At 25.2% G+C, this 144,179-nt stretch overlaps 1 protein-coding gene across 1 annotated transcript; it reads right to left on the bottom strand.

The window, feature by feature from the left end:
• Window positions 1–29,724: 29,724 nt before the first annotated feature.
• On the bottom strand, window positions 29,725–104,943 carry LOC136989371 (zwei Ig domain protein zig-8-like). Its single transcript, XM_067287491.1, has 5 exons — window positions 104,603–104,943; window positions 74,991–75,193; window positions 52,973–53,183; window positions 34,535–34,831; window positions 29,725–31,342 (listed from the first exon to the last, which is right to left on the bottom strand). The coding sequence occupies exons 1-5, from the start codon at window positions 104,736–104,738 to the stop codon at window positions 31,257–31,259; spliced, it is 933 nt and encodes a 310-aa protein (XP_067143592.1). The 5' UTR covers window positions 104,739–104,943; the 3' UTR covers window positions 29,725–31,256.
• Window positions 104,944–144,179: the final 39,236 nt, after the last annotated feature.

Here is a 144,179-nt window from a genome sequence, read left to right as displayed (position 1 = left end):
CAGTAAAACCTGTTCAAAACGGAACCGTGCGAATTCGGTTTACACAGGTTCTACTGTATTTAAAATACATACATTTAAATACATTTTTATGTTTATTTACAGTAAAAAAATATAAGTTTTATAAGTTATAAAATGTATAAACAGCTTACAAACTGTATAGAAAGTGATGAATACAAGCGAAGAAATAATATTAAAATATTTTTTTTTAAAAAATTGATGTATCATAAATTTACATAAAAAATTGCACAATTAACTATAAAATATCATTAAAAAAGCAATAAAACATGTTTTAAAAAATAACGTGATTTATAATCTCCATATAAATCAGGATTCTTGCATTATTGAATAAAAAGCTTTTAGTTGTAATGAGGTAATATCATCAGTCAATAAATTAGAAAGGAAAAAAAAAATATATATATATATAATCACGATTTTACACTTTAAAAAAATTATATATAATAATGAGGGAAGGGGCGAGGAAATTAAATTCGAAAACAATAATTCAAAGGTTGAATTTTAATTTTTAAAAACTGAAAAAAATAATAATATTTAAAAAAAAGGAAGAAAAATTAACAAATTTAATGAAACAAATACGATAAATGAAGATCTTTTATTCTTTAAATTAATTTTTTTTTTATTATAAAGTAATAAATTTAATTATGCATTCGTTTTTTTTATCGATTTTGTGTAGGAAATTTAATTGAACTATTAAATATATATTTTTTTAATAATAATTTGACTATTTTTTTCTTTAATTTATTAATTTTTTAAAAGATAAATTCGACTCATTATTCTTTACATTTTTGCTTATTTATTAATATATTTAATAGCCATTAAAAAATTATTTTATATAAATTTAAATTATTATTCATTAAAACTTTAAAAATTTTATAACTTTAATTAATTAAATTAATTAAAAAAATAATAATAATAGTTCATTTTTACTATTATTTTTATTTTATCAGAAGAGAATGAAATGATAAAAAGGGAAGATTTTTAAATAATTTATTGTTTGAAAATTAATTAATTAATTGATTGCTTTTAATTTATATATATATATATATATATAAATATTAAAGACTGAAAAATGAATAAATTTTATAAAATTTAAGAAAATAAAGGAGAATTTATGAGAAAATCTCAATTAAGTATAAAAATAATAATGAAGCGTGATTAAAATACGTCTTTTGTTAAATTTAATTTAAAATAAATCATTTTAATCTTTAGTTTATTAAGGTTTTAAAAGTTTAAAAAAAAACAAATTATATTCCTTAATTTTAAAATTTATTAAGCTAAATTAATGATCATTAATATTCATATACATTTATAACTAAGTAAATAAATATATATTATATTAAATATAAAATTATTTAACTTTACGAATATTAATTTTATAATATTTAACTTTGTATTTACATAAAAATTATTTTGTAATAAATTAAATTTATGTAAATATTTTAAAAACTTTTCTCGTAAACCTTCATTTAATAGCTATATTAAATCATAGAATATATATTAATTATTATTTTTTTTATTAAATTATAGTTAATAAAAACAATAAATATAATTTAATCGTGGTATAATTATCGAATTAAAATGTATAAAATTAAATGCAGATACATGTATATATTTATTATATAAATTAAATATTATATTTGATATTTATATATCTTTTGAGAATCTATGTAATTAAAACTATAAATCAGTTCTATAATCAGAGATGTGTGCAGATGTTTAATTAGAATATAACAATTATAATTGCACTTTCTCTAAATGAATCTTTTGGTTATTAACCAGTTATAAAATAATTTATATTTGTTTTTCGTATTATAAAAAAACTAATTAAAAGCTCTAATTAATTGGGCTGCAATTTTTAAATTGCAGACCTATATATTCTCACTGTGTGTCTGTTTGTCTGTCCTCCATTACTCTCGTGAAAGGAGTTAGATAGATGAGAATCGAGACTCGATATGAAAAGCTTAGGGTCTACATTATTGCTATTTTGTAAGACTAAAGAATAGTTAATCCGCTTTAAATCTGAATAAGTTTACTGTTATACTGAATAATAATTGTCACAACATATTTCAAATTAAATAGAATATTCGTTCATATTTATACATAAAAAAGCATTTCTAATACAAGAAATACTGTAACGTGGATGTAAATAGTTAAAAGGAAAATGAAATTAAACGTTTTAAAGAATATTGGAAGTAAATCATAGTTATAGGAATTTCTCTTTTTTCATCAATAGCTGTACACATTCATGATTTATTGCTGGGTTAAATGTATTTCGGAAGAAGTTTCGTTAAATTTGTTTACGAATTCCCCCAAAACAAAGAAGATTTTTCGATTAATTGTTTTTACTATATAAAGTAATTTATAAAAGAAAAAAAATCATTATTTTACACAAAAATATTCTTGATTTTGGGTTTCAAATCAACATCATCCTCTTGTTATTTAAGTAGAGGCGATTTCGTTACTTGATCTTCCAGTTTATGCTACCAGTATCTTTATCTAGCCTAGGGTCTTCTATGTTCCTAATTCTAACAGAAGAGGGAGTTAGAACAGAAGAGAACAGAGAAACACAGAAGTTTTTTTCGACCTACCTCTTTCACGCTATACCTCGATAGTCGGATGACCAAGCGATTAAGGTGTTCTGGGGGATCTTGGAATGATCTGGACGGATCAAAAATCCTAGGAATTTGGGAGGTCTTTCACCCGATTGCCCTATTGTGAGCCTGCCAAACCTACAATGGGCTTGACTGAAAGTCTCTTCTTAGTACCCACGGGGTAGAGAGAATAAAAAAATCCTATATATAAGTCTTGGTTATTTTTTACAATACCGGGCTGCAATTTTTAATCATATTTTTAATTTGTTTAATTTAAAATATTAATATATGCTCTCGATTTCAAATTACTAGTGTTTTTCCCCTGCGTATCATGCTTTTTCTGATAATAATGCCGGTCATCTATGTAATTCCGTTCTGGAGAAAATGTTTGAATTGAAATCGTTTAAAGGCCGCCGTTTAAAGGAACTTCTGGTCTAGACCAGAAGTTTTAGGCCATTTTTTAACCTAACTCATAAAATAACCTGCAAACAACAGCAACCACCTCCGAAACACGACCATTTTTTTATATTCCTCGTCAGTGGCGTTGTTTAGAGGTTTGACTATAATTATTCAAACGATGAAAAACTTAATTTTTTCCCCTCTTTTTTCTTCATATTTTGTGATAATAAAGAGAATAATAAATGATCTTGTTGTAATTTTGTTGTGAGAGAACATGCACAGTACATCGAGATATATGGTAGACAAGTGAAATGTATCGAAATACCTGAAGATTTTAAGTAGTTTTGTAACAAATTATTCAGTAATTTATCAAATAAATAACATATTTTGATAGAAAGTTATAAATAAATCAAAATTTAACGCCATCATGTCGCGTCGCTTAAGTCGTCGCTGGCGCCATTACCATGCTATTTTTCTAAAAATAGAGAAAATTGACGCTTCCAAAAATTATTTTATAAAGTGATAAGAGTAAAATTATCTTTTTACTTTGATATTATTCATTCGTGTATTACCGATTGTTATTTAATTCGTATATATTTCTACTTTTTTTCTATTTTTCATGCGGCGCGGCGCGTGTGTTAGCGACCCTATGATTGCATAAGTGATCAGCGCGAAATAAAAATATAGTCGAACCTCAAGTTAAGAATTTTCTGTGACAAATGAACAATTATTCACATAATTGCTTTAATTAACTACAAGGATAAAATTCTTTATAAGAAAATTACACTAATTAAATATAGGATGCTCATACTAAGCTCCACGTTTTTCGCAAAGAGTGCCATTCTGCAAGAAGGTATAGAAACAAACTTTTGGAACTCTATGTAAGAATTTCGGAGGTGATGTGGGTGTAGACGATAATGCCCGTGAACAAAGTGTTGCACTTATCAATGGCTTTCTTGACAATGTAAACATTCGTTGCATGGTATGGCAAGCAACATCTCCAGATCCTAAAACCCATAGAATATGTATGGGATGCTCTAGAGATGGATTGCATCTCATTAGTTTCCATCAAGAACACTCCAGAAGCTTCAAAATTCTCTTATTCAAGAACTCGATAGAGGATAATCAGCGTGAGCAATCATTGTGAAGCGTGGATAAGCGTAGGAGACAACTACACGCCGTATTAATCAATTTATGTGTAAAAAGATTTAAGACATTGATTAGTACTTTTACTCGTTGCTTTTCTTTGATATAATTTAGATTCAATTTTTTGCTTTTCAATTGTTTTCTTGCGTAAATAATACAATAAGTTTTGAACAGTAGTTCCTGAACCATGGGCCAAATCAGTAGTTATGCTTACATATTGAGTGTATAAAGAACTGTCTCAGAAATTTGGGCAATTTTCATTAAATGAAAGCCGCTTTTCGAACATCAAAAATTCTATTTAGTATACAATAAAATTAATTTTTTACAAAAATTAATTTTATTGTATACAATGGAACAGATTTCAAATAAAACAGTTTATTTCTATTGCTGTCTTCATCTCAGAAATACCAGAAAACTTCCTTCCTTTTTTAAGAACTTCTACAATCCAAACCCACCTCAAACCTTCATATAGGTTGAGGCCAGGATGGGGCCTACTTCATAACTAACATTTTTGTCTTTAAATAAATTTTTCGTAGACTTACAGACATGTATTGGAGTATTGTCCTGTTGAACTATTCAGTCAGGTATTCCAATTAATTAAACATTAGATAATAGATTATTTTATAAACTTGTTTAATGTTGACGCCATTTAAAAACGCTGTGCTAACAGTTCCATTAAATCTAAGTTATCCTCATACCATAAGCGAGCCATCATGTTAACTATTGTAGTCGATCTTGGCTCCTTTTTAATACAATTGAAAAAATATTTTAGCTAGCATGGCCACCAAAATTCCACTTTTTTTAAAAAACTATTTATAGTGAGTGAAACCCATTTGTGCTTTCTTGACACGTGCTCTTTTTAACCATTCTAATTTTTAATTTCAAACAGCCAAAATATCCTTAGACTTGTTACTAAAGAACTTGACTTGACTCTCATTTTACCAAAAATTTCAAAACAATCTTGTATATAACATATAACATTACGCAAAAGAAAATATAGCACTTGAGATTTCATTATTGTCATAGTGATTGTTAAGATAATTTATAGAAAGGAAAAGATTGGATTTGATGCTATAAGCACATTGGCGTTCTGCCAAGAGGTACTCCCCTCTTGGCAAGACTTTCTATAAGAAACTAACCCCTTTTTAGGTTTTAGATACGTGAAAAACCCGCATAATGCTACGTATCACGTAGAGTTTTGCGGGTTTTCATAAGACGAATGGACCCACGTAGTGTCGACTTCACACCTCTGGATTTTTACCTGTGGGGTCATTTGAAATCCCTTATAAACGGAAGATCGTATCACTCACTCATTCGAGAGCCAGAATCACACAGGCATTACACGCCGTGACACCTGACATCTTGCAATATGCATGAAACGACTGGATCACTCGTCCAAAACTGTGTCATAGGATGGTAATCACATCGAATATATCATGCCTATGGACTGTGACTTTTGGTACACCCTTTAATTAGTCTTTACTCTAAACATCCGAATATTTATACATAAATATTTATAAGTCGAATAAATACACCACGTGTGGTTATATATACATATGTAAACACATATAAGCAACTGTATGCACATGTACTTTATATATCTACTGTATAATATATAAACCTATTTATATATATTTACGTAAGTATCGATACGTGATATGTGTGTAAATATACATAATATATAATCAGACATATAGATTTTTGTATAATTATTAGCAGGTCATTTATTCATAAATTGTTTAAATGTATAAATTTATTGCATATATATATATATATATATATATAAGTATATAACTAGATACAGTTGGTTGCACTAGATAGAATCACTCTATGTTTAAAATCATTTTATAGAGAGAATCCTTCGCAAATTATAATTTATTAAATGAATTAAGACAGTATAAAGCCAAACAAATGGAATAATTACAGTTTTATAAAAGCACAAATTACAAAGTAACATTAACAATAATTAATTTAATTTCACGGATCTCTTCTCCTGATGCGTGTACGTCATCCCCATCACTAATTCGTCTCTTCTCTTTATGTACGAAGAAAGTAATTGATGACGGATCTACAATGTTATAGATCTCTAAAAGCGATAGATTTATTGTTGTTATTGTTGTTTGAAAGAGACTACTAACTAAATTCATCAATACAATAGAACTAAACCCTGACAATAGTCTGGAAGCCAGCTCACGTACACTATTAGTGGATGAACAATCTGGCAATTGGCGAACTGCTAAGCGTACAACTCTGTAAGAGGTCAAACGATCCAAAGCTTTTGCAATTACAGAAAAAGGTGATATGAAAAGAATTTATCCCCAAGCTTTAGAAAGTTCTATGTTAATTATATCTATGGGAAAATCGAAATTTTTTTCGTATCCATAAACGTCTTGACTCCAAAAAATAATAATAATTACTGTATTTTAAATAACTTAAGAATGAATTTGGAATAATTTAAAAGGTAGAATAAGAAGTAAATTAAGTTTTTAAAACAGTTTTAGTTTATTAAAACTGATTTATTTTAGGAAAGAGAACGATAAATGTACTAAGGTGGAAGAATTACCACTAAGGTAAAATTTTTATCAGGAGCATCCAATTCATCCTGGCACATTTCAGTAGCTGCAATATTAAGAGAGCCTGCGGGAAATTTTCGGTTGGAGGGAAATGCATCTGGTGCAGTTAGCCATAGTGACACCAATGTCCCCATAGCTCAAAGGCTTCATTTTACGCATCGTTGCTCATGAGTTGATCGTTTCATGTCTGTTCTCACTTGCAAAAATCGTTCGTTAAATTCAATTAAATTATCCTTTAAATTCCCAACTACAAAGCTACACACAAATTGATTTCTTTTTTCCTCCTTTCTTTTCTTATCGATTTTACTGACTTTTTTAATCAATTAAAAAATATACAAAGAAAGTAAGAAAGAAAAACAAAGATATGCAAATTACCTCTAGCCTATTATTGATAACAATTTATTTTTGTTGTTGTTGTTGTTTTTCTTTTAAATATATATATTTATATATATTTTTTTCCTTCCATACTTGCAGTTTCTAGAGACGTTATTGGACTTTTATGCTATAAATAGGAATTGGTGTCGAATAAAAGCTCGTTTGTAATCTACAGATTCTTTGGTGTTGAAAACGTTTCGCTATCGTAAAGTAGCAAAGAAAGAATTGAAGAATGTCCCATTTTATGATTTCCTATAAAAAAAAAGAATAAGAAAATATAAAAATATAAGAAATTACTATGGTGTTCGAGCCTCAGATCCGAAAATATTCATCCACACAATCTTACTAGTAACACACATAAATGAAAATTTGTATTCGAAATATCCGGACACACGTCCTATTTTCTTATAGAAAAATCTGGATTTATGATAAATATGATAGAAATGAACAAAATAAATAAATAAAAATCAAGATAAATTATTTATAGAATTGTGTAAATATCAAAAACGTAAATCGAATAGATTTTCTTCATCCCCATCTACAAACTGAAAGAATTGAAATCTAAATCATCCGAATCCGCAGACATATTGGACACTTTCTGAAAAATAATACATATATTTACCCCCTTACATTTGCATATATTATATAAATATTCTCTAGAAAAAATATCTAGCATAAACTATTGTTTCCTTCGTGAAATATTTGAATTTTTTCGAATATTTCGATTAGATTTTCGACTAGAAAAATCTGGAATTTATTACATTTTTTAAATAAAAAAATAAAATTGTATTTTATTTATTATAATTTTCATATTATATTTAATTTATTTTTAAACTATTTTATTACAAAAGTAAACAAATAAATAAGATATAAAGAGAAAATATTTACGTATATTTTTTACAGAAGAAAAAATATCTTAAATTTAAATTTATTTATTTTTTTTTAAATAAAAACCTTAAAAACAGTTTTTAATAAAAGATATTTTAAATTATCGTATAAAATTTAATATATTTTTTTTTTAAACAAGGCTTATATACATTTATTAATTTAAAGTTAGAGTCATCGTATGTAAGGTTTTTATAACACCTGACACGTAAAGACTCTTAATTACGAGTAAATCTTTAATTAAAACAGTGTTAAATTCTTGAAATTTATACGATTGCTTAATGTAGGAAACTATCGGTAGACTCAGAAAATTTTTATCATCAAAACGCCAAGCAATCTCACCTTATCACCTGTCAGAAAAACGAATATGAATCAACTTAACTACATACTCTCCACATTCTGTATCTTAATGTGTCTGCTATTAATCATTGAAGCGTGTTATTATAACTTCTCTATCAATTTTTACTTTCCAAACTCTTGCTGAATTTCTAGTACATGAAAGCAATTATAGCATGAGATTTTTTTAAAGCAAATTATCGTTTTATAGATAGTTAAACATCATTAAAATTCACTTTAAGTAACAAAAAGTGTATAAATAAACTAATATCGATATACTCGATTAAACTTAAATATATATATATATATAGCTTCAGTTACATTCTTTAAACTCTTATTAATAGTTTTAAATCATGTTATTCCTTTAATTATAATTACAATTACGTATATTTTAATAATAATTAACTGTCTAACAATATTAAATTATAATGCTTTGTCCTGTTAATAATTGTGATTTATAATTATATTTTAGTATTTTCTACTGTATTAATGTTAATTATGTTATAAATAATTATGTTTTATAGTGTTTAATATAATTTTATGCCTTAAATTATATAAAATAAACCATAATTACGTCAAAATTTCACGTTTCGGTATGTTTAAAACATAGTATTTTCAATCTCAAGTAGCGTGTATAAACATTTAAAATAAACACGATCCTATAATTAATTAATAAATCGATAAATATTTATTAAATTTTATTGATTTTAATATTCTAATTAATATAATTTTCAATGAAATTAACGATAATTAATAATATCAATCTTATTTGCTTTAATTTATGCAATTATATATATATTTAATTGAAGATAAATGACAGATAATAAGTAATTTAATATTCATGCCCATTTAAACGTTAAATAAATTTAAAGTTAAATTACTAATTAATTAATTTATTATACATTTAAAAATATTTAAAATATATATTTAAAAATAAAGGATTTTTTTTTAAACTTATAACTGCTCACCTTTTATCTTCTACAATATTTATGCTGCAATTTTAAGAAGTGGCAATTGATCTCTCTACTCTAACCTATATTTTGGCATGATGTTTTATATTATGAGTGATGTGTAACAATATTCTCTCGTAAATATTATATAAATAATTTCTATTTGGTATAAAATAACCAGTTGTTTTATATATATATATATATACAGTATATTATATTCTTCCATTCTTTGATTTCTAACGGCTATCACATAACAACTATTACAATAATTTACATAGAAAATGAAGATTTATGTACATTATTTTCTTGCTAGAAGCAATTTAGTTATTTTGTATTATTTCAAATTCAAATAAAATAAAAATATACAAAGATATCGAGTGTATTATTTGCCTGCTTAGTACAGTACACCTACTTGCTCTTTCTTATCTTCTTTCTCACCCCCTTATTCTCTTCCTTTCTTTAGGCCAGACCCTTGAGTATGGTCTCTACCCCTTAATAATAGTAATAATAATGACATCCTAATACAACGACCACTGACGAAAACATGGCTGTCGTTTAGAGGTTATGTTGTATGCTATTGGCTTTTGTTTAGAGGTGACCGTTGTTGGGAGGTGGTCGTCATCGAAGGTTCGACTGTATACATTTTTATTAAAAAAATTATAATAATTTATTTAAAGAATATAAATTCTATAATCTTTTTCCTCTCTTTCTCTTTTAATTTATATTATTTTTATTGTATTTAATTATTTTCGAGGGGTCGTTTGATGGTGACAGAGAATATATAACACAACAATAATGAAGAAGTAGAAAATTTAAAATTAATACACGACAGAAGACCTTATGTATTAATAGAATATATTTTCTATTTTTTATAATAAAGATCAATATAAATCATTGATATTTTCATAAACAAGAGCATGACTTCTCATTTACATAAATTGTTAGTATTAATGTTAGTGACACAAGCAGGAGGGAACTGCCTGCTGAATTTAACAGATACAAGTGATAATATACTACATGCTTTCATTAATTATCAATGCCAAGTAAATTTAATAATAAATAATTATTTAAGGTTCAAGTTATATTTTTTTACATGAAAAATATTCATTTTATATATTTATTCTGTATCTTTTTTCCCCCCTCGTCTTTTTCTCCTTTTTTATTTTTAATTTTTGTATTAATTAATGGAGGAAGGTACTTACTAAAAATATAAAAGTAATATATATGATAATGATTATTATTAATATTGATGAAATTAATCTAAAGATGAAAATAAAGTTTAAATTAATTTTTTAATAGTTTTGCTTTTTCTTTTTTTTTTAATTAAAGTTTCGTTGGAATAAAGTGTTATAATAAAAATTATTTTATTTACTTTTTTAGAAAAGAAAAAGAAATAATAATTGCAATAAAATCATTTTAATTTATTATTTAAAAATTAATGCGATTTTTTAAAGTGAATATATTATGTTAATTTTAAAAAATATATATTAATATTATTTAAACTCTATTTTTAATGTTGCCTCAATACTTTTTAATGGTGTACTTTATTCCTTATTTTTATATTCTTCTTTTCTAGTAGTTGTAGTAATGGTAATCATAGTAGTAACACCAGCAGCAGTAACTAACAATAGTACTAACAGCAGCAGCAGTAACTAACAATAGTAAAGTAGCAGTAGTAGTAACACCAGCAGCAGTAACTAACAATAGTACTAACAGCAGCAGCAGTAACTAACAATAGTAAAGTAGCAGTAGTAGTAACACCAGCAGCAGTAACTAACAATAGTAGTAACACCAGCAGCAGCAGCAGCAGTAACTAACAATAGTAAAGTAGCAGTAGCAGCGTGTCCAGATACCTTCGAAAAAAGTAGCTTCAAGAACAAACTTTTGCATAAATTAAGTGTGTAGATAAATATAAAAATTTATATTTCAGAAAGACAATGCATTTCTTTCTGTCATATTTATTTATTTTTAATTCTTAATTAAGGAGAGGAGGCATTCTTGCTCCCTTTTCCTTCCCCTGAATAGCAGTAAAGAAGATTTAAATTTATTTTTGCCATTTAATTTATAATACATAAATTTCCTTACAAATTTTTACACGATAATGCTTTATTTTCTCGTATTAAATTTTGTTCTCTTTAATTCCACATAAAAATAATTTTTTTTTTTACTACAACTGGTTGATAGTTGAGATGTCTTTAACCAAGACCAATTACTTCTGAATGATATATAGAGATATAAATTTTTTTTATTTGACTAGACACATTAGTGGAGGATAACCACTGACTTTAAGATTAATTTTCTTTGTTATTGCTCTAATAAATTTTCACAATTATACTTCATTTAGAAAGTTTGCCATAAAACCATATACCTTATTATTATTATTATTATTAATTATTTAAAAAAAATTTTTCTATAAAATTAATTTTAATTATTTTGTATCCATTTCAAATTACCAACCTTTTACAACAAAGGTCCAGTTAATTAACATTAAAATGTAATTTTAAAAGGAATTTAAATAATGCGTTAGATTAAGATGAAAATTCTAAACATAATTTTAAAATTATGAATAATTTTGTAGACTTAATTAATGTTTATCCTGTTTATCATCATCATCATTTTTTATAGAAAAATTTCTAACTATTTCCCCCTCCTCTTGAAAGTTCAAATTGAAACTATTTATTTCTAATTATTGTACCAAATTAGTTACCATGACAGGATAATTACAATGTGGGGGTCTTTTCTAAGTTATAGCAAACATTAAAGTAGGAAAAGGGCAGTACCCAGTGGTCCATAATGGAGCTTCTCCTCTCAACAACCAGGATTTGTCAGTCACCAAATACATCTCACTGACCAGATGACAGGATAATGGGATGAAAGCAAGGGCTTACTGACTTTCATCTATCGTCCTGGTTTCAACATCGAGATGGACATTCCATTACCCATTATCAAACATATCTTCAACTATAACAGATAGGAAACACAACTAACAAAATTCTTTTTATGTCATTATGGCTTCGTGTACAGTTTACTTCGAACTGTTATATATATATAAATTTATTCTTTTATGAGTTATTAAAATGTTAATAATTAAAACTATTTATAGTTAAATTATATATAAAGTTAATTAAACCATATTAATGATATTTAATATTAAACAAAATTAGAAAGAAATTATCCAGTTTAGGTATGTGGCTCCATCTCGTAGTTTAAATACAAATTTTTCTTATAATAAAATAAAATCAATACCTTATTTAAATTATTTTTTTTTCTTTAAAAATAGGATGTAAAAAATTCTCGTTTTATCATCTGGCTGAATTTTTTTTTAAATAAAAATTCTCATTTTTTTAATACAAAAAAAAGTTTAAAGAGCTCATTTATTCAGTCGAAAATAGTACATTTTTTAAAGTGTATGAATACTTAAACTGCATAAAAAATATTTAGAAGAATCGTTAATAATTTAATTTTTTAAATAATTTATATAATTTTTTCCCCAAATAAATTGGCTTAGTTGTATTTAAATGTATATATTTGTTTCTATAGTACAGTCCATGTTAAAAATTGATTTTTTTTTTGGACTACATCCACAAGAATATTTTTTAAAAAATAAGCGAAAACAAATGTAACTATCCATTTCACTAGTTATAAATAAGATTATTTTGAGGTATAAATGAATAATACAATCAACACAATCCAATTATTCTAAGGAAATACATTCAAATATAATCATTGTCTGTTAACAAGTGGGGCATACTTACTACATGTCCGAATGTAACAAAGAGATAAAGTTAGTTTGACATTAAGTCGATGAAAGCATGGCAAAGAGGCCCTAGCCTTGTAAACTAGAACTGAATACTGTTGATGAAAGGATCTAACGGATGACTATAGAGTAAAATCCAAGTGACAGTCACCATACGTAGTAGAGGAAACTCATACTGACTACAAAATCACTGTCAGAAACGATAATCTTATCGAATAGTTTATACGAACATCAATCTTCCAAATGACATTCTCGTTTCACCTGATCTGTCGACATTATTGTGATGTCAATCCCAAACAAACATCCCAGATAGGATATATCTTGAAGATTGACGATGTTTTCATTATATCCCCAACTAAAATAGTAAAAGTTCTATTAATAAATTTACATGTATGCTATTTAAAAATAAAATTTCACCGTAAAAAAAGTCTTCTATCGTTTCTATAATAAATAATATCATTTTAAATTTATTTATAGGTTTATACTATACATTAAAGCATGTAGCTGTGATATAATATATTTAATTATATAATATAATTTTTTTTATAAATTAATAATACGTTTTAACGTATTAAATTATCTTCCTCTCCTCTCCTTTCTCTTCCTCTTCTTCCTCCTCCTCCTCCTCTTCCTCTCCTCACGCTCCTCTTCTTCCTCTTCTTCTTTTATGATATTAAAAAAAATCTAGTTTTTTAAAATGAAATAAGCTAATTTAATTACATTTAAAAGTGTTATCGATTTATAAACAAAAAAATTAATTACATTATATAAAATTTGACTTTATTCAAACGTAATTAAATTCTTTAAATGTTGAATTTTTTCAGCCAATATAGAAAAATTCTGAAGCATTATGAAGTGATGGGCTATGAAGTATTTTTGTAAATTTCCTATTAAATGTGAGATAGTTATACATGAACGGGTGAAGAATATTATGATCACCGGAGGGAATTTAACATGGGTTTTCAAATGGAGCGAAATGCTTACTGGTGTTGTTAGCCAAAGTGACACCAATGTCCTCGTAGCTCAAAGGCTTCATTTTTCGCATCGTTGCCCATGGGCTGTGAGGCGTTTCATGTCTATTCTCACTGGCGAAAGTATCTTCCTTCATTTTCCCAACATTTATATGTTTGTAACAGGTATTAACTTTTTAAAAAATTATTTAATATTATTTTCCTCCGCATTTCTGTATAGATAAAGTTTAAAAAAAACGGCTTGATAACAGCTCGTGTATGCTTCAAGTACACACTCTTTTCATAAAAAAAATGGAGGAGTTGCTCCAAAAGTATACTAATTAATCTTCTGCTGGCTAAAATTTAATATCTAAATTAAATTTCGGATAAAAAATTGTTTAACAGACAAAAGAAAAAAAAACAACAAAAAAGGGAGGGAGAATCTTTCTTCTGTCGAAATTTATACTGAATGACACAATCCAAGAGAAATTTAAACTCGGAACAAATTTTGTTCTTGTCTTTGTTGGAGAATTTCGGGGCTCAAGTTTCTCTTCTCTTATTGGGTGATTTGCCATAAATAGGAAAGTAACAGTAGATGCTGTAGAAGACTCATTCGTAGTCCGGAGATTCCATGCTTTCGAAATGGTTCCTTCCTCATAAAAACCAAGGGGAAGAAAACTTTAGTGAGCATCACACTTTACAATTTTATAGCAAGTAAGAAATTGTGACCATGCATGACATGCAGCGAACAATCCCTGGAATTTTACAAAGAAAACTCATAAGCTACACCCCCAATTTTTCCAATACATCTCCTCCCTTAAATTAAACATTAAAATACGATAAACAAAAAAATACTATATATATATATATATATATAAAACGAGGCCCTAGACAAAATTTATATCTGGGGCCTTTAGGTCTACATTAATATAGAAACAGAAGGCAAAACACAATTATAATTGATATTAAAATACACCAAGTTTTTAAAGTCAGGCTGCTCATTCGTACAATCTTTTTGAATATATAAATATTTTAAGATATTTTTTAATGTATGTATATATTATTATATGCCAAACTGTGTTATGTAGAAGAAAGTCTTTAGTTAAAAATAAAAAATAAAAACAAGCCATCTAATAAGCGACGGATCAATTTTTGTCTTTCTGTCCTCATTCGCCTTACATGTCAAACTATAGCTTGACAGAATGAGATGAGATAACGTATACCAAATCTAAAATTTGTTTTATTTTTTAATTTAATATATTTATTTATTTATTCTTCAATTCCCTTAATATATAAAAGAAAACCAAGAAAAAGAAAAAAAAATATATATATATATATATTATATTTATATAATTTTATATATTTTTCTCCTTAATTTTATAATTTAACGAATGATTTCTTTTAAATAAAATAGAATTGTTTTTTGTATTTATTTATTTATTTAAAATAATAAAAATAAATTAATTGTATGAATATTAAAAGATAAAAACATTATTAAAATATATTTTTAAAAAATTATTATATATATTGAATCTTTAAATTATTTTAAATTCTATTTATTTATGTATATTTTATTTAGAATTTTTAAATTTTTATTAATATTTTTTTAAAATAAATTAATAATTAATATTCAATTTTTAATATTTATTCACGTTTATTATGAATAATTTATTGCTGAAGCATATAAAGTATACAATTTTTTAAAGTATTTTTATATAATAAAAATATATAATTTTATTTAATTATTTATATTCAGAAATAAATATAAATAATTATTAAAATATTTTATTTATTTGTAATTATATTTAGAATAAATAAATAAAATACAATTAATTATAATTATAATTACTTGTAAAAATGTTATAAAAAATCAGCGCTAGATGGCAATGCGAATTATTTATTCTGTAAATAAATTTTATTTCAATTATAACAGATTTTTTTTTACTTTAATTATACACAAAAACATTTAATTAATTAACAAATAATTTTTAAAACGTACTAACTTATTATCTCCTTTTTTTGAATATTTAATTAACCTATTTTTTTTTTATTTATATTTTTCCAATTTTCCTCCAGAGATGGCACAACATGTACTCATAAGAGAATTTTTAAATAAAATTCTAGTTATTATAATTTTTTTCAATTTAAAAAGTCGTATAATTAAATGCAATAAAAAAAGAACTGATTAACAATTTTTTAATTTTAATAAATTAATTTTTTTAATAAAAATTATTTAAAATATTCTAATTTTTATACTTAAATAAATTAATGAATTTAATAAAAAATATATAAATATATAAAATATTAATTAAAGTTGATAAAATTAGATATTAAAAATCAGAAAAAATTAAAAATTTAAAACTTAAAAAAATTAAAAATTAAATAAGTTTAAAATGCTTAAAATTAAAGTAAAATTAAATTAAAAAATTAAAATAAAATTTCTAAATACATTTAAAATAAGAATAAAACTTTTAAATATATTTTGATTAAAATTCTTAAATTAAACAACTATTTAATTTTTCTAAATGCAAACGGTTAAATTATATTTAATACTTATTTTATTTAAAAATTAAAATTAAAAAAAGAAATTATTTTTAATCATTAGAAAATGAACTAAAAATTAAAGGAAAAATAAAAGTATTTAAAAAATTTTCTAAATAAGTTTCCAATTAAAATAAAAAATATATTAATTAAATAAAAATTTAGTAATTAAATCAACTAAATCTAAGTTTAAATTAATTTTGAAAAATTAGTTTAATTTTTAATTTATTTAGCAAACATAAATAAATAAATAAAGCAAATTAACTAAATTAAAAGTAAATTCAACTCAACTAAAACTATTGATTTTTATATTAAATATTTGAAATAAAATCAAAATGATTTGTAAATATAAATATAATTTTTTTTACATTTTTTAAAATTTAAAAAATTATAATAAATTAAAATTCAAGTCGTGTTCTAATAACGTTGGAAACTTGGGCATGAAATATTATTTATTTATTTTTATTTTTTGGGGGATTTTTTTTTACTATTTTTTCCATCATTTTACCTTTATAATATAGTCTAGTGTTATTCTTAGTCACACTTATTTGCATTCAGTTGATTATATACAACAATAGTAGTGAAAAAATCTTTTCAGAATGAATATAAGAAACCAAGATAGAAACCACACTAGAAAATCGTGCGTAGAATCCATAATGGTAGAGAGAGAAACCACTCATTAATACATTCATGCTCTGAATATGTATATGAATCTACGCCAATTCCATAATAGAATCTTGTAATTTCATTATTACATATAAATAATTTCTCTTCTGTAATTAATTTTATTAAATTTATAATCGAAATTGCTATATTGGAATAATATAACTCTATGTAATTTTGGTTTAGGAATTTGTCTCCCATGAGAAAGACTGAGTTACAATGACCATATACTGGATTTATGAAAGAATAAACGATGGTAAATTGCATTAATACAATTCAAATATTACATACCTTGCAAGATAAATGCTATGTAAGATTACACAGGATTTTCTTATATAAGAGCTTAATTTATGATGTATTTTCATAACTTCTTACAAATTTTTGTACTTTTCAACATCATTTAAACATTGGACACATTTTTCTGAGATGGTACAACATCTAAATCATCCTTCATCACTTTATACCACTCCATTGTTTCGCTATCCACACGTATTCAAATGTTGAGCATTGATAATCGATTGTATGTAAGGGTAAATTTTTTTTTCTATCAATTTTGGTGAAAATTTTAAAATTTAAAATATAAAAAAAGTAATATAAAAGAGTGATGTGGGCAGCCAAGAGATCGAAGAGTCTGAAAAAGACAGATTAAACGACTGTAGCATCCTCATGTCCTGCACTAGTCGTGACAGACGGTGACTTGCAGTGAAGCTGACATCTTAGAGACGTTGCTACATCCATGCTTCTGAATGCTGGGATATTGGAATTGATCTGGACGGCTAGTTCGACAACAAAAAAATAAAAAAATCATACTTTCACATTTTCTGGACACATCTACACATACTTTTAACATATTATCGCCTTTTCCTCCGTTGGTATATTTGTTTCGTGCGGTGTCATGAATTAAAAACAAGTGCGCATTATACACGGAATTTTAAAAAAATATATTTATATAACTCTACTTCTTTTATAATTTAATTAATGTTCTACAAATAATTTAATGACAAACAAAATCATTTATCAATCATAGTAATTCAAACTGATACAAAATCAATTCAGAATTTCCATGTTAAAGTCTACTCTGACCATTGTATCTAATTATCAGTAATAGCTGAAAGCTTGAAAATGGTGGGAGGAGTAATCATGTCACAAAATGATTAACTGCATTGGTATTAGCCCCTTTCCTCTTTGACCTAAATATTTTGAAACATTTTCATTTGTTTGATTTTAGAAATCGAACCAATGAAGACGGTCAATGATATATCGTATGTTCCTACTGAGTGCTTTCACTTAAATTTTTAAATTAACTTTATATTTTTTCAATATTATATCTTACGGTGTAATTTATAATACTTGTTAATAATGTAAGAGTGAAGTTTAAGATTAATAGTTGTTCTACTTTTACTCTTTATGATAGAGTTCCAAGAATTAAATGGAAGAATATTGTACTTTCTGTAACAAGCATAGAAAGAATTCTCTATGCAATTGATTTGTATCTTATTTAAAAATAAAACTTTCGCGGCAATTATTCATAATAATTGCTTTTCTTAAATATAATTAATATTTTGTGTTACGGGCATAATCATTTAAACTTAATTAAATGTATTAATTTAATTAAGGGTCGATTTATGTTTAGTACGTTACGTTCTGCACATCAAACAATATGCACGGGTCCCAAATGACCATGATTGATGTATAAAAGTTTTGGGTTTACTTTATACAGCTTGTGGACGTTCCTTTTTTCAATTTTAATTTGAATAACTGGTTTATTTTAGCTCGGATATTGTTATCAAGCTAGAGTGTATGGATATGTGGCTTGATAACAATATCAGATACTCAGTTGAATTGTGGTATTTTGGTTATCAAATTTGCTTATTTTATTAACGTCCCACTTGGAAATATTCTTGGTTATTCAAACTAATTGGGCTGCAATTTAAAGAAATTGCTGACCTATAAATTCCAACTTTAATCTGAAGAATGGTGTTAGATAGATAAAAATAGAAACCAGGTATGGAAAGATTAGGAGCAGGAGGCTCCGATCAACTATATATAAATTTCCGGTCTAAAACAGAAGATATGTAATTTAAATTCAAAATTTCCCCCAGAATTTTCCCTGATAATAACAGAGTCATGCAGATCATCTGCATGACTCTGTTGTTATCAGGAAAAGTATGATGTACAGGCGCAAGATGTAACTAATTTGAGATCGAGAGCATATATTTTAAATTAAATAAACTAAAGATTGCAGCCCGGCCATTGTAATGATGTCACAATAATTTTCACTTGTTTAATTACTGATTTGTTAAATTAATTATTTAAAATATTTTATCTAATTTCTCTAAATTAGATACCCATGAACTGAAGAAATCAAACATTACACTTGAAGTAAAAATAATTTATTTGTAAGATTTTTATTATGGGATTCAGTTTCTTGCATTATGAAAGATCTACGATTGATCAGCTCGTGTAAATGTGGGATAGAAAATGATGGTTAACTCAAATTACCATGAAAATCAGATTCGTGTCAGATTTGAATACGGATTATCCACAGATCAGAAGAGTTTCTAACCCATTCGTCTTTGAATTCGGTTTGATCCACTCAATTTAATATGTATAAATATTCCATCCACTTAATCCACAGAATATTTATTCGGTTATTTTAAACTTTCCGTTTACATAATCATTTTAATTATCTAGCATAATCTAACTGATTTAAACGATTATGAGTAGTCAACCAATGTCCAATTTCATTCAGTCATTCAGGCTGATCTGACGCGAATTCAATAGGATGTGATGCCAATAGGCTATTTGGATATTTAATAGATTTTGATCCACATATGATATGGTCCAGATATTTATATAGCTAATGATCTCGGATTTAATCATGTTTAATATTAAATGTGACTTAAATGTTCTGAATATTCAAAGAGTATCCAACCTTACAGAATCATGGAAAATATCTTTATTGGGCTGCAATTTTCAAATTGCAGATTTATACATTTCCATTATCGTTCATCTGTATGTCTGTCCTTCGTTAATCTCGAGAATGAGTTAGGTAGATGAAAATCGAGAATATACGTGGTAAGATTAAGAGCCGGAGATCTCGATTAAAAAAGAAGATTCAATAGAAACTAATACGATGAATCTTGAAGTAACAGGCTTAAATCCTCAAAGTCTCCCCTTTTATATTTTCAGATAGTTAAAATATTTTGGGACTTTTTTTTGTGTGTAATTTAAATTATTAATTTAATTATTTTCGATTAAAATAACAAAAGAAAGAACTCTCATTTATAAAAATTAATTTGCAAGCCATCATCTTAGATATTAACTGAACAAATAAACAATGAATAAATCATCTTTGGCATTATCAACATGGAAGAGAAGAAGGAGTATTATAGCTTAACATGTGATCCTTACCTGCACACTAGAAATATGGTTTGTTGACGTATCCAACATCCTATAAACAAACCGTAGTAGCCCCAAGAGGACGTGCTTCTTTCGTTCCCTATAAAAGCTCTTGTACCTTTGCAAAGTGTAAATCGGTAAAAGTTTAATGAACACAAGAAAACTCACGGAGAATGTACTTTAAAAATATGGCTTCTCGTTGTTTAAGTAAATTTCTGTTCGATATTATTCTTATATACAATGGAAAACAACTTGATAGACTCACTGTAATTTTCTTTTACATTCTGCCCGTCTAATGGAATGTTATTTTTAGAAGGAAGAAAAAAATTATGTATATATGAATTTTGTTTCATGAACGAATTTTAAATCGTTTTAAACAAAATATATGATTTTTTGTAATAAAAGCTGACAGTTTTGAAATATCTGTTTATGCATCTCGAAAAGAAATCCAATACACAGTTTCTGATCTTTCTTTTTTTTATTTATTATTTTCTGTTCTTCTTCTTCTTTTTTTTAAAATAAAATTTATGTTAGTAAACTCGGACATTTTTAAAATATTGATTATGATTTAGATGTAGAATCGTAAATTTATATAATTCGTTAATTTAATAACGTTATTTCTTTCAAAAATTGAACACAGATGACGTTATGCAGACGTGTTTAACTTTAATATACATATAAAATTAATAATTAATATTTTTGAAAATAATTTTAAAAATATTAACTCAAATTTAATATTTTTAATAATATTTACCTAGTAATTTATTTTTAAATATTGATGTTTTTACGTGTAATTTTTTTTCTAATTTATTTAAATAAGTATAAAATTTTTATCAAGGAAAAAAACATAGAAATATTAATCAATGTAAATATTTATTTTTCAGTCAATATATTTAAAATATATATTTTAGTAAGAAAAATTCAAGTTTTTATATTTTGATCCCATATTCAATATTTTATTGTATAAGGATTTGAATCTTCTTTTGTAAAGTATATAAAAATATATATATATATATATATATATTTTATTCAAATTATTATACTTTTTTGAAAAAAATACGAATATTTATTTTATTATTTTATAAATTAGCCACATAATGAAAATTTAGTAGAATCAAAGGAAAACTTGAAAGAGTATAAGAGCGGTATTCTATAAACTCTCGGTAATTAGAAATTGTTACTTAATGACCACTTCAATGTAATAATATATTGTTTAGTGACACATGTTCGCTAACGACTTACTTCCAAATTATTCAAAATCTGGCCGAGTGATATACAGTAATTATTCAAAATGGGGAAAAGGTGGTGCATCATTCGGCCATTTCACAAATTGACAATAGAATGATGGCCATACTTCCACTTTTCTCACTCCCGCTCCATTATTAGTGTCAAAAGTATCGAAGTTTATATTTATAAAGCTACAATTTAATAATATTTTATAAATTAATTATAATTTTATTTATGATCTTTTAATTTGAAAGCAATTTTTGGACGTTAAATTAAGTTATTTTCTTGTGTTCCACACATGAAAAGTGGATGTTTTTTTGTTATTGTTTATGGTAAAAATTAATAAATGTTTTTATAATTTTTGTTATAAATTAAGAATGTAATTTATTTTATACAGAATATAGTGATTGTGTTATAAATAAATTAAATAAAGACTTATGAAGGGATGAATTATTTTATTATTCTATATAGATGATAGTTATATTAATACATCTTTTTACATTTTAAAACTGTTAAATAAATAAAATTTTACACATAACTTTAAATAAAATTTACATGATTCGTACAAAAGTATTTCTATATTGTTGATTTTACACTTTACAGTTTCAAAACAATATACAATTCTGCCTTTTATGATACAAGGAGATGTACACTTCTACAGTTTATGGCTCAAACCTGCACCCCTCTTGGTTTTAGGCATGAATTTTAAGAATTTTCGTAAATTTATACAAAAACAAAACTTATTTTCAAATAATTCTATTTAAAATAAAAAATGAGACTAAAATTTATTAAATAATTTATAATTTTTATATCAAAATTGCTTGTAATTTAAAAATTATAAGCCTTATTAAATCTGCATCTTCTGCAGAGATTTCATAACAGTAACCGTATACGTACCTCATAAACAGGAAACAGAATGATCTTATAAAGACATAGAAAACTAATGTCATTTTTTATTCTGTAAAAAATATAGTTTATAATCAAATTTAACATCTCATTTATACATTCTGGATGTAAATTATAAACAAGTACCTTAGTCCAGTTAATGGGTTTACAAATTTGTGTATATACATATATATATATTTGACATCAATTTGTTGTCGGCGTATATACTCATTTCCCTCATACCTGTAGGGCTGTGTTCCTCAATTTCCCTTTCTAATACATCCATATAATTTAATTACTAGACAGTTTGTTATTAGTTGACTGTAGTATTCGACTTAAACGTAATTCAATTTTGGTCTTGTAATTTTCAATTGAAGTCACTATGTAACCAACATTGAATGCGTTGTTCATGCACAAGGGTCACATCAAAAGGTAACGCAGCAAGATTTCACTCGCTTTAGGCACATCGTCACAAATAAAGTATCAAACATAAAGTCTTATTCACTTTCGTTATGAACAGATTAACTAAATTTAACCCCATTCTAATCTTTAGGAGTCTGTTTAGTTAATTAAACTTTCAAAAATAAAAATTATCAATCTATCATCCTATACTCCACATAACTATCAATCTATCATCCTATACTCCACATAACCATCAACCTATCATCCTATACTCCACATAACCATCAACCTATCATCCTATACTCCACATAACCATCAACCTATCATCCTATACTCCACATAACCATCAACCTATCATCCTATACTCCACATAACCATCAACCTATCATCCTATACTCCACATAACCATCAACCTATCATCCTATACTCCACATAACCATCAACCTATCATCCTATACTCCACATAACCATCAACCTATCATCCTATACTCCACATAACCATCAACCTATCATCCTATATTCCACATAACTATCAATCTATACTCCAATATTCCATATACAGGTTCTAAAGAGCTGGATGATAAGTTAAGCAAAGATTAATGATGATAAAAATTAGAATGGAGTAAAATTTAATATACTACATAATATGACATATTAATCATATAATTTTCGATTACTATCATATTATAATATATTATTTATTTACAATACGTTATAATTTTAAATATGCAAATTAATTATTGATTCTGTTAATTAAAAATTAAAATTTAGCTAATAATGTTAATTATATTTAAAAATTAAAACATTTTCACACAAATTGTCATGATTTTCACAATTAAATTATTATACTGCAGGTATAATTACATGTAAACAATGATTCGAAGCATAATTTTTTTTTTTTTAATTAATTTTCTTTGCATAAATATTAATTTTAAATCTATAATAATGATTATTTTTAAAAGAAATAAATTAATTTTAAATATTAATTATTTATAATTTATACAAATTATATTTAATAATTGATGACGTATAAGTGTTTCGATTGTTTCCTCACACTAATTTCAACACAGGACTATTGCAATTATAACATCAAAATTACAAACCAATAAGAGAAAAGAATAGGAAAAGAAAAATATTTTAAATATATGCAGATTTTATTATTATAATTATTTTAAAATAAATAATGTAATTAAACTTTATTTAGTAAATGTTAATATCATTTATTTTTGCATTTTAAATTTTCATAAATATTAAAAAATTTCTTCTCACATTCTATATTAGATTCTATATAAATAATTTTTCTGTTTATTTTAAATACTATTTAATGATTTATTTACTAATATTTAATCTATATTTTTATATAAAACTATTCTAAAATACATCTAAATTATCCTTTTAGGTAAATATTAAAAATTTTCCAAATTCTTTTATTATAAATATCAAAACTTCTTTCTCATCATGATACTAATTGTACAGTTAATGAGCATGAGAATGAGTAGTTGTGCACAGTAATTATTATTATTATTTTATTTTATTTTTCTAAAGCAAAATTCCCAGACACTCACATGATTTCCAATTATTTTCTTCTGAACTTTTTGTACAAAACTTTTAATGGATATCAAGAGATATTTTTTAAAAAAAGTTAGGCCTATATATTTAATTCTTCTTTAAAAAAATGGAATCAAGAATCTATTAAATTCTAAATTTTTTTTTTCTTATTTAATTAAGAATAAAATATAAATAAATATTTTTATAAGGCTTATACTGTTTTAATATAATTAAATTTACACGAAATAATGAAAATAAAATAATATATATTTAATCTAATTTAAAAAATTATAAATAAATAAATTATAAAATTATATATATACATATATATATTTATAATTTTAATTTTAATTTTCTAATAGTAGATATTGCATATTGATTCGAAAGATTTATCTCCATGAATGAATTTTCTAAAAATAAATCTAGGATGAATGGGAGTATCAGAGTATGGAATCACGAAACAAAACCGAATTTTATATATGTTATCTTTCAGGAAGAGGATCCGTGACCAATTCCATCAACTCTAACTCCTCTAAAACTTAAAAAAAAAATTGGCAACACCTATAATAAATTTTAACATTAATTCACTTTTACTAAGTAAAAAAAAAGAAAAAAGAAATACATATATAATAAATGTTAAATTATATCTATCTACACACAAATTAAAGTAAGACAGTCACGCAAATATCCTAAAACAGTATGGCAATTTCTAAGAATAAATTCATTTCTATATAATATTTTAATGCATTATATATATATAAAGAAAAATTTCTTTATAGTTTTTAAATATTTTAAGATGTGTCACTCTTACTCAACTAGTTTTATTTTATTTTATTTTTTAAATATCTTGACAAGAAAACAAAAAGGGAATTATATATTTATCTCTTTAAAAACTTTAAATCATACTATACTAGAAAGGTTTATTTATTTATTTTTTCTATAATAAAAGTTTTATAACTATGTTAAAAGTGAGTTTTTAAGTTTTTATCTACATTTTAAAAAATTCATAACAATGTAAGCTTACATCTCACTTTTATTTTATAGTTGAAAGAAAATAAAAATAGATCATTTTTTTAAATTAATAATATAAATAAGCCATAATAAATTTAAATAAAATTTTTAAAATATATATATAATGTATATAAATTGTTATGAAACATGCAACATGTCACTCACATTAATACCATTCTTCTTATCAACTTATTATCAATTCATATTATCATTCATAAGATTTAAAGGTTATTTATAAAGATTAATTCGACTTTATATATCAAATGCCAGTTTCCTATGTTTTCTTTCGAGTCTTTTGGAATGTTATTTTCTTTCCTATTAAATATTGATCATCATCTTAGTTGCAATAGGATTCAGGCAATCTTGTTAACTTTAAAGCTTCTAAAATATTCAGACAGTCATTCTTTTCTGTAAGAAGCTAGACCTATTATTCGTCCTCTTATTCTCTCTTTAATAAAATAAAATTGCTCTGGTTGAAGAGGATTGTGATACGAATAAGATTATTGCCTTTTCAGCAAAATAAAAATTAAAAAAGAAAGTATGAAACAAGAATTATTTTTTTAAAAAAGTTTTTATTTGTATCAGCTGATGAACAACTAAACTAAAACAGTAACCTTTCCAGCTATATATATATTTATTTTTCTTAATTATAACTTTATTTTCTTCTATAAATTCATAACTTGTGTGTAAATATATTTTACTTTATAGATGAAAATAAAGTTATAAGGGAAATTAATCTATATAACTTATACCTTATCTATTTATAACCTTATTTTCTTTCTATAAAAGTATATATATATATAATAAGTTTTTAAAATATTTAAAAATTTAGTTTTATTTTTAAATTTATATATTAATTAAACAGATTCATTTAAATTAATTAAATAGTTTCGAAATGTTATAAAGAAAAAATTGGGAAAAATATTTTTCAAAAATCTTTCATTTTTATTGAATTATTTTTAAAATAGTTAAATTAATTATCTTGATTTTTTGAAGATATTATATGACTAATTTATTATTTTTTTTTCTAAAACTCTTATTAATTTATTTTAATTTTTATTTTTCTTACAAAGAAGCGACGATGAAAATTTATACATACAAGTCGTTAGGAAAGTTTAATTTATTACTTTTTTAATGATTAACGTGAATTTTAGTTATTTTTTTTTCTTTTAAAAATAAAGTTTTGTTTACATTTTTAGACATTAAAAACTGTAGAAAATAATTTTTGCATAATGTATAGATTTTGCTATAGGTTAGAAAGAGTGAAGTTATGATCCTTTTCAATTTATTACGCTAAAAGTAATAAAGAAGTTTCAGGAAATATTTAAATTTTTTTACAAAATAAAACTGAAAATACGTTGTTAAATCTACAACAAAGTTTGAGATTTCAATCAAAAGGTGTGTGATGTTTAATCTAGCTGTTTTATAGTCCCCTATTTTGATATGCACATCAGTTATTAATGCGAAGAAGTGTTGAATCTTTACAATCTTCTTTTTCTAACTATAATTTTTAAAATAATTTTTTTTTTGTTTTTTTTGCATGCATTTTTCTTTATAGTTTTATTAAGATTTGGGCCAAATGCCCATCCAGATAATAACTCACCTGGTCGTAAATGGATAAAATGCGACCTGTCCGAGTGTTAATCCGCTTCATTAGATCCAGCGGTCACCTTCTTCCTGACCAGTCTTCGTAAGGCTACAAACTTTCGCCCCATCTTCCGGTCCACTTCCTTTACGACCGAGCCGATTAAATGTCCCTCTAGATCGGCTAATCTCTCTTCGTTTTCTTCACGTCTCATCTACTGTGGCCAGTGGAGCCACTTGGCCTGTCTCCTGCTCTTCGTCACTCTTGATCAATCGCCTTACTCACTAATCTTTCACTTATGCACATGCCACCAAAAATAACATGGAGCTTTAGAAAAAGTGAGCATATCGTATAGAAACTCGTAAGAAATATGCTCGAGTTAGTGAGAAAAAAGTACACGGTTTAGATAATTTTGAGCCTGTGAGAGTGAAGATTCGCAACTCACTTCCCTCCCCCATTTTGGAACTTGAAAATAACGTTAAAAAAATTGAAATTTCTTAATTATGAATTGTTAAATGTATAACTAAATGCTTAATTTTCTGCATCAATTTAATAAATTTAGATACAAAGCTATCGACGATGCATCTATTCTTAGTAATAGTGTGCTATATAAAGTATCTCTCCATTTCCACATTCGATAAAAGTTATCATTTCTCTATGATCCTCTTTATGAGTTATTTCCTACATATTATCTACTAACATTAAGTGAAGTAATTGTTTCAATAATCTCTTTCAGATAATTACTATTTGTACTCAAGTTAGTTTCGTAATTTATTCTATCCAAGCATACGAATTAATGAAACATAATATGCACAACTAACATATGAACTATTTCCTTTCACTTTCATTAATAAGTAATTAAAACAAACCAATAAATCTATAGAATTTTCCAAGAAAAGATAACAAAACAGATAAAAGATTGTTTAAATATTAATAATTTCGAAGAATATTAAAGAAGAAAATAATGAATTTTGTATCGTATATTTATTACAGTTAATTTTAGTCGATATGCATTTTTTATTCTTCTATTTATAAATATTTATGAATGAGAAATTATTCTGATTTCTTGTTGATTAAAAACACGTGACGATAAAGAAGTTTATTAGTTAATTTTTGCTTAAATTCCTATTCGAAAAAAAAAATTCTTTACAATAAAATTATCAACATATTGAGGACAGAATAAGTAGGAGAAAAAATCGAAGAAAAGGCAGATTCTTGGCTTTCAATGGAGTTTTTCAAGAATCTTTTCTTTACTACAGCAAGGAGTTTTGGATACATACATGATTAATGAACGTGTGGTCAGTATTGATTAAGGTATTCTACGATAATACGGTCAGGAGATGAGCACACACACACACACACACATACACACATATACACAGAATAAAGAAGCTCTTCCACAGATCGATGCGGAGAAATTCGTTTTACTGCAAATTTTCTAAACTACAGTACTTGTTTCTCTGCTTAACCTAATTGATTCAGGTAAGGAACTCGTTTAAAGTTCTTACAACCTGCAAAATGTTTTCCTTTTTTTTTAATAATAATGTCAGAAAGATTAAATAGGTAAGTATGGAAAATTTCATGTTTTCAGTTTAATATGTTAAAAATCGTGTTGAGATCTTTATATATTCTATTGAATATTGTTCCCAGTTTAAATATTAATTCTTTTTGTAAATTTTAATATTTTTGTTTGTTTTAAAATTGTTCATTTTATATTTTGTTTCGAGTGATATGCGTGTTAAATATTGTTTTAAATATTGTAAAAATTGTGATTAAAATTAATTACATTGATAATTAACACTTTTTAAACTTATAATTCGATTTAAATGTTATAATTCCATTAAATTTATATTTTCACCTTGATTAATTCTACTGAAGGATTAACGCTAATTCTTTAATATCACACTTGTAAATCGTTATTCGTGGGAATATTCCTTCATAAAAATCCCAACAAAGGATAATAATCGAGTATTAATTTTATACTAAATCGATTCATTCATCAATATATGGTAAATCGCATCAACAATAGTTTAAATAACGTTATTTTCGATAAATTCTATTGATCCTGATTGAAATTGAACACGATCATCTGTTGAAATAGATTATAATTATTTACTGAAATTGATTGTAATTATTTACTGAAACTGATTGTAATTAATAAGTGAAATTAATTGTAATTAAATAGTGAAATTGATCGTAATTATGCAGTGAAACTGATTCCAGTTTGAAGTGAAATTGACCGCAATTATCCAGTGAAAGGAATTGCAATTATTTAATAAAACTGATCATAATTACTAATTGGTAATCGTTATTTTATAGTAATTATATAACAAAACTATTCATAATTATTCACTGGAATCTATTACAGTTATCTTATGAAAATGAATGTAATTTACCTAGAGAAACAATCGTTATCTAGCATAAATCATGTTATAAAATTACAAATACTTATCATAATTATCAGCTTATATTTACCACGGATATAACGGACTTAAAATTTACATCGATAAACATAAGTACATTTAAAAAGTATTATTATGTTTAACAAAGAGCCAAAAATATACGTATAAATATTTATTTTACGACTTTCTCATTCATTTTTATTGAAATGTGTGGCTATTTAGACGGTGTAAATATTTAGACAGTTATAAAATTCTGACAGTAGGAAGAAGTAAGATGCGATAATTTTCGTGCAAGCAGCCATGACAGTATAGGTAGAGTACAGAGAACCCATTGTATATCTGACGAATAAGTTTTATGCTAGAAGGTATTTTTTCGGGAAGGGAGGCTTTTCTTCTCAAAATCATTCCCACTATGCGGGGCACGTATGCTATTTCTTATCCGCTATAAAATCGTAAACTTGGTGCTCTGCAATCTTCTCCTTCAGCTTTTACGACGTCGCTAGCTTTTCAGTACTGTCAGATCTCTCGACTACGAATGAGCTTTCCTCAACCTCTACGTTCCCTTGTTACATTTATTTTTACTTTTTATTTTTTTGTTATGTTATTATACCCAATAAGAATGACGTTAGATAATCCCCACAAGTATAAGATAGTAAATTGGAAGACGAGTTATGCTTAATTGGAATGTGGGGGAAATGGGTAGATCTGGTAGTGTACTGTACATGCATACAACAGAACAATTTCTTTTTGATTGATTAAAGATAATTTTTTTTTTCCTGTTACTAAACTTCATCAACAAAAATATTAATTTTTTTATTATTATTACTCCAAAAGTTGATGAATAATTTATTAAAACTTTATATGCATAATTATGCTGATGGATCTCGATGACATTTTTATGATTAATAAATGCTAAATAATTCATACCCCGTTACAGTAATAACTTATATGAAAGACTTTTCTTAAAGATGAATTCATTGCTTAATTTTTAATTTAAAAATATGTAATGGAGGCATCATCTAAAATTGTTAATTTGGCATAAAATGAGAAGACAAAACTTTGTAAATTAATTTAATTGCATTTAAGTATAATTTCTTAAATACAGTTCTTTTTTTCTCAGTTTTTTTTTTCTCTTCGTTTGTACATAAGAAACATTATAATACATCCGTTTTTTTCTATACAAGTTTTTAGTATTTTTTCTCTTATATATATATAGATATTTATATATTTATATATATATATTATTAAATTGTTATCGAATAAACGTATCCAATAGAAAACATAATTATCTTTCTTGTACACGATCCGATACGTTACGCGAGAATGTATCTAAATCCGTTAACAACAGACAACGATAAACGATAGAAGCTATACAGGCTTCGATCAGCAACGTCCATTTCTATATGTTCTTCACAAATTGGGCGGAGTGGAAACTCGCCGCCTGCGGAACAACGCAACGACATTCCCTGTAATGGTTGCTTCTCTGTCCCATCGCGACCTATCATGTCCTGGACAGACCAACTGTGGACGTTGTCCCCTTTTGCTTCATGTCACTTCATCACGTCATCTCGATACTATAGATACTGCTGCAATTGCCAGGAGCTGGATTATCATTGTCGATCCACTGATCTTCCAAGATGAACTGGATGAGAATGACTAGGATTACCGTCGTGCTGCATGGCTGCTGATTTTTCTCCTGTTACACCAAAGTTATATAGATTTATACGTTAAGAATAGCAGATATAAATATATATATATATATATATATAATCTTAAAATATAAGCATTTATTATAAATAAAAATTTCAAATTTGTCACATTTAATAACATCAGATTCGTGTAAATTTTTATCTTAAGTTACGCATGAGTGAAAAACCCAGTGAAAGAACTAAGATTTTTGAAGTAGGACTTAAGTACCATTTTATCGTTTGAACTGTGTAACACAACGAATAAAAATCTTACTGTTGTTTCTGGCATTTTTGGATTACATGGTAAAAATGAGAGCAAATTTATCATTGGTGTCAATAGAGAACGTCATGAATAGCCGATGTAAGAAGGAACTATGTTTGTCACGTGGCCAGAAATGGTCATGCTTCGAAACTCATGACTAACCGACCATAAAATAAGGCTCCGTATCCAGATGTCACACTAAAGTTTTTACGCTAAACTTCCTGTGGTACAGTACACTCATCTCTCTTTACCATTAGATTTATATTATAAATGGAAATGTATAAAGTACACATAAAAAATAAATTATTTCTATAATGTAAGGATTTAATCATTAAATCACAATTAATGACTAATCAGACTAAAAATTTTTTATAATGTTAATAACGCGACCTTCAAGGTCGATTTTAATTGTAATTAAAATTAAAATTAATCAGTTACATTTTAATTATAGTTAAAGAGAAAATTACAATCGAAACTGATTGTTTTTAATGTAAATTACAATTAAAAATGGCCTTGAAAATCAAATATTTATTTTTACATAATATTAAGCTGATAATAATCGATTTTTGTATAACAGTGAATAAATACTGTATACCGCATTTTAAAATTGGCGATTTACTAAATAATTCATGCAAGAAATTGTTTATAGAATATTCACAGTAATAAAATAATTGAATATAATGAATGTTTTGAACGTTTATGTTGTAATGAAACGGAAAATTTTGGGGAAAATTACAATTTTCAGTAAATAATAACTTCATAAATTCTCTCGTTTTCTTCCTTTACTGTCATATTGAGGTTGTTTAAAAACGAAGTTTTTATTTTAGAATATATTTATAGAATTATTATTTAAAATAAAAATTTGTTATAAATCAAAATAACATGCCATTAAAGCCATTTAAAAACCGACTAAAATACATATAAGGATAAGTTTTCCATTCAATTTTTAATAAACACAACGGATGTGTATTAATATAAATAATATCAATTGTACGGATGAAAATTAATACTTTAAAAATTAAATTAATAAACTAATTAATTTTAATTTATTATCCAGAATAATAGCAATAATAATTAACAGTTTTCATACCAAGACTCAGTGCATTTATTCACTTATAAATAAGTGTGATTGTAAAGATCAAAGCCATAAAATTGCATTTAATAAGCCGAATAAAACTAGTTTTAAAGTATAAACACATGTAAAAAGCTATAAAATATAATAATAATAATGTTAAAAGTCATATTATTAATATACATGATTAATAATTAGGATAAAATGGACTCAACCGAATCTGATCCCTTAGTTACACTTTCATTTCAATTTAAGAACTTTCTACTTATCAAGATTTGAGAGAATTATGCTATTAAGAATTAAACATGTAATATTTTCTTTAAGTTTACATATTCCTATTTTTCAATTAGAACGAAGCAGAAGGTTTCACAATATCTGGAGGAAACATTCCACTTACTTACACAAGCTATTAGCATTGCCTTTTCATCCGAGACGATATCTTGTCTCCAATTACAGAGTTTATAATTAAACAGAATGTTTTCCAATGTTATGGTGTTGTTGCCTGTGTTTACAATATTTCTTTTATTCCCTTGGGGAGTTATGCTGTCTCTCTATTAAGTAACGACTTACTTTAGACGATGGGAAATAAAAATTTATGTCTATAATTCTTAAAAATTATTATGTGAAATTATGAGAATTTGATAAAATTTTAACTAATTACGCTTCTTAATAGGTTAAAATCTTGGTTTTTATTAAAAAAATAGGTCATAATTAAACATTTGTATAACATTAATTAGCCACTTCTCTATAATGTTAATTTTCTTTGATATTAGCCGCCAATCTCGTTAATTACAAAGCTTTTGTTATAGAGAATGCTTCAAACCTTTGCTATAATCATTAAATTTTATAAAGCTATATATTTAATGTTCAAATATTTAATTTCTCAAAATTCGATTGAATATAAACTTAAAAATACTAGAAAAATTTTAATATAAAAGCATTATATAATTAAATATTTTATTATTATTATTATATATAAACACACACAAAAGTTTTATAAAATTCAATTTTAATTTAATTATCTCTTTGTTTAAAATATAAAATTAATACGAAGATTTATAAATTCTACTTCAAATATTTATGAAGTTTAAAAAATTTAGATTTTAAATAATAATAATAATAATAATAATATAAAAATGATTTATTCTAAATAACATTTTTAGCTACTTCATAAAAATATGTTACTATATAAAATTTATGATGAATATCTATCAGATCAACCTTAAGATATCGTTATATTCTGATATATATTTATATAAAATCTTATATTATATATTTTTTAATCATATTCTATCCGTATCTTATAAAAGGATATGAAACAGAAAGAAAATAAAACAGAAAAGCAAGAAAAGATAAGTAAAAAAGCGCATCAGATTTCATATAATAGAAATGAAAATATGAAGAAACAAGAACAAGAGAGGGAAGAAAAAAAATATGAAATAAATAAATGACTAAAAAAGTAAATCAGGGTTTGTTGGAAAACTGAAATAAAACTTTAAAAAAAAAAACTAAAAATAAGTAAATACAATATCTTAAAACTAAAAATGAAATCAAGTATCAAATCTCTAAAACAGCAACAACAAACTTAAAATAAAATAAAAAATAAAAAATAATAATATCGAAAATGCAAAATCGAAAAAATAAGCAAACAAAGAAAAAAATATGAAAATCTTATACAAAAATATACCAGGAAAAGTTGAAAAAAAACTATCAAAAGTTGGAAACTGAATCGCGTTAGATCTTTAGAGTATCATAAACTCGTTATGCCAATTGTAAACTTTAAAGAAGTAGAATTTATATAAATATATATACATTTTTTCATTGTTTTTCTTTCCAATGAAAGAGAGGAGATAAGTAAAGACTCACCATTTAATACATGTACCGTGATACTAGTTGCTTCGGCATTCGATGGAGAACAGGTGTAATTACCAGAATCAGCTGGCTGAGCGTGTTTGATATACAATGTGCTAACTGCTGTGTCACCCCCTGCTTTATGCACTGTGATTTCTCCACGTGATGAGTCATAGTTAATCACTTTGCTATTGTGATACCAAAAGACGAAGGCCGGTGGTTGTGAGCTTTGGATGATAATACAAGTTAAATTAATAGAACTGCCCGTTTTCACGTAAAGATCCGGAGATCCGTCGATAGATGCTTTTGCCACTGAAAGGAAAGTCACTAACATTACATCGAGGTAATTATCAGGAGTTACTTATAAGATCAACACCCGTTGTGATTAATAATGGGTTTGCTTAATGATAAATTGAAGTTGAAGATATTTATCTTACAACCCATTTACCCTAAGTAAAAATGTTTTAACTTTCATCAGAATTCCACAAGAAAACGAGAAATTCCTTCAATCGATATCCATTAAGTTATACTATTTTTTAAAATTTTTTTATTATTATAAAAAGGTTATAAATAAAACTAAAAGCAATTTATTAATAAGCTATTTTTTAAAAAATTATATTAATAATAATATTATTTTAAATAACTTTAAAGATAAATTGAAACTAGACACAAGTTAGTTATAACTTTAAAAAATACATTAAAAATCTTTGACATATTTAACACAATTTTTTAATGTCAAAATTAGAAAAAAAATAGCATAAAATATTTCTACGAACATAATAATTTACGTGATTTATTATTATTTTAATTAATTTAATAAATAAATGTAATTCTTTTTAAGTGAGTAATTCATCATATTTGCGTGCGATGTAACACTTTTTTAAAACATGAAAATAAAATATTCAACAAGCTCCTTTTAATAAGATGCATTTTTTGAACATTTTTATGTCACATTTTTCAAAATTTTTTTAAACAATTTTACTTATTTTCGTATATATTTACAGCTCAAATTTCTCTTAAGTTGCTGAGAATCGTCATAAGAGAAGCAATGTGTAATGCAACTATCCAATAAGTTTACATATATTTTATTCGTTTTAAACTTCACTCAATTCGTATGAGTCATTCATTTGCCATGGAGATATTAATTTACTACAGCATCTCCGCGAAACGAGTATTTTCATCTATCAGAATGATATTCTATGATTTCTCTAGAGGATTTAGATTTTAGAATTTCATCTACAATATATTTCTTGAATTCTCCCTACACTATCTTCATTTTATATGTTATTTATGGATAAATTACGTGTGGAATTTCACTACGCTTTTCAGAAACTATATTGGAAAGTTATGAAACTTATTGATTTATAAAGAATTTTTTTATTGTGTCAAGAGAAATGTTACTTGCAACTACTTCCTTTGATAAATTACGTTAATCACGCAGTGAATTCATTTTTGCAATTCTTGATGATGCTGAAAATTACCAGATTAAGTTCCATACAAATCATTACATCACAGCTTAATGCCATCAGTAATGTTTGTTAACCCGAAACCTCTGATCCAAGATTTGCTGACCAAAATCATCAAGAGGTGTAGGACCTTAAACCTGTCCTGATCTGATCTTTTAATGAGAATATTCATCATTTAAACTTTGTATTTGTCATTTAATGACTGACAAATACAATTTCTAAATGATAAATTTTATCGTTAAAAGATCAGATCAGGACAGGTTTAAGGTCCTACACCTTTTGATGATTTTGGTTGACAGACGTTGATTTAGGGACTTTCAATTAACAATCATTACTTAATGGTTCTAAACTGTAAGGTGTTAAAGTTCACACCTCTTTAACAAATTTTCAGTTTGCTAATTGTGCTTCATATAAATGAGTCTGATAATTATCGTCTCGGGAAGAAATACTGTAACAAATACATATTTTTATTTATATAAATCATTAACAAAATTTAAATTTAATTCTAGTGACTTAGGACCTGTCCATTAATTACTCGTACAGTTTTTGAGCCACTTTTGACCCCCTCTCTCCCTGTTGTGTACAAAGGAGGAGGGACTTTTGGTAAATTCCCTCCCCTTCAATTACGTGTACGATAGTTTAAGGATACTCTCAACATGAAGAAATAACTAAAAAATTCTTCAAATATTTTCTAGCTGATAGTTTATTTACATTAGGAGCTTATAAGGACAAATTCGTATGCCACTAATACCATTAAAGAAAAAAGTCCACGTAGACAATGCCTAGATTTTCTTCATTACCATCGTGTATAATGATATATTTTCCGCGATCTTCCTTAATCTGTACACATAATTAATGGTCCCTCATATTTAGAATTGCAGAATTCTGTAACGTAATTCATATAGCATCTAGCCAAACAAGACTTTTTCAAATTAAATTAAATCTATAAAAGACGGTTTGAAATGATTTTATAGAAACAATATTTCTGCCAAAACAAAATAAATTTATGGTACATGTCACATATTTTGACAAAATTTATATAAGTTATAATCTAAAGTTTATTCAAAGTCATGCTAAACTCTTATATAAATAAAGAAAAAAGTTGACACGATCATCGTATTGTCTGAATTGTGTTCAAAGGAAATTTCATACTGCAAATTTATATATCTTGAGAAGAAGCACATAAAATTTCGTTTAATCTCTTGGAAATTCTATAATTTATAACAATTATAAAATAGTGAAACGATTATTTTAAAACAAGTAAAAGCAAAATTTGTAATAAAAGCAATTAAAACTTCTTTAAAATTGTATAAGTTATCAATTAATAATATAGTTTATACAAAAGACTGAGCCTAATTTCACAAATTGGGATATAAAATACAGATAGACAAACAAACGAATGAGGAATATTTTTAAAAAAAAAAAATGAAAAATTAATTTAAAATTAAATAATTTTACATCAATCATTAACCAATTTTACTCCTATAAAATACACTGTACAAACAGACTTTATTTATTTAAATCTTGACAGGATAGATAATTTAAGTGGGTTATTTCTGTTTCTCTTGGTATTTAAAGCGATAATTTAAATATTTAATAATTGTTTTTGAATTATTCTACTATAAAAAAAATTGTCTTCTAACATCACATGTCAGTAATTTGTTTATTTATACTTACACAAACGTATTCATTGCGATTTAAATCATGTATTTATGAGAAAATGCATAATTGATGAGAAAAACAACGTATAAGAATCAACTTAACAAACCAAATACGTAAACAGTATACAATCATTTAAATTTATTTTAAAATAAATTTAAATCATTGTATACATATTCGATCTTATCTTATTAATTATAAACTTCAGAGGAGTGAGGAAGAGGAAGAGGAAGAAAAAAAGATGCATATTGAATATATGGAGGAATGATATAAACTTGAAGTAGTAGAAGAAGATTATTTAAATAATAATAATACATTTTGAAAAATATATTTAAAATTTTTATTGGAATTTATCGTTTAATTTTCATCACAGAATGTAAATATTTTTTAAAATGTTGACATAGTCAATGTATTGTTTACGTCAAAAACATTCGTTGCAAGTAAGATCCAATCTGAGAAACTTAATTTGCATTTTAACACGAAAAAAATATAAAAATATCCAGCTGCAAATGTCAAGCATATATAAAACTAGAAAGATATTTTTTTATGTTATTATTTCTCTAAGCAAATTATCAACCTTCTGCAAACAGAACGAAAAAAAAAACGTATATATAATAAAAGAAGTCGCGTACAAGAAATGGTTATGACATCGAAATTTCTCAATGAGCAGCTGCAAACTATAGATCGAAAACAATCAAACCTGTTGTTAATATAATTCACTCATAAGAAAGTATTCTTACTCTTTTATTATTATTATTATTATTTTTTACTCTTATAAAAATATGGAAATCACATTATTAAAGTTATTAGTAAAAATGCTATTATGGTATTAAAAAAGTTTTAGTGAGAAACAGTAAAAAAAAATCAAATTATTTTTCTTTTTTTCACTCTGATTAAGAATGATTGGACTCTTATGGAATGCTACTTTAGTAATAGAAGTTTTTTTTTTTCTCCCTTTAGCAGAGTGCAGCAACTCGAACATAAACATGATTACAAAACAGAAGAAAAAAGTTAAGATATATAGAAAAACTCTTCATGTTTAAAAATAATGAGATTTAACCTGAAAAATTAATTTTACTTTGTGTCTTCTAAGTAGAGAGTTTTTCTTGTTTTTTTTTCACTCCGTGATAAAATTCGTAGCGTGAAATCTTTTTGCCACTCAGAAACTAAGATTCTAACTGGAACGAGTGGCAAATTCCATACCAGTAGCATCCCATTACTGGAATCTAGCTCATTCTCTCTTTACTTTCTTAAATATCTACACGGTTATTTATTTATTTTTTTTAAATTTCCGAGCAATTTTATCGATGCTAAAGGGTTTTAAAAAGTTCTTTTCTTCATTGTCTGCGTTAGCAGAGAGAAAAAAATCGGGTGATTTTCGGGTAATTAAAGAAGTGGTATGGCATCCTCTCATCCATTTAGAACATGGTTTAGACATATTGTGGCCTGCCCTAGATTGGCCAGCCATAATGAGTGATTAAAGTAGAATTGAAAGTCATTTCGGTGTAAAGATTTTTTCCCCCTCCTTCTAAATTTTTATCCTTTTGGAAAACAGGAAAACTCCCGATAAGAAGGAAGTAGGGGAGGAAAAAAAAATTACATGAAGAAGAAGCCTGTAGTTAGTTAGATAAAAGAAGGATGCAATGGAGTCTGTCTCTCTTTTGGAATTTTTATTCAACAAAATTGAGATTAACTAATAAATTAACGAGATACCTGATGCGAATGTATGTTGTAACGTTACGATACTTCTTAAATTAATAAAAGTTAATTTTCCTACAAGGTACGATAAATTATCTTTCATGCAGTAAATCATTTATTGTAAATGTTCGTGTCAAAAGTCAGTATTATTACTTGGCATTTATCTCTATTATCTGATGTGACATCAATAAATTTAAATTATACTTTCATAAATACAGTTTTGTTTAGTAACATGTTATTTTCTATGACAAAATATTTTATATAGAGAAAAATTAGTATCTACTTATGGTTTGTGTTAACAACACTATTATAATAATATTTTTCTTATAATTAATTTTTTTTTATTTATCGAATTTTAATATATATATATATATATAAAATAAACCGAAATTTTAATGGTTTCGTTATTCGAGTAACCTATTTTAATTTAAATTGTTTATAAAATATAGTTTTTAAATTGTTGTAAAATTGTTAAAATATGTTTCTAAAGTGTTGTATAATATATTAAATTTAAGCTAAAAACTTTTAATTAAATTTTATTTTTAAAAATCAAGACAAAAAATATTCTTTTTTTTTGCCCTTAAAACTGAGTAATTTTACTTAAGAATTCAATTTAAAAAAACTTTTTTTTCTTCCATAATTTAGCAAAAAAATCGATAAAAACTTATTATTAATATCACCATTAAAAATACACACAGAAAAAATATATATTACTTGAAAACTCTAAATATAAATTCTACTAAAATTTTCTTTCATTTTCCAAAACATAAATTAACAAAAATACTTTTAAAAAATCCCTTTTTCACGAGAGAGAGAGAGAAAAAAAGGGAATTTTTTTTTTTTTAAATATATAAAATCATTTAACAATATGATGCTGTACAGTACAGTACATAATGTATTATCCCCACATTTTTATTAGAAAATAAATATAAAAAGAATAAAGATAGAAAAAGAAAGATGAAATGTATAGAAGCGGATATAAAATTTGTTATCCTTCTTCACAACCATGAAATTTTCAGCAATAATTTTCGGAGATTAATCAATCCTATAAAATCTACTTTTACGGATGTGATGATGATGTCATAAACGTTACAGATTGTGTAAGAAACTGCCAGGCTAATCACTAGTAAATGTCTGCAGACTTTAAAGGGAAATAACGCAAGAGTTAATCAATAAATTCCTTGCTGGCTGACGTTGCTCTATCGATTCCTAAAGATTGCGCTGGGTACTTTGTAACCGTTTGCTGCATCTATACAATGTTATTTCTGTTTTACACGCTATTATATTCGTTACAGTGCATGTGTACGTATGTATATATATATATATATATATATATATTATTTTTTACAAAAAATTATATTCTGAAAGACTAGTGCTCATTGTCGAATTGTCAAATATGACAACTTTTATGTGTTATGGCGTCAAAACTTCTATGACCTATTTTCGACTGATTTTTTATTTTTTCCCCTCCTCCTTCTTCTCTTTTGCTTCCGTTATCTTTTTTTACTATTCTATAGAAGAATTGAACAGATGTTTTATATTAAAATAGTTATATTTGAATAGTGTGTACGTATACAAATGTAACAATTTGATTTATTTAAGTGATCTTTACTTGAGTGAAAAGTTTTACGAGTTTAGCTACGATTAAACCTCACGAAGAAATTTTGAAATTGTAGATTTTTTTATGTGTAATTTCTTTCAAATATTCGATAAAATTTATTTCTCTAATATTAATTTTATATAGAAAGTGAGTGATTTAAAATGCTATGTATATGAAAGATTGGTTTGGGTGAGACCCCTTTTTTGCATAAGATAACGAACCCCTTGTTTTAAATGCATTGTGCTTTGTAGAAAGCTAAAAACTTTAATAAGAGATTTTATTATTTTTCAGTTTTCTACCAATGGAAATCATATAACAAGGCATCTCCAGTGCCAAACATATTTAAGAACCCATACTAAAAGTCGATTTAATCGTGTATGCATATTAATGAGTTGAATATAACAATAATGTATAGTGCAAATAATACAATTTAGTAATATTTATAACTTGAATGTATATATATATATATATATTAAAAGCTTATACTGACGTGATAATTTTATTTTTTAAACGATTATAATACAGAAAGAACGGGGGGGGATTAGTTAGTGTTTTTTTTTCCTGGTATTTTATATTCATCTAAGATAAAAATTTGATATACTTGTTCCATGAATGTTAAATTTTCAGTCGTTGCTATGTTAAAATTCATACTTCGACCTTTTAACTCACCTAGAAGGTTGATAGGAATAAAACTTTTCGTAAATTTTCAGAGAAAAATTTGATTAAGCATCAAGATTGATCGATTATAATTCAATAAAATTTGCCGTTTTGTGATTTCAGATTTTATAAATTATTAATATTTGATCATGTCAAAATTTTGTATTCTGAATCGATAATTTTTTTTCTCCCTCTCCCCTTCTACTGTTCAATTATTTATACAGTTTTTAAGAATGTTGAAAAGAAGAAAAAGAAGAAGGGAAAAAAAGAAGTGTAAAATGAGACTTCATAAAATAAAATTACGAAGAAAAAACTAAATGTAATTATTTAAAGATAAACTTAATAAAAATATCTACTTAATATTTTTAATATTAAAGAGGAATATACAGTAATTAAGTAGAATAAACGTTATTACAATATACATATCATACTTAAATTATTTCATGTAATTACAATTATGCATTGAATTTCGGATCTGGAGTCTTGTGAAAATAAAATTTTAGGACCCTCTCGAGTAAGTTATACTTTAGAATATAGATAATTGGGTCAGACGTACTGTAGGATGCATACGTAACGATGCCTATTGGTAACGACTGTGACATTATTTGACTTTGAGAGGGTCTAATAATGCGTGTGACACGTTTATTGCCAGCAGGCATAAAATAGAAACAGTAAATTCAATTGGGGCCTCTTAAAATTGGAAACTTTAAGCAAACAAATATCATCTAATCATCCTTTCCTTAGTGATAATTTATGCGCTATTATAAAATATGTAAAAATATATTTACGATAGACTTCATCACGTAATAAAATTTTCATAATTAATGCTAATTTATGCAGATATAACTTATTATATAACAAGATATTGGTATTTTATGTAAAATTTATGCAGTATCAACATATTTCAATAGTACAAAGTAAAATATACATGAAGAACAACTCAACTCGTCTTGTTTTAAGACACGGAAACTTGCATAATTACAGAATTATATAACCAAAAGAAGAGGGGGAAAAAAATCTATCTTTTGGAAGTTGAAACTTTTCACTTTTCAAAGAATGATTTAAGAGAGAATTAGATAGAACAAGCGATGTGTAGATAATCCAGTAATGCCGTACAATTTACTCTGCTTGGAGAGACAAGATCGAAGAGAAATGGTTCCTGGCCCGTATCTGACACACCAATATAACCAGCATACTTCCACCTGCGAAACTAATGATGCACTACTGCTGTAGAAGATATACAAAAACTCGTCTGTTCATCGAAAATAGCATGCAATAATGTATCTAGTGATTGGTCAAGCGTATGGTAAAGACTGCGTTTGATGAACCGCTCGAACACCTCCCAGTTAGTGGTCCTTTCTGTCTGAAAATTTCCTTTCCTTTTTTTCCATCAAATGATTTATAAATGTATTAAAATCTAATCAAGTTTTGATGTTCGGGGCGTTTTTTTTAATGTATTTAAAAATATTAAATTAACAAATATATAATATATTTCTCTCTTTCATCATCATTATTTCTTTTTATTGTAATTAAATATCAAAAACTCGAGACGGGAAATCATCTTGGATACTTTTATCGATTGTCATAAATATCTAAAAATTGTCACATGGTCACTTGTGGGAACCATAACTACGACTTTGGCAAATTTATTTTACTCGTGTCCACTGTAACGTTCCAGGAAACTAAAATAATATATTAAAATTAATTTATTTATATTATTTGCATCTAATTCACGTACAGTACATAACAAATTAATTATGTTTTAATGCAGAAAAGTATACTTGACCTTCCTGCTTTTATATATGTTAAAAAAAAAAGAAAACAGTGATATAAAATTACAATTTGAATAATTCTTCAATATATTTTATCAAGAGGGAAGAGAAAAATTGTTATATTTTACAAGGTTGAGTTATGGATCAAGACGAGATAGAAAATTTTATTGTTTATGATATGGTAGCTTGGTGTAATAAGTAAAGATATGCATTTAGGATACGTGTAGTCAATAACCATCTGTTCACCTTCAGACAAGAGACAAAAGGCGTGATCCTTTCCAGAAAAGGTAAAACAAGACACTTTTAGTGCCACTTAACTTCCTATTAGAATTTATGTCCGTCTCTTCTACTGGCTATTGTACAGTTTCTGGCGCCACGTTTCGTCTTTCCACCCATTTCCAATTTATCAGTAACACCAAAATGCTAAATCATATTGCCCTTTTATTATAGATATCGTCGTTTATAATATTACCAGATAAAAAATTTATGTAAAGAATTAAAAAAAAAAAAGATCGAATAGTTAATTTATTTAATTTTTAAAAAATTCAGAGATTTAGAGTTCTAATTAATTCTTTTTGTTTCTTATTTCTATTGATCTGTATAAAAAGATTATTAACGTAAAAAGTATCTTATTAGATCAAAACAAATTTAATTATACTATTAAAGATTATAAATAAAACTACAAAGTTTATTATTATTATTTTTTTCTTTACAATAATACAAAAGTTGAAATTTTCAACTTTGTTTTTTTCCGTTTTCTATCTTAAGATTAAAGTCGAATTCTATCAAGTAAAGAAATAAATTAAACGAATAGAGATTAGAAGAATTCACTGAACTGTATAATCTTCAAGTTGTTAAAAGATTCAGAAGGGAGTCTTTTGTAAATTTCTTTCATTAATTGAAATAAACTAAGTGATTTTCTGTGAATTTAATAGAACGAATTTGAATGATTGAAGGTACTACATGCAAACATAAAGGTACCATCTAACTAAAAGTAATTTTTAACAAGCGTGCAAACTAAAATTTAAAACAATTCTCCTCCCCCTCCTTTATTATCGAAAATAAGAAAGAGAAGGAAGACGAGGGGGGTTTAAACAAAAAAAAAAACAAAAAAGAATTGTAAAGTTTTCAATCTAAGCATCAAGAACGGTTTAAAACAGAACAACGAAAGAATAGGGAGAAAGGATTAAGGAAAGTAATCGAATAGATTTTCCTCAGAGAGAAAATTGGGACTCAGTCTAAAAATGGAACAAGTGTAATTAGATAGAAAGGCTACATTCGCCACAAGTGTAAAGAGAGGTTACATGAAGGCATTATTAGAAATCCACTTGCAGTTTGGCACATTCCTGCAAAGAAACATTACACCATGAGAATGCTGTAAGTAGAATTTCTAATTTCTTTTCATTTCATTCTTTAAGAGTTTCCAATTGCAGACAATAACAACACTACAGTGGTAATAGTAGTATTTTTGTGTTCAGCCTGCTAAATTAAAACTTTATCGATTTTTATTTTGAATTCTTGTATAACTTTTAATATTATACCGTAGCTTACTACCGGCTAATAAATTAGTTTCTGAACTTTTTTTTTCATTATTTAACTAGATTTTTCATGTAATTTCTTGAAAGTAATATATTTTTTGATGATAGGTTATAAATCACCATCTTGAACAATTTTTAGCTACATAGTAGCTTCGTGTTAATATTAATTTTTTATATACTGATGTATTTATTTTATTTATTTCTTTATCGAAAGTTGAATTTATTGAAAAGTCAGTGTAAAGTAATAAAAGCTGTTTCATATGGAAAAGTTTTCCAAACTCTTCCTCCCTAATAGCATTTTAAATGATAAATGTTACGTTATGGTGTTTTTATTTATGTGGGATTCTTTATAATTGTTAAGTATTAATTGAATTTTTTCACGATATAATTAAATTTTGGAGCTTTTTCCATCTCTCTTGTAAGTTATTTTAGCCATAAACTTTATAATATATTGAGTTAAAGATTATATATATTTTATTAAACCCACCTTCTAATATACTGCGAAAGACCATCTGTTTATATTTAAAAAAACAAAAAAAAATCGTGTATTGTTTTATAGAATATATTTTTTTATTAATATAAAAGATCTTTTTAATGATGGCAAGTGCACCCAATTAGTATATTACTGTGAAAAAATGATTTAATACTATCCTTTAGAAACGTAAACTTTAAAAAAAAATGATTTATTTTCTCTTTGAAAAGCTTGATTCTTTCATAGAAAATCATGACTTTCTACGACAAAAAAAGTCTTTTTTTTAGTAAGGATTACGTCCTTTGTATTCTACAAAAGAGCATTTAATTGAGATACTAATAATTGATATCTTATATGACATCATACAAAACTGTATATCTGTACTCTGTACGAAGTCGTGTCATGCGGAATTAATACGCGATTATGATCATTTCAGAGAAATTTTAAGTGCAGAATACGTATTATAAATTAAATATATTCATATTAAGACATTTAAAACAGCAAAATATGGGTAATTTTAACAAATATTTACTTAAAACGTTATGTTAACACCATATCTTCCACAGATAATTTTACTAAGAATATCTTGTGTAAATTTGTATTTTCTTGATATAAAATAAGATTATAAATATAAATGTATGTTGCAGACAACGTATAAATGAAAATAATCGAACAAAAATAGTAAAAATTTTTATTAATTATGTGTTACTTCAACAAGTTGAAGCCAAATGTTAGCTAAATTATCAAAAATTGGAGTAAGTAAAAGAAAAGGATATCTCGAAAGTCTCTGAAGGATGAAACCGCATAATGCATCTAACTAGATTATACTTTTATGACATTAAAGTAGTTTGTATATTAAAAGGATGTAATTCAGTCAACAATGTTTGCAAATGCTATCAATCGACAGAAAGAACGGTTTGCGGTGCGTTTGTTTAATTATCTGGCCACATTACGTCAGACAATAATGAACCACGACAACAAGCAACGTTATCGTTCCGTTCTCAGCAACAAATTCCCTCTAATCCTTCCGGCAAGGGAATTACTGTTGAGACTGAATGAACGATGAAGAGTTTAATTGAATTTCTGATTCTCTCGAATGTCTCAAGGGATTATCATTTCGTTTTGTTTCCAGATAACTTTGGTTCCTATGAATCCAAAAATTGACTTTTAAACCGAAATTCACAAAATTCGAACCAAAAAAATCAAAATTTTCATTGATTTTAAGCACAAAAAACAGGCGAAAGTAGCACACCATGCCATATACCACTGGAAATCTCTATACCTTCAGTACTCTGTTCATCTGGACAATATTCTTCAACACTACAGAGTTATGTGTGAAATATTAGTACATGCCGAACTGTATACAATAAATTTTCGAAGAAAACAATAATATTTTGTACTTAATTTGTTTCTATGAAGATATCAAAGATGTATTGTACAGTACACTATACAGTGAGCTCGTATGATAACTAAGTACAGCAAAGTGTCGGTAGCTATTGATACAGATAGGAAAATTAATCTTTTCCTTAATGTTTAGACGAATATAACTCCAATAAAATAAAGTATTATTCAATTCAGACATATTGACTTGTAAAGTAGGCTACTCTCAATTCAGAAACGTTTTTTTTTCTAATTAATAAATCAAAATATTTTCTAGATTATTAAACAAAAAAAATCATACAAAAGTTAAATTTTACTTAAATTTACTAACTAAATTCCAAGAAAAAAGTAATTTTTTATAGATAATCTGCAAGAAAACAACGAATTAGATATAAAAACATTTTAAAAAAAATACAACTTCCAATGTTATTTTTACTCTTAAAACTAAATGAAACAATATATACTAAACATTAAAATGTGAAAATTACGGCAGAAAATAGATTGGTGGCCATACTCAAGAGAATAGAAGAATATAAATAATGCCACGAGGAAGTAAAAAATTTAGTAGATGAAATTGAAAAGATGAAAAATATCAAAAGAATAAGAAAAAAATGAGAGAGAAATTCATTTACCATTTTTTTTTTCTTTACTAAATATATAAATAATAAAGAGGGGGGAAAATTATCTGTAAGATTATAAATATAATTACGATCATAAAAATATTTAAATCTCTTCGTGTCACTAATATAATTAAAGAACGATTTAATATAATATGTAATGAGTAAGGCAAAGAGTCAATTTAATCCCAGAGAAAGTCAGATTAGATTTTTTTTTTCTTTTATTTTTAATAATGATCTCTTCTAAATTTAACAATCTAAAATAATATATATATTATAAATTTTTAGATGATTAAATTAGTTTTTTTATTATTGAATAATCAATAAAAACACATTATTTTCAAAAGTAGAACTTGTTTTTTTTAAATCCTTTGATGATAAATTGTTCTTCCAAGTGATAAAAATTGTCATTAATATAAATGATTTCTGCAACATGGTTTTGAATCGTAAGATATCCATCGATAATAAGCTATATTTGTTGATATTAGATTGCAGCATCAATGAGCAATAATCATTCAACCGATATTGTCATTATCGTGCATAGCTATTCTAAAATAAACCGATTAAATTGAAATATTCTTTACCCATACACACAAAATAATAATAATAATAATAATAAATATATATATAACAGAAATCTATACATAAATATAGAAATTTTCTTCTAATATTAACTTTTACTAATTAAATTAACTAATTATAAGTGTTAATTTTTATGATTAAATTTGAAAAAAAGAGCTTAGAAATTTGTATCTTGTTGCATTGTTCTCATCTGTTTAAATAATATAGAAGTAGGATTATGAAACTATCAACTTGTGGAAAAATGTATTGTTAATGTTTTACCTAAAAATCAAAAATTAAATACAACTCAACTGAAACAATACGTTTATAAATATATTATTTAGTTCCAAGGTAGTAAGAAACTGCTGTGTTTGTTTCGTGTCTAGGTTGTAAAACACCTCGTCTATTATATATATAGCCTATATATATATATATAGGTATAAAGTATGTAATTTATTAAATATACACAAATCTTTTGTTATCCTTAGGATGATAGATTGATCTGAGATAGTTTTAACAACTTTCCTAAAGAAACTTTTTAGTTACGTGTACGAATAAAGATAGGATCTTCGATTAATCACGCATAAGTTGGATCTTCAACAATCATTTTTATCAATACCCCCTCCAACAAAACGAGAACACATTGTCGACGGGGTCCTATCTCAATCAAAATATTTTATTACGATAGTTTTTATCTTAGATTTATCAATTTTCTAAAGCTTAGCGTAAAATTCTATTGTACTGTACTGTACCTCACTGTATTTAGTAGATGCGAACGAATGTAACAATATCAGCGCCTGTAATTTGTACCAAGTGAAGAAATTAATCTTATTTTTAGTTAATTAACACCTATAAAAATCGTGCTTATCCATATTTAATTATTGCAATAGCTACTTTCTAAAAATTGGAGCTAGTATTAAGTAATAATAGGCGTGATTTTCGAAGATGAGGATCGAACTCTAATTGGTTAAAAGTGATTCGTCTAATCACATCAAATTTGGCGTACGAATAATCACGCCTATCTACTTAATACCGGTTTAAACCCTTCAGCAAAAAACGAATCCGCCATTTTTTCCTTTTCGTGTATGGTTTTTATATTTAATTACACTGACAAAAACTCTAAAGCTTTTTATCTCTGTGATATTTATTTCAAAGGATCACATTTAAAAATAACTGCTGTAAGTACTTTATAATCGTCTGGGATAAGATAAAGTTTACAAAATTAAATAGAAAGTGCTAAGAAACAGTGCAGTAATATATTATTGGTGATATATTTCAGGAGTAACTAATTAAAGAAACTGAATAGACAAAAACAGATTTTTCTATTTTTCTTCCATTAATTTTATTAAAATAATCCTTAAATATTAATTAAAATCTATTTTTATTTTTAATATTTTATATGTTTTATGAGTAATTATACATTTGGAGGGACATTATTAACTTAATTTTTCTTCCTCTTTCCTCTTTCTTACTTATTTAACAATTGTTTTGAGCGTTGTACAGTACTACTTACAATGCAACAGAATTATTATGTATTTTATAAATAAAATAATTATTCAATAATTTAGATTAAAATATAATATTCAGAATAGATTTTATATGAGATATACAAGTTCAATCCATAAAAATATTTTACTTAAAAGTTATTTTTGGAAAGATTAAACTGAAGTAATTATATTATAATTAATATAGGCTATAAGTTTAATTAATTATCCTTGCTTACGTATAAAATTACAAAAAAAATATGTCATCTTTGTTTATTTATGTAAGAAATATTGATTTTCTTAATTGTTAATTTATATTTAATTTATAAATAAAAATATAGAAACATCATGCAGCAAGACAATTAGTAAAACATGCATATAAAACGCGTAAGGAACTTGTATAAACGTTAAAAATTTGCTACACAGATGATTCAATTTACTGTAATTGAGAATTTACGTGTCTAGGATCAAGAAGATCAAAAGAATTGAATAAAAAGAAAAAAATAGAGCAGTTGGCTTGTAACGCAAGCATCTCGTACTATATTTACTTCTGTTGATGCCACATAGAATCATTGGTTAGGAAAAGGATTAGAAAAGTGGATACGAAGAATTCATTACACTTTTCTATCCAATATTACAGATTTTAATTAATTACGTCTCTTGCTTTATCGTTTAAGAACATCAGTAATGACCCTGCTTACTCCTGGTCTATTGTAATGTAAAATGCTGCATCATTTTTTCTCTCTCCCCCTTTTTTTTATCACATTCTATCTTACATCTGGGAGAAGTTTTTACTCTAGAAAAGAATCATTTTTATTGTTATTTTTTCCCTAGTAAAAAAAAAAGAGAAAGTGAAAAACTTTCCTTTTTCATGTATATAAGAATAGCGAGATAACATGCATCCTTCAGAAAGTCTTCTGTATACTGTTTGTAACAATGAATAGTGGTTTAGTAAACTCTACAAAAGCATTTCTGTATTAAATAAAATAAATTAATTTAAATTAGTACACATTTTTTTACGTAGAATTGAAAAAAAAAACAAATTTAATATTATAAAATTGAGTATTGCATTTTTGATAAGCGTTACAAGTAACTTCTGTACTGTTTAAATATTTAAAGATAAATATACGTAAGATATATAGAAATATTTCAACTCTTGTAAATCAATATAAACTGACAAAAATACCGATGTCAATATTTCAAGTTAACGTAAAGAATTCAAAAAAATAAGATCGATTTATGTTCCTGTTACAACAGAGATCATCAGATAAAAAAAAAATAGTAAGAAAAGACACGATTGAGCTAAGATCCGAGAAAGAATCGAGATCCCAATGGAACACAAAAAAGGCAGGAAAAGAGACAGTGGAGATTGAAGGCAAAGAGTCGAAAAAAATTGTAGTAGCCTAAAGTCTACAGGAAAGCAATCCTATTTCGAATCCTTCAGGAATAAAAAAGGGAGTAAAACACCTTTTATGAACTATTGGCCTATCACCTTTCTGTACTCTTGTCAATGTATAGTCAAAAAAAGGCTTGTGAATGCTTGCAACTTACAAGCTGCAAACTACATTTTCTTTGCTTCCTTCAATTGATATATATATATATATCTATATCTTATTTTTTTCAGACACAAATAGCCGATAAATATAGAGAAGTCTTTACAAATTCCTGTAACAAACCATATTAAAAGCAGTTTAAAGGACAATAGAAGTTAAACTACTTTCTAGCAACACGATTAAAACTCATAAACTGCTATATATATCCATTTTACAACCTTCTTTTAATACTTCAATTGGTGTAATAACGATAATAATTAAAATTATAATCCACGGGTATTATTGAAATTGTTAAAAGTTTTAATTAAAATCATCCCATTTTATATAACAAATAATTAATGAAGAGAAAAGAGAACAAAAATAAAATTCTTATTACGTATTGTTTTACATTTACACAATTTAATGAATATGTAATTATTTAAAAAAATTAGAAAAAAATAACGACACTAAATTAATTTTTAAAAGACATTTTTACTGATAAAAATTAATAATTAACTGGAAAGAATCGTTTTATATTGAGGTTTTTCATTTTTAAAAAATTTTGAAAGGAAGAAGAAGAATAAAAAAAAAATCTTAATTAATTAAAATTAATTTTCAGTTTATTACAATTAAAAATTAAACGAATTAAAATTAAGGAAGTTGTAGATTATATTTTTATTTATTTAGTTATTATTATTATTATTATTTGAAAAATATAATATAAAATTTCATTAAAAATATTCAAGGAAGTGCAAACAAACAATCTTTTTACTGTAATGAATAAATAAATAAATATTTTTTACATACATCTACACTTATTTTCATTGATAAATGAAAGAGATATTTTGTATTTTAAACAAATTACAAGTAACAGAAATATATATATATGTATATATGATACAAATATAGATTTCTGTTATCAAAACCTAAAATAAATTGCATATACAACATCACATCAAGCTAAAGTAATACCAGTTATTGAAATAACCTGAATTCATTTAATGGCTTTTTTTTATTATTATTATTTATTTTCTTTTTCCCTCAATCTGGATGTTTGAAATGGAATTTTCTATTCATAACTAGGAGATTTGTCAAGGACTTTTTCTCATCTACAATTTTAAATTGAATATTGTGTCTATTCAATTAAATTTAAAAATTAATAATAATAATAATAATAATAGTAATATTCACCAAAAGTTAATAAAATAACGAGTATGTTGATAATGATAATAATAATAATAACAATAATAATAACAATAATTTCTTCGATAAATTCAAATTATTATTATTGTCATTACTTATTAAATTATTTTCCATTTTTATGACTTAATTAATTATATATTTAAATATTAAATTTGTTTAAATTTTACTTAGGATACTCTATATACAGATCGGCCGATTTTAATTAAAGTACTTTTATTCAATAGGATATTTAGCACGCCAAATACAAATAAATTTCTCGTGGTAACATTTCAAGACACGCGGTAAACATTTCCATAAAGAAAAAATTAATAGGTTACCAAAAATCACCACTCTGGCACTTTTGGCGCTGCAAGCCGTGTGATTTTCGGTATTTGGAAGCTTAAAATATGTGATTTATCGAAGACTTGTTACAAAATTGGCAGCCTTGAGACGGTATCACTGTACGTGAGAAGCATCCCAGAGAATCAATTACGGTCGGCCGTTGAACACGCTGTTCGCCACACAACATCGTTGAACACACCACATTGACCAGTATCACCTGCATAATTAAGTTCTCGGTATAGAAAACATGTCTTGTATAGATAAAACATTTGTTGTCTACAGTGCCAAAAGTACCACAGTGGTGTATTTTTGTACTAATTCTTTTACAAAAATGTCTTCCGCTCGTCTGAAATATCAACATACTAAATTTGGTTGCATTTAGGCTGCTAAACATTTCTCTAGACAGAGTTGAATAGAGATACTTCAACTCAAACTGGGTAAAGGTAGTTAAAGTTTTAAGTTTACATTTTTAAATAATGAAGTTATGACTTACCTAACACAGTTAGATTGACAAAATGACTAATTTTTGGATCTGAACTGACTTGGCATTCATATGTACCTTCATCTTTCGTTTGAGGATACTTTATTCTTAATGCCCAATCGTTTGTATGTTCCATATGAATGGTTTGAAACCTGTCATCACTAGTATATATCTCTGTTCCTACCGTTAAAAGATTAAAATCTTTTCTTCTTATCCATGTGACCTGAAATAAAAAATTTTAATAAAATTTTTCCAATTTTAATCAGAAAAAAAATTTTTTCCGCAGAAAAATACACAAGAAGATCTATATTAAAATATTAAATTAAATGTATCATTTCTCAATGTATAAATAATTAATTTTTTAATATAATTTCTTTTACAAAAAATAATAAAAAAATATAAAAATATCTATAGAATTTTTATTTAAAGTTTTTAAGAATATTTTAATTATAAATAACTTTATAAGTATAAATTTGATAATCTTTTAATTATAAAAATGAGAAGAAGTTATAATTAATTACCATAAACGATGAATAAATTTTTAAATAATTAAAAATATATTTAAAAAATATGTCATAGATACATTAAAGATGTCGTTGAGTCAGTGAACAATTTGCTAGAAAACTTTTCGATGGCTACACTTTTGCTCGTTAAATCAGTTGAAAATAAAGAATACTTTAAATCTTTCCTAATCTTATTATATAAGGGAAATGACACAAGCTTAAAAATACAAAATTAATACATTTTTCCAACAACTATATTCAAGAAACCATCAATCATACTAAGACAACAGAATGCATACAGTTTGAAAGCCTTTATTAATCTTTTCTTTCTTCTTCTTTCGGTTCACCTGCTGAGTGAAAAGCTTGCATCTGACCTTGCGGCTCTTATATTCTAACAAGCACACTTTTAGGAGGAAGAATTGTATAATAACAAGTCCAACTATCGCTTCTTAAAGTACGATATTGGTTGCCCGAAGACCAAAGGGTACAAAAGAAGGATCTGTCGAGTTTCCGAAGAGTACACAAGCTAGAATAAAGTAATCAATCATGAAATATGACGTACAGTATAGTACACGGACAACAGGTAATACATTAGCAGAGTCCAACGTTGCTTTCGGGGTTTAGCATCGTTCCTGTTGAATAAGTAATGAACCACAGATGGCATATGAATTCAAGATTTGAAAATTCCAATGCCTACTGAGCCGAACGTAATCAGTTTTCTGATAAACATATTCTAGTATTTTCCATTCTAACACTTTCATTTTGAATCAGAAATAGATGAAAATATATATACATAGATATATATTTATATATATTTCGAGTTGAATGCAACCAAACCCGGTACATCTAATGTGAAGAGATATACAAAATGGACTGAAAATTTTAGTACAAGTTACTTTCGGGTAATTTTTTACATATATAAATATATAGATATTGATCTAAAAGTAACTCATACTAAAATTCCTTTGATGTGTTAGAAGAATAATGCAAGTATAATACGAGACTAAATGTTATATATGTTTATTAAAAAATGGAAATTAAGATATAAAAAAATTGCTTAAATTTAAAAGAAATTTTAATATTTTTAAATAAAAAGAACTTTAAAAATAATTATTATAATTTTAATCAAAGTTTTCTTTTGTGTACTGAAAGTTGCATATCCGAACCTTTATTTATTTATATATGTTACCAATGTTTATAAATACAATGTTATTCTAGTGAAGAATATTTAGATTTATAAAGAATATATTTTAATATATAATATATTTACATTATAATTATTTTCTGTTTGTTTTCTATTTTATAAATACGTTCCAACAGGTTAATGTCTTCTTCTTCTTCTTTTAGAGTCATTCGTGATGTTTTAATTCTTCGATTGCTGATGCAATTAATTATCTCTGTTACTGATTCACATCTTAATTCATTTATATTCTACGTAACTAATATATATTTGCCACATTATTATTACTAAGCTTACATTTATCTATTGCATGTTTAATTTAGTACAGTGGTTGATTATTTTTTCATTGGAAATCTAATTATGTTCATAAAAAATCAGTAGATGACTTGTTTATTAATATTTAATTATGCAATTCTAATTATTTTATTATTCTTTCGCAGAAAAAAAATTACGGCTAATGATTAAATAACTTTGATTGTAATATATACGAGAAGTGATACAATCAGTCAAATTAAAGAAAATAAATTGACTGATTAAAATAAACCAATTGGTGACAATTTTATTAAAATTACAATCACATTTTTCAGAAAATCGCTTGTATGTATGCAATATTTACGTATGTATTCGCGTATAATACTTACATTTTGTAAATTACAATCTGCTAAACTTATTGTATCCATGAATTTATCTTTGATGGCATCATATGTGAGGTTAGTAATATCTTACATATGGTGCCATTTATTGTTAAAAATTGTTGATAATAGTGCTTGAGCAGTACAAATGAGAATGATTTTCGATCAGGAACTCTACAAAGATTATGTCCTTCATAATCAATAAAAATTTCAACTTATTATCTTTTGTATTGTTCGAAAAATCTATAGTACAGGCAAACGAAAAAAATAAAAAAATAAATGCAAGAAGCTATTGAGTGCTTAAAAATTTTCATAAATATTTAAATACATAACCTTATTAATTGGTATATCTTTCTATATATTTGCATATTTAAGCAATTTCAATCAGTTAAATTATTATTTTGCATGTACCGGTACATTATATAAATTGAGCCATACATAATTTTAATAAATTACAATTTTTACAATGGAATTCTTAATTTTAAACTTCGTAATATTAAAATTTTTAGAGTTTTACAGTAATTCATGTTATTTTAATATACTTCAATTAGACTAATAATATATGAACATTTCTGAAACATTCTCCTGTTTTATTTTTTAGTTAACAAGACCATTATACCTAATTTTTCTCTTGAATTCTGTCTAACTATAAGTCTTAAGCACGCAATCTCACCATTACTCAACAAATGCGACGAATGTCTCTTTAAAGATAAATCACCCGTAGAATTTTCTTTTTATTGACTTTTAATATAGAATTTATTTATTAAATATATCTATATAAAGTTAAAATAATAATTAAAATCATTAAAAATATTCGAATAATTTAATCAAAGTAATTTATTAAATTTAATTTTAATAGATTTCTTGTCGTATAATTTAATTTAAATTTATTCTATATTAAACTAATGTATCGTCATAAATTATAAATTTATATATATTCTATACATATATCTAAATTAAATTATCAATATTAAACATCTTGATAATTTGCCTATGCAAATTACTATACTGTTTGAATGTCAGGTATATGTTAATTTATCATCGTGATAGAGTTGTTTGTGAATGATTCGATGGTTAATCTATTATACAAAGTTTTAATGCTTAAAACAGCATAAAGTATGTAATAAAAATAAAACTTTGAACGTATTAACAATTAAACAAAAAATTGGAATTATATTTATGTTTTAGTCGCAGAAAGTTTCAAGAACGTCATAATTCCTGAATAATAAAGTAAAATTTTTTTAACTAATAAGAAAATATAACTTTAAAAGATTGTATATATGTATAATTAATTGATTTTATTTTCAAAAATAAAATTATTTCGTTAAATTTGTCTAGAGATATGACAAATGTTAAATTTCTTCATAGTTGGAAGATCTTTATAAATTCAATAAACAAATAATAAAAATTAGCATAAATATACAATATATTACAGCAAAAAATAAGAAAAATTATATATTTCAGAGTATAAAGTACTTTAGAAACAATAAATTATTATTTTTTTTATGTAAAAATGATATAATTAGCCATCTGCATAAGAAGTATTTAACCACTTACAAACGAATTGCTTAAAGACGTACGTAAAAATAATAAAAGGTACTGAATACATATTCTTTAAATAACTTAAGAAAAATGCTTCGTGTTAAAAGATTATTTACACAGCATTATCTGTTTTTTTTAATAATAAAAAAAAGAATACCTGTTACACTTCAATCCATTACATGTTGGTAGGTGTTGTTTTCTTTTAGAGGAGAGAAAGTGCTTTACAGTTTGTTGCGTGCTAAACATAAATAAATACAATAACTGTCCATTCAGTATAACTCTATTCTGTTTAAACCAAACTATCCGTGTACAGAACAGTACAATAACAAAAGCACAAATGACAAATAATGTCTACAGAACATTCCAAAATCGTTTATGTACTTTTCAATTTTCATATATACTTCACATTTTATTCTTTCTTACATCATAAATTAACAATAATAACAACAGAAAGAAATATCATTATGTACTTTTATATATATATATATAACATATCTTAAGTTATATTTATGAAAATAGGAAAACAAAATTAACATTTTTGTTTACATTTTCGTTTATTAAATTCCTGTGATGTTAAAATTAGATTGATTTAGCTAATTAAGTTTATAAAGCAATTACATTAAGGTTATGTTAGATTTAAATTGTTACAAATAGTTTATTTAGCCATTTTGAAACGAATTAAGCTAAATCTTGATTATTAATTTTTCTATTTTAACTTTTTATTAATGCGAAACATTTCATATGATTAAATAAAGTTGATTTTTAAGTATAGATCATTATTATAAGAATAAAATAGCTTAAAAATAAATAATTTTATAAAATTTCCTAAATTGTATTTAAACAATTGCTTATTTTATTCGTGAAATAACACGAAATTCGTTATAAATATCATTATTTCTTAGTTTTTAATGTTTTAAAAAGTCTATCAATTAGCAATTTTAGAGAAATTTGTAAAAATTAATATCAGAACAATAAATTTCTTATTTTAAAATATAAATATAATAAATAAACCGTACAAATTTATAAATTTTTATAAAATATAAGTTAAATTATGTAGAATATATTCCAGAGAAAGATAATAATGATATTTTTATATTGTAAATTAAAGTTTTAAAAAAGAAATTTTAAACTTTAAATACAGTATATATATATATATATATATATATACTAATAAATATAAAAATATTATATATATATATATATATATATAATATTTTTTATATTTAGGTAGAGCTTTATTGATTATTCATTACAAATATATTAAAATTAATAACCATAAATATTCAGTTTTGTTGGATAATACACGGTTGAATAGGAAAAGTCAATAAAATTAGTAACTAAATAAAAAAACAAACAAAAAATTTAATTTTCTCTTTTGTAATTCAATTGTGAACTTTTTTTTATTTTTTTTTTAGTAAAGTATTTTCTTCCCATTTCTTGCTCTTCTCAATAATTTCTGTTCAAAATTATCATTTGAAACTCAATAAAAAGCATTAGAAAAGTAAATAATTATAGGCATTATTTAAGAATCACAATTATTTCATTAATTTTCTTCTAAATCACTATTAAATTCGAAATTTTTAGTTTAAAAATTGATTTAGGAGCGTAATTAAGTGGATAAGTTATCATTTATATACATTATTTTAGTGTTAATTATTTCTTAATGCACTAGAACTTCCATTAAATAAAATCAATCTAAAATTATTATTATTTTTTTTTTATTTCTCCTCCTTCTTCTACTTGTATTTAAAAGATGATTTAAGTGAGAGTAATTAGGAGGATAAGCAAAATTAAGAATGTTTAAATTTTAACGAGTATAAAATTATTAAATCTGCTATCAGATTAAACTTATCATAGCGTTAAAAATAAATTAAGATCAGTTTAATTTCGGTTATTTGGTAACGTGATTTTTAGATCAATTTATTGAATCTTTTCCGCATCCTCACACGCAGCATCTTTAGAAAATATGAATAAAAATTAATTAAAAAATAATAAAAGTGAAATTAAAATTTTAATAAATGATTTTTCTAAGATTAATTAATAATTTATTTATAAAAATAAATTTAAAATATCGATTCTTAACGATAAAAATTTATGTCTAAACGATTTTTGACAGAATGAAGGAAAACTTTATAATTTTAAAGCGTTTTTAATGGAATAATGTATTTAAATCATATATTTTTCTTCATTTGTTCGACATTAAGATATCCTCTAGCTTCTAATACATTAATTAATATGAGGGGGAAAAAAAAGAAAAATTATTTATTAATTTATCTCACATTGGTTCATATAAAAATATTAATTTGATTGCCTATTGAAGCATAAATTTAATGAAAATAAATTGAAATTTTGCCTTATTATCACCCTCGTTTGTACCTATCAGATGCAGAAAGTATCTTTAATAACCTATAACGTAGATAACACGATAAAAGGTCATACAAACTTTGCTCATCATTAGTAAGTGGTGTCTATTCTATGTATCGTTTTACGGCTAGTTAAATACTTGTTGGACAAAAGTGCCACGAAAAGATCTCAGCTAATCAATCACTTGGTGTCTGAGGCCAATGTCTGCTTACATCGATCAATAGAAAACCTTAGATCCCATCCTTGTTCCTATTAATTAGTTTAGAAGTATTAAAAAATGACTTAGTTTATCGATCAGTTTAAAACTTTCTTCCCTTTTCAATTTTGTCTTTATGTTATTTATTTTATAAACAATATTGTGTAGAAGCAAATGGAGATTTTTCTGGGAGGGGCGAAAACAAATAAATGAATAAAAAATTCTTATTGTTCGGTGCAATTTATGATTTAAAGATTTTGCTTTTGGTTTAAGGTTTTTTATCATGCAGCACAGAAAGAATTGGGTCAGTGAAGTTGTTTTGGAAACATAAATCCTCTACAGTCTACATTAGTAATAAATAAAATCCTGCTTCAATTTTATCGATTAGAGTAATGAACAGCATTCAGAGTTTAATATACGACCCTTTAACAAAAGAAAGTAATTTGACAAAATTCCAACAAAAATGTATATTATCTTACCAATGATCTCAACCAAGAAATCTTCACAAATATTTAATTTTTTCTTTATAAAATATTATGAAAATCGCATTAAATTTGCACTCGGTTTCATTTATATATTATAAATAAAATTTTTAAATCCTTAAATCCATAAAACAAAAATCTTTATCTACGTTCTTCTTTAATTATACAGTATCAAAGAAGAAACAGACTGAAAATTTTTCCTAACCACGTACTAAAACAAACAAAAAAAAAAAAATAATAATCACAATCTCTTTTTTCCTTTTAAACTCACAAAGAATTTAAATAATGTAACTTAATCTCATTATCTTATTATTAATACTATATAAAACTACTTAGAAGTATGAAACAAATTAAAAATTTTAGCTTAATTTAGAAATAAAATAATAAAAATGCATCTCTTAATCGCATATAAAATAAGCCAGTACAGTTTTAAACAGAAGAAAATCTTAGATAAATGACATTAATAATTAATACTAATTAATATTCATTTATTTTTATTCATTAATTACTTCAGATGACATTTTACTTCTTTTTATTCCAATAAAATTTCAGCTAACAATTTTTCTTTTTTGTATGCTTTAATTTTTTTTTTAAATTCGATTAAATAAAAGGAATAATTTCCTTATTTTATATCACATTATGTTCAATCAGTTATTAAATAACAAGCAGTAATGTCCTCATAGATATTCATTATCATACATGCGAGGACGAAAATCCATGCTACAGATAAGGAAAGTATACGTGACGTGTGTACTAAAATTGTGTGTTTTATTACATTTTTTAAGGAAATATTAATTAATTTTTTTTAATTATAAATTCCTTAAACGAATATTGAACGATTGAAGAGCAAGGAGATAACATTTATAGTGAGAAATGATTAATTTTTTCCCCCTTCATTAAAGAGAACTGATCAATGATAAACAATTACAAATAGAATAATGACAAATGATGAATTATCTCGTACAATTTACACTCGTGTAAGATAAATTTAGAATTAATAATTTTAACTAAAAGTACTTAATTCGTTACTAAAAATATTCAATTAAATGTTCATTTTTCTAACTATCAAGAACGAATATAACAGGAAGACAATTACCATTAAATTGTTATGACGTATATAACAATTATAATTTGACAAATCTAAGTTAATTTTTTAAATTATTTTATTATATTTTTATATTATTTTACTGAAATTTTAATAAATTTTAATGTTTCGATTGTCTGAAAGTATCCAAAATGAATTAATTCTAGATTAGCTAAATCTTAATTATGAATACAATTCTAATTAATTTGTAACATTTGGCAAAAGGGATTACAGCCACAAATAGCAAAATAAAGCTAATATTAGCAGAGCTAGATGAATAGAGTGAATTAATTGATTTTAGTTATGGAAGCAAACCAGTATCGACGAGACGCGTATAACCCATAACTTGCTTCTTTCTCCTTAATAAACACAGATTTTTATATTAAATAAAAATATTTTACGACATTTTATGTGTGTTATAAAGAAAATTTTTATCATAATATTGTTAATATTTTACAAACATTGCACAATTTACCAATGTAATAATAAAATTTTAACATGATTCTTATTTATTAATACATTATATAAGGAAAAAAATAAATAAAGTAAAAAGTTATTTTCAAATGATTATAGCTTATGTGGAATTCAACTCGTAAAACCACACCACTGCTATTACGGATATCAAGCAATCTAACAATACGTTTTCTTTGGCTTGTTATTGATCCACCAATGTCCTTAAGCTGCAAGATTCCTAGCAATCACACACAATTCTCCAACACAGTGCTGAACAAACATCTTAACTGGTTTCACCTTTACATCTCTCTAAGAATTCAACTTAAGATGTTGTCGTCCTTGTTTACGGATATATGCATGTTTGTACAAACTTTCTGTTTTTTTTTCTTCCCCTCTCCATCTCGCACAGTTTTTCTTTGTAAATTTTTAATTTCGTATTTATAAATCTCAGTGAGTAGGTTTGAATTATTTTTCTAGTTTCCTTTCCTTTATTCTTCCTCTATTTATTCTTTAAAGTACAGTAAATCTTTAATATCTCTTAGGTTTCGTATAATGAAATAATTACTACATGAATACAATAAATAAAATAATTAACATTTACATTAAAAATTAATTAACGCTTTTATCAGTCACGTTTTTCAAAATTGGGGATGGAAGATGGTGGGGATGCCATCCACATACCTCCACCATACAACACCACAGTGTATTTATACACACAATTCGTAATTAAATTCTATATTTGATTATGCTTATCGGGTTTTGGGGTGGAAGGATGGTGGGGATAAACTTACCCCTAAAACATCATTAAAAAGGATCGTCATCGGAACTTAGGTATATCCTTCTATGTTAATAAATGGTGAAATTTGAGAGCACGACATAAAGTATTTAATTTGAAGAACAAGAGATATAAACATCTTAACAATAGGAAATTTTAAAAAAGTAAACAAAAATTGATTATTATTAAGATAACTTTATAAATTTAACATATGAATTAGGTATGAAATTATTTTTATTAACTCTTTTTATATATATAGATACTGTTACAAAATCAACTTTCGAACAACAGTTTTGAAAGGAACAATCACTGAAGCCTTGAAAATGTCTTTTAATATCCGCAGTTGACAGTAGATAGAAATAGGAAACCCGTCAAATCCAAACGTTGAAATATGAACAAGTTGATTGCAGAAGGAAAACGACTGTAAACCGTTTTGACACTTGAACGTATCGAGTGACTGGATCCTGGCAAAGCAATATCATCCTATATTGATGTTTTCGAATTGGGATCGAATACAAACCTTCGACTTTCACACCATTCCATTTCGATAATTTAATTTAGAAAACTGTGATTTAATCAGTTAAATTTTTCAACTTTTAAAATTAAATGAGTTATTTGACATAAATGACATTTATTGATAGGAACTTATAAGTAAAATTCTCGTATTCAAATTGTCAATTTTTCATCTTTTAAACTACAAATTTCTTCAAAGTTTTTAAAATAAAATTATTAAAATGTCTACTTATCAAAAATTATATTGAAAATTTAAGTAATTGGAAATTCTTGTAGAAAGATAAACATTTTCCTATCATCAATACTATTTTTTTTTTTTTAAATTACAGACCTATAAATTCCCACTGTCGTCCGTTTGTCCGTCTGTCCGTCCTTCGTAAATCTCGAGAACAGAGTTAGACAGATAAAAATCGAAACCGGATATGTAAATCATAAGGGTAAGAGGACCAGATTAACTATACAGGAACTTCCGTTCTTGACTGTAAGTCACGTGATTTAAATTCAAAAATTTTTTCTTTTACTGTATACAGCGATCAATTTTGTATAAAATTGATCCTTACGATAATTTAAATTAAAATATGAATTAAAAATTGCTGTCAGGTTAAAAAGTAAATTACATTTTCCATTTCTACATATGCGTAAAACTTTTAAGACAATAAATAAATTAAAAAATTACTTTAAAATTTATTATTATTATTATTTTTTAACTATTCAATCATTTTTTAAACTTTTGTTTATATTTTATTCTAAATTTATGATAGACAAAAATATAAATGTGTATGATAAAAATAAATAATTTTTATTGTTTTAAAACATCATCTCTTCCAAAACTAATTTATTAATTAATCAAACATGAAAAAAATTCCCAAAAACACTTGACGAAAATAGTTGTATACAATTAAAAAATTGCATACATTTTTATAAAAATAAAACCGAAAAATATACATATTCAAGAATAACAAATTCTATATATATATAGAATTTGTTATTCTTGAATATTCAGATATGATGATATCCATTCTGGACAGGATGATAGATCAGAAACGTAATTTGTTGAGTCACATACCATAAATTTAATATGTTTCCACAAACGGTATTGGTTATTCTCTCGTAGATAACTTATATCGATTGGCTATACTTTGCTATGCTATGCCAGCTACAGCTATCATCTTATTCATCTGTATTATCTACTTTCTTTTATACAATTTTTTTTTTTACTTGGAAAATATTTTAAGTAATTTATATAGCTATATTTCATTCGATTTTTAAATTATTTTAATTATGAAATCTTAAAATAATTTTTTAAAAAGTATGTAAATAGTTTAAAATTCTATTCAATAATGAATATATTTTTTTTTTCGGTAAGTAAAGTAATTTATTAGAAGAGTTATAAAGTATATTCTTTGTTATACTGGTTAATAAGGAATAAAAACTGAATAAACTTTAAATAATTAATTTAAGAGAAGTTGGGTCCATATCCGATGACAAATACATTATAACTTAATGATAGATGAAAGTTGAAGGCATAAAAACAGTAATTTAACACAGCGAAACCTTCACCATTAGTCAAAAATGTATGGAAAATAAAAACAAATGAAGTTATTAACTTTATTTCCTGCAAAAAGTAATAAATAAATAAATAAATAAAAATTCTAGTCGTCTTCAAAGCTAAAATATCGAAAGAAAAGATAAGTAATAAAGTATGATTGCATCAAAGGATTAGGAGAGTAAAATCCGTATGAACTTTTACAAACGCTATTTTTTTTACAAAGATATGTTGTACACTAACGGATTTTGAGGTCTATATGAAGGCTTTATTGTAAAACTGTTTAGAATAGGAGAATCTATTCACAATTCAGGTCAAAAATATGAAATAATGCTGTTAGAAATACGCTCCGAGCTCATTTCTCAAACAATCATGACAGCTGGCAGTTGCATTGATGTCGTCTTACTATTGAAGTGAAGAATGATTGTGCTTAGAATAATAAATACGTCTTTGATATGAATAAATTCTTACGATTTTACATAAGGTGTTAAAACTTTCAATAAGTAGTGTAAAGGAAAAAAAAAAAAAAAAAAAAGGAAAGGATAGGAATGGAAAGAGGTTGTAGTAAACTGTTGTCTCTAGAGATAAAGGTGCTGTCGGTTCATTTATTTTTAACAACTTTTACTAGACAAGTAAAGTTGAAGAGCAGCTGTAAGCTGATTTCTAAAATTTTCAGATCAGTGTCCTTCCGAAAGGCAAGAGAAAATGTTATTTGTTCTACGTTCATAAACCGAATTTTGAAAATTTAATGCTTATGCTCGAAACTACGTCTTTTCTTTTCTGTTTTCTCTCTTGAATTTATAGTGTTATTTTTACCTTTCTACAATTTTTTTTTAGAAATTGGCTTTAATGTATTTTTCTTAAAATTCAATTCAATTTTAATTTCTTCACCTAATAATATCATAAAAATATCTCTTAATAACTAATAACAAAAGCTATACAAAATTATTTATAGTTTACAATTTTAAGCTTTATTGATTCTATTTAAATTTATTATTTAAATTACACATTGAAAATAAATTAAAATTTAGTAATTAGAAATATTAATTTTCTACTCTGTTAAATCGTAATTAATTTTTAAAAATATTAAAATTTTTAATTAATAAGTAAAAATTCTAAAAGTGAAAAATTTATGAAGGAAGGGGGAAAAAGTAGCTACGTCTTTTACTACTTTTCTTTAAAGACTTATAAAACAAAAATTAATTATTCCATTACTTTAATTAAGTTTAATGTTAGATTGTTTCAAAAAGTTATTTTCTATTATGATTAAGTAATCAATGATAGTAACATAATTATCAAAGTCCATTTATAGATCTGTTTCTGTCATAATAACTTTCTGATAATTTAATTTATGAAAGTAATGCGTGCAGAATTTTCACTTTCACAACGAATAAATGTTACTTTGTGATAATTATTCATAAAATAAATTGTATTTTATGTATTTATTCTTCTTTTTCAATGGAAAAAATTCGAAGAAAAGCACAACTATCGAGGCTAAACTTATATGAAATCTTCATTACTTCCCTTTTTCTACGAGAATGTTTTGATGATCTTTCTGGTTATTAACGTATTTTTCCACAGAAAATAATAATAATAATAATAAGAATTATCTTAGGATATGATGGAATTATCATTTATATGAGGATATGTTATCCTCATAGCTTATCGATAAGGTAAAGATATCGTAAAGCAATAATCGTTTATTTGATGATTGTTCCTTTTATTAACTATAATCAATCTAATAACGTTCGATTTAACATTAGAAAATGATAAATGTGCAATTTGTTAACTTTAATAACATTTTCTTTTTTTTAATATTCAGTTTAAACTGCATTCTTATAGAAAAATCAGCAGAAAGAAAAAAAAATAACAATAATAATGTAGAAAATTAACATGTAGAAAAATATTTTAAAATATATTAAAAATCTAATTTTAAAAAGATAAATAAAAGATATTCTTATTACAAAAATAATATAAAATATATTCACATTAAACCAAAAGAAATTTTTCATTTCTTCCTTTCAAAAATCCTTACCGGTGCGAACTGAAAAGAAAAATCACTTTTCTTTGAAAGTACGAATTTTCAAACAGCGAAAAATAAGGAGAAAAAAGTAAAAGTGAAAAATAAAAAAATAAAAAAAAAGTGAAAGTCTCACGATGATCTTTTTTCTCGCTGCTTGGACAGACCATCGCGGAGACAGATGGTCTGGCAGAGATATCAACAAGAAGAGGTCCTTCCATACTGCTTTGAAACATACTTCAGCTTTATGTGAACGAGCATACAATTTACCTATTCAACAATATTTTATTGCACAGAAAAAATCAAAACCTCTTCTCAATGTGAATCTTACTACCAAAGAAAAACTGTGAATGTTGAAAGTAAATTGGTTTCTTTTTTTTATTTCCATAGACTTTTTTGTTTATCCATTTATATCACTAGCTTGAGATATTTCAAAAGAAAAAAAATCAATCTATAGTCAGCCACCTGATGTGTATATATCAATGGCAGTGAAAGGAGGGGAGAAAAAAAAATATATATATATATATAACGGTTTAATATAGTATAACTTTCTTTTTTATCCTGGAAATTTTTATTGTATTATTTCACATGAAAAGGTAGAATTTTCAAAGAAAATTTGTAACATTGTGTTATAAATAAGGACTCTTGCTCGATAGTAGATATATATCAATTGATAATAAAAGTGTTCTTCTGAGTTTTTGTTAGTGGAGGAAGAAAAAAAAAGATTTGTTAGTTACCGAACTTTGTGCAAATAAAAAGAAGTAGAAGAAGAAAAAGAACTCTTGGATACTTTTACAGGTAAAAGATCGAAGGACACTATTAGTTACTAAACTTCTTTTCAATGGAAAAAATTTCTTAACTTTTTAAGTTAGAAACTTAAATAATATTATTTAAAAACTTTTATTAATTATATAAAGTTTAGTAGATATTTTTACATTTAATGTATATCAAAGCTGACGGTAAAACATAATCGAATTTTACTCTAATTTTTTAATATATATGTCATGTATAATATTCCGTAAACACTCTTTGAAATCAAAGATAACAAAATTACTAGAAATAAATTAATTGTTTCCGTTGAACTTTTAAGATTTCATTAATAATTTTAATCAGCAACCAGCATTAAGTATCTTTAATTAAAGGAAGCAAAAATGAATGATGACTAATCTGCTAGTATGCAAGCCTGATAGAGTAATCGGTTTTCTTCATCTTGTCGCCATTACTGTTAATGTCTGTAATCACCACTTGTCGCAATATACAGTTAACGGACTATGGTTGTCCTCAATGATGGAGCAATGGCTGGCACCATCCCAACGACCTACAGATCGCATCCTGTGTTAGAAAAACTTCGTTGAGGAACAGCGAGATAATTAATGGCTTGTCACCTCCCTACAGACATCGACGCTTCGGCATTAAAGCAAAAGCGACTTGTCGAAATCGTATTGGCTCTTTCAATGCAAAGCGAGAAAATTATTCTTCGAGTAACGGTTACAATAGCATTGATGCATGAGAATGATTATCATTAGCTTTCTCTTTTCAATAAAAATCGAGTCAAAACCTAAGAAGAGAAACTGAATTTAAGAAGAAGAAAAAAAAGAAGAAGAATAAAAAAAAAATAAAGAAAAAAAAGGAGTGTTATCGAAATTCTTTCATGCAGAATTAAGCTTACTTTATGTATAATAAGGAAGATATTTTGGACAACGATGACCTTAATATTAATCGTTTAAGTTTTAAAGTTGTAAATTTGGTCTCTTAGTTTTATTATTATTATTTTTTTAAACTAGAGGGGGTTTTTTTATCTTATATTTTTATATTTTTTTCCTCAGTTTTTTAAATAATATACATCATTAGATGCCTTAATAACCGTAACTGATTATACAGTTTTTTTAATTATTAAAAAAGTAATACACTTCATTAAACTTATCCAATATCGGAGTTGATATTTTAACTATTTTAAAAAATAATATGATGAGTACAATTATATTAAAATAAAAAAATCGATCATAAAAAAAACGAAATTAAATTTATGAGAAACGTTAAAAATGTTATAAAATTATTTCTTGTAACGTTGAAAATATTGCAAAAAAGCAGTTTAATTTTCTAAAAATTACAAAAAAAAACTAAAATAGATTTTTTTGTGTTTAAATAAAATTAAAATATTAATTATCTATAATTGTTAGAAAATTAATAAAATATATTAAAATTTACTGAATAAGTTCATTTTATAAAGAAAAATATCGAGTAAATTAATTAAAAATTCTTCATTTACAGTAATATTATCATTTATAAATTATTCTAATTTGTATCAAACAAGATTAATTAAGTTATATTTAAAATAAAATATAATTTTAATAATTATTAAGTGACGAAGATTGCTATTTTGTAATGAAATTTAAAGAAAATTCTTGTTAAATATTTGCAACACTAAAGTTATTTTTTTTTGTTTTGTTTTTATAAATAAAAAATTAAATAAATAAATTAGAAAATGTAAACTTACTTTTGCTAATTTTGTTAGTAGCTTCATTTTCTTAAATATTCACACATGAATTGACAAACTTTACTATCTGCCCATTAAAGATAAATGAGAATTTTTCTTAAAGGGAGAAGTTATATAGCAGATCATGCTTGAATGACATCACTTCATTTAAATGCTAAGATTATAAATTCCTTTTTCCCCCCCCCCTTTCTTTTTCTATTCCTTGCAGAAACCATTCTTGTTAGTCAAAAATCAAAAAAGTATCACATTTTTGAAGTCACACAATGTCATTGGAAAATAAATTACATCATTTTCTAAACCGAAAAACTTTGCCAAAACTATTTCGTTGTTCACCTTTAAGAAGTAAGGAAGCTTACGCGCAATGTCGTCTTTCAATGGCATATTCATTTGTTCCTGTCGCAACTGTACTTTAGAAAGTAACGTTGATTGATACAACTTTCACAGGATAATTCTATGTCTTGTACTTTATTGCTGCTTAATGGCACAATGATACATGTTAATATGCCCAAGGGTAATGTAACAAATGGACCTCCTTGAAAGATGTATTAGTTCATTTTGAAAGATCAATTCTATTCTTCTCTTCTTCTTCTTCTTCGTCGTCTTCTTACTTACTGATCGACTGTGTAGTTTTTTTGTCTTAAAAATTCTATTTTTGTTGACGGATGATTCCTTACATGTAATTTTCTTTAATCCATGTAATAATCATCTACCTCCCATTTTCAAGTGATAACATACCATAATTTAACCTGTTTGATTATATCTTGACAGATAATTTATTTTATATTACAGAAATTTGAATTTGACTTCGTTTTTTCCGTCTTTTCCATTATTTTTACAAGAAGGTACAATTTTAGTTATGAATTATTAGATTCTGACGTTTACAGGATGCAATTTTCTTATTTTAATATATTTTTATCTGTAAAATCGATGCTTGTAAATTTTCCAAAAAAATTGCATTTTTTCCTCCCTTAAGAAAATATGATACGTCTTTACTTAATATAATCTAAAATGCTTAGTAATTAATTTAATTAACATTATAATTAAATTTATAATTATAATATACTGTTAATTAGCATTAAACATTAAAAAAATAGCAATTCTTTAAACGAAACGAACTATTTGTAAGCTGTAATGGACGTCGTTTTCTATGGAAAACGATAGAACAAAATAAAATTTGATATTAATTAAGATTTCTAGTAAACAAAACTGAAAAGAATTTTTTGCATAATAAGAAAAATATCGTTAACCTCTAAAGTAGAATAAAATAGACAAAAAATATGCTAGAATTTTTTGTAAAATTATTTAAAAGTGATTTTAGGACGTCGAAAGCATCACCATGCAGAGAGTAAGAAAAGAAAGAATGAAACAGGCTCAAAAAACATTGTGTTCCCTGTAGTGTATGTAAACAAGAAGAATAGAGAATGTGTTTTAATGGAGAAGAAAGCATCAAGATCAAGAACGACAGAACAAAAACAGAAAAGAATTATAGAAACAGAAAGGAACACAGCAAACACTTTGAATTTTATAAAAGTATACAAAAAGAGTGTCTTAGAGTAAACGAAACACGAAAAATTCTTTGTAAAATAACTTAAATATTGAACGAAATCAATTAAGGAGAATCATGGGAAACAGAATTTAATAATAATTGCATTGTTATATTAAACTATTTACTGGCATTAACACAATGGATATTTCGAGATAATCATTAAATCGTAAAATTAGCATATATAAGCCATAGACAGGCCTAAATTATGATAAGCAATATACATTTGAATAAATCGAACTCCGAAATATATATATATACTTCATATTTTTAATTCATGTGTCTCGTTATTTTAAATATTTATCTTAATTGCAAAATTCCAGCTAAATCGATACGAGAGGACAGTATAAATTTTCACATTTCTAAAAGATTTAAAAATACTTATGATTTTTAATTTCTTTTTTTAAAAATCGTGATGAAATAGGTATTTAATCCACAACAAACAGGAAAAGATTCGGGTAAAATGGACTTTTGGGAAGCAATTCGTGGATTTTCTCCATTTCTTTTTAGAAAGAATTCTGTCAACAAGTACCTGCAGCTTGACAGTGTAGCAGGTTCAATGTCTGTTGTTTGTCAGTAAAGACACAAGAGGTGACGTTCTCAGTGCACAGAAAAATTGAGAGACAACATTATTCGGCTTGTTTCACTTTTACAAAGAGAAAGAAATCTTAAATAAAATCCTTACAGAGCTCACACAATTAAAATATATACATATATAAATAAATATATACTACGTTATTTGAAGTTAGAATAATCACGAAAAGAATGCGACTTTAATCAGTTTAATTAATTTAATTTATTTAAAAAAAAACTAAAATGTAATAAAATGATTAAAAATACATTTCGAAAAGTATGAATTGTTATTAAATGAAGATTTTCCTTTTAAAAATAAGATTAAATTTTTCATCATATGTTAGTTAATTCATCTGTAAACTCAATCAAATCAAATGAGAGGTTAATAGGATTACCTGCGTAATCGTGTAAAAAATAATTTAGATTTTACCTTTGTGAAAGAAAATTAGTGTTGCTATGGATACCAGAACTAACTTGACTAATGACTCCTAATTTTAGCTTTAGTGCTTCAACATAGAGAGAAGATCACATAAATTATTATAGCTGAATATATATAATGTCTATACATAGAGCAGGTGAGACATTAATGACGAAACATGATGTATTCTGTTAGATTATCGCAAGATAAGTTATTAAAACCGCTACTATCAACTAAAGTAAATAGTTCAGCAGATAATAAAATGTAATTAATACTTTATTATATTAAGGATTCTTTCTGATGAAAAGATAAATTTGAATTAAGGATTTTATAACAGTTTAATAACTTACATATACTTTTAAACCTAATAAATTATCTTAAGTTTATATAAATATATAAAATATATGTAAATTTATACACCTTAATAATTTATAAATTTTTCCATTATTTTATCAGGACAGATGGTATTTTGATTTTAAAAAATATGCGCAATCTGGAAGAAAGGAGAAAGAAAAAATAAAATAAAATAAAAAAAAAGAAATATCCCATTTTATCTCCAAAATCTGGCAGTGAAGCATTGTGTCATTTCTCTTCTTGCTCATATGACAGCTTCTTATTTTAAAATACGATATGTGGGCAACACATCCATCCTTACATCCTAATGCAACTGAAATTCGCTTGGATTTCAATCTGAAGATATTTTACTATTATAATACCTTTCATTTGTGAAAGGATTCAGCCATATTCCAATTTTTTGGAAGAAATTTTTGTATTTAAATTAGAACATTTGCACCATATTTTGTAAAAAAATGTTTTATATTACCATTTTGAAATTTGTAACTTTTTATATCAAATTTCGGTACATTTATCAAACTTATATTCTAATATAAGACGTATAAATGAATTATAAATCATTTTTTCTTAAAGTATTTTCCTTCAAATCACATTTAAGGAGACGTATTCTTTGCAAGCTTCTATTGAACATTCGAAGAGATGTTTTTATGTGTTACTTATATACAAAAATCCTATTTCAGTAAACAGAAAACATTAAATTATATAAAATAATATTCATAAAATTTATGACTTACATAAAAACAAAAACATATCATGCCTAAAATTCATTAATTTATCAGAAAAGTTCCAAAGTTCTCATAAGATTATAAAGCAAACTAGAGGCTTCCTATCAAAAATATAGGATAAAATAACGTTATATGTATATTTTATAACTAATATTTAAATAAAGATAAATCTATAAAACAAAGTTTTAGAGCAGAAGTTTAAGTTAATATTGTTTTAAAATAGGAATAAATTAAACTTCTGACTTATACTTAACGTAGGCTAATTTGAGTTCAAAGTTGATTAAATATGAATTTAGCATTATCTTAATTATAGAATTTAATAATATATTAAGATAAATTATTAAAATGTCTATAGAATTCATCACGCAAAAATTATTCAATAAATCTACTTAAGCCGTCATTCTTAAATAATTTTAATAATTATCGGTTTAAAACTTTATAAGAATTTATCGATCTCAGGAATAGCAGGTTAATTACAATGTCTTAATTTTAAACAGAATTTTTCAAGAATTTTAACATGATAATAACTTTAATTATACTATAATATAATAAAGTAACACAGAAAATTTATTTATATTTTATTTTCTCATAGTTTAAGCCATTTTTTTAAATATAAATGTAAACATTTGTAAAGGATGGCAAGAAGAAATTCTAACGATGATAATAAAATCAACGAATTATTTGAGTGGAAGTACCTTTATATAAAGCAGAACGTACGAAAATTATAATTACATGAGGTGTACTTGTTCTAATTAAAATTTAATTTAAATTAAGATGAAAATATAAATTTTAGATCAAATATGCTGTATAAATTCATACATTTTGAAGTTTATCTATATTAAAATGAATTCACTTTATGTAGTATAAATAAGTATTTATTTTAGAAAATTCAAAAAAATACTATCTCATGACATTATTTTTATTTTTTACAATTTTAAATTAACTTCAAAAGTAGTGATATTAATTTTTTAAGAATTTTGAATTTTGAATTTTTCAATAAAATAAAGAAAAATCGTTTTTATTAGAATGAAATGAAACGATCAAACAACCAAAATAACAAATTTAATAATTTTTTTTAGAACCGAAAACGAAAATATATATATATATATATATTTTTAAAATCAATTTTCGTTTTCATAAGACATATTTAAAATATAATTAAGTTAAATAAATATATAAGTTCATCCTAAAATTTCTTATTAAATAAATAAATAGAATATTTAATATTTACACGCGTAATTATTTTGTTTATTCGAAACAATGTAATTTAAATATAAGCCTATATGAAATCAATTTTATATTTATGATGATATAATTCATTTTTCTAATACTTCAATTTACTAATAAGGTAAACATATGACTAATTCCTTATTTAAAATCAGAGTCATCAGATGATAATAAAAGAGTTTTTAAGATTCTTTTTTCAATTAACAATAGATGCAATTTTTTGTATTTTTCTTTTTCGCTAGTAACATAATGATCTTTTTGTTTAGAATACCACACTACCGATGTCAATGGGAACAATAAAGTTAAAAGAGTATTGTCCTTTCTGTCTATTGTGATATCTGTAAAGAACTAAAAAAATATAAAAAAAAATTCGTCCCCTTATCTGAACAGAAATATCCGACCTCCTTTGATATTTTATGACACTCATTCAGAACAGAATATAATGTACCCATGTTTGTAATTCCATACTATGCGTTTATTCTCTATGGTGTTTGAATTGTGAGAGTTCATTTCCTATAAAGCTTTCAATCACAAAAAGAAACTGTATATAAATAAATAAATATATATATATATATATTGTTTACTTTATTTTATTCTTAAAATAAAAGTTTACAAACTTTAAAATTTAAAAATAAAATATTTGAATTAAAAAAATATACTGTACTTATTCTATGTTAAAACAATGTTATAGTTAGGGATTTATGTAATAAATAATTGTTGAAAAAAGATATAATTTAAATCTTATCAAATATTATCTATTGTTATAATAAAGAATAGCAATTTTTCTATACAAAGTAACGGCGCCAGCATTCCCAGAATTGAGAAAAGAGAAGATGGATCTCATTTTCTACAGCGACTCATCCTTTCTCTAAGAAAAAGGGAAAAGAAAAAGGAAAAAAGATATTCGATGCTTCTTGATTTGATTGATGACCGCTGTACTAATTTGTATTTGATGATTTGAAAGTCGATAATTTGCATTTTTTTACATTTTTCTGAAAATCTTTATATTTTTCTTTTCTAACATCTTTCTTTAATGTGGAAGATACCTTAAGTAATAAGAATGCGACATACTGACAAAAACAGATGTTTAGAATGACAGAAATTATGTGAAATTACATAGCAAACCACTTTAATATATATTAATCTTTATAATATTTATAAAATCATTAAATTTCTTTAATCTATCAAAGTAATACATTCTTCACATAGAATTTTATAGCATTATAAAGTTACCCGAATCTTGAATTTTAAATTTTTTTTTCTTTCTAAATTTGTTAATAAAACAAAACTTGAATTATCTTAAAAATGAATGTATGTAGATAAGATTAAAGGAAATTTTTTGGGGGTGAGGAATGATAACGTTCAAAAATTTTATTATATTTTAAAATGAGAAATGAACTTACTGTTTTATCACCTAAATTATTGACAATGCAATGTAGATAAGCGGTTTGGCCGAGTTGCGTTGTAACATTTTGTGCTGTTGTGTTATCAAATGATGGCAAAACATGTGCACCATGATGATTCCTAGTGTCGTCTTCGTTTGTACCATGCTCCACAAATCGCTGTTTCATAGTTACTGGCCCATTTTCCCTATCTACAACAGCACCTGTGGAAAGAAATTATCTTCAGTGACACAGAAACGCTGTTTCTTGTCCCGTAACATTTTTTTTTTTTTTAGAAAACGTTTATTTTTATGGAAAAATACGTTCTGCATGCTCTGAAAATAAATTCTTCTTTAAATTGAATTTAATGGATCTTTTAAATTCTAAATTCCATTAAAGTAAACATTATTTCTAACAGAATAATTTCAAAGTTTAAAACTGTATCAATATCTCTTTAAGAAATTTAATAACTCGCGTCATTTCATTTCCAGTTAAGAAAATAATAATAATAATAATAACAATAAAACACACTTTATTTTTTTTAGAAAAAAAGATATATTTTAACAAAACATAAATGGTTTATTCATAATGATAATGACATCAAACGCCAATTTTAATTTCATAACTCTTAATTATCTTTTCATCATTAAGGGAATTTATATAATTATGCAAAAATATCCATTTTACTACAAAATTTCGAAATTATAAATTCATTTCAGATTATTAAATCTTTTCTGTAAACTAACATAAATGTATATCATTTAAATAAGTTAACATTCTGAAATTTTATTAAAATAAAATTAAAGTTAAATCTTCTTAAATTTGACCTTTTACAATCGACCTTCATTTGATTTTGATATTACTCATTTTATTTATTTCATGTTATTCTTTCACAGCTCCTTCCCTCGAGCCTATACTTTACTTTCATCTGAAATAAAATTTCTGTATCTTCTATCTTTCTCTTCTGTGTTCATTATAGGTCAGAGCAATCGAATGGCTTTTGACAGAGCTTTTGGCTCGAAGATCGATTCTGCACATTTTATGTCCTACATCTCGAGTAAATCCCTACATTTTAATTATTTTCGATCATAATTTAAGGTTATAATAAAATTCTTATTTAGGAAAATCACATTCATCTTAATTTTCTCTCTAACTTCTCCATTTTCATTTTCTTTTTCCCCTTCTTGGAATTTTAATATTCAAATTAATTAATTCTTAACGATTAAGGCGTAAATTTTATTATTATATAATTAATTTTATGTAAATTAATGTTTTATATATTATTGTTTATAACACGTTGTCATACATGTTTAATTTACGTTTATTTATTTATTTTTTAAATAATATATAATTAAGAATAATTTAAAATAAGTTATTATTAATAATTTAAAAATATTTTGGTTTCAGTTGTTTAAAAATTTCAAATTAATTAATAAATTTCTTGCTTTATGTTAATAAAGCAAGAAATTAAAAATTTACAAATGTATAATTAGAATTTAAAATCTTTAAAGCTGATTGGTAGATTAAAATTTTATCAACCAATTAAATAGAAAATTAAGTTTTTCTTTCAATTTCATCATGTAAGTTTAAATTTAAAGTTTCCAATCCGGAATAGATAGGTGTGTCTAAGTACTTTACTAAATTATAGTTATTGCTTTTAGATGGTTTTATTGGACAGTTTGAATCTTTATAAACCAATCGAGAGAGATTTCGTTTGATAAATGAAATAAGCGAGCGATTATTTATTGGTATAAAGAGTAAGAAATAATAACAACAATAAATTCAAAATATTAATAAAGTATTTATAAAATTCTTAAAAATTAGCCATCTGTATTATAATTGCTCATATTCAAAGTATTTAATTTCTATTCAAAGAGTAATTGATAGTTTTTATTAAAAGAAAAGAAAACAATTTGTAAAATGGTGGTAGTTCATTTCGAAATTTATAAAAATAAATTTCGTAATGACATATAAATATAATATTTTTCAAAGGTTAAAAGTGATAAGAGTCTCATTAGGAAAATAATTAGCAAAATTTTATAAAAGTATCTAAGATACTCTCGAAAGCAGTCTTAGGAAATTTTACAAAAATAATTATCTTTCGTTTAAGAGCAATTTGAATATAAGTGGAAACAACTTAAATGTTTTATTATTATTTTCATTTCAGCCATGAAATGTTCTTTTAATTACGCTAAAATTCCACATTTTTATAACAAGCGAAACTTAATCTATATTACTGAAATATTATAAACTGTATTACTTATATTTTTAAATAACATTTAAAAGGAAAAATTTTCTAAATTATTTTACTGACTAATCCTAATAAATGCTTTTATACATATTTGTTATTAAAGTAATACGAGAAGAATAAACAACAATTAATTTTATTCGGTTCAGTACTTAAGAAAATGAAGGAAATTATAAAGAATAATCATCATTAAAACGTGTTTTAACATTGCCACATCACTTTAATTAATGATAATTTTTGCTTTATTTTTAAAGTTTCTATGAAAAAATAATAAACTAAAACCCCTAAGAGTGATTTTTTAAATTATTTTCTAATTTTTTAAATATATGTATGTGTATTTTTTCTGAATATATTTAGTTTTAAAATTACTTTAAAAATAAATATAAGGCAGAAAACACTAGTGAATTTTGTTAATGATATTTTTTAATATAAGAAAAAAAAGTGTTTTAAAAAACGATTTACAAATATTTACGAGAAGATTTACGTTGAAAATTCCGATCGCCATGTTTGTCCCATGAAGTTGACACAATCAATATTTTCTGTGTGCATTACATTGAATGACCCAAGCCAAAGATTTGAGAGCAAAGCAAAGCTGTTTGAGACGGTCAAGAGTGACAAATATTTTGCTGAGGTGGATACTTTAACGAATTGAAATATATATATATATCACTATATGATTAATACAGAAAATTTTTTTAAATATTTTTGTTTGTCATCAATAATATATAAATTTTTAAAAAATACTAAATATAGAAATGATCGTTTCTGAATTTATTTTTAGTTTCTTTTTCTTATTTTCTTCCTTATATTGATCTGATGAATTTCGCTACGTTCCTACGTTAACATTCTGGAAAGTGTCGTTAGGATAATAATCGAATTGATTATCGTCACCAATAGATGATAATTATTCTAATGTATGTTCGCTTGCGTTTCTGTTGTTACGAAAGAGAATTATTAATGTGCATTTCTGTATATAATCGTTAGTGTTACTACAGAAGCAGGATATAATCGCTTCTCTTCAATTTTTCGATTGACATTATTGAAAAATAACATTTTGGATAGTAATAATTACTATTATACTGATATAATTAACTCTGTAATTAATATCTTAGCGTTAAATTATTGTAGAAAAAAGTTTATTGCTGTAAAAGTATAGTGGTTTTAATGAAGTTTGGTAGTGTTGTAGTGGATATATTTATATAAAGAATTTGCCCTCGATATTATATCTGCCATTTAAATTTCATATATTAATAAAGTTAAATTATTTTTTCGTTACAAACATAAAAAAAACGATATTTTATTGTTACTCGGAACGTATCTTCTTCAGAGTGAATTCAAATTTTAACAATTGTGTGTTAGAATTTTTCCAGTATAACACGAAAACAAGCTGCACGAAACTCTTGTAAAAACGCGTGAAAAAACATGTAGTATATATATATATGTATTTATTCTTTTTTATACAGATCTTAATATATACCTTATCTTAATTAGAATTTATTTTGTAGATTTACACGATTAAATTTCCAAGAATCCCAAGTGATAAAAATAACATTATACTACCACAAAAATTTGAATAAAAATCTTATCTCGTTAACTGTTAATTATAAAAATACTATTGAGACACATTCCAATTTAACAATCTTTGCTTTTTTTAAATCCATTTATTCATATCAAAAATGTTTGGCACGCAAAGTTTCTAGCAATGAATAAGATTTATGCAGACAAAACAATATAAAGCGTGAACACAATATGTCATGCAGTCAGTAATTTAAAATTGAAGATTGTGAGATAGTTTTGTCACATCACGAAATAAAACGTGACAAAACTATTCGCGTGACGATAATCTAGTACAATAGAAGTTATAAGATGTAAGCACAGCACGTATTTCTCTCGACCCACCCATTCAGGAGCAATACTTAAATGAATGGGGAAGCAAATGATGTATTAAATATAGAAGAGGATTGTATAATCGTGATACGTATTCCCTAAGAAAATATATATAAAGTAAAGCGAAATTTCTTAATTTATTTCTTACATGCGAAAAGTCTTTAATATCTTAATCTTTGACGTTGGCCGATATTAAAATATAACTGAATTTTTTTTTCTTTTTTATTTCCGACTTCAATTTCGTTTACTTCATGCTATAATCTTGTTCAACTTACATTTAATTTATTTCGTTTATATTCTTATATAATCTACTTTTACTTCAACTTCCTTTCATTTCATCTCAATCTACTTTCAGTTCAGTTCCTTTCAATTCTATCTCAGTCTACTTTCAGTTAGCACTCTTCCTGCATTTAGTATAAATCTATTTTCAGTTTAGTTTCTTTACATTTCTATGTAATTCACTTTACTACATTTTCTATACTGTTCAATACATCATTATTACGTTTAACTATTACAAATTTATTGCTTCGTAGTTAGTTATTATTACTATTATTGATATTTAATTTCTTGTTCAATATTACTTATTATTTTTAAATATAATTTAAATTCATGTTTTATATTATTATTTTAAATTATTAATATCTTAAATGGTATCATTATAAGGTAATGTATACAAAATCATTTCTGTTATTTAAATCAATCAATGATTTCAATCATCAGATAAATGCTTTTTCAATCTTTTAATGTAATTTTTAAATGAAGCTTTAAATTTATATTTTAAATAATTATTATATTTTAAACACATTTAAATTCCTTTTGATAAAAATTCTATTAAATTTTATTTTAAATACGTGCTTAGGAATAATATTATTATTTTCGCTACTGATAAGTAAGAAATAAATTCAATTTCTGCTTAAAATCATTACAATTTCTAAATTATATTTTTAATTCCTTTCTATGATGTTGTTATTTTTTAACTACATTTACTAATTTCTATTCAACGTACAGTAAGTTTAATTGAAAATTTTAATTACTGTTTTAATTTCTGATTAGCGTCACAAATATTTTTAATCATATTTTTAAATTCTTCTCATTGCCTTTGCTACACATTAAATTTTTAAAAAATAGTTATAAATATATAAATAGTGTTTATAATGATATATAAATCATGTAAATATAGAATTATATGAAGGAATTTAGCGAAGATTAAAGATAATACTGTGTTAACCATGATTGGTTCTAGAAATAAAAGTAGGCAAAACCTACTCCACCTACTTTATTTATTCAGCCAATCATTTTTAAGAAGACAGTATATTCAATCAGTTTCATTAGAATATTTTACGTTTGATGTCTTATATATAACGCAGATGCCTTCGTATATTTTATGGATTCTTCTTTATCTAATTACGACTTTTTATGGTTTCCGAAATTATTTCTAATTTATAATTTATTCTATATTTAGCTCTGATTTTCTTTTCACTTCTAATTTAATATCATTATCATTTTTAACTTTTTTTTTTTTTTTTCGATGAGAAATCTGATTTTAGTCAGTTTGTCCATATTTTATTTTTAGTTCTGTTATATAAGTTTCAGATATTACATTTTGTTTATTTTAAGAAGCAAGCAGAGAGATTACTACTGTTTACTTCTTCAAGTAATGAATTTTCGCACTTTTATTATTAGTTAATTTAATTTTTTTAAATTTATCTCATTAAATCTTTTAACAATTATTTTTTCTTTATTAATTTAAACAAGATATTACTAAGAGCTTATATTACAGAATCATAACTCTCTTTGTTTACTTTTTAAGGGAACATTAAACTTAAACATAATTTAATAAAAAATGAACTTTAAAAGCGAATTACAATAATTATTATTCTACAGGACGATACTAATAAAACCGAGTTACCTAAGTTCGTAATAAAATACAAACAATTTTAATAGTTTTATCTATACGGAATAACAATAGCCATTAATAAACTTTTCTAATACATCTATAAGTTATATTATATCCTAATTGAAATTCAACAGTATGCAGGTAAGCTATCACGTACTAAACGTGTACAACTTTCTTAATAAGAGAGGCAATAAAAATCATCGTTATCCTCTTTTATTACAAATAATACAATAATAATACTTCATGAAATATCCTTTTAAAGAAAATAAATATTTAATAACTGAAAGATCTAATAGTATTATAAAAGTTTACTAGTTTCAAAGATGTTGAAAATAAATGAAATATTAATCTAAAATAAAATATTATATCGTGAAAATATGATGTAAATCTCTCTTTAAACTCTCTTTATCGCATAAATATATCTTTTTGAAAATATATTAGACATTTTATTGCATAGGTATGAAATTTTACATCTTCACTCGACTTTATTGAAATAACTTATTCTAAGAATTACTTAATCTGTTCATAAGTAGAGTCCTCTGAAAGATAAACTCAGTGATATTTTTAATGTCAGAAACTGTAAATAACAAAGATTTTCTTCGATATTTTTATTACCAACTGAAAAAATAAATTAAAATGTTTACTTTTACATTGTTGTTATTAAACGTTACTGTTGTACATTTACATAATTATCGTTCTAACCTTTAATTTTGTAGAAATGAAGATAATAACCAGAACTACAAAAGGACTGACAGCTAGTCGAATTTAGTTTGCATTAGTCTTCCATTTTATTAAATTACATACTAAATTTCATCATTCTAACAATTTCGAAAAGTTATAATGAATGCGTCTAAAATATACATTATCATAATGCTTTATGAAACTTTATGAGATTATTAGATTAAAAAAAATGTAAATTAATGATAATAGATTTTGATTTAATAAATTAATGCATTTATTTTTCAAAACTCTTCACAATTTTACTAGTTTACATAATTTTTCCCCTTTTAATGCAATTAATGGTGCATAATTTTTTCGTTTATTATATACATTTTTATTATTTTACAACGCAGTAAAACAAAAAAAAAAGCTTCAAAATTTTGATAAATTATCGTTTATATATATACGTCTATATTTATAATTATTTTTGTTTCTAGCTCGTTTTCTATATTTATTTTTACAGCGTACGAAAATGATTATCAAAATGATGACCATTGTTAATGTTTACGTCTGTTATATATCACATCAGGTATTTTTATAACATGTTCCCTGATGTGCTATTAAACTTCAAAGCCCGAGGAGAAGTTATAATTAACAAAATGTCTCCACAAAGCGCAGTTAGTGGCAAGAAAGATATATTTTTATTTCCACAAAGATGATGGTGTGTAATTGTACAGCAAGATTGATCACAACATTGGTCTGTCTTTGCCTCGGGTAAGTTAGCAATATCGCTAGTTTCTGATAATTGTGTTACCTTCAGATGAATGGATGTGAAATAGCATGGTACAGAATACATTTTTCTTGACTTTAAAAAATTTATTTTATAACTCTATCTATATAATTTTTATTTCTTATATATAACTAAATCTATCGTTTTCCAATTTGTCATGTCTCTTCTAGTTTATATTTCAATTCTAATGAATAAAAATCTTATTCGTTGATAATTTTTTTCTTAGAACTGAAATAAAACCTTTCAAATATATTATTATTTTAAACTAAAAAAAATATCATCTTTCTTAATATAATAATCTAAAGTATAAAGGAATTTCAAACTTTAAAAAATATTTTATTGAAGTTTTAAGGCAATTTACCCTTAACAAAATTAATCTATACATAATTCTATTATATTTTTAGGAATTAATCCCTATATCCGGGGGTTCATAAGTTAGTTTAAAAATTTAAATAATAATTTATTATAATATTTAATGATATTATTATAAAATAAATATATATTAATATTTATTAATTTTAACTAACCGATACAAAATTTATTATTAAAATTTTAAATGTATTTTAAGAATTTTTACATTGTTAAAACCTGTATATTTTTATACATTATATTTTAAAAGTGATTTAGTTAAAATTTTTGACTGGAAACAGTATATTTGAACTATTCTTGCAGTTACTTAATCGAGGAAATAGGCGTTAAAATGTATAAAGTTACAAGTAAAAATCGATTTTCTGTGCAAGGATAAAATTTTTTTTTGCGATTTATAAACTGATTAATATCAATATATAATAAATTCTTACTATTTATTAATTATTACATACGTCTATTCATCACTTTAAATGTATTTTATCAATTTTGATTTAGAAATATTCTTATATAGGTTGATGTATTTAATTTATCTATACAAAATAAAATTTAAATTTTGAAAATTTGAAATTAGTTATATAAAATAAATAAGACAGATTAACTTTTTTGTAATTAAACAATTTTAATTAATTTATTCATGTTATCAATAATAACTACTATGAAAATCAATCAATAGCATCTAATTAAGTTAATTATGATTAAAAATTTCAAAAATTAGGTAATGATGCAATAAATAGAACGATTTTATTAAGATTGTGAGAATATTTATATACACAAATACTAAACTTAAAAGTATATTACGTTCAAAAAATTCTGGTATCATATATTATTGCAGACGTCATAAATAACGTCATATAAGACTGTTGCGCTTTGATATTCTTCGTCATTGCTGATGTCACAATTCAACGTCTTTGATGGTATATGACATCACGTTGTTTACGGGTATAAATCGCTAATAATAGCTGTGATTACTGTGATTAATACGAAAAGGAGAAGATACATTCGATATAAAATTATTTAACGCAGAGCGTACCTTACAATATCTAAAATCTTCAACAGATTGAATTTTTCTAAAAGTTTAGAGGACAGACACACGTAGAAAATTGAATAAGAAAGCTATATTTGAATATCTAAAATGATAAAGTATTGAGTTATGATTAGTTAAGTACTGTACTGTACATATTGTTAATTCATATCACTCTGTTATAATTGATATTTTATTAAAGAAAATAATCCTTTTCAATTTTAAAATTAATCAATGACAATCTACAATAGAAAATTACAAACTTGTTAATTAATTAGTAATACGAATATTCATTGATTTAAAGTATTAAATATCAACAATATTAATTAATAAATTTTAATAGAGATATATTTATTCTATTTATACTAAACACGATAGAATTTTACTTCAAGTTATACTCATCAATGAATCAAATTAAGATTTCAAAAGCATCTTTTACAATTAACTCTAGCAATAAATTCCGGTAGGCCCTACTAATACAGATTGTTAGCAAAGTAGTTTCTCTTTTTTCTTAATCCTTTGTCTCTCTCTCTCTCTCTCTCTTTTTTTTTAAATGTCTCTTGTATAAAGTAGACTTTTATCATCAGGGTATACAAATCGGTAAGTGTATTATTATTCAGTGTATTCATTAAGATGAAAGGAAATAACAATTAAGAGCATGATGCAAATGCTGGAATTCCTATCTGTTAAAGGAGAAAACTTGAATTATTTTTCTTTTCGTAAGAAAAATAAATGAAAACTTAATCAAGAAAGAAAGTAAATCCGTCAAAATTCTTTGTCATGTAATTAATAACTCAACACATTCTGTTTTTATGATGAAAACATTTGTATGATTGCGTGCAAGCTAAAACATTATATAGTAGTCAAGAGACGGAAAAACATACTAAAAATAATGATTTGATGCTCTTTTGTGATAAATTTTGTTGTTAACAACAAAAACTATTCATAATCATAATCATGCAATAGCATTCATTTATTAAATTTGTAACAATTTTTATACATAGTTTCACTTTCTAAATCTGAAATATTTTTACTTTTAAAACTTAACTTTAAATTATAACACAAACTTATTCATATTAAAAAATTCGTAATTAATAAATTAGCTTATTACAGATTGAATACTTCATAAAAATTTAAATATTGTTATTTAAAAATAATAATAATAATAAAATTAAAAAAAATAATTCTATAAAACTTTGATAATATAAATGAATTTATTCGTTTATATTATATAATATATACTGTTAAATTCTAAAATTAAATAGGCCTATATTCTAAATAATATATTTATATCATACAATATATTCATTTATATTGCCAAAGTTTTATTAAATTTTTTTTATTCTGTTTAATCTATTTATTTTTACATTTTTATTGATTAAAATTGTATTTTTAAATATATTTTTAATTTAAAAATAAATTAAAATATAAGTGTATGAGATTGATAAAGTTAGAAATTGTATAAATAAAGTGTGATTTTATAGGTTAAAGAAAATAGAAATAAAAACTAAAATTATATAAAAAGATTAAGATTAAATAATTGAAACATCATAAAAGTAACATTGTAAAAAGAAAAAAAAAAGATAAACTGTATCAATTTTTATACAAGGAAATTACGATAAATTAAACATAATAAACCATAAATTAATTAATAATTCATTAAAGATAAATAATAAATAAATAAATAGCATAGCTCATTTTCTAAATAAAATTGGTTCATATTAAATATTACCATATTTTTTTTTTTAATTTATAAATAAATTTTTAAGTTATTTCATATAAATTTAAAAAAAAACTTATTTTCTGTTATTACTTTTGATTTTTTTTAAAATTGTTTATTTCATGCATTTTTATACTCTTTTTTTTAATCTCTCAGCAATAAAAACGAATATAAATATACGTTTTTAACATTATAAATATTAAATAATGTATAGATAGCATATTAAATTTATTTTTTAATTTATATAAAATCATAGCCAACACTTTCCTTCCTTTATTAATTTTTTTTTTCCTTCTTTCATTTCTAAGCTATAGTAAATCATTAATAAAATTCTATATTAGGTAAAATTCATTAATTTAAAAGTAAAAATTTCCCTTTAAAATTAATGAAAGTTAAAGTATTTAATCATATTTTTCCCTAACCTTCTCTTGATAAAAAAAAAAATGTCAAAGGAAAAAAAAAATACGTAATAAATTCTTCGTTTAATTTTTAACATTTTGAATATTAAAATTATGAAATTCAATAATTAAATTTATAAAATTACAAATTAACGAGAGAAATATTTTCTATTATTTATTCATAATATTTTAATTAAGTCGAAGTGTCATAAAAATACGAAAAAAAAAAAATTGGAATTTATATCAAGAAAACTTCTGTTTTTTTTATTTTTGGTTTTATATAATCTTCTATTTAATTAAGAAAAGCGTTTATAAGTTTATTTAACTTTCTAGAAGTTTAATCTTTCTTATATTTACTTTCTCTTAGCTGCGATAGAAAATAAAATTTTAATTTTCGGTTCATTTCAACAATATATACCCCTATCAAATTTCCAAAAAATATCTTTAAAGTAAATAAAATAATTCAAATATTTTAACATGAATGTTTTATAAAAGAGGGATTCAATTTACGTAGTAGGAAAAGAAATTATTTTACGATTTCCTTTATTTTAAAAAAGAAAGAAAGAAAAAAAAATGTTTAAAATTAGGAATACGTAAGCATATATTTATTTAAATATTAAACATTATTCATAAAAATATAACGTATAAAAATAAACCTATCACATCTTATTCACGTACATTTCTATCATTTAATATCGTAGAAATCATCGAAATTTCCATAGGAGATAATCTACAACAGTGAGCCATTTTCTCAATTAATTCCCATTGAAAAATGATTAACAATTTCAGGAAATTACCTCACTCGTCTTTCTTGGGATAAAATTTTGAAAGCCAAATTAAACTATCATTAACCTATTTCCATTCTAGTTCGATATATGCGATTAGGACAGATTACCTAAGGAAATCTTGATGTCTGCATGATTTGGCTAGGGACGAGTTTGTCAACCTCTAGGGGAAAGCTTATCTATGATAATAGCTAACCCCTCTGAGATCTTTGGAAACAATACCGTTTGTACTTCACACTCTAATGCCAAATGTTATTACAAAGCGAGTTACATTATTACAATTTCACAAAATTTAATCTTATTCAAAATGAATAATTATCACATGAAAAATGTTACAAACAGGATCGTTGAAAACAAATATTCGTTTGTAACGCATTTACATTTCTTCTCCTTTTTTTTTTTACATTAATGTAGTTACTATATTCGAGTTTATAAATTTAATTTTCGTAAATTTAATGCAAAAATTTTTGTATTTACATACACTAACACATTTTTGGAACATTTGTTATATTAATATTTATAATTATTAAGAAAAATTAAGCAGACAAATATGTAAAATGGATTTTTATAATGTAAAAAGAAATTTATCGAAAATATAAATACATAAATATGCATACGGTGATGTGACAAGTTAATTTTATTATTTTTCATAAATGAACTTGAATTTTTAATTCTTATAATTTATGATTTTTTACATTTTAATTCATATAATATATATATTAAAAAAATTGTCGATAATTGTACAATTTTATAAATTAGTGTGTAATCAAAAATTTTAAATTCTGCTAATAGTTTTAACTATGTCGGGCTCCATTCTCACCATCCGATTGCCTCATTGTGGGCCTAGCTGAAAACATAATGGGCTTGCTAAAAGAGGCCTTTTTAGTAGTTATGCAACGAATATTCGGTTATTATTCGGCCGAATACCGAATACCTATAAACAGGAGTAATAAATAACAAAAACACAGTAAATTAATCATTTTGGTAACTTTTATTAATGCTGAACATACATTTCAAGTCCGAGAAAGCGCAATTTTTTGCTTATTTATCTAAAAAATTAAAGGAAAAGTAATATAACTAAGTTGTTTTTTCAGGAGATCAAAAAAAGGTAACAAATCAGATGAAAACTACTTACTTATTATGCAGTTTAGTCATCTATGTACTCGTATATAAAAGAACAAGTCCTGATAGGATAATTAACGCAGAGCCAAAACTACTGGTGCTAGAAACTTAAAAATTTGAGGGTGTGTTCCTTTTGTAAAGTTTAGGCGTGCTAAGAAAATATTTTACGAAATTCAACCCTAAAGGAGTGAAAAATTTGTATGAAAATTTTTACTGCGTGTGCACATTAGATCGAAAGTTAGGTCATAAAATGTGAAAAATAATAATAATTAATGATCTATAAAGCGTTTTTATGAAATCATTCCTTATTATAAACTTGAAAATTAAATTAACTTTTATGTTTCATTGTACAAAATTATTTATCATAACTGAAGTTAATAAGTGGTAGGTTATGGTGCAGAAAAATTAAATTTTCTCGCATTTTTGGGAAGTTTTCGTACTTGCATTAATCAAGCCGAATAGTTTGGCCAAATATTCGGCTATCCGGCCACGCTCCTGGCCGAATATACTATTCGTTGCAACATTACTTTTTAGTGGCCACAGTAAATTGTGTAACATTGTGAATTACCTAAACTATGCATTTTAAAATTACATTTTACAGTTTAATTCGAAGAGATAATAAGATATTTGTTTGTAATAACGTCGAATTGTCTTTGCCAACTACGTTTTTCTCAAAATTTCAGAAATTCGAAAATACATTTGAAAGCCTATTTCATAGCCTATTATACTAAATAGTTTCCAAGATGGGCCATTTGCCGTTTGCCAACATTTTTGCCATTGTGACGTAAGCTTTTGGATAGAACGTGTCCGGTTCTTTATGCAATCAAAGTCGAACTGCTGTCTTCATATCGTCGTTACTTTTAAAGTGATGATCTGTTAATTCCTTCTTGAGGAAGTCTAAATGGCGAAAATTACAAGATGCCAAATTCAGACTGTATGGCAGACGGTGAAAAACGTCCTGATTTGGGCATCCCGTTTCTGAACTTCTGATACAAAAGTCACAAATTGCCGCGATAGGCAATTGCGGGTCTTGCAATACGTACCACGTGGTTTTTGATATTTCGAGAGAAAGGTAGAAAACTTCTTGTGCGAAAACATAGAAGCTGGACAGAAGAACCAACACCAGTACAGACATTATACTACAATATAATCGATAAAATGGAATCCCATAGATTCGTAGGTTCTGTATAACGTATCTGTTTTTTTTTTTTTTTTTTTTTTTTTTTTCACGTGATGCAGTTTGACATCAAGATTTACACGAACTTTCGAACAAGTTTGAAGTGTAATGTGCTTCAATTTGAAATATAGTATATCGTGTTAAGCTGATTGGATTTTTACGTGGTACGTTTTCCAGCAGAAAAAAAGCATAATTTCTATTCATACAATATACAACTGAAAACAATTTTTCAATACAAATTACATAAAAAGTAATGGACGTTTGAATCTGGACATTTACCACATTGTACATATCTTGACAGAAATTCTAAAACAATCCTTAATTCAATTGGGGCGAAAAGTCACGTGGTACGTTTTGCAACTAGGAAAATCAATTGTCTCGAAACAAAGTACTCATACTCAATGAATTTTGCATGTATTATTGCAAGATTCTCACAAAATTAGAATCACACTTCCTGTTCGTCCAACATGGAAAATGACAGAACATCCGCCATTTTGGAACGCCTACATTTACATTGCATATTACCAAACAGTATTAGAAATTGCTCAGGCAACACAAAAGGTCCTACTTCTTATATGAATATTTTGAAATTTTAGAAGTAAAAAAAAATGAGCAATTTGCAAAGACTTTTCGAATTTCCTTCGCATAAATTTTAACCATAAACATTGTTGAATTTAATCATTATATTTGGTTTGTTAAACTAATATCAATTTTGCTTATTTTTGTCTTTAACGTTGTTATAAAGCAAAAAGTTTTAAAATTTCCAGCGTTTTAGTACTTCTTATATACATGCAAGAACTTTATATGCTACTAAAGAACAGAACGTAAAATTCGGGCTTTATCCATCTCATTTTGGATGAAGCGAAGAGAAAATTTAGAGTTTCACTTTAGTCGGATAATCTTTGATATTTCTATTGCAGGACAAAGAAGGAATTTTGTTCTTGAAATTAACTAGAATTAATTATTTCTCTATTGCATAAAAAATGACATAAACGAAAATAAATGTTGCCAGTTATTTCACCAGAATGTCTTCAAATTTAGCTAAAAAGCACCTTATAAAACTAAAAATTATACATATAGCATTAAAGTAACGAAAAAGAAGGTATAGATTTACAGAAAACCGATATTTACCCATACATTTTAAATGTCGTATACCATTAATAAATACAATTGAATAAAGAATAAAAGATTGTCTGGTGAAAGTTTTAACATTTTTGCATTTGTTTGCGGTACTTATGCCTCAAATAAAAGATATCATAGTAAGTTTTTACATGAAGATATGTCTATTCGAAAGAACTTTTATGTTTATCTTCAATTGTATTTATTAACACAATGCAGTCTTAGTGTTTATAAACATTTAAGTTTATCATAGGAATGGAAAAACCACAAGACAAAAAAAAAGTCGTCTCCATATCGCCATTGACTTGAAATCTAGAGATAAATTGTTAAACCTGGTAACCCTGCACCGTTTCCACTATCTACTTAGTGGCTAAAAAACGAAATGCTCATGCCCATAAAAAACAACATCTATATTCAGCCCTATCCAAACAACAGTAGATAGACTCCACATTATCCGGGTAAAGCCCGAATTTTAAGTTTTGTTCTTGCTTCATCTATCTGTTTTTTTGATAAAGTCAGCCTAAATAAATAAGATAAAGCTAAGATTAACCGGATAAAGCAGGAATTATTCATAAACAGATAAATGAAGCAAGAACAAGATTTAAAATTCGGACTTTTTCCCGGATAATGGGGAGTCTATCTACTTTCTTTATGTATAGAGCTTATATATAAAAATTCTCTTTCTTAAAATCACTCATTATGATTATTTATATTTATTTATATAGGAAAAAAAATCTTTATCCATGAGATCAAGGTACAAAAATAGTGAAAATTCCTAAGAAAGTTGAATGTTCGATCAGATAGAAGAGCTGTTTATATGTCTGTGAGAAAAGAAATGTATCAGTAATAAACTCACTCAAAAAGAAAAAAAAATAATAATGAAACATTAAATCATTGCTAAAATGTAAATTTAACAAATTATATACTTCAACAGATTGATTTTATTGTCTTCAAACGTTAGTAGAATACCTCGTTAGCGTAATATAACCCATAGAATTTCAAATGGAATATTGTTGTAAAAGAAAAAGAAGGAAAATTTATATGAATGAAATACAGCAAAGCTATTGTATCATTCATTCAGAATACATAATCGCTAAGAATGTCAAGGAAAAGTCAGATAGTGAAAGGCAACGTCACTCATATTACTTTAGATTCTTGTTGACATTTATGCATTGCTTCAGATATTATTATATAAGAAAAACACAATTTTCTCAAATTCTACGAAATTTTTTTTTAACTTAAAAAATCATTTTTAATATAATTGAAAAAAAACGTGCAAGTTTTATAATAAAATTTCGTTTAATTCTATCAAGTAATTATAGTATAATAACGAAAATTCTTCAATTCGAAAAACATTAAAAATATATATATATTACTAATTAAATTCTTTTCCTAAGGGCTAAGTCATAGATCGATCTAAACATTAAAATTGCTTTCGCTTTCAGGAATGCTTAGAAAATAGTTTCCTAAGTATAGAAAAAAATGATTAAATTGATTAAAAGTGTAAGGATATACAATTAATGAATGTAATAATCTAGGACAGTATTTCCCAAAGTATGGTACGCGAACAACCACCGGAAATAAGCGGAAATTTCCGGTTATTTATAGTATAGTACAATAACACTGATGCTAGGAATCACTATTTAAAAATGCAAATTAAAAAAAAGTATATATTTTATATGAAATCTCCTACTCGAGTTGTACTAAGCACTGCATTTGGGTAGTTTGTAAAGGATTTTCTTATAAGGAGGTACTCAATACTTAAGAAGGGTACACGGATGTCAAATCTCTAAGAAACATTGATGTAAGATGTTATAAAAAGCAAAATTAAATATGAAAATAATTTATTGTCAGAAAATTCTTTGAACATCTAAACAAAATATTAATGAAAGTAATTTAGAAACGATTTAAATAGTTACTGATTCTCCAAATAATCACCATTGAATGTATTTTAATTACATTTTACTTAATTTACAAAGGAATATTTATATTTACGATGTGGAATTTTTCTTATTTTCTAATAATTTCTATACGAATCTTTAACGTATTTATTTATTTTAATTAATAAAACTCCTTTATAGGTAATTATTAAATTGAAATATGCTTATATATATATATATATATTGATATAAACAATGTAAATATTAGTTTAGGATTTAATTTTTACAAAGTTAAATAAACTTTTATATATTAATTTTCCTTTATTAAAGAATGATTTAAACGAAAATAATTATAAAATTTGCATTTGTATGATACAATTATATTTCTACAGATGAATAAATAATCTTGCTAGAAAATAAATTAAAGCCTTTAACATTTCCATCTAAATAAAAATTTTAATGTATTAGATTGTATAAAAATTGATAATTATTGAAATTAAAACATCAATTTATCCAAAATAATCCCCAAGAACCAAATAATAAATTTACATTTCACTCATTTTAAAGTAATTTTAACACACTTTAAAGCAAATTAAAATTGAAAGAAAGGCAAAATGTAACAAAAATTTCTTTTTATATTTAACAAAATAACATTTAAAAACAACAATTAATTCAATAAATTTATAATTTTGATTAACTTTTCACCTGTTTCGTAAGTAAGACTTAAAATTTCCTTTGCCACACCCTATCCTTATAAAAAATTTAACTTATCGTGCAGCAAAGAGAACTTTCTAAAATGAATTATTAAAAAAATAAAATAAAATAATAATAATAATTGCTTTAAATTTCTTAAATTTATTACAAAATTAAATATATTGTTTAAACAAATAACAAATTGTTAAAGTTTATAGTAAATTTACAGTAAAGTTTGATAGTTGTTAACTGTAAATTTGTACTTGTCTCAGAAAACTTATCAAAACAGTAAAACTAATAATGTACAGCAGTGAAAGAAACTTTTACAGAAACTCCAGTTTATAAACTGGTGTTATGAAGTAGTCTTATTTATAAAATGAAAAGTGTGAACAAAATTTTCTTCTATATTTTTTTTTTTCCTTTGTAGGATCGATAAAGAACAGAATTTCATTCTTCTTCCTTTCATTATGTCTACCAGACAAATTTGACTATTTTTAGTAAAGAATAACCCTGTATTCATTTCATTATTTTAAATAACAAACCATAATAAAAGCACAGAGAACATACTAAACAATATTTATTTGCACTTTTTTAAACGTATTGTATGTTTAGAGATTTAAAATTAAATATTTAAAAAACTGCTTTTAGTTTAATTAGATAAATTACAAAATAAAATGATGCGATTGAATTTTAGAAATAAAATAAATTTAACATAATAATAAATTACTTTAAATTTATATTGGAAGAATTGTCTTTATAATTTAATTCACAACGAGGAAATATTTATAGAATTTATTCTAATTTTTATTAAAATAAATAAAACAATTTCTATATATTATACATAGAATTTTAAAAAGAGCATATCTAAAAAACTGCATACATTTCAGCAAAATTTGGCCTATCTTGCTGAATTTTTTTGAATTCATATCAATATGAAATACAAAGAGTTATCATTTTGTAAAATATGATATAGGAAATTTCAATACACAAAAAATATCATTCTATGTAATTAGTAAACCTGAAAATATAAAGCAAATAACATAGATAGGTACAAAGATAAAAAGAAACTGTAACAATTTAATAAGCAAAATAAAACTACAGTAGACTCTCCCACATCTGGAATCTCCCTTATCTTGACCGATCAAGGGCAACCAAAGATTTTGGAAAATGTTGTACACTACTACATATTGTACTTTACCATACTGCAGTGTGTACAGTACATTTTTTAAAAATTTTATTAGAAAGTTTCATGAAGTTCGTAGGAGAGCACAATGCATCAACCTCCGTGACGTGATAACGATGAAGCAATGGCGTGTTTAACAGCTCGTCAGCGGACCCACAGCAAAACAAACAATTTTAACAAAATACTTTCAGAATTAATTGTAATTGTCAAAAATAAGCATACATTATTTTTTTTATACAAGCTTAAACACATATGTTACAGTCCTATTTAAAAATTATCGCACTTTTCTAACATCCGGATCGCTCACGCCCACATTACTTCCGATATGGGAAAGTCTAGTGTAATAAAGAACTAATTGGGAAAGATAGTAAAAATAATTAAAATTGGAACACTGGAAGAACGTCTGAAATTATTATTTTAGTAAATAAAATAATATTTCCGAAATAATTAAGATAATTTATAAGCAAACAATCAAATTAGTAACCTGAATTAATAATCCGTACATAAATTAGGGCCATGCATTTCTTCGTTTTTAGTTTTTTTTTCTGTTAGATATGGACGTTATTCATCAAGATCTATATCTTTAAAATTATTTGTTCATTAAAGGATCAACTATTCAGTGATTTCATGAACATATGACATGATTAAAATTAACTGTTCCCAAGGTAAAATTAAGAGTCTCATTAAAAGAGAATGAGAAGCTTGTCTTAGTAACTTAGATAATTAGATTATTCGGCATGTAACTAAAAGACGAGGGTTCGATTCCTACTTACAGCTAAGTTTGGTTTCTACTGAATATCGATTTCTTTGAATAATCATATGGTTCATACATTACATTCACTATTTATATTATTTATTAAATTAATAGAATTGTTTTCAAATAAAGTAAAACGTGTCAAGTATAAAATCGAATTATATTTTGATTTAAAAAAAAAATAAATTTCTTATATCTAAATTTTTAGATAATTTGAGAAATTGCACCGCATGAAAATCCTAAATGAATTCCCATTATGAAACTTGAGGAAGAATTACAGTTAAAATCGAGATCACATATATAAACATTTCATAATCCTTCAATTAATTTAGGATGTAAATAGGAAATTATTAACATTAAACCATCTAAAATTCGTTAAATTAATAGTTTAACACACAATCTAATTCTACAAGAGAAGAAGGAATAAAAAAAAAACAAACTATTTCTATATATAGATATTATTTTCTTCTGTTCTATTATTTTCCCATTATAAGCGAGACGTAATGGCAAAGTGATAACTAAGAAAAGATTCAAGAAACTCATCATAACACATCGAATCCTGTTCTGAACAACTTTAAGATCTTAATTTTGGGAGATGAAACAGAAATCAAATTACAGGTTTGCCGAAGGAGTCCGGGTTCGATTTTTTCTTTAAATAAACACAATTTTTTTTGTTTGTTTGTTTTTTTTAATCAGAAAGGCATCTTATAAATTTCAGAGTGGAAAATTATCTTGAAATTCTCTAGAATTATAGAAATAATACAATTTTTTTTCTTCTCCTTTTTAAATAGAAATTTAATGTAATTACTTAAAAATATTCTTCTTGTTAATATATTAAACAAATCTATCAATATAATAAAAATTTATGATATAAAACAATATCTTTCATTTGATATTTATTCGAAAACGGAATTTCGAATAAATGTTTTTGGGATTTATAAATTAAATCTTGACAACGGCTGAAGTTGTTCATTGAACAATATCTCGGTTACGTAGGTTTCTAGAAGTTAGTAAACAATGATATATATCACACAAGTGGTAGACAGACTCTCCGAAGACATATCAATTCCTTCAAGCATGGCCTCTTCCTGAAGATCAGAACCAGAACGATATACATCATATTCTTCTCACTTTTAAATGGATTTTTTTAAAATACATTTTATTTTCGTTTTTATTTACAGAAGAAACAAAGAATTTTTCAAATTTTAACAGATTGCCACATTCAATATTGATTAAATCTTTTAATTGTCGTTTCGAGTAATAATTATAATGTGAATTAATTGATTAATTTTTACTAAAATAATTATTTAATTAATCATTTTTGATAGATAAATAATGTGAAATTTTAATTAATTGTTAAGAATTATGCCCCCCCCAAAAAACCGAGGTTATTTTAATATTAAATGATTTTTAATATAATTTTTTCGATGAGATATTTTATAAATATCATTAAATTTTTATCGTTTAGAAACTTTAATAGAAATTAATTCTAATTATAATTGATTTAGGAAATTATTTTTATTGTTATTATTATTATTTAAATTATATAATTATTTTTAGATTTTTGTTTATTTTTATAATTACTTGGTAGAAAAAAAAAATATTCAAGAATATTTTTGAATTTAATTACGTGCGCTTTCTTACGAAGACATTCAATGTGTAGCAAAGCATGTAAACAAAAAGAAATATTTTTTAATATTTTTCTAGAATATTTCGAATTGTAAACTGAAATTTAGTATATATAAGCCATTAATATTTAAATTTTATTAAAATTTAATACAAAAATAGAACATTAATTTACTTTTCTTGATACTAAAACTAATGATCGAAGGCGACAATTTTACGAAAAAAAACAAGCAAGCGAGGAAAATATTATCTAATTTTTAAAAGAAAAAACTGAACCAAAAGTGATTTTTTATTTATCTTTTTCAATGTAAATAACATAAGCAGAGTATAAACTCAAATATATATATATATATATATATTTTCTTCCTAAATATTAGAAAATTTTAGGAAAAGCTCTCAAAGTATTTTTACTATTTTCAAAGTTATATCCATGGAAACTGGGATTTTATAAAAGAAAATAAAATAGAAAAGATAAAATCGTATATCTGCAATAGAACTAAGGTTAAATCTGTTGAAAATTAGAGTTCATAGAAGAAAATAGAGTAATAATCAAACACAAATACATAAATTAGTGTTTTGATATGTATGAAGGAGGGACCAAAAATAATGTAACTAGGATATATATATATATATATATTTTAAAGGTGTTTCTCATATTGTACTTTCAAGCCAATTTTAATCGATCTTCAAATAGAGTATATCACAGTTGAACTATTGTAGAGTTAATATCTATTCTTATGAAATATATAAAACATATATTTTCTATACAGCATATAAATCTGGCTTATATATACATTTAATTTATAGAAACGAAAAGAAAACAAAGAAATAAAATATTTAAAATTCTCTTTCACTTGTAAAAATCGAATTAATTAGTTTTATATCGTGAACATTTTTAATTAATCTGACAAGTTACATATCATTATTTTAAAAGAAAAATCTCTACCTTTAACTTATTTTTATTGGCGATAACAAACTTAAGAATTTTATTTTAAGTATTACATGACAGAAACAACAAAAATGCGATCAAAAATATTTCCTTGTTAAGCAGTCGCCATTTTGTATATATTGCGGTTATAAAAGAGTAAATATGCAATAAATGTATGAATAAAGAAAACGTTAAAAAATAAAAATAAAAAAGATATATACAGGAAATTCTCTATCCAAAATGTCAAAGTTTAAGTGTACTGTGTCTCTTCTCTGATTTATTTTTGATCGAAGGATCTAAGATGAGTTGGAAAGATCACATGTGAATCAATTATATTTTTACATTCAAAATATATATATAAATTTAGATAAAAGTAGAAAATTTATACATCCTTGTTTATTTTATCGAAATTTAACTACCAATTAATAAATTTTTAATAATTAGATTTCAATTTTTTTTGTGGTGTAAATTGATGTATAAATGTGAATAAATATATTTTAATGAAGAAATTTTCTATGTAGACAGTTATGACAACATAAACTTATTATAGTAAATTAAATTATTGTAGACCTACATCTCAACGAAAGATTCTTCTATCACTTGTGACAGATTCTTCCAAGATAATTAAATAAAATATCCCGATAATATCTACTATAAACCCATTACTCGAATTTATTTTTCGTATAATTTATTCAGCGTGTTTATATTTTTTAAAATTTTTATATAATTATTTATTAAAAATTTACGAGCAATGTTAATATATTTAAGGATTTTTCCCCCCAATTTTAAAATAAAGTTATGTGTATACATAAAGGTATTAGTGTATTATGTATATACATCAGCATTTTATAATGTTAACAGAAATTTATTTTTAATTATTAGATCAGCTTCTTATTCAATAAATTATATACATATATTTTTTTATTCAGTAGATTTTAAAATAGTCAACATGAGTGGAAAATCTTGTTTATTTTTTTTTCGTATTTTAGCAATACATCCTTCAAAGAAGGATGAATACTTATCTTTAACAAGGAAAAAGCCATCAATTCATTAAAGTGCTCTCAAATTTATAGAACACACCAAAATGCATTTGGTATGTTTCTTTTGACTTTTATTCTTCAATGGAAATTTTTTCTTCCACGTTTGTAAGAGGAAAGGAAAAAAAAAGCAATTATAAACATATCCTATATAAATATAACATCGTTTATATCCAATTAAATTTGTTCTTGAGATTGATCATCATTTTATGTGACGAGATAAACGAAATTTTTATCATACGTCATACAAAATGTCTACATTTTGGGCTGAAGAATGTCAGCGAGGTCGATTTTTATTTCTGCAATCCTCGACCTCTTGTCTCATAAGTCATCCTTAGGCATAGGTGATGACCCAAAGCCTTCTAATGGTTACCTATCGAAATATCTTTTCCGGTTTTATCTTGTTTTTCTTCTCCCAAAGGATGAATAATACTGAATACAAACACGTTCCTTATATAAAAAATACCAATTTCTTAATAAAATATGCATTCTCTTATATTTTACGGCGAAAAAATATTTCCTATGTATAAAACTTTATATATTTTTATATATTAACAATTGTTCTTTTACTATTCAATAAAACAAAAAAAAAATGTACGCTATGACATAATTTAAATTTTTTACGAGTCGTTTAAATTATACAAAAAATAAAAATTCCTATTAATTTATTAAATATTTCTGTAATGTATTTTTTAAATTTTAATTTATAAAAATTTTTCTCTCTACTTCTTAAATTATATAAAAGATGCAAAAGTTCAAAAATATTAATTCCCTTGAAAAATTCATTCGTGTATTTTTACGGGACATTCTGACATATGGATAAGAAAAAAACCTAAGAGGAATTCAGAATTTTTTAAATGATTAAAAAACAGGGGGAAAAAAGTTTTCTTTTCTATCGACAGCTTTTCAGTTGCATCTCATTCAGGTTGTTCTGGTAACTTAGTCTCCTGAGGGAAACATTCCTTGTCTAACATCCAACCAAGTGGAATGAACAACCATACCCATAGTTTTTTCTTACCTTTTTCGCTTTTCTATGTCTTGTTATAGAATAAAATAAGAGGTCAGAAGAAAATGAGTTTGGAGTGCAAACTATACACATGGGATTAGAAGGGTTACCGCCATCTTCCAACATTCCTACAAAGAGTTTCTCCCAAGGTGTATAATGATTAAGGTTACCCTAGTGGGTTCCGATTTCCAAAAACTGTCCACTTGTACCAGAAAAGATAAAATAAAAAAACAATAAGAGTGTCCCACTGAAATACAAAAGCATCAGTTTAAACTGTAAGGGATTTACTCCAAACGTCGAAAATCCAATTTACAATTATATATATATATATATATATATATTTTAAATCGTATCATTTTTAAATCAATTGGAAGAAAAGAAAATAATGAAAGAAATTCCGGGCATTATATATTTATAATCAATTTTTTTTTCATTGATAAAAATATTTAATAATTAAACCTTCTTCAATGCGATTATTCCATGAAGATCGGATAACTGATCCTTTGCTTTCTTCTCTCTTTGCCAATCTCAAAACATATTCTGCACTCGACATTGGTATTACACTCTCATCACATTCCTACAGCCTGCATGTCATGTCCTGCTGTTTTGCCGCCATCTACAGCTGATATTACCGTGCTTTGAGAGTGGAAAGTGACGTCAGCACCTGCTGTCACTGACACATGATGCCATGTGACGCACTTGATGTGATTGGCTCCAAAGACAAACAAAGTAAAATTATAATTTTCTGAAATTCTTTTATTATTTCTACTTAGTTATTTATAACGTATCGTTGTCGAGTGTAATTACATATAAAAATGTCAAGAATTCATTTTAGAATTTTGATTATTCTCATTAGAAAAAGGAAAGTAATCAATATCGTGGGTTCAATTGATTGAAATTGATTTAATTCTTTTACTTTCCACGTAAGAAAAATAAAATGTAGAAAATAAATAACTTCATTTTTCAGTTTATCTTATTAATTAAAAAAATAATAATAGTAATAGCAATTAATTACATAAGAATAATTTAATTTAATAGTTTTAATTTTACATATTTTTATACTTTTTTTCAGATATTAAAATAAGAAAAAATTATTTTTTATATAAATTTTATTATGCAATAAATGCGGAAAATTAATATAAATTAAATGCAAAAAAATTATGTAATAAATTTAAAAATTTAAGAATTTCTCATAAAAAATTAATTATATTTTTTTAAATTAATATATTTTTTTTATTAACTTTTATTCTTATATAATTTGAAATTGAATTTAATATGATGAATAGTTATATTAAAGTAGTCTTTAATTTTTTTTCTTCCCTATTTTATAATGTTTATACATTTAAAAATTTATAACGAAATTATTACTTTATTTTTATAAATATATATATATATTTTTTTAATTTTTATTTCATATAAAAATTATGCAGTAAACCGCAACTTTCATTTAAATTTTCTATGTTTGATAAACGTATATAATATATATATATTATTTTTATGTAATTAGATGCATAAATAATATATTACGGTTGTTTTAAATGTTAAATTTTTTTATATACACCTTCTTTAAAGATGAATTATTAAGTAATGGATAATAAAAATATGTGTATATATATGTAAATCGTAACAAAATATGTAAAGCATAAATTTTAAATTTTTCTAACAGTTTTCTACGAAATTTGCATAGAAAATAAAATATAAAATAAATTTATACTATCTTTTTCAAAAGAAAAGAATAAAGAAAAGCATATATATATATATTTTCAATACAGTAAACAGTCTCAAAAATATATGAAGCGCTTACAATTATTCAAATACTTTAAGGCTCTGGTACATGTAAAAAAATATATATTTGAATGAACGAAAACTAAACCTATAAGTTAAATAAAGTAAAATTAAATGCAAATATATTCTAATTTCATTTTCTTTTAGAAATTAATCAAGTGATTTGTTTCTTCTTTACGAAAACTGATTGATATATAGGCTACTGTTAACATTATAGGAGGAAACCATACTGTTTCACAATCTAAGGAATGAATTAACAACAACTCGCTTAAAGATGAACTTGTTTAAATACTTTTTATTTGCATTTCTATCTAATAACGTTGATATTTTCTTTTTTGGAATTTTTTTTTTTTTAATTCATTCTCCTACGACATAACGTAGGCGTATCTTTGAAATTTTAAACTGTTTAAAGTTGATATATTGAGAACGTTTAGGAGTTGTAACGAAATGAAGATTCCTACTGTGTAAAACGTTAGAAAAATCTAATTAAAATACGTCATTAAATGTTTTCTATTCTATTTAAAAAACATTACGAACAAAATAAACATGAGAATTTCTATAAAATCCAATCCTTTAATATTTAGCTATTAAACGGTGAGTGAATTTATGACATCATTCGATGATATTGGCGTAACAACTTTGCTTATCTCAGCATTTATTACTAAGCTAGTGTAGATAAGGTTATAAGTTGATTAGCTTTTTTTCTTTTTTTTGCACGTATATAACTGTTTATATCGTTATAAAAAATATACTAAATTAAACTACTCTATAAACATAATTAAACGTTTTTCTATAAGATTTACAATCGTTATAAAACAGAGATTAGTGAGAATGCCTTTACTCAGAAAACAGCAATTACGTTTTAAATTTGGTAATAAATTAATTTATACGCTTGTATCTCCTTATGTTGCTTTAAAAAAAGTATATGTTTAAGCATAAAATATTTATAGAATCTTTGCGTGTAAGTTAATAATGATTATATATATATATATATATATATATATATATGAAAATTTAAAATTTTAATTAAGATTTATATTGGCGATTTAACATACGTGATGAAAACTTTAAGAAAGAAAATGCATTTTTTTAAAGTGTAATATAACTTTTTAAAATAAATTTTAAACATTTAAAGCACTTTAACAATGTAACAAGTTAGAAAATGGCTGTAATTTTTATATATTTATTCAAATATTTTACATAATGAAAGCATTAAAACTGAATAAACTTAACCTTTACAATTTTTAATGTACTACAAACAAAATTAAATTAATTTAGCCCCCTTTTTATAAAATTGATCATCAGAAAATTTGCTAAAATAATTACATTAACAAGAAAATATATTTTTCTTTATTAACTATATTAACTCAAATAAAACATTAATTAAGCTTATTTAATTTAATTATATGGCCAGCATTAGAAAAATTATGTTTAAACAAAGGGAATAGCGATGTAGAAATTGTTGGTTAATCTTTTAATATGTTCTTTTGATATATTTGGATTGAATCAGTATCAATGTAATCCTATACTTTTGCTTGTTGATTCGGCAAACTAGAAAAGGGTAGGATTATTGTAACGTTTCCGTTAAGAGCCTAATAGGAAATCCAAGAAGGATGGATAACATCAAGAAACCTCATGAAACAGGATTTTAAGTTAAAAAATAATTGCCTGTATGCGACTCAAACGGATTATCTGTACAATATATATAGACTGCCCTGATTAACAAAAACGAAAAGTTTAATGGCTTTGATTCAAAATAAATCCTCAAAGTTTTGAAAATTTACTAAGCTCTTAGATTCATTCTACAGCATTTCTATCTTAAGCTGTTAAATGTTCTATAGGTAGATAACTACAGACAAGTATATTCATTACAGTGAATGCCATAACAAAAATCACTTTGTTGCAGATTACACAGGTTAATTACACTAAAAAAGTAAGTAAATTTTTTACACAGAATTCATTTTGAATATTTATAAAATTATTAAATATATTATCAAGTTTATACTAGGCTTGTGTGAAGAAGCTTTGTTTCTCATATTTTAAATTTAATTTATGCATAAAATAATTGTTCAAAATTTAAATATTAAGATGAAATTAATTAATAATATTTTTTAATAATATACGTGTGTTGTTAATAAGAAAAATTTTATGTAATTTATCCTTTAGTAAGGATCACGCATCTAAAACATCTCTTCTAAAATTCATAATTAAAAAGCAGGTTAAATTAATATACAAAATTATAAGTATCTTAATAAAATTACATTTTAAAGTGTTTTTTTTTAATTAAAAAATGCATTTAAGAAAAACTACATCATCTTATTATCTATTTAAACAAATTAATACTTATTATCGATTTCTCTAATGCCAATTAATATCACACAAAACGCAATACTTTAATGATATTATGATAAACACTTTGCTGTTAATAGGAATGAATAGGTGAAGATCAGTGATTACTATTTAACCTAGAAGTGAGTTTGCTTAAGGACTCTTACATTGCACCGTTTTCTCTTCACATATTTCCTGTGGATTGATTAAAGACTAGGTTACATTTGGAAGTAGCATGTATCATATACTAATGGTTCCAGATGCGATTTCATAATGATTCCCGATATAGATTGTTTCTAAAATATTTCTAAGGCATTAACCTAGTTTAATTTTTTCTAAACTCAATTAAATAAACCAATACAATATCGAAAATTTCGTTTTAAACTATTAAATTTTTAAATAAAAAGAAAATGATAAGTATGAGTTGAGTCGACGAAGATTTAATGATTTATTTTGAAGAACAAAAACGAAATTTATTCTTAATTATTATCAAATTTATTCCTCTTGTTTTAATTTCTCTACAAAATTAATAATAATTTATTATATAAATTTTTAAAATTGTATTCTTTGTAATAAGGATAATGATATTTTTAACATATAACACTAATTCAAATGAAAGGCTTACACATTTATAAATAAAATTCATCCCTTAATCTATTATTATATTGTTAAACACTTAAATAATAGAAAAAAAAATCTTAAGAAAAATAACAAAAATTCGTTTCAAGAAAGGCTGGAAACACAGTAAATATATTAGTAACATCATTTAATGAATTAGAAAGAAATACATGCAAGAAAACTCAGATAAATCAATGAATTCGATATAGTTTAATTGCCCGTTAATTGTTCTATCTATACTAGGTGGATTAATAGAATCTAGTGGAGATTAAACAACCTAAGTCACCAGAACTGGTTGTCAGTAACAATCTTCAGACAAGACGAAGATTGATGAGGGTTTGAGAAGATAGAAACACACTTTTCACGTTCATGGATGAAGTGATTTGGGAAGGATGATCATCAAACAGTTCCAAATGGTATTAATTAAACTTATCAATATTGATATAACGTAATGCAAAGGGTTTTAAGCAATGATTTTTTCCTTCCACAACGACTTACGCAATCGATAAGTATCGAGAAAAAATTAAAAAATTTATATATAGAAATAAGAAATGTAATTTTCTTTTTTTTTTAGAAAAAAAAAGGAAAAGAGAAGAACTTACCTGATGCAACAATTTCGTAGCTTAAAAGTAGATGTACCCAAATGATACTCAACATCCAACCAAAAACGTTTCTGAGATAATGAAATTCTCTAGCAATGTCTACGATACGTCTACGTTTTCTAACAGTCCTTTTCATGATTATTATTATTATTACTATTATTTTTTCCTAAAAAAAATAATAACCAAAATGATAATTGTTCGTTGATGTGCACTTCTTTACGTTAAGTTAAGGTCTTTGAACCATCCGGTGGAATGTTTTGTGTATGTGGTGCGCACTTCTGAGTTCGTACACTGCTGCGGAAACTGCTGCAGTGGTGCTCGGGTCGACTCTCTCTCTTCTCCCACAACGCCACTGCCAGGTCACGTGACGGCCGTCACGTGACTAACTATGGCGCCTTATTAAGTGGAAAAGAGACGGAGATGTTCGAATATTCTTTACAGATTTAGGCATTTATAAAATTTGTATCGTTCCTTGGTTTTTTTCGACGTTAAAAAAATAAAAATAAAAAAACAAATAACGATTTTGATTTGGCATAACGTCTTGTTAAGCTTTTATGGATTTTATTTTTCTTTCAGCGATTTTATATATATATATATATATATAGATTTTTTTAAAGATTTCTTTGTTTTTCTTTCATCTATCAGTATAAGTGCCATATTTTTATATTTTTAAAATAATATTGAATAAATATTGCAAAAAAATGTTAATTTTTATCTAAATAAAATGTAATTTTGGTTTAAATTATGTATTATGTATATATATATGAGTGTATTTAATGAAAGAATTTTTCCAAAATTGCATTATAATTAAATGCAAACATTTTTGAAAGTATTTTTAAGAAAAATGCACGAAATTTTTGTAGTATCAAGAAGATTATTAACTAGAAAGTTCGGTATAAGTTATAATTTTCTACTTACGAAGGGTAGAAAATGCGCAAAAGTTGTGGTACCCATCAGCGAATTAACTCGAACACTATCATTATTTAATCAACCATCCCTCAAATTTTGTACCCGAACTTGTATTTTTTTTTCCCACCTAAATTCTACTAATGCTTTAATTAAATTACCAATAAAACTCAGACAAATAGTTTCATTGAAGTAACGCTTTTCGTATCGATCCATTGTTATATCTCTTTAAATCAAATAAACGAATAACTTATTCTTAAATTCATTTCAAGCAAAAATATTCGATTTATGATTTTTGATTTAATTAAAAATATTTCAAAAATTAAATTTTGCAACTTCTTTCATCTTTTCTTCTTCTGATTCTTCTTCTTCTTCTTTACTAGAAATAACTGTATGCATCTATATCTAAATATATATGTATATATGTATTATAATAATAATAATAAATCTTTCAGGACATAAAAAGAAGACTCATATTCTATCAGGTTAAAGTAGGGGAACTGATTTACTTCCATTTCATTTTAGTATCAATTTAAAAAAGAGAAAATGTATAGAAAGCGAAGAACCAAGAGCAAGAAAGAGGATTAACGAGAATAGAAAACCTAAGTACTCATCTTACTCCGAAACGAAATGATCTTTTTAAGAGAAATAAGACGGGGAAAAAACTATCTTTTTCACATCTTGAAGTAGCTAATGTTTATTTTTTTTCTTTATTTTTGTTTTGTTTTGTTTATGTTTTTACTTCAGATCAGTTGTCTGGATATAAAAACTATATTAGAGAATTGAAAATGACAGACAATCTTTACGAAAAGTGATTTTAGTTGAATGGTACAGACAACAAGAACGAAAATTCTCTTGGTTATGATCAGAAAATATTATCTTATCTATCTGTCTAAAAACTGATAAAATTCGTTCAATCAACCATATGATATCTTACTTTATATATATATATATACTTTTACTAATATAAACACGTAATAAACATTTCTACTATTAAAATTCTATATTTTTTATTATTTAACCATACGTATAGATTACTAATATCCACATTTAGCTACTGTATATATTTTATTAATGTAAGAGAAAGAGTGTTGCGGTTATTGTAAAAAAAAATTATATATAAATTTTTATAACCATATTTTATATATTCTTATAACGATATTATGATAAGTAGAAAGATTAAGTTCTTTCATTTATGTGACATGAAATAATTGACTTTCAAATATATATCTAGAATCAATATTATTTATGGAGAACTCAAATATTGAACTTCTAACAAACTGAATTGTATTGGAGCAAAAGAAAGCCATTGGAGAAGATTATATGAGATCATTCCGTTGTGATAGACTTATGTAAGGACTATTTGATGCCAAATCTGTCTTTTTATCATCTTTAAGAATCCTTCAGTAGTTGCTAATGCGTGTTGACTGCAGTTCCCAACAGACGTGGGATATCCTGTTATGCCATTACGAGCAATTTGAATAAAGGATTGCAATGTGAGATAAGTTGTTCACTTTGGCTTTCATTTACATTATGAATATTTAATAATTTTCTCATTGTTTTCGATAATTGTTATGAAATTGAATAAAACAATCAAAGAGATTCTTTTGTTGTGCTATTTTGTGTATTTATTTTCTCTGAAACATCATCGATCTTGAGGATGAACGATTCGTGTCAAAAGGAAGTGGCATTGTTAGTTCAGGAAATAAGTTACATTTATAAAAGATATGTTCAACGACATTGCTATTTTCTTAACTTTCAATAGCGTTCATACAATTTTATTTTTTACATTTTTTATAATAAAAATAAAGAAAACATACGTGTTAAATCGTTAAAATCTTAAAGAGTACGCTACTAAAGCTTTAAATATAAAAAATTTTAATTAAAAATTTCTGTAAAACATAAATCGTCAGCAAATTGTACAAGAAAAATACAATCCATCAACAACAGTGCCACGAAGAGAATCATAATTCACGATTTCTAATAACAGAATTCATTTATATGTAGTAAATTAAACCAATTTCTCAAAGGGTAAGACCTTATTTAAATATAAACTAATCTCGATAAGGAGATGGCTTTTACGTAACGAGACAAACTCACAATGACATTTTCGTCGCCACATTATTAGCTCAGTTATTTATTCCCTCATCCACTGTCTTCCTTTATTAGATCCTGTCTAAGTCCCTATAGACATCGGCACCTATAGGTCGGCCCCTTTACAGCAACTGAGTAATCCTCCATGTGGATAACATCCTTCTGTTGTCAGACAGACTAATTAACTTGTCTGGAAAGACATCTAAAGCTATACCTGTAACACATTGACTACCATTCTTGCATTTACGGTTGTAATAAGTATTTCCTGATGTTACCTGATTATTACACTATTATTATTACTTTGTTGCAGCTTCCATTTTTTAAATTCTACTTAAATAATAAAATATATTCCAATTATTCAATGTGTAAACAAGTGTACTCTACTCTTAAACATTGTATAAAATCTTAAGAAGAATATTTACGGTTAACTTATTCAATATTATTAATAGTAAATATTTACATATAAGCTTTACATATTGCTAATTTTAGAGCTATAAATATGTCGTGTAACCATAAAAGGATATCAATTGAATGCATTCAACTAGTTCATTCAATGTTAGAAGTATCGATCGACATATTTAAAGTAAGAATCTCTATTGTGAACTTTCAATTTTCTCAAACATTTCTAGCAGTAAATTATTTTAAAATTGTTTCCGGAAGCTTCAAAAATATCGTGTAATCACACAATAGAAAAAGTTGTAGGATATAGAATTCTATATGTAGCAAGTACACTCTTATACAAGTTATATTACATTCCATATAACTCTAAATGGAATATTGAAACTAAATATATTTTTCTACTCTTCTTTTTACAAACTTTTATAAAATGTATATTACTTTATAACCAATATTTTATGAAATTTTTTCTTTTAGTATTATTTAAATATATTTTTATTAATTTAACAATATAAAATTAATCTAAAAATGAAAATACAAATTAATTATTATAAATTTCCATGTAAAAAAAAAACTTATTAACAAAATGAATTAAATCTTATGCGAACGAATTTTTGTAAACTGAGATAAAAGATTGAATTTTATGAATAAATTAAAGTTCTCGTAGGGCCTATTGGTTTCTTTAGAACAACAATCTATTACTTTTGTAGTGGCATTAATTGTGAGGATCTGGTTATATAATTTAGCATAACTTCGTTTCTTTCTTGATTAGATGAAGGATAATAGCGTTAACAGTGCTACTTTATTCTGCCAATTACTTGTCTTCGTTTGCCTTCAAGTAACAGTCTATATAGTGAGCAAATGTCATCATGAAGGACGCATATAATCGAATTTTCTTTTATCCACCCATTTATTGATGCTTCATAGTTCGGAATGCCCTTACCAACCGCCCGACAACTGTCATTATTGGAATTCAATATTAGGTGTCATCTATTTTGTGCTTTGCTTCGTTTAAAGCCTTCAGGAATCACTTTCTGCTGCTAGGTATTTGCATTTACGTTTGGTTTAAACGATAATTCAACAGGTGAAAATTATATAAATGAAGTATTTCATTCTCTTATGGAATTTTCAGCTAGACAGATATCTCATTAAAATTCATACTTGCCGCATTGAATACTTTTTACGTTGTTAATGATTATTATGCTATTGAAAATATAATGAAAATGTTAAATATATTAAGAATTATAAAGCTTTTGCTTAATATATTTTACAAATTATGCATTCATTTTTTTATCGTAAATTCCTAAATCAATTTCTAGAATTCGTCGATCTATTATTATAGAATCGATTATCATAAGTTATGATAAAATGTGAAATGTTCATTTATTTACGAAGAATTCTGCTTAATGTAATAATTTATTCATCAGATTATCTTAAAATTAATAAAACTATAGTTATATTTTATATAATTTACTTAATTAATTTATTTTTAAGCTTATTTTTGAATCTTTTCGAATTATTAATGATATTTCAGACATTCTAATAAAAATTTTTCCATCGTATAGATATAAATTTGAAGAACTATAATTTATATCCTCTTGTATAAATTTATACTCGAATTTATAAATTATAATGACATCTTATCATAATATATTAAATTAGTTCCTGTATAATTTATAATGGAAAGATAAATTAAATTATATTCCTGTACCTATATTTTCTATACATATATATATATTGTTTAACATAATTTATATACACACAAATAGATAAATTATATAAATTATGATAAACTACACGTGACTAAAGCCTATGGATTAAAGGTCTATAGTTTAATTTATATACTAATGGACGTATAAATTATAATAAATATTTGTATTTGCATAAATTATGATAAATTACCTGTAATATTTTGTGATTTTACACTAAGAAACGTAATGCTTTCCTCCAATATATATGTTCTTACGTTTTACAGTAGCAAATGCATTAGACTGTCTCTAAAAAAACATCAATAACAATTTTCACGTTTTAAAAATAAACTAAAAATTCAATACTTAATTCTAAACTCTATCAAGTCAACTTAAATTAATTAAACTTTTTCATTAAGATAAAACATGGGCCAATATTTTTACACTTTTTTTATTTTTAGCATTTTTGATTTTATTAATCAAGAAAAAGTTTTGTGATGGACAGAATAATTTATTCTTTTAAATAAAAACTTCAAAAAAGTAAATCTGTTTATTAATCGCAACTGACACTTTAACATAAATAACGTTACCTGAACATTTATTAATTTTTTCCCTTTTAATTTTTATAAGAAAAATTATATATTTTATTTATTGACAAAAATGTAATTATTATCTAAAATTTTTACTTATTTTTTTCTCTTTTACATATAAAGTTAACATATTAAAAAAAATTAAATTAGTAACATAATTTAATTTCTTATTAAGTTAAAATAAGATATATAAATCACGAAGACGATCATCTATATAGTATATTAATAGAAAATCTACGTAGCTCCTATCTTTCTAAACGATGATAAAATAAACATATTTATTATACATCAACGGAAAAATATTTAAAATTCATAAATTATAAAAGCAAAATTAATTTTCACAACATTTAGTTTATTATAATATTTCCAAACTCTATAAAATGTAATTTATATTCGGTGTTCACTTAAAGATATTATTGATTAGATAGATTAAAATGCATACGAAATATCGGCCTTTAGTTTAAAGTGATATAAATATAAATTAATCTGCAATAATAATATATTTTTCATGTTGTCCGCATATCTACAACGTGATTGAAGTCAATATATGATAATGAATTTAGAAGTTTCTTGAATGGACGTCAAGCGGAGCTACTGTAGTGGCGCGCGCCACACGAAAACGTGACAGTGTGTTAAGCGCGCGATCTCGACACGTGTTTGTTGTGTATTTCCCCACGAGCTTGTCCATTTCCGCGTTTTATTATGTATTACGAAACTATGCACGTGCACGAATTAAGTAATATTTGAAAATGAGCGCCACCTATTTATCATTCTTAACAAATGTTTAATATTTGTAAATAATGTTTATTTAAACTTTTTATTACTAAAATTTATTTTTTATTAAATAATTTATTATATATAATATTTATTTGAATATTTCTAAAAATAAAATTCCAACAATATTAATGAATTTTACATTAATATACATTAATGTAAAATTCTGTCATTTTAGTGTTTAGAGTAATTTTAAGCCTTTGTTTTGTTTTATTATATATTAATTGTAGAATATTCGATAGTATAATTAAAGATTTCAAATGTATACATTTAAATTTTACATTTACCTATTATTACGGATCTTTATTAATTGTTAATTTTATCTTTAATATTTATCTATGGAAAATCAAGAAACTAGCTGATATTTTATTAAAATAAGGATAAAAATACTTAATAATAACTTTAATATTAATTTACAACGCTTCTGTTTAACTATAATATTGATATTTAAATGACAGAACTTAATTAGTATTCTCAATAGTATGAAATACGTTGTTTCCTAAATCTTGAAGCAGCTGCAACTAAAACCGGAAATTTTGCTGTAACGTTCTCTTTGAAAGATTTCCCAAGATTGTTGATATTGTGGGAAATAAATTTGTCACAAGTTTCCGACAACTGCTTCGTTCTGACAGGTACACATGCAATGAATGCTAATAACCAAAAAACAACTTATTCAAACATTCATTTTAACATTTAATAAATGAAATATTATTAATTAATAATTTAATCTATATAACAGCATGTACAGTAGAAAATTTTATGAAAAATAATATTACTAGAAAGTATTGTTTAATGAAATATAACTCGCGTTAGATGTAAATGATTTTATATTTTTTAAATTAATTTTAAATGTGAGTAGAAGCAATTTTTTTGTTACGTTTTGTGATTGTGATTTTGGTTATATTTCGAGTTAAAATGTGATTTTCTGGTTACGTTTTCTGATCAAATGTGATTTATTTTTGTTTGTTTCGTCTTAATATAGCCTACATAAAAAAAGACAATTCAAAATAATTGAAATTTAATTATTTTATTGAATAAGTGTTGAAACTTAATAAAAATAATAATTTTTACTATATAATGAAATTAATTAAAATTATTTGTATATTACAACAGATAATCTGCATAATATTTTATAATAAAACATTACTTTCGTATAATATTTACACAAATGTGAATACATAAAACTTAACTGTACCATATTGCGCTATTTTATTTAATTACTTAAACATTATATAATAAAACGGTAATGTTTAAAATAAAAAATAAATAAATATATTTATATATGGAGTACATTTTAGAAATTATTAAATTAAAATAAAATAAACAAATTTATTTGTTTATGTTCATCTTAAAATGAATTTATGTATAAAATAAAAGAAATTTAAAATAAATAAATAAACATTTTAAAAATTGCACAGAACATTAACATTAAAAAATGATTTATTGTTAAAATAATATCTGTTTATTAAAGATATAAATAATTAAATATTTTTAAATATATATATATATATATATATATATTCTATAGCATTGAAATGGCAGATATAAATACAAGTTTTTAATTATTTACATTTACAATTTTTTATTTATTAATTTTATATCTGACAAGAATAAATACTTCATATCTAGGAAACAAGAAGAAGGCGTTGACAGTTATAAATTCGAATTATTTAACTTCATCTATCAACAAAATAATAGAAATGATATCTTTCAGATTTCATAAGAAAAATTTAATAACTATTTTCCGCTCCAGCTAAACGTCAGTATTCATCATCTATAAAATAACAACTCGTGGTAACATCAGATAATTAGATGGCAATGGAGCGATTGGAGATCATAAGAAAAATTTCAAACAACCACATACAAACCAGTTTATAATAATTATCATTGACAAACAACATGATTAACTTTAATTATTATTTATTATTATTATTATTATTATGCCGAGCCTCTCGTAATCGAATTTAAAGCGAATTTAAACAGAGATTCGAACGAAAAAATCTATTTCGTATGTAATAAAATAGAAATTATTTTATATATTTTTAAATTATGTAATAAATATGATTTTTTTTAAAAAATATATATTTTTATTTAAACTTTTGATACAGGCCTAAATTCATTACTTTTAAAAAAATCATGTAATCAGAAAATGCAGCTTGGTAATATAAACTAACTAAAAATTTTATGTAATTTGATACTGTTCATAAAATTATTCATCAAAAGAAAAATATCTTTTCAAATTTATATTACAAGAGGGGGGAAAAAACACGGTTTGATTTCTTTCGATACAAAAATCTAGCCTAAAGGTAATCTTGAATGTTTCTTTTCTAGATAAATTGCTCACTTATAATATATTTATTGTACATCTAACTTAATCTACGTTTTTCTGATGAAAATAGTTTCTTCTCTTCTTATTTTTCTATGCTTTTAATATCAAGGCCTTAAATATATGTTTTTCTTTCCTTCTTCTTTTATTTTTGTTTTGTTGTTTTAAAAAATTAATCCCGTTCAACTCCTTTTAAAAAGTTATTATAATATACTTATAAATAATAATCTCTTTTCATTTTATCTATTAAACGTTTCGAAGATGGTATTTATTTTTTAGCTGTTGCTGTTTAATTTTTTAATGGATGTTAAAAATTCTTAGTCTCGAACATTAATATGAAATCCATTTTCACCTAACTTTACTTTTTTCCCTACTTTTATTATTAAAATATTTCTTAAAATATCCAAATTATTTGAAAAAAGAAGAAAGAAATAATAATGATAATAATAATTTTAAAATAAAATTTTTATTACCGCTTAGATTTAAAAAAATAATAATAATAATAAAAATTTAAATTTTGCTAATTAACTAACCAAAATTTTTGAATGAGAATTTACTTAATATAGTTTTTGTTCTTAAATATTAGTTAGTAATTTAACATGGCTATAATTATCTCATTTATTTATTATAAATATTTATTTAAATGTTGTTATTTTTTATTTACTAATTTATCAAGTTGTTATTAATATGTATGATATTTTAATATTCATACGACATTCGAGATCTTCATGTTAATGAATTAAACGTAAACTATTCTGAAGTTATTACTTTGCTTCATTACATTTTATAGGAATCAAATTTATCTTACGTGTAAAACATAATTCCTATTTTGATCTTTACTTAATACTTTTAAGATCAAATACAGTAAATTCTAACATCTATTCAAACGCAATTATATCTGATTATCTATTCAAACATTTAATGTTTACTGAAATTCGAATAGAATCTGTAATTCGGATGTAAGTTTGTGTAACATAAATTACAGTGACACTTGTTAATGTAATTCATATTGTTATGAGTAAGGATATACTTAAATGTTTCTAAAATATGTACTAAAAGAAAACATCTTTCGTGCATATTAATTATAAACAATAAATGATAATTATTATTATTTGGATTAGAAAATAAAATTATTTGCTAGAATATAAAGTAAATGCTAAATTAATTCTTTTAATTTTATACTTTTCCAATTTAAAAATTTGGTATATTAAATTTTATAAATTTAAAATACGAAAATGGCAAAAAAAGAACTTTGGAATTTGAAATTTAATTCAAATTTTTAATCGTTTTTAAAGATCTTCAACGTTTTTGCTATTTTTAAATAGAAATTTTTTTATGAAATGAAATATTTAAATTTACAAAATTATATATTATTTAAAAATCAAAATATTGAATTTAGAAATTTAAAACGTATTTTGTATTCCATGCGTTTATTTTATCTTATTTTTTAATTGTTATATTCACGAAGGAAGAAGAAAAATAATCGATTTTTTGATACATAATGTTGAAGATAATCTCTAAAACAAAAGTTTATAAATTTATACGAAGCTTTTTACTGCTTTTATATTTACTCATCGCATCTTCAATCTTGTGAATCGAGGCAAAACTACAGATTGTTCGAAATTTAAACATTCTATATATATTATTTAAATTATTATTTATTTACATAATAAAGGTAATGACACAAGGCAAGAAACCCCTCCCACATATAGCAATAATAATAGACCCGCTAAAAAATTAAAAATACAGTAGACCCCTATAACACGGGTTCATATAACACGGATTCGTATAACACGAAGAAAAAATTGCAATCGTATTCGTATAACACGCTAAAAAGAGACTCGTATAACACGGTAAAACATCGCCGACTCGTCTCGCGACAGGATTGGTCGAATCTAGACCAATAGCGGATATCGTACAAACCGTTGAGTTTAAACGAGCACTGGACCTACTAAAAAACATTTATTACTCAACTGCCATAAAAATTATATTTTTATTAATGATGTCTCCAAAGTTAAGTTATTTTTCTGCGAAAAATTCGCTGATCGGGAAACACGTGTCCGCCGTTCGATGAGCCGCTCCGCGACGAAAATAAGCTTAAGCAATGGCGTCGTCGAACGGTTCACACTCGGTAAGTAATCCTGCGACTTTTGTTTATAGCATATTTTATATGGATTATTTCCAAAAAAAAAATTATACGTGATTTAAAAATGTTCAGTCAAATTAGTCTAGAATCGATCATTTTATGGAATAAAACCTTTCAAACAGCCGTAGCTCCTAAACTGCACACATACCGGGCTGTGATTGGCTCATGTATTTAAGTGACTCGTACAACACGAATTCATATAATACGGAACGTATCTACCGTGTTACTGATTCTATCTCAGCAGAAGAAATACCTCAGGCACTATTTGAGCAAAAGGATATTTGGGGTCAAATAAGAAGAGAAGAATTACTACAAGACTGTAAAGTTCGGACAATTATACATAGGGGAAGAGTAAAAGAAAATTGTGGTCACGTTGTTCTTTCGGTAACTCCTAAGATCCGTCAAGTAATATTAAACAGTAAGTACGTCTCTCTGGGTTGGGCCAGTGTACGTGTAGATGACTTTGTACCGCTAATTAGATGTTACAACTGTTGCGGTTATAATCACATGCCCCGTGACTGCAATAATAGGCTTACCTGCAGCCAATGTGGAAGAGAGCATAAATATACAGATTGCACGAGGAAACACAAAACACCATCATGCATTAATTGTAAAGAACACAACGAGAATCAACCTACTAATAAACACATTACTGAAGATCATAATGCCTTTAATGCACAATGTCAGATCACTCAGAGATTAAAGCAACAAAGTATCAAACAAACAGACTATGGCATATAACAATATAACTCCTTCCACTCACACTGGTATCGTCTCCTCCAACACTGCTAATAGTCGCCTTACGAATAACGTCAACATAACTCAGATAAATCTGCAGATATGCAAAGCTGCTTCTTCTCTATTGCTGAAAACTGCGGAAGATTGGAATTCCGATATACTGTTAATCCAAGAACCGTACCTGGTGAACAACAGTATTGTCCGGTTCGGGAAATGGAGGAAGTATCCTCCAAAAGACTATACAGCCCGTATTACTACCGGTATTTTGGTACGTAACAAGAATCTCAACACTCAGTTTTGCCCTACTTGCAGTACTGAGAGGGTTACTACCATCCTGCTAACTTTCGATAATGGCGTCTTGTACCTCTCCTCTGCCTACTGCTCTCCTAATGATCAGCTCGAGAACCTTATCAATGATCTTGACAATATAAACAACTCTATTGGTCATCACCCATGGCTTATTGGGGGTGATTTAAACGCCAAATCTACAATTTGGCACAGTCCGTTTGGTGACCCCAGAGGACACCTTGTAGAAGAATTTATGGCCAAAAACTCTCTTACTTCTAGGAACACCAGTAACCTTCCAACTTATTTCACTGATAGAGGCAAAAGTTGGGTAGACGTTTGTCTCACCAATTCTTTTTCCCACCATTTAATTACCTTCTGTGAAACTTCTGACACCATTACTGCCAGTGATCACCGGTATATCCGGTGGAATCTCCAGAATATCCGGACTAGCAACACTAACACTGAGGCCAAATACCACACAGATTGGCATCAGTTCAAAGATGTGTTCAGGGACATCCGGTTGAAGGCTAACCCTTATAAAGTGGACATCAATAAATTAGTGAACACCTATTCTAACTCCATTCTCCAAGCTTACCACAAGGCAACCACTAGTACTGTTAGCAAAAAGAAAGGGGCACCTTGGTGGAACAAGGACCTGGAGGTGTTAAGGCAGCAGGTGAGGGCTAACCTTAAGTGCCTCCAAAGGTCCCGGGACCCCATTAACAGAGAAGACACCAGGAATAAATACAGGCAATCTCTGAACAACTACAAAACTCAAATTAATAAGGCTCGGACACAGGCCTGGAGGGCTTTCTGTACTAAAATGGGCAATCTTTCTGTTTGGTCGGATCCTTATTACATAGTATGTAAGCCAAGAAAGAACACTAGTATCCCAATTAACCTTCGCAAAGACAATGGGGATCATACTACAACTTATAAAAAAACTATGGAACACCTTATGGACGTCAAATTTCCATTGGATGATGCCTCTAGTGACACTCCAAGACAAAAAGACATCAGAAACAACATGAATGTCCTCACTGAAACAGATGACGACGTTCCCTTTTCATATAACGAGGTGTACAGGGCAGTCAAATCTTTAAAAAACAAAATGTTCCCTGGACTTGATGGTATTACGCCTCTATTGCTCAAACATGCATTCAATGCCGTCCCTACAGCCCTAGTATACATCTATAATAAGTGCCTAAAGCAAGGGGTCTTCCCAAATAGTTGGAAGTATGCAGACATCAAATTTATCCCTAAAAGGGACAACGATAACATTAAGAAGGCTGACCAACTTAGACCCATCAGCCTCCTTTCCGTTCCAGGGAAGGTTTTGGACGGCCTCATTATCAAGAGGATTAATCATTTTCTCAATACTAATAACCTCCTAAATAAACAACAATATGGCTTTGTAAAGGGAAAATCTACTTACCATGCCATCAATAGGGTTACCAAGTATATTATTAATTCATGGAAAAAAGGAGAGCACACTCTACTCATTTCAATAGATTTTAAAAATGCATTTAATACTTTGTGGTGGCCTGCCCTAATGGACCAACTTAAATCCTTTAAATGCCCTCAGAACCTTTACAAAATACTGCTCAACTGTTTGGAAAACAGGACCGCAGGTATATACAACTATAGTGAAAGAATCATCCGTCTCTTGTCCAGGGGTTGCCCTCAGGGATCCCGTTCGGGACCAGGTCTTTGGAACATTGCCTACGACAGACTGCTTCAACTCAACGAGGATAACACCCACCCCAGTTCTGGTATCATTCAAGGGTATGCGGATGATACCCTTGTGATGTTGTCAAACTACAACAACGAAATACTACAACAAGACGCTAACGAAATTTTAGACAAAATTCACGAATGGTGTGTAAATAACAATCTTCGAGTGAATTTCAACAAATGTGAAGCCATGGTCTTATCTAAGGGGAGACAACTTAAAAAGCCCTTGAGGATATTCATGAATCATCAAAGGATTAAAAATACTACAAGTCTCAAATACCTTGGGTTAACTTTTGATCAAAATATGAGGTGGGCATCACATATCACCAATGTTACTAATCGTATCAACAAAATTTCTAACGCACTCCAATGTATAAGCCATAGGAGTTGGGGGATGAACGAGAAGTTCATCAAAATAATCTACAAAGCATGTATTGAAATCATCATCCTCTATGGCGCCCCCTTCTGGGCAGAGGCAGTCGACAATGTTCGCACCAAAAAGAAATTAAACAACGCTCAAAGACTCTCCCTTCTCAGGTTGTGCAGAGCTTATAGGACTGCCCCGACTGCTGCTCTCCAAGTTCTTTCTGGAGTCCTTCCCCTCCACATTAGGGCGAAGGAGGAGATGTGGCGGTGGCACCTGCTCAACGGAGGTACAATCGACGGACAAGATAGTGAACTTTACAAATTTATGGAGATTGGGCTTTTTCCCAACTTGAACGAGCCCCTTCTTTCCCATCTTACATCTAACCTAAATGGTAAGCCCGAGGTCTCAGAACCCCATCCCAGTATCGCGGATGATATTTCTATCTTAGACTTTCATGATAATCCCAACTATTATATACAGATATTCACCGACGGATCTAAAAGCCACAGCAAGGTGGGATCAGCATTTGTGGTTAGGAATGCAACAATAGCAATTTCTCTTACCAGGCAAGCTATCGTCTTGCCAGTATCTGTACAATTACTCAAGCTGGACAGTTCGCCGTTCTGCAAGCTTTTAAATATATTAACAACTCTAAGATCAGGAATCGACATATTAGGATCCGTTCTGATAGCCAAGTCGCTATCAGGAGAATAGTCAACAATCTTGGCTCTCTCTCTCTTATTCGGGAAGAAATTCTCTGCTCACAAAACAGCGTGGCCTTCTCATGGATCAGGGGCCATACACGGGTGGAAGGGAACTCTTTGGCGGACTCCCTCGCAAAGCAAGCTGCTGCTTCCTCTGCCACCCCACCTACTGGGAAGCCTCAGACATCTCTATTAAAACCACGATTCACAGTACCGCCATCCAGTTGTGGCAACGCGAGTGGGAAGACGGAGACTCCGGAAGAGCGACCTACCAATACTTTCCAAACATCTCGTCCAGACTTCAAAACAAGAACTTCTGCGCCAACTTCCATAACACACTGCTCCTGACAGATCATGGAAATTTCCGGCAATACCTACATCGATTTGGACTTAGGGAACATCCCTATTGTGACTGTGATGACATCTCCTTACAGAATGCCACTCACTTGATCTTTGACTGCACCAAACATGACAATCACCGGATTAATCTGGAAAGAGTAACGCTAAAAGGGCTTCAATTGGCCCTGTCCACCACAAGCTCTCGTGGAAGATCCGGATATTTTTGCAGCCCTAGAAAAATTCATCCGCGCTACCGGCGCACTGGACCCTACCTATAACTAGTTCGTCCTGTTATTGGACCTTTTGTATGTTTATTGCTGTATTAATGCACCCATTACGCCTTACTTAGTTTTTTTTTCCTTGTCATCTGTAAATGCGATGCAGGCGCTCATGAGTCTTCCTACTTCACCATCTATCCTATCTTACTTTTTCTTCATCTCCCGCCTTCCTCAACTCTTGTCATCTTTCCTATCCCCCTTTCACACCCAGGCAATACTTATGAGTAGTCCTGGGTCTTCATCCCCTTTGTGCTACTGCTACTATCTACCGTGTTATAGGGGGGTCTACCGTATTAATAAATAATATATATATATGTGTGTGTGGAACGTATAGATTATTCTGTAGCTAAAAAACTATAATGTTGGTTATAAAATAATCTAAAAATAACGCATAGACTCGTACTGTACACATACTGTACACTACAGTACATAGCTCGTAACTTAACATAATTGCCTTTCATTTTTTTTTATTGATATCAAATAAAAGAATAAATGTATATATTTTCTCAGAATATTTATAAAAATATATTAATATTTTATACGTTAAAAATTTAAATTTTTAAATAATAATATGTTTGATAAAAATATATAATAATGTAAGATGAAAAAAAAAAATTAGATTTAAAACGGCATTTTTGTATATAAACAATAATGTTAAAAATTTTAAAAAATATATGAGATATAAATTTTTAATGCTGTTTTAGATTTATTTTTTTTTTAAATCTTGCATTATTATATGTTTTATTAAATAAATTTTTATTTAAAAATTTAAATTTTTCAACGTATAAAATGTAAATATATTTTTATAAATATTATTGAAGTTTTTTAAAGAATATTACACAACAAAATTAATATCATAATAAACTTTTATATCATTTTCAAAATGAATAACAGCTAAAATCTTTCCAAATTTTTATGTCTAACATATAAATATTAACGTAGATAACTCATATATAATTAAAAACTTGTATAAAATCCGATTACATATATATATATATATATATATATATATATATATTATTTCTTTATATTTTATTTTTTGATATTATTAAATAATATATACGTGTAAAGATTGATTATTGTGTTCGAAGATAGTAAAGCACTTTTATAAATAAGAATTTGTTTCTCCAAAGATACACTTAAAACATATTTGGAGATACAAATTCTGATGAAATAAATAAAAGAATAGAATAGAATGCGAGTTTTAACTGAATTTTTCTATAGAAGATAGCATTTATTAAATTTTTATAAGTTTTTACTATTTACTATAAAGACTAAGAGGGAAAAAAATGTATAAGAATGCAATTGAGTTAGCGTATATCGATACAAATATTATCAAATATTGATCGAGAAAAGTAACTTTAACGAATTATAACTTAGAATAAAATAAATACGATATTGCTTAATGAACTAAGTCTTGTTTTAAACTGAATCAGGTTTGCAAATAAATGTACAAATATAATAAAAATTAACATATTTGTTTATGCAAAAATAAATTCTAATGCAAATTTATTAAAATGCATTGTAAAAAAAAAACTAGAAAAACTTAGTTGATAAATCTGAAAGGTTTTTAATGTAAAATATTATCAAATTTTAAAAGAATTTGTATACTGTTATATTGTTTAAATTTATTAAATCGTATTAAATAATATGATTTATATTACGTTATATTTTAATGTTAAATAAAATGTTTTAAACTTTAAAATATTTTAAAATAAGAAATCGTGAATATTTTTTCAAAAATAAATAAATAGAAAGAAAAAACCAATCTAGTTAAATGACGATTATGTTTCACTTCAATCTGATTGGTTACTTACTTTGATCGATAATAACAATAGATCGAAACGGACAAATCATATTACACCAATAAGGCGGTTTTACTTAAAGTAGGCGTAAACAAAAACATAATCTTTGTTTATCAGCAATAATTAGATTTATCTTATCTCAATTAGGATCTACGTCACAAAACCAAAGAGAATGGTTAAATAATTGGATAATAGTAAAGTGACATATGATTAAATATTGAACATTGTACACAAAATATTTGATGGAATATCAAAAAAAAAAACAGGAAAAATCCTTCGGCCATTTCTAGGACATGATTTCCCATGATGCGCATTTATTTGCTGTAGGAAAACATCATCCATCATTAACAAGACTGTATGTCGCTCCGGGAGAAACAAGATACTTTTAAACAGGTTTCTAGTCGTCAAAGGGATGGAAACTTCCAATGACATAACGCTGATACCGAATGAGGGATACATATTTAGCCAATAAAGATAACTTTAATATTAAATAAGAGGAAAAAAAAATTTAAATATATCAACAAAATGTCAAGGATTGTAAGTTTAATCGCGTAAAGTTTAAATATACACATAACTTTTTTAATGTTAATATTGAGATTTTTAGTTGTCGAATACAAAAATAATTTTAAATCCTACAAAATTTTTATTGTTATATTAAAATTATTTCGTTTACAAAGTTGTTAAACAGATTTACTTTGATTGTATCGTTATGGTACTGTAATAGTAAATTGTTGTTACTGAATAGTAGATATATCACAATAAGTGTTGTAGATATGCAACTATTACTTGTTTATTCATAAATGTTATTAAAGCAGTAGATAATCGAACTTTATTCATCTTAAATCGTTAAGTGCAAAATGATTAGTACCATTACAGCAATATAGACTAAGTCGATATAAATGAAGACCAACTTACTAAATAATCTTCATGAATTGCATGAAATTTTTATTGCTCTAACATTATTAATAGATTAATATATATATATACGTTTAAGCAATTATAGTAAATACTTTATAAATTTTTCCATAAAATTTCGTTGAAGAAATATCACATTTTAAATTATTATTATAAACGTTTATTCACAAAAGGAAGGTTTCCCTGTTAATGGGGTATTACATTTAATAGTGAAAATTACAAAAAAGGTTGAACAGTTTACATATATAAATAATAATTTTGATAAAGTAATTATATAGTTTATATAAAACTTTTTATTATCTTTGTTGATACTCATTCTAAGTTCAAGGAGTGATTTACATTGAATTGTTCGTTTGATATCAAGTGAGTCGCGCACATTTGTTAAGCCTTGACAATCCTGTATCAGATGGTAGAGTGAGAGTTTTTTGGGAATTGCACCAAATACATTGATTATTTGAAAAATTAACATAACTGTTGTTGATGTAAATAGAATATTTATTAAGGCGTATTTGTGCTATTAATTTTTTCACACTTAAATTAATTGATTTAGATATATATGGTTGTGAAGATGGAATATGGAGTAGATTGGTGTACCAGGGATGATATTTACTCTGATTTAAACTTGTTTGATCCTTGTTAATAGACTGAAAAATTGCAGATTTGATTAATAGAGTATAGCCATATTTTCAGTCTTGCAAATTATCTTTGAATAGAAGGTCAGATACACCGAATGAGTTTAAAATTTTTTGAAACTTAGTTTGCCATAGTTGGTTTGAACTTATATTTTTGTTTTTTTTTTTTGATAATTTTCTGATGTAGAACAATTAAATTTTTATCACTTTTAAATTTTATACGTTTGAGGAAAAAAAGGGGGAATGAGCATATACAGTTGGTTTCGTTACGTATAGCATAACCAGGAATAGATCTTTCTAAATGGAGAAGTTTACGAAGAAAATAAATTTGAAAAGATTCCAGTTTATATCAGTAATCGAGACCCCAAATTGGACTGGCATACTATATAAATGGGATTAATTATTGAATTATATAACTTCATATGGATATTCAAGTTTGACGTTTTCAGAGTAGAACATAGATACAAGAGATTGTCAATTGCAAGCTTTCCTTTGTTATTAATAGTAGTTAGATGTGCTTTGAAGGTAATATTCCAACCAAATATGACTCCCAAAAAATTAACTTTTTTAACTATTTGTAGGGGAGTATTATTTAGATACAACTTCGATTCTGTTTCCGTAATAATTGTAAAATTTTACAATATTATAATCTTTGTTTTAGTGGGATTTATTGTTAGATGCAGCAAATTATTAAATTTTAAATTGTAAAAAGTATTATAAAATAAAATAATTACTATATATGTAAATATAATGTTATTTTATATCTATAAAAAGAATATTTTTTGCCTGTATCTAAATATTTGACATGCGAAAGAGATGTTTATATCTCTTTATCCTACTATTTTGCCAATAGTTCATAAAAACAGATGGCACATAAAGTAATCGGATAAAAGATATTTAGGACTATTTCAAATATATAGTAAATGCCATCTTGAATGTTTGAATTTCATCCCTTCTGTTTCAGATTTCTTCGTTGTTTCTTTACGGTTTATTTGAAATCAATGTTTCCAATAGGAACGTTTGTCCTTTGACTACATTTAAATTGAAAAGCCAATATTGGATGACAGGATTTGTTCTGGATTGAACTTGACCAGATCTAAAATCGAACTTCAACTTTAAAACTTTGTAATCAGTAGAAAAGAGTAAGTTTTCTTTGATGCCTCCTAACTTAACATTTACTGATTGATTTTTGAAAAATGTCGTTCTGAAAACTGTCAGTTTTATATAAATTTCATTTTAACAAATTTCCCACAAAATATATCTAGAAATAAATGTTGAATTATCATCAATTTTCTTAACAGGATAGAAAATTGAATTGTAAAAAAAATCGAGTTTACTTAAACGCTTTAAAAAGTGATTTTAAACGTTTTAATTAATTTATTTATACTAAAATAAATATTTATTAAACGAGTTATAAAAAAATTTTAGAAAGAAATGTTTTATTTAAAAAATATATATACAAATATTTAAATGTGAAGATAAAATTGAGAATAAGAAATAACAAAATATTTTTAAAAACACAATTTAAAGTAACCAAGGGAGGAAAAACCTACAGTACTTCTTGTTTAATTATTTAAAAATACAATAAAAAACTTAGAAAATTGCCTTTAACGCTTAAACCAATTAAAGTGTTTTAAAATTGTTTCTCAAAAATAATGTAGTTAATCAGTGATTAATAAAAGAATGTCATGTAGGCTTTTAACGATAATTGGTTTAATTTAAAAGTAATGATGATAAAAAATAAATTAAAAAATATAAAATAAAATAAATAAATATATATGTATATATATATATATATGCATAAAAATAAAATAATTTAAGTAAGAAATTTAAATAACATAAAATTACCAAATATAATTAGAAATTTAGGGGAAAAAATAAATATCCTAAATAGAAAACTTCTATTTTTGTAATTAACTCAGTATTAAATAAGTAGAGAATAGAGAAAAGGATCATATTTCATTTTGATGACAGTTTAACCAATTATGAGTGTGTTTGCCACAACCGGCGAAGAGATCAGCAGTTCTAACAGATTTGCTCCATTTCAGTCAGACTGGGATAGGAAGAATAGCATACAAACACACCACACCAGTCCATCAAGTCGTTAATTTGATTTTTATGGAAGAACGACAAGAAGTTGTCTTCATTAGCTGTCGGAATGATGTCGTGTACATTTCTCTCGTTGCTTAGTAACATACTGGACTTTCCTTTGCTGTGTTGCTCCAGGTGACATCTTGTTGTTGCACATACAAATACAGATTTCTGTAATTAAGAACCGTGTTTAAATCTGAAAGCTAAATATTTGCATAGAGTTTTGCGTTTTCAAGCTTATATTTGCAACTTTACGTCGAGGAAAAAAATTTTCCTCTTTAATTAAATTTCAATTTTTGTAGCGTACATATCTATGCAGATAAATATTACAGTATAAGTTTTATCGTGTGTACTGTACATATTAAAAAAATAATTAATATTTTGAAAATTGTTATAGATATTTAATAACTTTAAAATATAATTATATGATAAATATAAACGCTATTATTTATAAATATATATATATATAATTAATTAGATTTAGAAGTATAGAAATTAATTCTTTGGTTAAGTTGTTAAGTGAATGGGATGATGAATGGCTTACACGATATTACTATTACATAGATGAGAGATGAAGAAAAATATGATTTATAATATAAATATATGATAACATTTCAAAAAAATCTTACGAATTATTTTTATTTTTATTGTTGAAAATGCACTTTTAAAATTTTTATCAAATTTATTCGTGTATACGCTTCATTTATCAAATTATATTGATCTTTTAAAATAGTGAATTTTATGCATAAATAGGGTAAAAGAAAAATACATTTTTCATAGTTTGGACCGAAGAGAGTTTTATTCTTCCAATTCACATTTATCCAATTCAATTGTCATTCTGAGAATATTCTCATTTGTCATTCCTGGTGCTGCTCTTTTCTCCTTATTACATACAAACCTTATTCTTCTCTTCCTCTTAGCTAATCTTCATCTTTCCCATCCCGAAAATCCCCAGAGTGAGACCCTGTTAACTCTCATTTTCCTCATGGGTGTGGGATTTAATCATATTTATTAGAATGAACAAAATGAGGATTAAGTATAATCCTATGTAATCTTTAAGTTGAATATTATAAAGACTAATGGGAAAAAAGTTACTTAAGAATCCTCGTTGTATTAAAAAAAACATTAAATGTTCTATAATTATATCTTAATGTATTTTAAAATTAACTAAGTGCATTTTATACGACAGATTAAATTAACCTATTTGATAATAAATTTTAAAGCATATTTTTTCTATTTATAATAAAAATATTTAACGTATAATTCCATTTTTTTTTTCTCTTTAATTTTTGTAATTTACTTATTATATTCTTTACTAACGATACTTAAATATATTTTATTCACAATTTTAAAATTTAGATTAAATCTTTCAAAGAAATCTTTCTTATAACTATATTCCTGTATAATATAGTTACATTGGGTAAATTAAGATATCATTTATAACAGGTTGGACAGGATATCTATATTAGATAAATGATATTATAAAATCAATGTAAGGCATTTGGGTTATGTATGGTCAAGTGGTGTTAGATTAGGATAAGTGTGGTCAGTTTGTGTTAAGTTAGGTTAACTGTAGCCAATATATAACGTTAGAAATGTTACTTTTGTTTAGAATTTACTTAAATATGACAATAATTAATCTGTACAAGTTTATACAAATAAATTAAACAATTGAGAAATTATATAACTTAGGCTATACAATAAAAGCTGTATTTAAATAACCCAAATTACAGTATTTTTACAAACCTACTGCAATTTGTGTTCTTTAACAAGATTCATTTTTAACAGATTATGTTATATTACACTGGTAGATAAACTTTGTCACAACAGGAGCCATACTGCTTATCAGAAATACATGAGCTTCATCATCTTATTATATATGTATGATGCGGCTTTCTTTGTATATAGTTAATATATTATAGTTATCATTGTTCTATATTAAATACACTGTTACTTTACTTTACCTTACTGGTATTTTATAACTAACCAGGTAAACAATCATTTAACTCCTTCGATTTTATGAATGTACCCAAGTTTTCAGTTGCCAGTTCAAGGTTAAGTAGCGACTTACACTTACAATCTTGTGTATACTAAATTACGTACCCAACAGAAAACTTACAAATATATTATACATGAACAACTAACGTAGTATATTCTACACGTCTAAATAAAATAAACCCAAGTTTATAAAAGGAAATTTTATATGGAATCCGCAATAAGAATCTAGAAGAGTCACTAGAACCACTGTGATTATATTACATCATAATTCGGATGACTTATGTATAATTGCCTTGTTAATACACTTATTTACACGAGTCACGTTCAATATCAGATGTTTTTCTTATATAAACAACAAATATAATCAGCTTTTCATTTTAAAATTCTCTTTAATTTATCATCTTTCTCGCATTTATACCTTATCTTCTACAGGGCATATCTTCATTAATTACGAGATATTTTAACAATATAACAACTCGCTATATTAATATACCAATATTATTTTGAAATGATTATATATTATTTCTTGTTTTTGTTAAATGTAAACATATTTAATTGTTTTGTAATGATACTAATATATTAGAAAAATTCAGCTTGATTAGGATAAATTTATATGTTTCATCATTACAAGTTATAGTATAATTCAGAAAAATAGAATTAACGTATCAATTTGTCTGTATTTAATAAAAATACGTGACTAAAATGTATATTAATGCAAATTTCTTTCAACTATAGGACGTATTAAATTAAACGTTTCGTATTGTCGTTTTTAATCAAACTTGTATTGATATAATAAAAAATAATAATAATAATATACCGTAAGATAATATTCATTCACATTACTACTAAAATAAAAAAAAAAGTTTAATTTCATAATTTGCAATTTAAATCAGAAAATACATTTTCGAATATTTTTATTTCTTAAAATAATATACATCATATTTTATTATCATGCATGACTAAATTTTAAATTTACTTTCACTGAACTAGGAAAAAAAAGTGCATAATCTTCTGATAACCTAACCAAATTTCATCATCTGATAAATCAACATTCGATAATACTAAAAATTTACATCTACAAATCAAATTTTCAAAACCTAACAAGAGATATTTTGATGTTATTCCCATAAGTCTAGTAAAAGATAATTGTTGAAGAAAATCTAGATCAGAGCTCTCGCATCTTTATGACTATACCAACTGTTTTAATTTCTCTCATGCGTGTCATTTTACCTACTAAACTCGCTGCTATCTGTGTAATTAGACCATCCTAACTACCGAATTTATGCATTTGTTGATATCTCTTTCAAGTAAACTTGTACTGTAAATGCTTATATATAGTTTAGTTTTAGAAGAGAAAAGACCGTAATGTTTTCCAGTTATTTACTGTAAAAAAAGATAATAATAATAATAGATTAATAACTATAATGTAACTTCATCCTTTGTACAAATGCCACACTTTAAAATCGTACATCTTTAAGAAAAATTGTGTTGTAGTTAAATCATTTATGTTATTAATGAAAACTTTTACATGCAAATTGGATTTGTTTAAGGAAAGAAAACAAAAATTTTAAATAAAATGACTTAAAAATTATTTAATGAAATATTATATTTACTTGGAATTTTGTTCCTTTAAATTGCAGCGAAATATTTTGATTTTATTTTTTAAGAAATATATTTACTGTTTATTTTATATTATTGTTTAATTTTCCTATTTCATAGAAAGAAAAATATTTAAACAGTTTAAATATTTTTCGAATTTACATAATAATAATAAATAAATATTCTATTTTATTTATATTATTTTCCATTTAAAAATAATTAAAAATATATATATATATATATTTATTTACATAAAAACAAACTTAAAAGTAAAGAATTAAACAATATTTTATAAATTTTATTTTCAAACTTTTTTTTACAATTAAAGACATAGAGAAATTTTTATAAGAACAGGAATAATTTATAAACTTTTTAATTAAATAATTTATATTCAATATATAAATATTAAAATATACTAAATTAACATTTCCATACTTAAAATTTATTTATTTTTTTCCATAAACTCACATCTCTCTGAAGAAGAAAACAAAAATTCAAAAAAAGTATTTTTGTAATTAAATATATCAAATTTCAATTTGTTTATAATAATAATAACAGTTTTCAAAAATAATACAATAAATTTAATAATAGATAAAATAGGTAAAATTTTATGTATTAAGTATCAAAAGTTAATCAATAAAGAAAAGTAGAAATTCCTAAGAGAAAACAAATTTATCAGATTACAAGATAAGCAAAATACTTGATGTCTTCGTTAATTAACAATTCTTTACAAAGAGAGAGAGAGAGAATAGGTAATTAAAACAAAATTAACTACTGTATTTTCATAATCAGGTAAATTAACAATTTTCAAAGTTTTCCAAATTTATAAAAGCAAAAATTCTTCATTTTTATTTATTAGAAAATTTACCTTTTTTTTTTTTCCACTTCCATCCCCCAGTTTAATTTTCATTTCTTCTAAGTAAAACATATAAGATCATTTGTGTCAAAATTTAAAAGATGGTAATGGAACATTTATAGAGAGAACAAAAATTACTAGTTTTTACCTGCACACATACTAATGTTCTCACTTTGGTTAACGACTTCCGCAATTACAGCATCACTTCTCTGTCATCAACAAAAACTAACTTTTTAAGGGGAAAAAAATCTTTTAGTGATAATAAGTAAGCTAGAAGATTATAATGATATTCACCTTACAGAAATGACTTTTACTTCGTTGAAAATTTATAATTATTTATATATATATATATATTCGTGTGTGAAGAAAACGAATTTAAGGTATTGAATGTATTGATTGCATTGTGTAGTAAACAAGTTTATGCTTTAAAGTCTTCTTTCTATGGGTTTGTTGAAATGATTTATAAGGAAATAATAATTAAAGAATGTATATATTTTTAATTTCATATCTTGCAACCACGTTTTTACACTATTTCACAGGTTAAAATGGTATAAAGTATTCGGTACAATTTGAAGCTTTTGTATACATTAATATGGCGTAAACTGATGAAATTTCTCGCTAACATTAGTACGTAATTTGTAATTTGAATAGTTTTTAGCCTTTATAAACGTAAAATATCTATTTAAATCTATTTTAATTATAAATTTGTAAATACAGAACACATAATGTAAGTAAAATTTAATAAAAATATTCAGTTAAGGAATGTAAAATTTATATTATAATCTACGATATAAATATTCAATTTTTTGGAAATTTTAATTTAAAATATCATAAACTATTTCTTTTTTTAGAATTAATGTATCTAACACACACTCGCCCACACAACGTTACATACGTCTACACAACCTACACATACCTACACACATCTGCAAACACATAATTATAAGATGAATATTTATGAAAATAGATATTTATTTTATTGTAAAAAAATTATAATTAATTTTATTAATTTTAATCTATTCTTAAACAGTTTTTTTTAACAAACAAAACGTATCAAAAAATAGTTTCCATTATTACAGCGTATTGTGGATAAAAAGATTTTTTGATGTGATTATTCCGAAACATCACATTTCGAATTTTAATCCCAATTTTATTTACAAAATTGTACAATTGAATAAAAAATATATATATATATTAAAGAATACAGCTATCAAACATATGTCAGAATCAGTTTGAAAAATGTATATAGAAAATATCCAAGAAGAGCTAAATATTCAGGATAAGATAGGTTGGAATAAGTTCTGCATTTCTTCTGCTGTTTTAACGACTGAATTCACTTGTCACAGTAGAATAATACCAGTCACCGAAAGAAAGAAGACAGTCAAGACAAGGAATTGGATTTACTATGAATCCGTTGTTAGAGGTAGATGTTTGCGAAGACGTCTTCTCAAAGTATTTTCCATTACGTAACTGTCGAGAATTCAATTTCCTCTCGTTTTCCAAGTTTCTTCTACAAGTTCTGTACGTCTATGCTAGTCTTCAACTTCTATTACACTCAAACATCGCCGTTCCATCGCCTCTAATATACTCCCAGTACAATTTTTATTCATATAGAAATAATGGTAAACTTCACTACTTTATATCTAGATTTTAAATCCAGATGATATTTAAATAGTGTTTACAGTAGAATATATATATTAAATTTTCCAAAGGTTATACAAAAATTTAATAAAAATTTCAATTCTTATATAATTTTAAAAGTTTTGATGAAATTCTTTTTTTTTCCTTTTTCATTGTTCAACGGATATGTTTTTTTAGATTGATTCTATCTTTTGAGGAAATTTCCGTTTATTAGATTTTAAATTTTTATTTAGTAAATTGTAAATTTACATATTTACTACTGTATAATGCATTTTAATATACTTTTAAATGTTTTTTTTGGAGGTAAGAACACGTTGAATGAATGCAAAAAAAATGAATAAAATGTGTAGATTTGTTGTTCAAAACAATGAAAGTATATAAATTAAATGAATAAATAAAATTCACGTAGAGAATAATATTTAGATGCATAAGTGTCAAAAAATCAATATTTGGGAGTATATTTATTGTATTTTCTAGTAAAATGTATTAGAAATTATATTATATATTTAAATATTATTGGAACAAAATGTGATTAATGATGTATTTAACAACATAAAGTGGTTAGAAAAATATGTAAATACACATGAATACAAGGGAAGAAATGTTTAGCAGGCAATTATTTTTAAATAAGAAGGAAAAAAATATATTAAAATTTCAAATTTAAGTAAGAAATTTGTAAGTAAGTTTTTGTTGTAGAAGTTAAACATGTAACAGAAGCAAAAAGAAAAAGTATAAACAATAATTAACATAAATAACTAAGTTTTATACGAAGAGATTATTGTAAATGTATTTAAAAACTAAATATTCGTGTAGAATTTTCTACTAATTCATTCTAGTAAACTTTTCATCCGAGAAACTATACAGTCAAGTCATTAAATTATCATTAGTATCATTTGCAGTGGTAAAACAACTTTGACTTCTTTACGTTGTATCAAGTAGGAAGAGTTTAAAAGTAATTTCAAAAGAAAGAAACAGAGAGAGAGAGAGGGTGTTCGAGGTACACCTCGGGTCTCTTTGAGGTTGAACTTTCTATCGTTTGAGATAAACGTTGCACAAGATGACGCGCTTATTTATCGTGTATTTTTATTTTCTTTTGGTAAAGACTGTATAGGCGCGTAAAAAGCAACTATGGCATCAATCTGAGGAGATTTTGCTCGCTTTCGGAAATTGAAACCATATATCTTGTACTCGTGACATCTGGTGTGTGTGTTTTCTAAATTGCTAGAAAAGTATGGGAGGAAAACCTCAGTTAAACCCGTAAGACTGAACATTTTTACATTCTACACTCCACCAAACCATACAAAAAAACAAAGGAAATCCTTATTGTAACTAATTTAATAATTAATTCAATTATATTTTATATAAATTTTAAAAAGTAACACGAGTAAAACACTCTATACTCCACCAAACAATGCAAAAAAAAACGAAGGAACTCATCATCGTAAATACTTTAATAATTAATTAAATTATATTATACATATATAAAAAATAAAACAAGTAAAAGTATTTTATTTTCAAAAGAAAATAGTATTAAAAGTACGTTTTACAATATTTTGTTTTTATATATTCGACGTGATAAACAAGTACGAAGCCAATTTACAAAACTGTTTAAAAACTTTTATATATATAAGAACTTTTATATACATTTTAAAAAATGTTTAAAAAATATAACAGAGTTTTAAAGGATAATTAGTAATTAGTAATAAAAGTTAAAATATAAGTTTTAATATGAGAATAAAAGTAAAGTGCCAACTTAACTTTAATTCTTCTACATACTTTGCTTGTTAAAGAATTTCTTAATGAAATGTTGTTGAAATTCCAGCAAAGTTGCAGAATTGTTTGTCCAATGTTGATCAGCAAATAGCAAATGTGTTGAAGGATAGGATACACTCTCATTAGCAAACAAATGTAAGCATTAACATGAGGAAAATTAACCATGATCGCTTCCTATGGTTTTCCGGATGAACGGTTCAACAGTTGGATTATAATGATGGTGGTTAATTCATTCAATTATCCACTTTGATAAATACTTGTTGCAAAATGTTTAATTCTCCTTCTACGGTATTACATTTTTTATCTTCCAATTTGTCTTCATAATATTTATAAAATTATATTTTGCGACATGATAATAATGTACACACCCCTCTTTTAATAGCTAGATTTTCATAGTTACAAGATGATGATGATGATGATGATGATGATGATGATTTATTTGTACGATAAGCTTGTTGGGAGATAATTTAAACGATTTTCATCCGGATAAAGTAATATTTTTGGTGATATTGCTTAGGATTTTATATTAGAATTATTCAATTATCATAATTGACGAGTGTTTCTTAGTGAAGAGATTTATTAAGTGGATAAGTTATCACAGACAGTTTTATCAATATATAATGAAGTTTTTCTTTACGTTACAGCATCATAATAATAATAAATTGGCTAACTATGAATATTTCATCATAAAATATAAAGGATGATAACTTAAAAAATATTTTAAAAAATTCTCCTCAATAAAAAAAGAATATGATAAAGATTTACATTCATTTAGATAATTTAATCTTTAAATTAATTATTAAATAATTTACAAAATTTTAAAAAGTTATAAATATTTTATAAAATTAAAATAAATTTTTTTTTATAAAAATATAAATTTATATCCTACACTTTTATTAATTTTATAAGATAAATAAATAAATATGTATGTATAAATAATTAATTAAAATATATTTACAACATAAAAATCTTTAAAATATAATAAACTTTAATAAATATATATAACAAGAATATTTTAATATTTAAAACTTGTAAAAGTTTTCTAGTAATTTAAATCTAAATATAACTTTAACTGGAACTAAAAGATAAATATTTTCTTTTAAATTGAAAATTTGATAAGGAGAATATTTATCATTCAGTTAAAATATTTATCAAAAATCTCTTGATTACTCATCATTATATATATACACACACATATTCCTAGACGAAAAATATTGATTATCAGTATTAATATTACTTAAGTAAATAAATAACTAAATTTTTCTTAATATCACCAAATAACAAGCATCAATATTTTATTTTTAAGTTATAAAACTCTTTTAAAATATATAAATTACATAAAATAAAAATTAATTTTATTTATTATTCAAATTATGTTTTCTTTAATGTTTCTATGTAGAAAAATCACGTTTAATTACTTTTTTCATAATTATAAGGTAAAAAATATAAATTTTTAAATGTAATTAAACTGAAATTTTCAAAAACTGTAGATCTATAATCGTCCGTCTATCCGTCTGTCTGTCTGTCTATCTGTAATCTTAAGAACGAAGTAAGTAGATAAAATTCGAGACTAGTTATGGAAATTGTAGGGACAGACAGACGGACGATTATAAATAAATAAATAATAAAAGTTGCAGAATTGTTTGTCCAATTAAAATAGTTTATGGTGTAAACTATTTTTTATGATGCAATATAAAAAGTAGTTTATGATATTTTAACGCCGGAGGAACTTGGCGTTGACTAACTGAATTAATAAACTTCAAATTAATAAACTATATATAGGTCTCGATTAACTATATATAGACTTTTAATGCAAGCTGAAAATCATGTTATTTCAATTCAGAATTTTCCCCTGTAATGTGTTAGATAGATGACCGGCATGATTCTGTTGCTAAAGGAAAAGTATGATGTACAGGGGTAAATTAATTTTGAGGTGGAGAGCATATATTTTAAATTAAATAAATTAAAAATATAATTAAAAATTGCAGCCCGGCATCACAATAAATAATTGCTCGTTGTTTTTATTAAGTTTCTATGCCAAATTTTGCTTTCAAAACGGTTACTTTTATAAATTTAAATTATATATATCTAGGTATTATTATATCCTTTCAGTATAGCTGTATGATGCTATGTACTGTATATATGATACCGTGTTATAATACTATGCACAATAGTATATAATTATATCTTAACGGTGTAATGAATATGTCTTTATATTATCATTAAGTATGATACCTTAAAATATATAATAATTAGTACAAAGTTGTAATATTCCTGTAGTTTGATATATAAAGCTTTTAAAAATATTAATGACCTTAATTAAATATGTAAGAAACTCAAATATTATTAAACATAAATTATGAATTCATAAGTAAAATATATGAATGTGGATTCTATAAATAAAAGATAATTGTAAATATATGTACGAAAACGTTATGTTATACTAATTAAATACATTGTGAGCAGGGCCTGCTTGCTGTTTCGAGTGGCCTCAGAAAATAAGTTTTTAGTGGTGCCTCTAAAAATCGAATCTTCTTTAATCAAATTTTCTTATAAATTTAAAAGTGCAGCCCTTCTGAGCATGGGGCCTGGGTTTGAGACCCGAAAACCTACGTTTTAGCCGGTTCTGATTGTAAGAATACTTCTCTTCAAATTAATAAAATGATTTATGTGTTGAATATAAATTTAAATATTCATTATATAAATGAATATGGTTTATTTACGCTTTCATGTAGCAGAATACGGTACAGTACATTAAAAAATCGTAAAAACTACAATTGTACGCTGGCTATCAACAGGTAAACTAGTTGATAGTAAACACATCGTTACTTTTATCGATTGTTATCAAAGTAGCGGGATCATAATTAAAAATCCATTGAAAATCCTGTACTAACTTAAAAGAATCAATAACGCTATTGGTAAAAATATGAAAAATGATCGGTGGTTCCTTTTTACTTCGTGCCACGCCATTCGAAGAGAACATAAGAAGATGGAATCACCTTCGGGGTAAATAAGTAAATTATCCAATCACAGTCAACTTCCGGCAGTGGACATTTATCTTTCAGTAACTGAGATATGACTGGAGTCCCAAGCGAGAGCAGATTGGTAGCTGAGCTTAGATTTATGATTTCCCAAGTTGTTACAACAGGAACGAGCACATCCGCTCAAGGATATGTTGGAAGCGATGAATGGCTTGACATAAATTGATGGTTGCTGCTTCCACTACTGCTTTAGCTTGGCGTTGACTAACTGAATACACACTGCATGTTTATGGTTGCAGATGGCAAGTGGTGTAAGGGTTAGCAGATAAACTGGCCTTTCTGTACTTCATTCCAGCAAAGGTAAAGCGCTTTTACTTACCTTTAATTGATTAATGGCTCATAGATGCTTTCCTCACTTGTTTGTGATAATGCCGGAGGAAAAGTCATAGACAAATATAATCTTCACAACTCCTTTTATAGATTGATAAAAACTGTGTAGAGCTCTCTCTTATTCTTCTCTCTCCCTTCTCTCGTATCCTGGTATCGATTATTGTACAGGAGTAAAAAAAAATTAATTAAATGTTACTAATTTTAGAATATATATATTTCTATTTATAAATCATTAAAAATAATATAAATTTTTATTAAATTATAAACAATTCCGTATCGTACGAGAGTCTCGACAGACACATCAAATTAAACTTCATCGACCTATGATATATATTTATTTAACAGGAAAAAAAACTGTGTTAAAATACTTATTACTTAAGTAATATACGTTTCATTCGGATTTCTTTGAGAAATAATTGTGAGGAAAGCAAACAGTTGGGTGAAAAAAGGGTCAGTTGTCTGTCAACGTTCCAAAAGTAAATGTTGTTTCTATCGATTAGACAAAATCGTAACTCTTTGGATTGGAGAAACTTAATGGAACAAGAGAGGTAGATAACTGTTCTCCGACAGAAATATTGTTTCCTATTAACTGACAGCTTATCTAAATGTGTTGTCTTTAAATATAATGTTCTGATGGAAATTAACTTTACCAGAAAAAAAGATCCATGTTAAGCAAAAGAATGCCTTTCTTTATTACTAAAGAATATAATTGCTAAAGGAAGTGTGCTTGTATCTTTTCTTTTCTTTTTATTTTTTCGTTTAATAGAATTGTTAAGAGAATAAAATTATAAGAAAAATTCTTCTAGTTTAATATTAATTGCCGTATCCACAATGTCCTTATTGTTGTTTGAAAGGAATGTTATAGATTATTACTGTAAATTGCCACTTGTCATGTCATACATTTGATTCCCTATTTGTTGGATATTGTTGGGTAAGTTAATGTTATTTAAGTTCGAGTTATTTAACAATTTATCGAATATTTTTGTAATTATATTGTTTCGTTATTCTTTCATCGTTATAGTGAATAATTTTTTTAAAAACAAATTACTCATTTTAGACCACTAACGAAACATAAAAATACGGTCGTTATCCGGAGGTGGCCGTTGGTTGGAGGTTATACAGGTTTTTAAAAAGAAAAAAAGCTAGTGGAAAAATGCCGCTGTTGGAGGTGGCTCGAATGTAAATCGTAAAAATCAGTGTAATTTTGTTAACATTATTTTTACAGAATTTTTGTGTATCTTTAATGTAAAATAAAGCACATAAGTTAATCAGGAAGATGCTCAAACTTATATATTTTATCTTCAGTCAACTTCGAGTAAATTAATATTAAATATTAAAATAATAGAAATTAAACTGTAAATCTTTATAATAATATCTTGACTTTTTATCATCGCAAAAAATTAATATATAATTTTTTACACAATAGAATTAATTTACTTCAAAATTTAATTATTTATAAACGAAGCCATATTTCAATATTGTAAATAACATAAAATATATTTTATAAAAAATATTTCTCGTATATATATTTTGTGTGTGTGTGTGTGTTGTGTGTGTGGCATCTTTTATTATTTTACTCTGTTCGCCCTTTAAAGATGAAGTATGAATTTTGCTTTAGAATAAAATTTGATTTTCATGTTGTGCTTCTTGGATCGAATAAATTTGTCTCCTTCCATCATGTCCTTCTCATTTCACTTATTTCAACCACCGAATACTGAAATTTCTGTCTTTCCTCTTCTTATATGTAGCTGGTCAACGTATTGGAATGTAATGGTGCGAGAGTGATTTCTGAGATTCAGTCCTTCACATATTTCTTCTTTGGCAGTGAAAATGGACAGTTGTGGATGCTTTTCCCTTTTATTTTTTATCTTCTTCTACTTTTCACGTTTCTATACACTTTGTTAACAAACACTAAGGGATAAATACATTTTTTTAAAACTATATAAAATGCGATTTTTTTATTACATAAATCCATTTTTGAGCGATTTTTATACTTGAAATCAATTTTATATCGAAATATTTTTTATGAAAAAAAAGTCAGTTTAATTACCATTAAGTTTTAATTTTTTTTTCTTAAATTGAATTTATCGAATTTTTATTTTCTACCTGTTTTTTTCTATATTTTGTATACTTCAATTAAGCAATTTATTAAATATTTTCTGTTTTTCAACGCTCCTAAATTTAACTATTTATTAATTAAATTGCTTAACAGTAGTGTAAACTATTTAAAACTTATTCTGAATTCAAAACGTTTGCATAAAATTACATATTAATTAACTTTAAATACTATAAAATATTATTAATTTCGTTAATTCTACTAAACAACGAGAAAAAAAAATATAACTAAAATAATATTTACAGTTTTTCAATATAAATTTTATTCTTAAAATACACACACACACACACGAAAAAAAGTCAATATTAATTCACTAGAAGTTAATCTCATTTTATCCCATAGGAATATATAAAAGTAATCTTATAAATCCTGTATATTCAGAAGAAATATATTAAAATCCTATAGGAATCTCATTCGATACTGTTATAAAAAGGATAAATTCTATATATTTTATAATATTTTAAAAATATTGATTTACTGTATGTACAGTACTTTAACGATGTTATAAAATATAATTTTATAAAGAATAATGGAAAATTTTAACACAGTGTTTTTTTTTATATTTTATATCTTTGATACAATTGAAATTTTATTTAAAATATCAGAAAAATTCAAATAAATAAATTTAAATGTTCTTCTTCAATTTATTTCTATCTTAATACATTTTGAGATGCAAATTTCATCCGGATACATTACTTTATAATATCAATTCTCTATATTTTCTATGACGATATATCCTATATTCTCTATCTGTTATTTGTTTTTATCTTTTCTTTCCTTTTCTATTATACCCTTCAGGCTTAGATTCCACTTCTCATTTCTTGATGTGACGAGAATTAATATCAAGATTCCTTTTTATCGATCAATTCTCGATTTTTTTTATTATTATTTTTTTCCATTTTTCCTTCTTTAACCAAAAAGAATTTTGTTATTTGTCTTTTTTTAATTTTATAATTTATATAATTTATTTATTTAACTTATATATATTACTTATAATATATTAAAATATTTAAAATTTTTATTTAAAAAAAAATAAATTCTGAATTCTTAAAGCTGTTAAACTAAACATTATCGAATTTGTGTCAAGTTCAGAAAGTTTAAGTAAATAGACTGTAAAAATGATGCAATTTCTCAATAATCTACGTGGGTTTTAAGGAAGAAAAAAATAATAATAATAAATGTGGTATAAATTTTAGTTTTAAAACAGTATTTTCTACGTCATTAAATTTAATAAGATAAAACATTTTTACTATATTTTTTTTTTAGTTTTTTATAATTAAAAAAGAAATATTTCGTTTATAAAGGCAGTTTTCAATTATTACATTTTAGTTTTATGGCATTTAATTAGATACATTTTTATAATTAATATATATTATTTTCTAAATTTTAATGCCTTTACATAAAGTTCTTCCTCCTATAGCAAGGCAAATATAATTTGTATCTTGATCAATAAATATAATAATAATATATAGGCCTACTACTAGAATTTATCGTTCTTTCATGTTGAAGACCTTATAAATTTTATTAAAAAATTAGATTTGAAAGCTGATTTTTACCTTTATTTTAAATCTAAAGTGCTTCAATATCAATTTATTACGCTTTAACATCAATCCTTTTCAACTATAATTTTATCCTTTAACATATTTTTCAGTTTCAACTTTTTCTTCTTTCAATCTCTAACATATTTTTTTTTCCTCCCTGTTTTTCCTTTTTTTTATTGCTTTCCTTTTTTAATTTACTATCTTCAATATCTTGTTCTCTAACCACTCCAATTTCCTTCTTCAATCAGTCAATATTAATGAAGATGATAAGAATGAGATTGAAAAAAAAAAAATCTCCATCTTCATCATGTATATTTGAATTATCCTTTTCTTTGTATAGAGAAAAATTTTATTGATAATTAATAAAACAAAAAAATAATTTAAAAGTATTTATAAATTATTATTAACAGACCTGTAATAATAATAAATAAACAACATAAATTTACTTCTATGAATGTTTTTATGAAGATGTATAGCCTGTATGGTTATCATTTTATTCCATTGCTTTTTACGGTAAATAAATGCTATGGTTTTCGATGTAATGTTTAACCAGTAATGATATTTTGGAGCAACGACCTGCTACGATGATACCAGTTTTAGAGAAATTACAGGCATATGATATTACTTGTTGTCCTCTTAACGATATTTCTTCGTTAGTTGATCCTTATATCTTCGTTTCGCTTTCTGTTACATGTCTATATCTCGAAATGAAGAAAAATAAAAAATAATAATAAACAAATAACACACTTTTCAATCAATTTTTATGTAAGAAATACTAAAATATTTAGACAATATATAAATATAAATTATTATAACATATTATATCGATTTTTTCTTGTTTATATGCTTCAAATTAAATATTTACTTGTATTATTTTTTTATTTAAATTAACATGTAAAAATATATTCTTACATAACGTGTTAAAGTTTATAACTTTGACAATAAATCTTTAATTTTAAGAGAAGTGATTCTATTGGATAGTCGAGGGGATAACGAGATGTAACGCCAAAAAAATAATTTTAATAAAAAAATTTAAACTTAATTTCCATTTTTTAAAATAGATTTTAATTTAAATATAATATATTTATTTAAATGTTATGTTGTTTTTGTTCTAAATATATTTGTATTAATAAAATATGACTATTGTAATTTGTTATCTTCTACCAAACTCAATTCTTAATTACACACTGAGTGTGTCTATTAATAAATAAATAGACTTTTAAAAAACTAATTTATGTATAAAATATTTAAATTGGTATGTATTTCACATCCAATATTCTTAATTTATTTTTTAAACAGATAATAATGATAATATTTCATTGAAATAAAGGTAAGCCAGAGGAAGAGACATATATACTGTAACTGTACATCATTTTTCTTCAATAAATAAATAAATATTAAATCAAAATATATAAAATTAATGAAGTTATATAAATAAATAAACGAATAAATATTTTTTGAAGTTATTAACATAAAACATTCATAAATATTTAACTGTATATCAATTCTAATTATATATTTAGTTGGAAGTGAGATGAATTTATCAGTAACTCTTTCCTTTAAGGAATTGTTACCAACAACAATAAATGAAATTCTGGTGTTTATTTTCTATTTTTAGTTGAAAAACATGTATCAGAATCAATAATAAATAATTTTAAAAGAGGAAACAATTCTTATCCAAAGCATTAAGATTAAGATTTTGATTAAACTATAGCTTCCAATTCTTTTCTATTGATGTGACATTTTAAAAGCAAGTTATTGACTTTAAAGAATATTAGATTTTATCTACTTTTTCCCCCTTTTTATATCGTCTAGTAAGCAAATTCTTAATCCTTTAGAGAATATTCACTGTTTTTTTTTTTTTTTTTAAATGAGGAAACAGCATTCATCATGCATATCATTGGAAGACAATGGATCAAGTTAAAGATCGTATGGCTAAGAAATAACACCTGAGGCTACACGACACAATAACTTAGAAATTAAAGTCTGAATTTTAGAGAGATTTGCATAACAAATCTCACTTTCGAACAAGTTAGGAAAACATTGAAGATTATAGGAAAAAAATTATATATATACATATACATAATCAAAGGAGGAAAGGAATTTTTATTAAAACGAATATTCTGGAGTCCAAGCAGAGCGATTTAAATAATTTAATATTAAATTATTTAATTTTTTTTTACAATTACAGAGTAAAACACATATAATTTAATTGTTAAAAATCCAAAAATAATAATAATAATTTCGAAATTCTCTTTAAAACATGATACACAAATTGAAAAGGAGGAAAAAAAAACTCTGAGTTTTTTCAAGTGAATAAAATCGAAAGAATAATATATCTAAAATAATTTAAGCAATGACTATAAATTACTTATAAATTATTTAAAAATTTTAGTAAAAATATATAACAATTTAACAAGCTTCATAAATAATTTATCAACGTTGGTAAGAAGGGAAGAGTAAACGTGAATGAAATATGTTTATCATCAAGAATTAATAAGAAGAGAGAAAACATGTTCATCGACAAAGGAAAGAAATAAAGGGTAATTAACATGAAAGAATAATTAACAACAAGAAAGAATGAAGCAAAAGCAATTTTAACTGTAATTAATATGGAAGCAAGAGAACGTGATGAACAATAAAGGTGAGTTAAGGAGTTTTTACCAAGAGAAGCCGAGAGAATGAGGTATATATTATAACAGAGTATATAAATAAAGATGAACGGGTTTTAAAAAAATGGTGATAAAGCTGATTACAGATGATAGTTTCCATTCAAAAGTAAACAAGACAGGTCATTAGAAGTGTAATTTTTGAGTCTTTAATGTGTATAATTCCTACTTTATCGAAATTATTCATTAATTACTCATGTCAATAATTATATAAAAGTTTAAAAATCGTTATCAGTAATGTTCCTATTAAAGAAAAAAAAGCATAAATATGTTAGTATATAGCGCATTGATAAGCCAATACTTTATCTGGTATCATCAATTATCCTATTTGAAACCACGGATCGATGCAAACTAATTATCTTTATACATTATACCTTAGTTATAATATAAAAGATCATTTCCCATCAGAGTAATTTCTTACCTCCTAAATTAAAAATCCAACAAGAGCAAAAGGAGGGAGGAAATTGGTAAAAATATTATCATCTACATATCTCAAAGTAAGAGTTCAGCCATCCAACGAGTAAAGATTAACGCAAATAGGCTATTCTCGATACTTCATGAGAAACGACAAATGGAGTTAATGATAAAACAGCTGCACCTGCAGTTAGGAAGCTATTAAATATGACACAGACTCCGAGGAAAATTTATATTTAGCAAATTTAATACAAACGGCCAAATCTTAGCAATCTGTCAGATCATTTACAGTATGTAAATAATTATTCCTAGAAGAATCTAGAGTGCTATTACGAATCCAATTAAATAGTTGTTATGCAAAATTCTAACTCTCAAACTATTATGACTTAGTTAAGAGAAAGATGTTTGCAGTGTTATTTTCCATTTTAACCGGGAGAAAATGGTGTTAATGCTGATATATTGCTGATTTTACTTCGTTCCTAAATGCGTACTTGTACAAAGTTTTATCCGAGGGAAAGTCGTTTTAACCATAAAGGAGATGGGGTTATATCTAATTATACATTGAGTAATTAACTTAGTGTTAAACTAGTTCCAACAATCAAGTGATTACTCAATTTTCTTCCTGTCTGTTGAAATGGTTCGATAAATAGACTGGTCTAATGACATGTTTGTGAAATCGTCAAACAATGCTGCTGCAGTTTGTGTGCAGATGGAAACTTTATTCCCTTTGAGTTAAAACTAATCTTTGGATTCTTTCACTTTCTCAATTTACTAATATTTATTTATCG

This window comes from Centruroides vittatus, unplaced genomic scaffold (assembly GCF_030686945.1).
Source record: "Centruroides vittatus isolate TY-2023 unplaced genomic scaffold, ASM3068694v2 scaffold_490, whole genome shotgun sequence".
In the NCBI taxonomy this organism is placed as follows: domain Eukaryota; kingdom Metazoa; phylum Arthropoda; class Arachnida; order Scorpiones; family Buthidae; genus Centruroides; species Centruroides vittatus.
The sequence above is the reverse complement of the archived record's forward strand: the minus strand, read 5'-3'. Positions and strand labels throughout refer to the sequence as shown.

Coding starts and splice junctions, on each gene's coding strand:
- LOC136989371 (XM_067287491.1), bottom strand. CDS start 104,738: ATGAAAAGGACTGTTAGAAAACGTAGACGTATCGTAGACATTGCTAGA. Junction 75,194..104,602: donor CTACGAAATTGTTGCATCAG/GTAAGTTCTTCT, acceptor TTCTTTCCACAG/GTGCTGTTGTAGATAGGGAA. Junction 53,184..74,990: donor ATAATTTAGGTGATAAAACA/GTAAGTTCATTT, acceptor TTTTTATTTCAG/GTCACATGGATAAGAAGAAA.